General features: G+C 38.3%; 1 protein-coding gene across 3 annotated transcripts; it reads right to left on the bottom strand.

Annotated features, from left to right (window-relative positions):
• Positions 1 to 26,602: 26,602 nt before the first annotated feature.
• On the bottom strand, positions 26,603 to 128,608 carry TGFB2 (transforming growth factor beta 2). Of its 3 annotated transcripts, none has more exons than XM_058165425.1 (7): positions 126,590 to 128,595; positions 55,082 to 55,245; positions 37,429 to 37,561; positions 37,212 to 37,322; positions 35,989 to 36,160; positions 30,557 to 30,710; positions 26,603 to 27,512 (listed from the first exon to the last, which is right to left on the bottom strand). In XM_058165425.1, exons 1-7 carry the CDS (start codon positions 126,954 to 126,956, stop codon positions 27,354 to 27,356), a joined length of 1,260 nt encoding a protein of 419 aa, XP_058021408.1. In that variant the 5' UTR covers positions 126,957 to 128,595; the 3' UTR covers positions 26,603 to 27,353. The 3 variants fall into 3 exon arrangements, with proteins under 3 accessions (XP_058021408.1, XP_058021409.1, XP_058021410.1); XM_058165426.1 differs by having other exon boundaries at positions 126,611 to 128,585; XM_058165427.1 differs by lacking the exons at positions 26,603 to 27,512; positions 30,557 to 30,710 and adding an exon at positions 34,629 to 35,884 and having other exon boundaries at positions 126,590 to 128,608.
• Between the last annotated feature and the right edge of the window lie 15,571 nt (positions 128,609 to 144,179).

Below are 144,179 nucleotides of genomic sequence, written 5' to 3'. Positions count from 1 at the left end.
ACCAATTTGTAATTTTATCCCCTTTGCATCTGTCAAGTTTGGTACATAATGTAGCAGCCTCTCTATGAAATGGTCTATTCCCACGGAGAATTTCATTACAGAATGATGCTCCATGTGAATAGTAATTTTATTCTACTGAAACAAACAAACAAACAAACAAACAAACAAACAAGAATATCTCCTTTTTCATCGTCATTTTGATTGCTAGAATTTTCTTCATTGTACAATTGATACACATTTTGTTCTTTGATAATCGGAAAGCTTGTTCCTGGATGAATTCTCAAACTTTTCTGGTAAAGAATCTCTCCAACTCTGTCAAATCTGTCAACTCTGTTTAGTTTGATCATTGTTGAAGAGAGACTCATATTTTTTAAAAATAACTTAACTTGTTCTCTGATTAGATGCCAGAATTCTAAACTTGGTGGCTTATTCTGTCACCAAATATTCCTCCAACTAAAGGCTAGTTGTTTCAGAAGACCTGGTTTCAAATTAGTAATATTGTACATATTTGCTTTTCTTTTCATCAAGTATATTTTGGGGCATATATCTAAGCTCAATTATGGCTCCATGTTTCCTAGTCATACTCAATTAATGTCTAAGTTAACAGCTGATAGAACAGAATAACCAAGTATCAGATTTAAATCTTCAATTTATTGGTTTTCTAAATGTAAAATGTAATATTTTGTATGCTCTAGTTAGTAGTGCTCTAGTTAGTAGTGCTCTAGTTAGTAGTGCTCTAGTTAGTAGTTTTACACTTATGAGAACTGAGAATTATAGTACAACATAATTTAGGTTGGGGAAGGTTGCTTAGTATATAGTTTTTATCTATAACTGTAAAACTAGCCCATAAAGGCTCTCACCTTTAAGAGGAGCAATCACACTCCTAAATGTATGTAACACTTTTCTTATATGTTGCCACTGGAAGCTAAATTGATCTAGAAATGTTATTGTAAACACATCAAGTGTTTTTTAAAAATAACTTAACTTGTTCTCTGATTAGATGCCAGATTTCTAAACTTGGTGGCTTATTCTGTCACCAAATATTCCTCCAACTAAAGGCTAGTTGTTTCAGAAGACCTGGTTTCAAATTAGTAATATTGTACATATTTGCTTTTCTTTTCATCAAGTATATTTTGGGGCATATATCTAAGCTCAATTATGGCTCCATGTTTCCTAGTCATACTCAATTAATGTCTAAGTTAACAGCTGATAGAACAGAATAACCAAGTATCAGATTTAAATCTTCAATTTATTGGTTTTCTAAATGTAAAATGTAATATTTTGTATGCTCTAGTTAGTAGTGCTCTAGTTAGTAGTGCTCTAGTTAGTAGTGCTCTAGTTAGTAGTGCTCTAGTTAGTAGTGCTCTAGTTAGTAGTGCTCTAGTTAGTAGTGCTCTAGTTAGTAGTGCTCTAGTTAGTAGTGCTCTAGTTAGTAGTGCTCTAGTTAGTAGTGCTCTAGTTAGTAGTGCTCTAGTTAGTAGTGCTCTAGTTAGTAGTGCTCTAGTTAGTAGTGCTCTAGTTAGTAGTGCTCTAGTTAGTAGTGCTCTAGTTAGTAGTGCTCTAGTTAGTAGTGCTCTAGTTAGTAGTGCTCTAGTTAGTAGTTTTACACTTATGAGAACTGAGAATTATAGTACAACATAATTTAGGTTGGGGAAGGTTGCTTAGTATATAGTTTTATCTATAACTGTAAAACTAGCCCATAAAGGCTCTCACCTTTAAGAGGAGCAATCACACCCACTTTTCTTATATGTTGCCACTGGAAGCTAAATTGATCTAGAAATGTTATTGTAAACACATCAAGTGTTTTTTAAAAATAACTTAACTTGTTCTCTGATTAGATGCCAGAATTCTAAACTTGGTGGCTTATTCTGTCACCAAATATTCCTCCAACTAAAGGCTAGTTGTTTCAGAAGACCTGGTTTCAAATTAGTAATATTGTACATATTTGCTTTTCTTTTCATCAAGTATATTTTGGGGCATATATCTAAGCTCAATTATGGCTCCATGTTTCCTAGTCATACTCAATTAATGTCTAAGTTAACAGCTGATAGAACAGAATAACCAAGTATCAGATTTAAATCTTCAATTTATTGGTTTTCTAAATGTAAAATGTAATATTTTTGTAATTAATCACATTCTCTTCTCTCTATATACCAATGACTGCATCGCAAACGATCCATCTATTAAACTACTGAAGTTTGCAGATGACACAACAGTGATCGGTCTCATTTGAGACAATGATGAATCTGCATACAGATGGGAGGTTGAACAACTAGCCTTGTGGTGCGACCGGAACAATCTGGAACTGAACACACTCAAAACAGTAGAAATGATGGTAGACTTTAGGAGAAACCCTCCAATACTACCACCTCTTATAATATTAGACAACATAGTATCAACAGTAGAGACCTTCAAATTTCTAGGTTCTACCATATCTCATGACCTAAAATGTACACCTAACATCAAAAATGTCATCAAAAAACCACAACAAAGAATGTTCTTTCTGTGCCAACTCAGGAAGCTCAACCTGCCCAAGGAGCTGTTGATACAGTTCTACAGAGGAATTATTGAGTCTGTCATCTGTACCTCTTTAACTGTCTGGTTTGGTTCTGCAAGCCAACAAGACAGACACAGACTTCAGAGGATAATTAGAACTGCAGAAAAAACAATAACTACCAACCTCCCTTCCATTGAAGACCTGCATGAGTCAAAAAGAGGGCTGTGAAAAAATTTACAGACCCCTCGCATCCTGGACATAAATTGTTTCGAGTCCTACCCTCAAAATGAAGCTATAGAGCACTGCACACCAAAACAACTAAACACAAGAACAGGTTTTTCCTGAACGCCATCACTCTGCTAAACAAATAATTCCCTCAACACTGTCAAACTATTTACTAAGTCTGCATTACTATTAATCTTCTCATTGTTCCTATCACCCAGCTCCTCCCACTTATGACTGCATGACTGTAACTTTGTTGCTGTATCCTTACGATTTATATTGATATTGTTTCCTAGTATGATTTGATTGCTTATTTGTACCCTATGACTATCATTAAGTGTTGTATATATGATTCTTGACGAACGTATCTTGTCTTTTTAGGTAGACTGAGAGCATATGCACCAAAGACAAATTCCTTGTGTATCCTATTACACTTTGCCAATAAAGAATTCTGCTCTGTTCTGTTCTATTCATTACATTACTGTTGTACTGGTGACAAATGGATGGCTGTAACATCCACACATTGGCATATGCCAAAAGCCAACATTACATTTTCAATTAATATACTGGAAGAAGCATATAGAAGAATATCATGCTATCTCAGAAAAGGATTAAACCAAAAGGAATGTTTTACCAAGGAAATATATTGCTAACAACCACTTAGAATAAGTAAATCATTGCTTTGATTTGGACACAGTAGCAATATTGGCTGGATAGTAAGTAATACATTAATATTTTCTGTTATATTTCTATTCCAGAATCAATTCTTACTATACCTTTTTACAACTTTCCTAAAATTTATTGGCCTCCAAAAGTATATGAGCACAGTCCAGATATTTATTTATTTAGTTGAGTACATATTAGATAATATATATAAGTATAAGCATGAATTGAATACCTAAAGTGAATACAATTAAAGGGGACATTAGGACAGGGACGGTAGGTACACGGGTGCTCTTATGCATGTCCCTTACAGACCTCTTAGGAATGGAGTGAAGTCAACAGTAGACAGTCTTAAGTTAAAGTTTTTGGGGTTTTGGGCTGAGACCACAAAGTCTGATAGTGCATTCGAGGCATTGACAACTGTTACTGAAGTCATATTTTCTGCAATTGAGTTTGGAGCGGTTCACTTTAAGTTTATATCTATTGGGTGCTCATGTATTGTTGTGGTTGAAGCTGAAGTTGACAGGTAGGACATTGTAGCAGATGATTTTATGAGCTATGCTTAGGTCATACCGAAGGTGGCGTAGTTCTAAATTTTCTAAACCCAGGATTTCAAGTCTGGTGGCATAAGGTATTTTATTGTAGGCAGAGGAGTGGAGGACTCTTCTTGTGAAATATTTCTGGACGTGCTCAATTGTATTAATGTCAAATATGCAGTGCAGGTTCCAGACAGATGAGCTGTATTCGAGAATTGGTCTAGCAAATATTTTGTATGCTCTAGTTAGTAGTGCTCTAGTTAGTAGTTTTACACTTATGAGAACTGAGAATTATAGTACAACATAATTTAGGTTGGGGAAGGTTGCTTAGTATATAGTTTTTATCTATAACTGTAAAACTAGCCCATAAAGGCTCTCACCTTTAAGAGGAGCAATCACACTCCACTTTTCTTATATGTTGCCACTGGAAGCTAAATTGATCTAGAAATGTTATTGTAAACACATCAAGTGTTTTTTGGAAGGCTTCCGCTAACTATTGTTATAGACCTGTCACTCATGGGTGCCTTTCTATTTTCCAATTTTTGGGCTGTCTGCACAGCAAGTTCATTTTCAACATTACCTTGTAATTAATGACTGTTTTAAGAAACATGTTCAAAATTATATTCGGCTGGAACTCCTTGAACTCTGTTACAATGAACTAAACACTGTCCAAAACAGACTTTCCAAGCATTTCTATTGAGTGGATTGGACATCCATAACTTTATGCATCTTTAATCATAATGCCATTCCCTTTGTTTATGAATAGCAATTGTTCTCTCTCTTCTTAAAACAATTCTTTGCTTTGTGGAGAAACATTACAACCCACCTCAGATACTGCATCAGCAATGTAGGTGTGTCAGCTAACAGCAGGACTACCTCTCTCCAATTGTCTTGGCTCATATTATAATGTCTGACAAGGTCAACAAACTATGGATCTCCTCACTGAAGGATATCATCTCATGGAACTCCAGAACTTGGTCTCTGTCATTGCTCCTATAGTTTGCAGCAGCATTACCCCTAAGTCAGGTGTGGGTTCTACTTACCTTTAGTACTGGTTTGCAATGGGGCCATGCGCGCACACTTCTGCGAATGCACAGAAGCTTCCTGATGACGTTGGTATCAATGGGCAGAGCCTCCCACCGGTTTTACTACTGGTTCTATAGAACTGGTCCGAATCAGGGGCAACTCACCACTGTCCTAGGTCCATGTAGCCCAACCTGGGTGTTCTTTAGAAAGGCTAAAAAGATCTGGCTCTTCCAGCAGGTTTTTGGCTCTAGTGTCTAGGACTAGGATTATTTTGTTTGTGGCATTCCTAGGATAACTGTTTGGTATTTATTTGTTCTTCTACTGTTATGTTATGTTTTCAATATCCTGCATGCTTTTTTGAGTTGTTCAAACATATGGCAGTCTTACAAAACTAACTAACAAAAAAAAACTAGTATTGAGTCAGTTTGATGTACAATTTAGTGGCAAATATATTGTATGATCCTGGAATATACCAATCTGCAGATACTGTACCTACAAGATTTCCCAATCTAAGTGTTTTTTTAAAAATATAAAATAAAATAGAAAGCTGGTTTAATGCCAAACAAAGCCTCAGTTTTCTTTAAGACATGATTATATTTTGTCCTGAAATTTATAGCTTTAATATTTTGGAAGGAGGATTTTTATATGTCTATGTCAGGGTAAATTCCTTTGCTGGAGCAGTTTGGAATTGATCTATGATTGAATATTGAGAACACTAGTAAGAAAAAGAGCTCAAGGAAGCACTTGAGTTTGTTTTTGCATCTGTATTGCATGCCTGTAGTTTAACATTGTTATTAGTTCCTTCAAAACCTCAAAAATAAACAAGGTTGGGGTTTGTGTATGTGTGCATGTATATGGGCTTTTACTTTAAGGTTTTGGGATAGTGATCAAATGTTCAGTGTTTCTCTTTTTGCTGCATAGTCCCCATAATCTCCATCTTCCTATCTACATAATTGGAAGATGTAGCACGACCACGAACACGAAGCCAAACAGCAGCAGTGCAGCTCACCAGCTCAAATGCCCCTGTAACTCAGACTAATCTGAGCACAACCAAGCCCCCACCCAAACAGGACACACCCCCAGCCAATCAGAGCACAAAAAACCCCCATCCAATCAGAGCACAGCCAAGCTCCCACCCAATCAGTTCAAACCCCCACTAGCAGTTAAAAAGGAAGAAACAGCTGCAATCACACATTGCTCCCAGAAGCACGAAGCTGAAGCCTGAAGATGACGAATGAGACTTCGTCGAAACATCACCAAGACACTTCCAATTTTACGCGGGAGAAAACCCGAATAACCAAAGACCTATATATAGCACATATAGCACCTATATATATGCAGCACAGACTAGACTGAGCACAACCAAGCCCCCACCAACACAGGACACACCCCCAGCCAATCAGAGCACAGAAAAACCCCCATCCAATCAGAGCACAGCCAAGCTCCCACCCAATCAGTTCAAACCCCCACTAGCAGTTAAAAGGAAGAAACAGCTGCGATCACACATTGCTCCCAGAAGCACAAAGCTGAAGCCTGAAGATGATGAATGAGACTTCGTCGAAACGTCGCCAAGACACTTCCAATTTTACACGGGAGAAAACCCGAACAACCAAAGACCTATATACAAACACCCGTGAAAACCTCAGAAAACAAATATTGCACCTCACGGGAGGAAATCCACCATCTGACCAGGACCTATGAAAACTAGAAGTCCAAAGAGCTTCCATTTTATGTGACCTCGCATTCCTCTAAACTGCCGAGATCAAATTTAATCCCCAAATGCTTCCAATTGAAATTCCACTCCAACTCTGCAGCCACCAAACGCATCCTAAAAAGAACAGAATTGGCCTTAATCAGAAATGAACTTCACACAAAAAGATTCCTCCTAGATCAAATCAACAAAGATCTCCTCACACTTCACCTCAAACTCAGCAACAAGATGCACCCTGCACTTTGGGACAAATCCAAACAACTTGCCGTCTGGAGAGCCGAAACACAGACCACCCTCAAGACAGACACGCACACCAACAAACTCTGAAGACTACAAGAACGCCAGAAACAAACCCCTCCACCCTCACAGCAACACATGAAACAAACAGTGCATAACATCTCAGATAGGATCCTCACCAAAGCTGAAACCGATGTCCTTTCCAAAGGATTCAACTTTGCAGTCACTCCCAAATACATCCCCACTGAAACCATTATATGCGGAGTTGAAACCAGCCTGACCAAAATCAACCCCGATGACGCTAACAAAATCAGACTCGAGATCTCCAACATCCTCTGCACCAGCAAGCCACCCAAAAGCAACTTACCCAAAGAGGAACAGACAGCACTACTTAACCTGAAAAAAGATACCAGCATAATAATCCTACCAGCAGACAAGGGCAACGCCACGGTGGTTATGAACACATCTGACTACCAAACCAAATTAACCAACCTACTCCAAGACCCTGCATACAAGCCCCTAAACACAGACCCCACCACCTACCTAGAAAAAACCACTAGATCCAAAATAAAAGCCTCCCCCATCAGCGAAGAAATCCAACAAAGAATCATTCCCAGAGAGAAATCATCCAGATGCCCTAAGCTCTATGGCCTCCCCAAGATACACAAAGAAGGAACCCCACTCAGACCCATAGTCAGCTCCATAGGCTCACCTCTACAAAACCTAGCCAAATTTCTCGCCAAACAACTACAGCCCTATGCAGAATCCATCACCTCACACGTAAAAAACTCATTCCAGTTCATAGAGATCATAAAGAAACAAAACTTACAGCCCAGCAACCTACTCGTGAGCTTTGATGTCATATCCCTCTTCACCCAAGTGCCAATCAAAGAAGCCTTGACAGCTATCCAAAACAAATATAACCCCCCCAAGCACATCCTAGATCTGACCAACCACTGCCTATCCAACACATACTTCATCTATAATGGACAAAAATACAAACAAGTAGAAGGAGCACCCATGGGATCACCCCTCTCACCTGTCATTGCCAATCTCTACATGGAACACTTTGAAACCCAAGCTCTAGAAAAATCTGATCACAAACCCAAACTCTGGCTCAGATATGTAGACGACACCTTCATAATCTGGCCACACGGGAAAAACTTGACAACTTCCTCACACACCTCAATAGCCTACACCCCAAAATACAGTTCACCATGGAAACAGAAGTTAATAACCAACTTCCCTTCCTGGATGTCTTAGTCTACAGAAAACCCAATGGCTCCCTAGGACACACCATCTACCAGAAGAAAACACACACAAACCGCTATCTGCACGCACTCTCACACCACCACCCAGCACAGATCAACTCCGTAGCCAAGACACTCATCTCCAGAACAAAATGGCTTAGGACCCGGGTACTTACGAGACCGCCTGCTGTTACCGTATGCCTCCCATCGACCCGTACGCTCTCACAGAGAGGGCCTTCTCAGGGTGCCGTCCGCCAAACAATGTCGGCTGGCGGCTCCCAGGGGTAGGGCCTTCTCTGTGGAGCACCGCACTTCTGAAGAACTCCCCCCTGGCTTACGTCAAGTTCCTGATCTTCGGACCTTCCGTCGTGAGCTAAATACATACTTATTTACTCAAGCAGGACTGGCATAAATAGTTGATTTTAAATTGGGGTTTTAGAGATTTTAAACATTTGTAAATTTTTTAAATTATCGGCCATTTATTAATAGTTTCTTTTAATTTCTTTTAATTGTATATACTCTGTATTTTATTTCGGCTGTACACCGCCCTGAGTCCTTCGGGAGAAGGGCGGTATAAAAATCTAATAAAATAAATAAATAAATAAAATAAATAAAATGCTTAGCTGATGAACAACACCTAAAACCCGAACTAGACACTCTCACTAACGTACTAACATCCAATGGATTCCAAACAAATAAGATTACCAAGCTAATCCAAAAAGAACCCCCCACTAAAATCCAAGACAGAGAACAAGAAAACGGCACAGCCCTCCTCCCATATATAAAAGGCACCACAGACAGAATCAGCAAGATCCTCCACAAACACAACATAAAGACAGCATTCTGCACAAACAGAAAAATATCCACCATCCTAAGAAACCCCAAAGACAAAATTGAGTTAGAAAATCAAGGAGTATATGAAATCCCATGCACCGCCTGCCCCACCACATACATTGGACAAACCAACAGAAGAATAAGTGCGCGCATTGAAGAACACAAGAACTCATTCAAAAAAGAGGAACCAACTTCTTCCCTGGTCCAACACTTTAAAGTCACAGGACACGATATTGACTTTAAAAAGACCAGAACTATCGCCAAAACTGAACACTTTAACAACAGAATAATCAGAGAAGCCATTGAGATAGAAAACACCCACACAGCATGAACAAAGCGAGATGACACCTCCGCCTACCAGCCATTTGGAAACCGCCCTTATTGACAAAGCAGTCCCTAACACGAGGAATGACACCAGACCCACACTCACAAGGTCCACACAGGATGTCACCACCGCACATCCACCCAGAAAGCAGACCCAAACCCACACTGATCATGAAGCACGACCAGGACCAGAAGCCAGACCAGCTGCAACATTAGCCATTTCAAACCCCTCCAATCCATTCATGCAGCAGACTGACACCCACTATGAAGATGTAGCATGACCACAAAGCCAAACAACAGCTATGCAGCTCACCAGCTCAAATCCCCTGCAGCACAGACTAGACTGAGCACAACCAAGCCCCCACCAACACAGGACACACCCCAGCCAATCAGAGCACAGAAAACCCCCATCCAATCAGAGCACAGCCAAGCTCCCATCCAATCAGTTCAAACCCCCACTAGCAGTTAAAAGGAAGAAACAGCTGCGATCACACATTGCTCCCAGAAGCACGAAGCTGAAGCCTGAAGATGACGAATGAGACTTCGTCGAAACGTCGCCAAGACACTTCCAATTTTACACGGGAGAAAACCCGAACAACCAAAGACCTATATACAAACACCCGTGAAAACCTCAGAAAACATATATATATATATATATATATATATATAAAATTCAATTTCTATACCGCCCTTCTCCCGAAGGACTCAGGGCGGTTTACAGCCATATTTAAAAACACAGAATACAAACCGCAAATTTAAAACAGAATTAAAACCAAATATTTAATAGGCCGAATCAAACTAAAATGGTCATAGACCGACATAAAACCCATTTAAAAATTTCGATTTAAAATTACTCTTAGGCTAGTTCCACACGATGAAATAATAAAGTCTTAAGTTCACGTTTGAAGGTCTGGAGGTTGGGGAGTTGGCGAAGCCCCAGAGGCAGCTCATTCCAAACGGCCGGTGCCGCCACAGAGAAGGCTCTCCCCTTGGGGGCCGCCAACCGACATTGTTTGGTCGACAGCACCCTGAGAAGGCCCACCCTGTGGGAGCGCACAGGTCGTTGGGAGGCTATCGGTGGCAGAAGGCAGTCTCATAAATAGCCTGGTCCTAAGCCATGGAGCGCTTTAAAGGTGATGACCAGCACCTTGAATTGCACCCAGAAGGCTACCAGCAGCCAGTGCAGGCCACGCAGGATAGGTGTTATATGGGAACAACGAGGTGCTCCCTCTATCACCCGCGCAGCCACTTTCTGGACTAGCTGGAGCCTCCTGGTGCTCTTCAAGGGGAGCCCCATGTAGAGAGCATTGCAATAGTCCAGGCGGGAAGTAACGAGGGCGTGAGTGACCGTGCGTAAGGAGTCCCGGTCTAGGAAGGGGCGCAACTGGCGAATCAGGCGAACCTGATAAAATGCTCCCCTGGCGATGGCCATCAGATGTTCCTCTAAGGACAGCCGATCGTCCAGGAGAACGCCCAAGTTGCACACCCTCCCCCTGGGGGCCAGTACTTCACCCCCCAACAGTCAGCGATGGCATAAGATGATTGTACTGGGACCCCAGAACCCACAGCCACTCTGTCTTGGAGGGGTTGAGCTGGAGCCTGTTCCTCCCCATTCAGACCTGCCATCTCTCTTCCCTCCTTGATCTAGGATCAAGAGGGGGTAGTCCTTGCTCTTCTCATGAGGTCTCCCTGTCTGCAGGCCTTACTAATTCAGAAAAGCCTTGCCTGGACTGACTCGGCCCTTCCCTAGTTTCCTCCAAGGCCAACAGAGCTGGCCTCTCCATCTCTTGTCAGTTCTTATTCCAGCCCATCTCCCCCCCCCGCAGATTCACACTCCAACAGGGGCATTGACAGCACTGTTATATTGCATTATATTTTCTATTGCATTATTATTATTTTTATTACTTTTGTATTTTGTTATATATTTTGGTGAACTTAAGCATTTGACTGGACTGAATTAAAATGAATTTTAAAAGTTCAACAGTGTTGCCAACTGGAAGCAATAGCAGCAAAATAAAAGCTTAGGAGCAATCCTGCCATTAGGTTGACAGGTGAGTACTTTAGAAAGAAGATGCTGGGAGCAAGAGAGACATCGAAAGGTAGGAACTGTGGATTCCACTTAGCTTGTCCCACCACCCTAAAGCAGCCAGATGGGATGAAAGATTCTTCCCCTTGAGTTAAAATAAGATTTCATTGAAAGTAAAATAAACAAACATTCAACAGGGAAACGGGTGGCTTAAATTTATTAAAATTTAATAAATAAATAAATAAAATGCTTAGCTGATGAACAACACCTAAAACCCGAACTAGACACTCTCACTAACGTACTAACATCCAATGGGTTCCAAACAAATAAGAATACCAAGCTAATCCAAAAAGAACACCCCACCAAAAACCAAGACAGCGAACAAGAAAAGCGGCACAGCCCTCCTCCCATATATAAAAGGCACCACAGACAGAATCAGCAAGATCCTCCACAAACACAACATAAAGACAGCATTCTGCACAAACAGAAAAATATCCACCATCCTAAGAAACCCCAAAGACAAAATTGAGTTAGAAAATCAAGGAGTATATGAAATCCCATGCACCGCCTGCCCACCACATACATTGGACAAACCAACAGAAGAATAAGTGCACGATTGAAGAACACAAGAACTCATTCAAAAAGAGGAACCAACTTCTTCCCTGGTCCAACACTTTAAAGTCACAGGACATGATATTGACTTTAAAAGACCAGAACTATCGCCAAAACTGAACACTTTAACAACAGAATAATCAGAGAAGCCATTGAGATAGAAAACACCCACACAGCATGAACAAACGAGATGACACCTCCGCCTACCAGCCATTTGAAACCATTATTGACAAACGAGTCCCTAACACGAGGAATGACACCAGACCCACACTCACAAGGTCCACACAGGATGTCACCACCGCACATCCACCCAGAAAGCAGACCCAAACCCACACTGATCATGAAGCACGACCAAGGACCAGAAGCCAGACCGCAGCTGCAACATTAGCCATTTCAAACCCCTCCAATCCATTCATGCAGCAGACTGACACCCACTATGAAGATGTAGCATGACCACAAAGCCAAACAACAGCTATGCAGCTCACCAGCTCAAATCCCCCTGCAGCACAGACTAGACTGAGCACAACCAAGCCCCCACCAACACAGGACACACCCCCAGCCAATCAGAGCACAGAAAAACCCCCATCCAATCAGAGCACAGCCAAGCTCCCATCCAATCAGTTCAAACCCCCACTAGCAGTTAAAAGGAAGAAACAGCTGCGATCACACATTGCTCCCAGAAGCACGAAGCTGAAGCCTGAAGGTGACGAATGGGACTTACGACGCCAAGACACTTCCAATTTTACACGGGAGAAAACCCGAACAACCAAAGACCTATATACAAACACCCGTGAAAACCTCAGAAAACATATATATATATATAATTTACATATCTATACCGCCCTTCTCCCGAAGGACTCAGGGCGGTTTACAGCCATATTTAAAAACACAGAATACAAACCGCAAATTTAAAACAGAATTAAAACCAAATATTTAATAGGCCGAATCAAACTAAAACGGTCATAGACCGACATAAAACCCATTTAAAAATTTCGATTTAAAATTACTCTTAGGCTAGTTCCGCACGATGAAATAATGAAGTCTTAAGTTCACGTTTGAAGGTCTGGAGGTTGGGGAGTTGGCGCAGCCCCAGAGGCAGCTCATTCCAAAGGGCCGGTGCCGCCACAGAGAAGGCTCTCCCCTTGGGGGCCGCCAACCAACATTGTTTGGTCGACGGCACCCTGAGAAAGCCCACCCTGTGGGAGCGCACAGGTTGTTGGGAGGCTATCGGTGGCAGAAGGCAGTCTCATAAATAGCCTGGTCCTAAGCCATGGAGCGCTTTAAAGGTGATGACCAGCACCTTGAATTGCACCCAGAAGGCTACCAGCAGCCAGTGCAGGCCACGCAGGATAGGTGTTATATGGGAGCAACGAGGTGCTCCTCTCCACCAAGAGCCACTTTCTGACTAGCTGGAGCCTCCTGGTGCTCTTCAAGGGAGCCCCATGTAGCATTGCAATAGCCCAGGCGGGAAGTAACGAGGGCGTGAGTGACCGTGTGTAAGGAGTCCCGGTCTAGGAAGGGGCTCAACTGGCGAATCAGGCGAACCTGATAAAATGCTCCCCTGGCGATGGCCGTCAGGTGTTCCTCTAAGGACAGCCGATCGTCCAGGAGAACGCCCAAGTTGCACACCCTCCCCCTGGGGGCCAGTACTTCACCCCCCAACAGTCAGCGATGGCATAAGATGACTGTACCGGGACCCCAGAACCCACAGCCACTCTGTCTTGGAGGGGTTGAGCTGGAGCCTGTTCCTCCCCATTCAGACCTGCCATCTCTCTTCCCTCCTTGATCTAGGATCAAGAGGGGGTAGTCCTTGCTCTTCTCATGAGGTCTCCCTGTCTGCAGGCCTTACTAATTCAGAAAAGCCTTGCCTGGACTGACTCGGCCCTTCCCTAGTTTCCTCCAAGGCCAACAGAGCTGGCCTCTCCATCTCTTGTCAGTTCTTATTCCAGCCCATCTCCCCCCCCCGCAGATTCACACTCCAACAGGGGCATTGACAGCACTGTTATATTGCATTATATTTTCTATTGCATTATTATTATTTTTATTACTTTTGTATTTTGTTATATATTTTGGTGAACTTAAGCATTTGACTGGACTGAATTAAAATGAATTTTAAAAGTTCAACAGTGTTGCCAACTGGAAGCAATAGCAGCAAAATAAAAGCTTAGGAGCAATCCTGCCATTAGGTTGACAGGTGAGTACTTTAGAAAGAAGATGCTGGGAGCAAGAGAGACATCGAAAGGTAGGAACTGTGGATTCCACTTAGCTTGTCCCACCACCCTAAAGCAGCCAGATGGGATGAAAGATTCTTCCCCTTGAGTTAAAATAAGATTTCATTGAAAGTAAAATAAACAAACATTCAACAGGGAAACGGGTGGCTTAAATTTATTAAAATTTAATAAATAAAATAAAGCAAAGCAAAGTGTAATATGTATGGTAGCAGGGGAAGGTCTTTGTTTTGTTCTTTGCTTCAAGTATTTTTAGCATACTGATGACCAGCTATGACTGTAGAAATCAGCATGTCCATTAGATGGAAGGCTAGAAATAAGAAAACATTAACTTTTAGCCACCATATACTGGTCATCTAGAGCAGGGGTCACTAACCTTTCGGACCGCAGGGACTACTAAATTCATAATTTTAAATCCCACGGACCACTAATATGATCTGCCTAATAACTGGCTGGGTGGGTGTGGGTAGGTGATCATATGACTGGGTGGGCATGGCCAACTCAATGTCACTCACATCAAGGGGCGCCTCACCAGCCTCTACTCACCCCTCTCCTCCCAGCCACTCCTCACCTACCCACTCAGACTCCTTAGGGCCCCAACAGGAAGCAGTTGTTTGAGCTAAACAGCCATGAGAAAGAGTTGGCAAAACAGCTGCTTAGTTCAAATTGGATCTGACCGAGAAGGAGGCTCAGCAGAAGCACCTCACTGAGGACTATGAGAATAGGCTTTCCAAGCAGAGGGAAGACCTGTGAGAGTGCAAGACCAAGTACCAGTGCCTGGAGGCTCAGTGGGCTGAGATGGTCAGCCAGTTCCAGGCCATGATGCAGTACCATTGGAACAAGGCCCTCTGGTTGTTCGCCATCAGTGGCACTTCCCTCCAATCTTCGCCCAAAGCCCCACACCAGGAGGCTGAAGCAGACTCCAAGTCGGAATTTCCCCCCCACTCCGACCTGCTCAAAAAGATCTCGAAGGGGAAGACTCTCTGCAGCAACACAGAAGTTCATTGCACGTATCTGCCCCAGGGGTCATAGTTTGAGGACCTTTGATTTAGTGCAATATAAAAAATACAAATTATTTTTCTGTGGAGCACCAAAATTTTCTCATAGTCCACCAGTAGTCCATGGACCACCAGTTGGTGACCGCTGATCTAGAGTTCTGCAGCTCCAATCTGGTAGTACTAGATTAGGGATCTCCACCCATGGCAACTTTAAACCTGGCAGACTTCAACTCCCAGAATCCCCAGCAATTCGTGTGTGCCCCGCTAATGTGCCCCACACCCACACATGCATGGCAGAGACCTGAAGACCAGCTGGCTGATGGGAGGCGTGCACACATGCACAGTGGAGCTGAATTGGGGCAACGGCTAGCATGCCCACAGAGAGGGCTTTGAGTGCTATAGGTTCGCCATCACTGAGATAACCTATTCTGGAAATTTGATTACTTTGTTATTTGAAGCAATAATCAAACTCTCAAAAGTTTAAACACTGAAACAGGGCCTGAAGCTGGAAGTGCTTTATAAAAGGTAAGTTATGCTGACATATGTGCATGCTGCACAAAAACCCAGGAAACAGTGGTCATTGGTTCTCGGCTGCCAACATTTTGGTTTGGCATTGAGTAGTTCATTCAAAAGCAAGATTAGATTGTTGGAGCACTACTGCATGGCTTACTTCATGCCCCTGGGAACTGCTCTTAGATTCCAGCAGGTTACTTCATGAAATGAGCATATCCAATTTGATTGAGGGTTCTCATCAGTTTTCTGTTCCGTTTAATTTTATTTTTATACAGATGGAGAAATTACTGTTACACCCATACCTTCTGACAAGCCAACTACATGACTTCATATCTCCTTTATAACCACATATAATTACATAACCTCATCATTTATTTTCTCCCCAAACTCATGGCTCCTGATACTCATCTTTCTGATCTAAAATTCAGATTTTGGACATTTTTTTTAAAACAACAACAACCTAAAACACTTATACAATGTGTTTCCTCTCTGCCTCCCCCCCCCACCAAAATATCTACTTTTTATTTAACCATGTTATTATTCAAACAATATAGAAAGAATGTTATGTATAGGATAAACAAAAGAGAAGCTAGTCTAGCTGAAAATTTGGCATAAGAAGCCTTGTTTAATAATGTATATTTAAGAGCCATGGTGGCAAAGTGTTAGAAGCCAACTCACTGCTCACTTTAGGAGTTTGATTCTGAGTGGCTCAAGGTTGACTCAACCTTCTCTTCTTCCGAGGTCAGTAAAATGAGGACTCAGATTGTTGGTGGCAATATGCTGACTCTGTAAACTGCTTAAAGAGGGCTGTAAAGAACTATGAAGTGGTATATACATCTAAGTGCTATTGCTATTTAACTGTTTGTGCACACAAGTTAATAATGGAGCTATTTTCATATTTCTATTCCTACATAAGAAAGGGAACAAAACATGGTCTGAAAAGCATTTATCCTGTATTGTATTCTTGCTAGTTGGTTTTTTTTAAAGCTGAACTAAATATAGACTGATCTGGACTTGAATTTCTGCATATACAGTAAGATCTTTGGGCTGTTGATTAGCCTGCTTGTTGTGAAATATCTACATCTATTGCCATATAGATTACCTTGAGTTCTTGATCATAACCGCAGCGCGCACAAAGATCTCCCTTGGAAGCCTCCAGATTTTAAACCTTATATAATATGAAGTTTTTATTTATGTTTTTTTCACTTAACAGTGAAAGCAAAGGACCCATCACAAAGCAAAGGATGTATTACAGGCAACATTGGTGTTTCTGATTATACTTTGTGATCTTTCTTAAGTCTTGCCTTTCCAAAAGATAAGCTAAGGCAGCTGAAAGCATTCCTGCAGGTTCAAATAAATGTTGGAGAGCTGGCTAACAAACCACATTCAATGTATAGTCTTGTGATGGTGAACCTATGGTACGTGTGCCAGAGGTGGCACGCAGAGCCCTCTCTGTGGGCACATGCACTGCCAGCTGCTCTTCCGGGTTCCGGCATGCATCTTCAGACCAGCTGGCCAGCGCGCATGTGTGCGCCGGAAGCTAAAAGAGGAGCTGGCCGGGCTTCCGGTTTGGCACCGTAGGTGATGGCGGTGATCTTTACGATCACCAACCTCTGGATTTTGTGGAATCGCTAGGACAGCTTAAATCTGCAGTCCAGCAGTTTGAAAAACCCTCTCTTCGGGAGAAGAGGAGGGGGTGAGCTGAGGGCAGAGGTTGAATTTCCCTAAAGCCCCTGAGAAAAAAGGGGTTTGAAGGGTTAAGTTCCCTCCAGCAACCCGAAGAGCTCCAGATCCGAGGATTCTTCTGCTTGGGCGGAACCAATCACCACGACCAAACGCCGAGATTTATTTTGGACAATAAAGGATTATACGGACAGAGCGAAAGTGGGAGAACTTTATGCAAGTAGCCAAGCCGATTCCCGATACTTTGTAACAAGCTTGAAAACAGCAAGAAAATGGAGGCGAATTGTTAACAAGTTAACGAGTGGAAAGCGAAAGCGATACTTTCAGCGTTGGGTCTGCAGTTGGTAATTTGCATGTTACTTGCTGCTTTAACTCTTTAACTCTTTGCTGCCTAGAATCTAGGAGATTTTCTTTTAAATATTGCTTTAAAAAGCTTTAAAGGACTGTGTTTCAGAGGTTAAGAAGATTTAAACTGAATATTAAGTTGGAAATAAATAAATAATTTTATAGAAGATGGCAGCCAAACAATTAAAGTCTACTGTAACAAAGAGCTCTGGAACTTTATCAGCTGGTGCCTCTCCAGCTCATACAGCAGAGACTAGAACATTGAACTTAGAGGCGTACAAGAGAATTTAAAAGACTTTATGCAAGAAAAATTTAAAGTAATAACTGATGAGCTGTCTGAAATGAAAGAGCAGATATCAGAAATTCAAGTGGGAAATAAAGAAGTTAAAGAAGGATTTGTAATTGCAGTACAAAGTTTGGCAAATAATGTGATTTTATTGGAAGAGGAGGTTGAAGAAATTAAGCAACATAATTTAAAATTAGAAAATAAAATGGATGAATTTCAAAGTAAAATGGAAAAACAGAGGATGAAATAGTTTTGATACAATACAGAAATATGGAATTTGCTCTAAGAATTCGTGGTCTGAAAGAGAATAAAGAAGAGGATTTAAGGAAATTTTTCTGAAGTATTTGCTGAGATATTAGCAGCTCGTCCAGCAGATGTGGCTTATCAAATTGATAAAATATATCGTGTGAATTCTTGGATAGCAAGGCAAAAAAGTTGCCAAGGGATGTTGTTATTTATTTTACAAACAGAACAGTGAGAAATCAGATTTTGCAAGCTTCATATAAGGGGAGAAGATTCAGATTGCTGGTCAGGATATTTTAATATTAAAGGAAATTCCACCAAAAATGTTAAGGGCTAGAAAGGAATTTGCCTTCCTGGTGAATGAACTTAAAAACATCAGATTGAATATAGATGGGATATTCCAACTGGTATAATAGTATATTATGCAGGAAAGTACATCGTCTCAATACAGTTGGAAAAGCAAGAGAATTTTATGTTGAGGCATTAAAGTTGGAAGTCTTCCCCATTGGATGCTAGAAGAAGGAGACTGAAGTGAAGGAAGAGAAGTGAAGCAGGTACAAGAACAGATTGTGATGGAAGAAGATTTATTACAAGTGTTGGAAATACCTATGACGGGTTTAGATTCAAAAGAACAAAGGCTGACAAGAGCTGCTGCTAAACGCAAGGAACAAGAGATGAAGGCACAACAACAACTGGCAACTACTACAACGGAAACAGTGGGAGGAGCAAGGCCTAAAGTAAAATGTGATCTGCGGCTGGTGTTCCAAAAGTTTCCTTCGGCCGATAATGGCAATTAAACTATTATCTTGGAATGTTAATGGTTTGAATTCACATGAAGAGAAGGAAAGTATTTCATTATTTGAAACAATTTAAAAATGACATTACCTGTTTACAAGAAACACATATTAGATCTTGCTAAATGTTGGAGATGCGATTGTGAAGATGCTACTTATTACCATATATGGTGGACTTGTAAAAAAGTTAAAGCATTTTGGATTAAAGTATGGTGGATCATGCAGAATATTTTGAAAAAGAAGATTAAGTTTACTCCGCAGTTCTTTCTACTAGGAATAATTATGGATTGTACAGCTATAGAGACTAAATTGATTTTGAACTTAATAACAGCATAAGACTTTTGATTGCTCAGTATTGGAAGAAAGAAGAATTACCTACAATTGAAGAATGGACTCTTAAAGTATCAAATCTGGCAGAGATGACAAAATCTCCGCTTACTTGAAAGACTATACACTAGAAAATATATTTTAGAATGGAAAATGTGGATTGATTATATTCAAAATAAGTATCAGATAAAAAATATCAAATAGCATATGAGTAAATTTAGGAAATATTTTGTATTAGATATATTTTTGAAGGAGAGGGCAATTGAGAGTGTGACTAAGTGTGGTGTGACTAGAGATTATAATTTAGGAATTATTTTGGATTATGATTGTTAGTTTTGATGCCCTGCATTTTGTTCTGGGAAGTCGGGGTGGGGGTGGGGGTAAGGGGAGGGGATTTGGGGGGTTGAGGTTAATGATGGAGTGATGGTTAATGTACAGGGATTATTGAAGATGTATAAATATAATTAATGTAGGGTCGGGTCTGACCAGTTGCCATTTTAGAACGGTGGGGAGGGAAAAAAGAGAGAGTAGGAGGTAGGAAAGAGGAGAAGAGGAAGGAAGAGGGGTAGAAGAGGGAGAAGAGTGTAGGGTGGAGGGAGGAGAGGAGGTAGATAAGAGAAGGAGAGGAAGGTTTGGAAAGTAAAAGAAGGTAGAAGAGGAAGAGTGTTAAAAGGGGTGGTGACTGGGCAGGCCCGACTAATTGTATATAACTGTACATTGGATGAATTATTTGATAAGATTGTAAAAATAAAACTTTTTTTTTTATGAAAAGAGGAGCTGGCCACCACACTCATGCATACCACCCAACTGCTCTCTTACGGGTTCCAGCACTCATGCATGAGTGCACACACGCTCCAGTTTTGGCACTCGGTGCCAAAAAGGTTAACCATTACTGGTATAGTCCTTAATGGAATTACATCCACATGGAGGGAAATAAGCAGTTGAGTTCTCCAAGGTTCCATTTTTAGCTAATACTCTTCAATAGTTTCCTTAACGATTTAGATGAGAGAATAGTAGGGGAACTCATCAAAATTGCTGATGACTTTAAACTGGCAGGAATAGCCAACACTCCAGAAGATAGGGTCAAGATTCAGATAGAACTTGACAGACTTGAACATTGGCCCCTATCCAACAAAATGAAATTCAATGTAGAAAAAGTAAGGAAAGAAAGACCAAAAATACAGGTACAGATTAGGTGAAACGTGGCTCAATAGCATTAACTGTGAGAGGGATCTTGGCATCCTAGTGAACAATCCTAAGCTCCATTAACAGAGGGATAGAATCAAGCTCACATGAAATACTAGTACCACTTTACAAAGCCTTAGTAAGACCACACCTCAAATATTGTATCCAGTTTTGGTTACCACATTATAAAAAAGATGTTGAGACTTTGGAAAAAGAGAAGAGTAACAAAGATGAATGGAGACATATGATGAATGGTTGCAGGAATTGAGTATTGCTATTCTAGTAAAAGAAGGACCAGGGGAGACATGATAGCAGTGTTCCAATATTTGAAAGGCAAAGAAGAGGAAGTCAACCTATTTTCCAAAGCACCTAAAGGCAAGACAAGAAACCAAATATGGAAACTAATCAAAGAGAGATCCAACCAACTACTACTGAGAAATATCCTGAAGTGAGAACAATGAACCAGACGAAGAGTTTGCCTTCAAAAGTTGTGGGTGCTCCATCACTGGAGATTTTTAAGAAGAGATTGGACAGCCACTTGTCTGAAATGGTATAGGGTGTCCTGCTTGAGCAGGGGTTGCAATAGAAGACTTCTAAGATCCCTTCAACTTTGATATTCTATGTTCTACCCTTCTATTAGCTAAAAAGATGTTTTTGTGCTTGTACCTGGCCTGTGAGAGTCATTTTTGTGAAAGTGCCCATAATTTTATAAATGTCTTTTGGATAAAAGGCCTTTTGGATAAAAATTTGGTGGATTTTACAAAATGTTTTGAAAAAGAAGATAAAGTTCCTGCCGCAATTTTTCTTGTTGGGAATTATTACGGATTGTACAGTAATTGAGACTAAATTGATTTTAAATCTAATAACTGCAGCAAGATTACTAATAGGACAATATTGGAAGAAAAAAGAAGTACCAACAATAGAAGAATGGATATTGAAAGTTGCCAATTTGGCTGAGATGGCGAAGATATCAGCCTTTTTGAAAGACAATACGCAAGAAAGATACTTAAAGGAATGGAAAAAATGGATTGACTATATTCAACGTAGATATCAGACTAAGAGTTATCAGACTGTTTTTGAATGATTATGATGTATTATTTTTGATTGCTTTTGGGGGAAGTTAGGAATTGATGATTGTAGGGGTATAATTAAGTTGGGACGAAAATTTTTTAGCATATGTTTGTTTTATTTTTAACTATACCTTGTGCTCGTTCCGGGAAGTCGGGGGGGGAGGGGGGTTGCGAAGGGAGGGGGGAGGAGGGGGGGAAAGGGGGAAAAAAATTTTGTAAAACTTTTTGAATAATAAAAAAAAATGTCTCCATGTTTCATGTGTCTTGCAGGAAAGGCGGAATACAAAAGAATTAAGTTAGTAGGCATTCTCCTTATGTAGATGACACTTTCACCATAATAAAAAAAAGGACCAACCCTTGTTGCTGTTTATTTAATGATTCAAAAAGCTGTATTACTTAAGTCTAAACTCATATGCCAGAGAGATTTTAATCAGAAGCATCAGATGTTTACTTTAGAAAGTAATAACCGCCCTCCTCTATGGAACACTTCCATCTGAAATAACTAACCAAAAAAAAAAAAAGGCATTTTTGAGGTTGGACCTTCTAACTTCAAAAAGCTTTGCCATTTAATTGTATACATTTGAAGATTGTTTGCAACACTTTTCTGAGCTGCATGGCAGAGTCACTGATTTTACTGATTAAATAACTGCTGCCTCACATTATGTAAACAGATCGTAACTAGTTTTTAGGAGTAGGGGAGATTCCATTCCAAGGAAGAACATTTTAGCTCCAACTTGGATTATTTAAAAAAGATTTTAAAAACTTTTCAGTATTCTTTTTTTATTGGTAAAACTTTTATGGTATTCACTATTGAATTTTACTTTTTATACTATACATGCTACCTTGGCAATATCACTGTTGAAAATTGAGTAAGAAATGTAGTAAATAATAATTACTGTAATCAATAAAATACATCGAAGAAAATTTATAGGATATTACTGTTAGGAATAGCTTTAATGGTGTCAAAAGAGTTCCCTGTGTATGGAGGTGGTAGCCTTTTAATAAGAAAAACTATCATTTATTTCTAGTCCAAGTCCTGGAAACCCTATAATATTTCAGACAAATGGTTGTCCAAGCTCTTCTTAAAAACCTCCATTGTTGGAGTACTCACAACTTCTGGAGGCAAGTTGTTCCACTGATTGTTTTATCAGGAAATTTCTCTTTCATTCTAGGTTGGTTCTCTCCTTGATTAGTTTCCATCCATTCCTTCTTGTCCTGCCTTCAGGTGCTTGGGAGAATAGGTTGACCACAGGGGTGACATCCAGCAGGTTCTGACAGGTTCTGGAGAACTGGTAGCAGAAATTTTGAGTAGATCGGAGAACCAGCAAATTCCACCTCTGGCTGGCCCCAGAGTGGGGTGGGAATGGAGATTTTGCAGTATCCTTCCCCTGCCATGACCACCAAGCCATACCCTCCAACCCACACCACTCCCACCAAGCCACGACCACAGAACCGGTAGTAAAAAAAAATTGGATTTCACCACTGGGACCCTCTCTTCTTTGTGACAGCCCCTTAGATATTAGAACACTGCTATCATACCACCCTTAATTCTTCTTTTCATTAAACTAGACATACCCAATTTTTCATAAACTAGACATACCCAATTCCTGCAACTACTCTTCAAGTTTTAGCCTCCAGTCCCCTAATCATCCTTGTTATTCTTCTCTGCACTCTATTTCTTATTCCTGATTCTTGGCTATAATTAAGTATGATGGTAGTGGAATTTGTTTGCAGATGTTTTAGGGTACGCTTCTAAATATGTATCTAGAAATATTTTACAGTGAACTCAATAGTCCTTGAAAACACATATGGTATACAGATCTGTTCTTGGGACATCCTGTGGAGTAAGGTCTTGCAGCTGAAACATATGCCCTAGTTTTTGACATTCTTGAGTCTATTATTTCCCTGTTTTGTAACATCTTGACTGATTAAAAGTTGAAGGGAATTCAAATAGACCTTTGAGTTTTATGGCTTGTTCCTAATGAAGGTATTGCTCAGTTATAAATTTAAAGACAAATAATGTACAGAAAGAAAACTGCCAATTAGAAGAGACAGTCATTAGACAAGTAGTTTAATGTAAAGGAGTTTCATTTTGTTTGGTGCATTCTCCTTATCAGAATTATCTGTGCTATGAAAACTTATTTTGTACCAAAACTTATGTTATTTGTTGTTTTAAAATGTCTGGCTTCTATCACTGATGGTATTACCTAGTTAGGGTAATGAAAACAACTAAGCTCAGATACTTCCAAGGACCCCTCACTTCAACAGAGCTACAAATATTTTCCTTAACTGTTGTTTGGCCTGTTATTGGAAATAAGGACCCAATAAGGAAATGAGGACCCAATCTTAAATGAGTTCCCAATCTGAATTGGGTCCATGCACTAATTTTCATCAAAATCCCTCTGCTAGACTATCTTGAAGGTTCTCTTTACTATTAATAGCAGTGTGAGACAGAAATAGCTAGATGGCAATTTTAGCCCCAAATCACTGTATTGCTGCTCCCCACTTCCAAATAAAATATACACCAAATTCGTGCTTCCTCCTATATTTTGTAATGTTTATTTTCATTTAATTAACATGCTTGATACATACTAAAGCAGAATAAATTAAAATATGACTAACCAACCTTTTTTTATACAAGGAACATCTAAAAATGTATGACAGCTGATGTTCATGTGGACGCTTATTTCTTTTAATGAAAAAAGCAAAAAAAAAAGTTATCAGAACAATACAGATATAATGCCTGATCTTATAGATCAATTGTGAAGCTGGTGGATTAAGAAAGACAATTTTGTAATTAATTAGTTTACTGATTCCAGGTAATGTAAGTAAAACTTATTAGCAATGATTTGAATTCATCAAATATCATTACAAATACGCTTCTTTCTAAATGTGAATTCTCATTAAATCAATTCAATTTAGACTAGATGTAATCAGGGGTAGGATTAATCCAATTTACGCTACATCCTGGATATGTTGCTTAGGAGTGAGATTCAGCTGAATAAAGCTTAAAGGACTGGCTAATGGTGAGTGAAATTTATGGGAGTTAAAGCCACCAGTCTGGAAAAAAACTAATTTAAATAAATTAAATATGATTTATGTAACAATTATTTGTGTTCAATATAGATGGGATTTCATCCAATATTACTTTGGTAGCATTAAGTTACAATATTCAAGAAAAGTAACGGGGGACTGTTTACCTTGGTGTAAAAATCAATATACCTGATACCTTGTGTTCCTGTTCCAGTCTTAATAGTTCTGGGAAAAAATAAACCATTAATCATCAAAAGGTAATATTTCTTAACTGAATCAGTATAAAACATTATTTTCTTCACCATATTAGGACTTCCAGAATGCTCAAATCCAACTGTGGGGAGCACATATTGAGAATCAAGTTTTTTCATTATATATCTGTATATATAAATAAGCAGTGCATGTACAGCTTTAAAAGTTTGGTCCGGCTTAGAAAGATCACCCGTAAGCATTAATAAATCCTAAATTCCCAAATCCTGGGTTTTGTTGAGAAGAAAGATAAGACTGCTTCCTGTCTATCCCACTGCACCAAGAAGCTACTACCATTTTCTTAGTGTCTACTATGTTGGAATAGTAGCATTGGCCCTTCCTTTCTTTAATTTGGAATTTAACTGACCCTATTGCAGTACCCTTTTAAGTAATTAATGAAGGAGTGCGGTGGTTCACGAGATTAGGACATTGGGCTGACAGTCGGTAGGCTAAGCTTGTGTTCAAAACCCAGTTGCTGCCGTGGGACAAGGTGAGTTCCTGTCACACACTCCAGCTCCTGACAACCCAGCAGTTCAAAAATGGCCAACTGCAAGTAGGTATTACTTTGGTGGGCAACTTAATGGGGAAATGAAAGGAACCCTCAACTGGGTGTCCCACAGCAACAGTGATGTCACTGTTCAACCCAGAAGTGCTTTGGTGCTCCCAATATGACAGTAGTAGTAGTAGTAGTAGTAGTAGTAGTAGTAGTAGTATAGCAATTATTCATGAAATTTTTTAAACATGGGGCAAGTGTCAAAAATACTCTGTACTCAATCTGCTGTGCCCCAGGAAAGGAGTGAAATTGCACATGCAACCAGCTTTTACAGATTTCTCTGGTGATGCACAGGCCCATCACAATTGCCAAGTTCACTTTTGCCTTTTGATCTGGAAGATCTTGTCTTTGGATTAACTGCCTGTGAGTAGAACAAGGCAATCAAGGGCAGACTCCAGTCTCATCCCATCACCCATCTTCAGAAGTGTGTGTGTGTGTGTGTGTGTGTGTGTGTATCTGTGTGTGTGTGTGTGTGAAGTTTAAACTTTTAAGATGTTTGAAGTACATACATTTTATACAAAACAATATTTAAATCTATCCCTCTGTCTAAATACAGACTGAAAGGAAAAAAAAGTAGCTTGCGTCATAGAGATGAAAAACAACATACAAAACGCATGTATAGCAAATCTTATAAAACATGTATTTGTAGTGCAAGTTAAAAGTACAGGGACTCTACTTATACTGGCCAGCTCGAGGGAAGCACATGATTCTGAGTAATCAACAAGAGCCCCCAAATTCAAATTCTTCAGAGTTGACAGTATTAACAGAATACAAAAATATGGTGAAAATTTACACATTACACATAAAGTACTTATTTTTTTAATAGTTTACAATAGAGATCTACAGATATGTTTCCAATTTAGCTGGCTTCTTACTATCCACCCTATTTTAATATCATAGGTGTGGTTACATATATCAAAAACAATCTCAAAGCATAGCTATACAGCAACATATTAGGGTCTGAAGATGAGACCAGTACATGTTAAATATTTCACTGGCTTACTAAATTGACAGTTTATTCATTTACAGTTGTTGTTTTAATCTTAATAGACTTGTCTTTGAGACGAAAACAAAATGTCCTTTATTAATAACCTCCTCAGTATTACAACAATGGTATGAGGCTTTACATAGAAGCCCTCTTAGGCTTTCTTCAAGAAAACAAGGTGTGTGTGTGTGTGGCTTTTCTTTTATAGTAGGCTTTCTTAATGACGTAATAACAGAGTTCTGTTTTAATTGGGTTAAACTAATTATTGTTTTTCAGGATATTTCTGAGTTCATGTTCCCCAGGTATTAAACATTTTTAGTTGTTTGTGTGGTCTGAACATTCGTGTCTTTCTAGTCTGTCCCCACAACCCCTAGGGCAATACATATTCTTGTTTGATCGCATTACACAAAAATAAATAATGCACTGTTAATTCTAAAAACTACAAGGAACAGATAGGGCATCTATGGCGTAACAATATAAAAATCAAGTAAGCCACGGAATAGATACAGCAACTCCACTTAATGGGTTTTTCCTGTTTTTTTCCTTTCACATAAGAACTCTTTAACAAATTCTTCCAGTGTTTATTTTTTAAAATATGGTTTTCTTTCTTTTCTTTCTTTCTTGTTAGTATTTCTGCTTTCCTAAAAATGCTTCATGTCTATCTCACTAACCAAGCAGATGAAATGTAGGATAAGGCTTCACGGTTTTGCATCAGGTGACTGTTTAAAAACAAAACATGAAACAATGAAACCAAGTTTCAATCCATTCAGACTAGTACCGTTTCTTTTTCTTTTTTTTCTTTTTAAAAACCATGGATGATGTATTTTTTTTCCGTTTCCTTCTTTTTTGAATGTTTCTTTTTCTTCCTTTCTTTCCAGAGGGGGGAAAAATTATACATATTCCAAAATGCTCCAATATTTCCCTTAGCTGCATTTGCAAGACTTTACAATCATGTTTGAAAGTTGTTCAATTTTGGGTGTTTTGCCAATGTAATACAAGATAGTGAGAGGTTCCAGATCCTGGGATACACAACACGGAGAAGCAGATGCTTCTGGGTTGATTGAATTGTACAAGCTAAGCACCTAGGAGGAAAAAGGAAAAAAAAGAAGATACTTCTTCACTTTCTGCAGTTATTACAGTAGCAAATAACTTTGGATAACAAGGAGTCTAGGGCTCTGATGGCACCATTGACATGGTGAGAATTTATTCATTTAAAGTAATTATACTCAAATTCTTTTCCTCTGTATAAGCCTAGACAGCTGGAATCAATAAAAACACAGATATGTAAAACATCCAAACAGTAGAGAATTTTCACAGCAGTGAATTACTTTTTTTTTTTTATGAAACAGCTGCTGATTAAAAAAAGAGACACCAGTGAAAATACTGAATGCCTTCTAAAGCAAAAGGTTCTCTCAGGATTCTAGGCGTCACAAGAGGGGATAGAGTTGAAAATGGCATATTATTCTTTAGCTTATTTTGAGGGAACAGTTGATAAAATTACGTAAAATAACTGTTGAAAACAGTAAGGGAGCGAAATAAAGTGCCTCATTAACATTTTGCTTTCTGCCATCACACACACACACACACACACACACACACACACACACACACACACACACACACACCCTCCCCGAGAGTCAAGGCTGGCCTCACCTGACCTATTGCTGACAGTTTCTTAGTTCCACATATTTTAACTTGCTTCTAAGAAACTGTTTAAGGTTACAATGGTACTGAAAAAAATAACTCATGACTGTTTTTCACAATGACGATCTTTGCAGCATCCCCAAGCTCATGTAATCAAAATCCAGATGCTTGGCAACTGCTTTATACTCATGACAAGTTGAAGGGACATCTTTTGCAACCTTCTGACAAGCAAAGTCAATGCGGAAATCAAGATTCATTTGACAACTTATCAGCTAATTACTAACTTACAGCAGCGATTCACTTAACAACGGTGGCAGGAAATGTTGCAAAGTGGGGGAAAACCTACTGAACAAATGTCTCACTTAATAACAGAAATTTTGGGCTCCATTGTGGTCGTAAATTGAGGGCTACCTGTATTGTTCTCTCACCACCGATCTCTAAGCGTATCTTCTTAAGATAAATGGGTTGTTTCTATTTATTTATGGTCAAGGATGAAATGTTTTTTTAAAAAATTAGAAAACAATATAATAAACTAAAAACAAATGTACCATATAGCCCACACCTTTATAAACATTGCAAGTTATAATCCTTTCAGTTATAATCTGACCACATACCGGTATTTCTACTGTCAGGCATTATCACCATTCCTGCTAATTGAAGGTGCTCTAGTTATTAGCTTCTGTGCTTACCACTGTTTTATATTTTTTTACACTGTTTTGGCAACAGGATGTTGCATGGAGCATTTTTTTACCACCAGATAAGAAAGCTATGCTTTGTACCAAAGGAGTGGAACATGTACCCAATTTTGAGGTTTTTGAGGCTAGGTTTTCTTTAAATTTGAGAGCCAGAGTCAGCGTTACCATTAGTGTTGACTCAGCCTTCCATCCTTTATAAGGTAGGTAAAATGAGGACCCAGATTGTTGGGGGCAATAAGTTGATTTTGTATATAAATATACAAATAGGATGAAGACTATTGCTAACATAGTGTAAGCCGCCCTGAGTCTTCGGAGAAGGGCGGGATATAAATGCAAATAAATAAATAAATAAATAAATAATAAATAAATAATAAATAGTGTATGCATCACATGGTAGAATGGAAAGGACCTGGTTTATGGTTTTAAACCATGGTTGCATGGTTGCCATTTTTATACATCCTTCCCTATTTTAGCCATAACTGTGATTTTTGTACTGAAGCCTGGGTGTTCTTTTTATAAGCCACACTGAAATGAACTGGAGCTGCTTAAAACCCAGTATGCATTCAAACGATGCAATCACAAGAAACAGCACATTGCAACAGGCTGTGCAGTCTCTTATCAACATAAAAGGTAACCTACATTCCAGGGTCTTTTAAAAGCAGGGCTTGATGAATTTTTAGTTTTGCAGAATAAAAAGATTGGAAAGGGAGGGCGAGAGGGTGCGTTGGAAACGCCTTGGAAGAAATGTGTAGGGCGAATAGTGACTGACATTACAGATATAGGAGATTTCATAGAAAAAGAATCAAAGAAAATGAAATCACAAGAAATCATAGAGTGGACAAAACTGGTTTAGATCAGGGGTCTCCAACCTTGGCAACTTTAAGACTTGTGGACTTCAAGTCCCAGAATTCCTCAGCCAGCTTTGCTGGCTGAGGGATTCTAGGAGTTAAAGTCCACAAGTCTTAAAGTTGCCAAGGTTGGAGACCCCTGGTCTAGATGGCTTAACAGTTGGTTAAGTTGGTGGAAACGTCATATAGTACTTTTAAGTATGATTTCCCACAGTGGTAAGTGCTTATTCTACCAAGATAATAATGCTAAAAAGGGGGGTGGGGTAGAAGAAACCTCTCAGCTTCAAAATGTACAGTACAGTAACCAGAGGGCTAAGATCAAGTGTAAGTCTTTTGCATACTGAATAGGATAGTCTGAAGGAAGAAGAACTGAACATGAAGCTAAATAAAGTGACAAACTCCTATCTGATCTGAAATACTGTTGACTGAATTCTGCCCATTCAGCAGGAAGATTTATCAGTATTTTCCAACAAAGATGGTAGCTCACATGATCACTGAGGCAGAACTGGTAGGTATAGCATAGCTTTTCCTTCAATACATCCTGAGAATATATGGTAGTAATGGCTGAACAAGATTGTGACCCCAACATCATTAAGCATGAAAAATCAAAGTGGAAATTAAAATAAAATGTCCCAGTGTTTTCATCAATACAAGGATTGCTTTTGCTGCATCATCCTTTGATTTCTCTTGAGTTTCTTTACATACTCAATCTGGATATGAAGTACAGTTCTTCTGATTTTAAAATGCTCTTTCCCTTTCTTACAACTTCTGTCAATGCCATAATAATCAGATTTTTTTTTTAAAAAAAGTGGGGTAAATGAAGTGTAACCATGATATGATCTATCAATTAAATTAATTGAAAGCACATTTCAAAACTGACAAAATAGGTTTTGTTCTGCTTTATATCCCTAATATTACTTAGTTTTCTAAAATACTTACTCTACTGTGCTGAGTATCTGAACTCCATAAATAGGGACAAGCTCCTGCACAGAAATTTGCATGATATCCTTTAGGTTCATGTATCCATTTCCATCCAAGATCTCTCTTGAAATCAATATAAAATGGACGTAGACAGCAGTTATCTTGCACGTTCCTGTAAATGGAATTATAGACAAGATATTTAATAAGCTTCTGCCAGTCAGAATGCTTCTATGCAGTGCAGATTTCTTAATGCAATAAATCGTTCAGAAATGCAATAAACAGCCTCTTCTGTGGGTGAATTTTATAAAATCCACAGTTTACTGATATTTTTAGAGCACACTTTCAGAACTCTCTTATTAATAAGATCTACGGTAGTTTCAAAACTTGTCAGAAATAAACCTGAGCCAGGCACAGGACTGTCTCTTAAGAATTTTCCATCATAGAACTGGATGGACAGAAGAGTAGTAATACAAATTTCAGCTTTAATGAATGGGATCGGTGGGTGGTTAAGGCCATGGCACAGGAAAAAAACAATTCTTTAATCAGGCTCCCTCACCTCCAGAATGGCCATTTTTTAAAAAAGGCACATTAAATTACTCTATTGCTTTAGTTCTCAGTCTGTCACAGATTGTAGAAGGGAGAAATCCTTGAGTTTATACATAGAAACACAAATACACACATTGTGAAGTTTAATACTATATTTTTTATACTTTGTACCACTCTGGGTTCACAATATACAAATATTATGCATAAAAAGGAATTAACGAATGAAATGTTAAGCATCATATGGTAATTAAATAATTATGTACCGGTAATTAAATTCAGGTGTTTTTTTTTAAAGGATGCATTAAAATAGCACATGATTGACACTTTATGGGCAAATATATTCAGGAAACATTATTTCTTCACTTCTCATGTGTGTGTGTTTATGTTTTACTTTGTTTTGTATATATTGTTTGGGAATCAGATGGCCTAAAAATATAATATAATATGAAATAATGAAAAAGATAACATAAGAAAACTGTAATCTGGCTGAGATGGCTAAAATCTCAGCTTTTTTAAAAGACAATACGCAGGACAGATATTTAATTGAATGGAAAAAATGGATTGATTATCTACAAAACAGATATCAGATTAAGAAATATCAGATTGCCTTTGAATAATTAGGAAGTATTATTTTATGTAATGGGGAGGGGGTTGGGAGATGAAAAGATTTGGATGAGGTTAATTGGATTAGAAGGGAAAATTTTACTCTGTTTGGTTTATGTATAACAATACCTTGTGATTGACCCGGGAAACAGGGGGGGGAAGGGAAGGGGGAAGGGGGTTTTCTGGGAGGGAGGGGGGAAAAGGGGGGGAAAAATGTTTTTGTTTTTTAAAACTTTTTCAATTAAAAAGAAAAAAGAAAACTGTAATCTGCTTCTTTCTAGTTAGGATTTTGAAAGGAAAAGGAGCATGATAGTTGTTCTTTCACTTGAATTAATAAAGGCTTTGCGTATGTCATGCATTATTAGGATTTCTTGCAGACATTTCAAGTTTCTGTTTATATCTTATAATTTTGTATATGCAATTAGTCATAACTAGATATTATTCTCACATTCATCTCTTATACTAGCTACAGATTTTTATTTGTATCCTTAAGTAAATTATATTTTTAGGTTTCTCTGCGTCCCTTTAGAAGAATGGATATCAAGTATGTATTGTTCAAAGCTAGAGGAAAATAGAAAAGATTGATCCTGGTGACTATTAGGGTCTTTGAAGAGGTGGCTCTTGTTCTCGTTAGTATAATTAGAAGAATTTCTGCAACCTATCTTCAGGTGCAAAATTAGGAAGCTGCCTTAGCCATTCATGGGAAAAACATCCGTTGTCAGGCAGTCAGGAGATATTTGTTTTTCAAAGAACAATTTCTTTGAGCAATGGACTAAACCAGGTCTAGCTGAAAGTGAAGGAATTATAGGAGCAGGGACTTTGAAACTGTTCCTTAGCAATCAGCACCAAATGGCAGATTCAGCAGATGTACAAGTTGTACTAAGTTGTATTATTTGTTTGATTTCTGTGCTTACCCAGCTGAACAAGTTATTCTGGGAAGCATATATCATAATAATATTAAAACAATACTCTTTCTGTCTGTCTGTCTGTCTGTCTCTATAGTTATTGAATAAAACTATTGTCATGGTTATTAATATAGCCAAGAAAGGGCCTGTAAAACATGGGTGTGTGTGTGTTAAGGTACATTATTAGGTCTTGATGGATTTAGCAAAAAGCCAACAAGTTTGGGGTCATCCTAATCTCTGAGGAGAAAATGTTCCAGAGGGTACGGTCTACCATAGAGAAATACCATCTCCTGATCTTGGCCAGTCAACATTTCTTGACTGATGGGACCCAAAACATGCCCAAGTTGCTAGACCCAATATATATTTTCTTTTGAGATGAGTGTGATTTTTGCATGGACGTATCTATGCAATTTTCTTGGGAACAGAAGGCCTTTATCATACCATACCATAACCTCCCAATCTGACCTCCTATTTTCCTGGTATTCTCTAGGAGGAGCCTATTTATTTTCCAAACCCAGACAAGATCAGCCTAATGCTGTCACCTGCTAAAATCTATTTTTACAACTGCATCCATACAAATGAATTAGCAAATGCAAAATTTATCTCTAGACAGATGCTCTCGATTATCCTATGTGCATAATTGTGAGGAAGGGCAGGGGAATCTTTTTTTAACTAAGCTTATAGGCTGTTCCAGTAACAAAAGATTTTTGAGCCATTTACATTCATCTTGCTTGATTGTTGTTACCATGAGGGTGGGGCTCGATTGGTTTTTGTATTTGGGGTTTTAACTTTCTAAGCTGCCTAAAGTTATCATAAGTGAGTTGGATGGTCATATATATTTTCTTAATGATTAAGAAATTATTACTTACATTTATAATTTAAGTAATAGGATCAAAACAAAATACATCCATAAAATCACTTGCTTCCTGCCTAAGAAATAAGCGGTGACCAAACAACAATAAGAACATCCCCACAACGAGAGTGAAATAATGCAACCCCAACAAACCTGAAGGGCTTGCCAAAAAGCCAATTTTTCTTGATTTTAAAAAGAACCCAAGGAATTGGGGCCAACTTCATCTCAGGGAGAATGGGGTTCCATAGAAAGGGGGCAATGATCCAGAAAGGGCAACTCGGTGGTTCTTGCAAGTGATACTTCCTATGTGTTGTGGTCCATCAACAACCTACGGAGCTGGCAATGGAGTCAGACAGCGATGAGGCTGAGGTGAGGCCAGGGCCATTGGGAAGTGAGGTGCAGACTCCAGAGCCTCCAGAGCCTGATAGTAGTGAGGCAGAGGAACAGGAGGAGCCTGTTCCTAATGCACGCATGAGAAGAGCTGCCAAAAGGCAAGAGCAGCTCAAGCAAAAAAGATAACTTGGGAGTAGGGCCAAGAGATGATTCGTCCCTCCCATAAGGTTTAAAACAGATCAGCATCGGCGTTTGAGCTTTGCCAGAAAACAGCATTGGTAGCTTTGTTTTCTGCTTTGTCTATGTCTTACCTTTATTTTTGTGACTTGCGAATGTTTGCCAAGAAAGGCCTTTGGCAGTTTGCCTAATTGGACCAAGTTTTGCGAGAGAACTGAGGAATTTGTGTTGCTCATTTGTTTTAATTTGAGTTGAACGACGCTGGGAATGAAGTAATTCTCAACTGTTCAAATAAAGTTTGTTTGTTTTTTCACGGACTCAGTTTCTCTCACCTACTTGGGCCTGGGTCACAACACTATGGATAGGGATCTAGAGCAGAGTTCCCCAACCTTTCCGGCTTTTTGGACCAGCTGGGGGGATGGTTCCAGAGGTGGGTTTCAGCAGGTTCTGACCCAGTTCTGGACAACCGGTAGCAGAAATTTTGAGTACTTCGGAGAACCGGTAGTAAAAATTCTGACTAGCCCCGCCCCCCATCTATTCTCTGCCTCTGCCTGGATTCTGCACTAACTTTCCCCTGGAGTGGGGTGGGAATGAAGATTTTTACAATATCCTTCCCCTGCCATGCCCACCAAGCCACGCCCACCAAGCCATGCCACACCCACCAAGCCACACCCACAGAACCGGTAGAAAAAATTTTTGAAACCCACCATTGGATGTTTCCACGCACGTGCCTGCCACTTGTGCAAATGGAGTGTGCACGCATGCACTTGCCCACTGCTTGTACAAGTGGGGATGCACATGTGTGTACGTTTGCTTAGCATGGCCCAGTTTGGAACAACTCAAGGTCCAGGAGTTGGGGACCCGATCTAGAAGCAGTCTTCCCTTCTAGATCTTATTATACAGGCAGCAGCTACCAAAATTGTTTTGGTCCTCCAGATATCTAGGACTGGGTCACATATGCCTTTAAAGGAGAAGAATAGCACCATAAATTGTAGCTGGAAGCCAATTGGTAGCCTTGAAGTACTTGTAATATGGGGGCTCATTAACTGGTTTCCATGAGCCTCTGTTTTCTGGACCAGTTTCTAGGTCTTCAAATATTCCAATGCAATAATCAGAATGAGAGGTGACAAAGCATGAATGGTAGTCACCAGCACTTCCTGAACCAAGAAAGGTCACAATTAATGCCCAAGATGGGGTGACAGAAAGCCTTTCTAGCCACTGTTGCCACCTCCACTTCTCCTGGAATTGTGAGTCCATGTGAGTCCTATTACAAGCCAGTTTTGCACAGGAAATGCAATCTTTTCCAGTATCCAAAATGGAATATCTTGCTATCAGAAGAATTTGAAATGCCACTGTCTCTTGCTGCAACTGAGCCCCAGTTCCTCCCTATTCAACCCCTAATTGGTTCCAAGCCACATTTTATGATTTCTGGCACTACATTAACAGCTGCTCAATTACTACATGATTCTGAGCATATGCTCTTGTTGTATACATTTGAGACATAATACTAGATTCTATTTGTTTAATTTTTCAGACATAGCCTATCTTTTGAACAGCCAAAATGTCACAGGGATTTTAACAAAGGTGCAAATAAAAGCAACTGTTATTCTTCAGTAAAAAGGCAGTTAGTATAGATTGCCAGAAAATGAACAAATGAGATTTAGTTTTGAATATATAATCTGATGTGTATGAAGTTCCTCCCCCCCCAACAATTCTTGATCTGCTTGTTGAAGTTATGAAGCAGCTGCTCAATGGTTCCTTTGCCAATTATCTTGAAGAAAGTGTCTTCTTCAAAGCAGCCACCCAAGTCCTTCAGCAGCTGTAGCCCTTCAAGACTTTGAGGAACAAATCCAGAGAAATACAAACTTTTATCCAAAGTTATGTGGGTGGGGTAGGAGTGGGAAGTGCAGTATCCCTTTCAATAGAATGCTGTTAAAATTATAAATAAAAAGCAGATTTTTTTTAAAAAAAACGGGTTGCATTAATATTTTTACACATGCATAAAAGCCTATAACATCTTATAATGTAATTACCTAAAACAATAGGCAGCATCTAAAGCACGCTTCTTCCGCCGACTGGATTGTTGCGACTCAAGTCTGTAGGAGGGTAATAACATTAGCAGAAGATGTGGGCTCTTCCCACTGTATTTTTTCCTACTGGACTTTAAAGCTTTCTCACCACTGGAATAAGGGTGGTCATCAATACCTTTAAAAAATACATTTTGGTAATAAATATTGTGTTGCTTTTTTTTTGGAACAAATTATATAAAGTATCTCTTCACAAGAAATTTAAATCACAGAATAATAATCAGGTGTGCTGGCATCAGCTGGGCTGATTTATGACATGCTGATACATGAATGTGAAAAGCAGGGATCTGCATTAAATTAAATATCCTATATTCTTATTATCTCTGCATCATTTCAGATCAGGAACACTTGCTTCGTTCATATCAATTATTAATCATATGATCGGCTATAGGTTTACTTATCCCATAATTATTATAAATATCAGCATAATATTTATTTAATCCCAAGCAACTATAAATTATTTTCAAAGAAGGGCCATAGACAATAGTGTATCACTTTAGATCCACGGAGATGGAGCTCTAAAAGAAGCAGCTATGGCACGGGTGTCAAACTCGATTGCGTCATGTGATGCATCACAACGTATCGCGACGTTTTTTGCCTTTGCGGAGCTAGGCTGGCTGTGGCCTGCACATGACACATCCAGCCCGCAGGCCACCAGTTTGACACCCCTGAGCTAGAGAATCACATAAGTAGTTAACACAGATAACATGTGGATCTAGTTACCTGCATTGCCATATAGACTCTAATAATATGCATACATCTTTTGGATACATCTAAGGTCACCAGTTAGATAATGGCCAGGGTTGAAATCAATCATTTACATTCAGAATGTATGTTTTTCTGAGCATCAGTGCTTAGCTGGATGCTCAAAATCATGAATCCCTAAGCAAGTTGCAAGGTGAAAACACCAAGATCACACAGGCAGAAAGATTTGTTTGAGTACTAATGAAGCTAGCAGGAAAATTATGCTAAGAAGTAACTTATTAAACATTTTCTAATCCATTATCATACTAACTACTTTAAACAAAGAATCTCTTCTCTCACACCGGCTGACACTCCATATTTTCCTTCAGTAGTTGAGTTTAGCAGTACTGGACATATTATAAGATCTGCTGAAACATTCCACATTCTCTACACAATTTTTTTATTTTTAAATTTTTAGTTATTACCTGCAAATCTTGCCTCTAATTCTTCACTTTTATTTGGAATAATGTAATTATTTGAAGGCACAAATGTACAGCATGGGCAATGTAAACTGATCTTAAGTCCCAAATTTCTGTCTGCAAAATATAAGACAAAGAAAATTTACTTTGTATCAGGTCAGGTAAGACTTCAAACAGTTCAAATTTAATACACGTTAACTCTACAATAATTAATGACTATCACCTTTGTGATGGAGCCATTCATGTACAGCCTCAGTTACATCAAAAGATAACCATTCTCCCTCAGCTCTTGTTTTCACGACCTTGCTATCAATATAGCGTTGTGTAGGTGATGTGGGATCTTTATTTTTGATCATCTGCAAAACAAGAACATTTATATTCAGTGATATGGAGTTCTCACAATTTAATTTGAAAAAATAGCTAAGAAGGACTCAAAAAGAATATAGAAAATAACTACAAACCTCAAGAGGTTATGCCATCAATCTATCTACTTATCTATTAATGTCATGAAAACAGATTCTGATATAGTGCTTTGACCAACTCTTACACAACACAATTAGAAGAAAAAATACAGAAATAATTTACAATACAATACAATACAATTCTTTATTGGCCAAGTGTGATTGGATACACAAGGAATTTGTCTTTGGGACATATGCTCTCAGTGTACATAAAAAGAAAATATACATTCGTTAAGAATCATAAGGTACAACACTTAATGATAGTCATAGGGTACAAATAAGCAATCAAATCATACTAGGAAACGATCAATATAAATCGTAAGGATAGAGCAACCAATTACAGTCATACAGTTATACATTATGGGAGAGTCATAACTAGTTGAGATACGCAGCTCAACTGCACAAGTGAGATTCTTTTCTTCAAATGGTGATTGTGTACACAAACTTCTATTGCTTTATCATAACTTGAAATACATTTAAGCAAATTTCCTGATGTCATTCTTTTTTCACCTAATTGTTTATGATTCAGCTCTTTTTCTTTATGTTAAAGTAACCCTAACAATGTTTTAAACCAATGCAAGATAGATGGAAATCAATGTCAAGACTTTTATTCCTGAGTGTACCTTTTTTGAACAAATGCAATGTTTTTGTAGTGTTTCTTTATTAGAGAAAAATGGATAAATCTGTTCCTCAGATTTTTTTTACATTCCTATGCATATTTGAAACACGGATCATTGCAATATAAGACAATTTCTAGTATTCATGACTGCACTAAGAAGACAGCACTTCTTAAAGTCTGAAATATGGAGATCACAAACAAAAATGGCTTTCAAGATGATAATGTGGTATTTGGAATGCAACTTACAAATGAACATGATAGTTCAGGTGAAGATTTTAATATATTACTACTTAATCTACCGACAATGAAAATATAGTAAACATAATGTGAAAGATGCATCTTGCAAGAGATCATAACTGCATGAGTGTGTGAAATCCAGCATTATGGATACTTAAAAGAGTTTGTTCCAGACTTCAGTAGGCATTGTTTCATATTCATAGCATTATGGGAGACCAAATTGTGTCCAAATGAACATTTAAAGGCTGAACTTAATATAGATTTAACACATCCTATACCTACTTTAAAATGCTCTGGGACCTCCCTTAGAAAATACAATTAGTTGCTAGGAGTCATAAATGACTTGATGGCACATAATCAATTGGAAATCCAACACTGATGGGACAGGACAAATATCCTACTCTAGATATTGCTAGAATGGATTAAAGCAAACCTATTCCTAAAGGTACTAAGCTAGTTTTCCCTGCACCAAGCATAATCCAGACAACACACATAAATTGCAACTGAGATACTAACAATACCAAGAACTCAGTTCACCTATCAAGCACAACTCTTTAACTTTTCATGAAACTTCTTTTACAATAAACATCCAAGCATTTTTTTTTCATCAAAGTATAATTATGGCTTCCTACATTTAGGCTGTTTCTAGGCATATACTTTGCCCAAAACCTTTTTGTGTATCTTGGCTGGATGCCTTTCTTTGTACATCATCTCAAATGCCTGCCCAATGAAAGTTAAATTGTGGCTTGGGAACACACGATCTGCTTTTTTACCACTGAGAATTACCATTTCTCCATTTGTTTTAGAAGATAATGATAGACAATACTTCTTCCCCCACCCACCCTTCTGTCAGTTCACTGTCTTTCTCATTCTTAATCCTTCTGGGATAGCCTTCAAGTCTTTGCTAACTGACCTTTCATAATTTGATATGTCTGTTTCTTTTCTCTTGGTATATTTCTCTCCCCCCCTTAAGTCTTTTAAGTCTCCATTTTGCTCTTTCTTGGAAACCTTATTAATTCCATTATCTAGATGAGAAGCTAGTCCTCAGTAAAATTCCACTGATTGTTCCTTAATTCTTGTGTACTCAGTTGATTTGTAGGTTTCTGAACTGCTGGATAGTAGCATCTTCAGAAAAACAATGCCATAGATCATAATGGGAAGCATTTTCCTAGTGACAGATGAATTCTATAAACATTCAGTTTCCCTAAAAGATGCATTTTTACAGTATAGATACAGATTTGGACATACTCTAAATAGACTGGTTGATCGATTACCAAATTTCAAGCAGTTAGTGATCTTGAAGTCTGCTCTCCAAATAAGATCTTAAAGAAAGCTACAGCCATATAGGATGAGGGCGTTCTTTTGTATACCTGGCATTAGTCCATTGAGAGCTTTAAAGTTCAAAATAGTTTTATGTCCGGGCTCCAAAGGAGCTTGTTCTCTGGGCTCATACCATAAATGCCTAGGGCTGTGTCTTTTCAGGCAAAGCAAAAGAATTAAATTAAAATCCAGATGCTAAAGAGGGATGTCACAACAGTCAAGTTAGTCAGACATTCACACTCTATGTGATCTGTTAGGAGAAAAACTGAAATCTCTCTCAAACACAAGCTGCTCCCAGAACTACATCTACTGCAACCTGCTTTTTCCAAACTTTCCTAGAATATTTTATCTTTGAAACATATATGGATTTTTCTCTTCTCACCCAGTAAAATTTATTTATTTTAAAGTTTTATATGGCCACTCATCTTAAGCAAATCTGGATGGCTTACAACAACCATAAAACAAATCAAGCCAATAAAACATTGAACAAAAACCCTGTGCCATAATTGGACTCTTGGGATGCTCCACCACAGGCTCAGTTACCCTCCTTTCATATAGACATAGAAAAGTCAAGCTACTGAGGTCCTGCTAGATGGCAAGATTTCAAGAAGGGGACTTGGAACATGCCCATCCCATCTGATCTAGTTGGATTGGCAGAGATTCTTAGGGAAAGGTGGTCCCACAAATAGTCTGATTCCTTGATGGGTGGGGCTTTAAATGTGATAACTAGCACTTTAAATTGCATCTGAAAGAAAAATGAAGCCAGTGCAGCTCAGTCAATAAAGATGTTACATGGGCAAACCTAGTAGCAATTGCTGTCTTCCGGACCACTTGTAAGTTTCAAATGGTCTTCAAGGGCAGCCCCATATAAAGCATACTGCAATAATCCAGGTGGGAGGTAACTAAAGTGTGAGTGACTGAGGAAGGTCTCAAGGTTCAGGGAAGAGTGCAAATCAGGGGTGAAATGCTCCTAGTTCGGACCAGATTGGCTGATCCGGTAGCGATGGCGATGGGTGGTTTGGAGAACCAGTAGCAAAAAATCCCTGCTCCCCCGCCAATGCCCACCCAGTCACCCACTTGCTCACTTCCCACTTCTTTTAAAAAATGCTTTTAAAAATGCTTTTAAAAATGCTTTTAAAAATGCTTTTAAAAATGCTTTTAAAAATGCTTTTAAAAATGCTTTTAAAAATGCTTTTAAAAATGCTTTTAAAAATGCTTTTAAAAATGCTTTTAAAAATTTTCATAGCATTTTAAAAATGCTTTTAAAAATTTTCATAGCATTTTAAAAATGCTTTTAAAAATGCTTTTAAAAATTTTCATAGCATTTTAAAAATGCTTTTAAAAATGCTTTTAAAAATGCTTTTAAAAATGCTTTTAAAAATGCTTTTAAAAAATGCTTTTAAAAGTAAAAGAAAGATCATGCACCACAGCTGTTCTACTTACCCCATGCCTCCTTTTGGCATGCACTGCGTGTACATGCACCTCACATTTGGTGTGTGGTGTGCATGTGCAGCCAGCGAACCAGTAGTAAACCAGTTCAGATTTCACCACTGATGCAAATGGTGCACAACACAAATCTGTGCAAAGAATAATTGCATATCATCAACAAACTGATGATACTGTACCCCATGTTGTTGGATAACCTCATCGAGCAACCATATAGATCAGTGGTAGTCAACCTGGTCCCTACTGAACCACTAGTGGGCATTCCAGCTTTCATGGTGGGCAGTAGGGGTTTTATCCGATACTGAAGCAGTTTCCTTTTTTTTAATTTAATTGACTTTTAAAAAATGCTTTTAAAAGTAAAAGAAAGATCACGCACCACAGCTGTTCTACTTACCCCATGCCTCCTTTTGGCATGCACTGCGTGTACATGCACCTCACATTTGGTGTGTGGTGTGCATGTGCAGCCAGCGAACCAGTAGTAAACCAGTTCAGATTTCACCACTGATGCAAATGGTGCACAACACAAATCTGTGCAAAGAATAATTGCATATCATCAACAAACTGATGATACTGTACCCCATGTTGTTGGATAACCTCATCGAGCAACCATATAGATCAGTGGTAGTCAACCTGGTCCCTACTGAACCACTAGTGGGCATTCCAGCTTTCATGGTGGGCAGTAGGGGTTTTATCCGATACTGAAGCAGTTTCCTTTTTTTTAATTTAATTGACTTTTTAAAAAATTTTCATAGCATTTTTAAATAATTCATTAATTCAAGATATAGTTTGATCATACTCTAAATGTTATTTCACCACATTCAAAATCTTTGGGTTTACAGGATTTTTCCTTACCCCCATCTCATATCACAAGACTTCTTATTTACTTCCAGCTATCTCTCTATGTCTCTTGAAATCTATTATGAAAAACAAAACCTTGGAAATAAATGTATTTTTTTTAATGTTCATTATGGTGAGGTCAGAGTGAAAAAATAGGAGGTGTCACCTCTGGGAAGATAAAATAAAGAAGAGGGCCATACAGGGTTTCTTTAACTTCCCAGAGGAAAGACAACATGAGTTTAATAAACTTCCTAAATATTACCACAGTAGTTATATAACATAGTAAATATAATAAACAGACCATTCTGCCTTTTACTATGCCCGAGTATTAAGCAGTGGCCTTAGTATAGATGCCTGCTTCTCTCTCACTTTCTTGAAAGTGATTAATGTTGTTGGCTGTTTGCTGAAAAGTGTTTCCAGGATATTTCCCATGAATAACTTTTGACAGCAGGATTTTGGCAACCTCAGCCACCTGCTAAATTCTGCAGGTCATGTTATTCCGTCAGCTGGACTTCCTTAAAGCTATGTAGCTGTAAAGGGAAATAGTTCTGCAGAAGCGGAAGGCAGTCGGGGTCTTTCTTTTGGCTTCAATTAGCTTTGTATCTGGCAGGCACTGAGAACAGAGTGTGGACCTTAACAAGCTATTGTACGAGGTACAGCACACTTGCCAAAATACAAAAGGTACATACGACTTGCCAAATGTTTTAAACCAATGCAAGATAGATGGAAATCAATGTCAAGACTTTTATTCCTGAGTGTACCTTTTTGAACAAATGCAATGTTTTTGTAGTGTTTCTTTATTAGAGAAAATGGATAAATCTGTTCCTCAGATTTTTTTTACTTTTAAAAGCATTTTAAAAATGCTTTTAAAAATGCTTTTAAAAATTTTCATAGCATTTTAAAAATGCTTTTAAAAATTTTCATAGCATTTTAAAAATGCTTTTAAAAATGCTTTTAAAAATTTTCATAGCATTTTAAAAATGCTTTTAAAAATGCTTTTAAAAATTTTCATAGCATTTTAAAAATGCTTTTAAAAATTTTCATAGCATTTTAAAAATGCTTTTAAAAATTTTCATAGCATTTTAAAAATGCTTTTAAAAATGCTTTTAAAATTGCTTTTAAAAATAAAAAAAGAGTTCTGATGATCACAGCTGAGCTGCGCGATTGTCAGAGCCTTTTTTTTTTACTTTTAAAAGCATTTTAAAAAATGCTTTTAAAAATGCTTTTAAAAATTTTCATAGCATTTTAAAAATGCTTTTAAAAATGCTTTTAAAAATTTTCATAGCATTTTAAAAATGCTTTTAAAAATTTTCATAGCATTTTAAAAATGCTTTTAAAAATGCTTTTAAAAATGCTTTTAAAAATGCTTTTAAAAATGCTTTTAAAAATGCTTTTAAAAATTTTCATAGCATTTTAAAAATGCTTTTAAAAATTTTCATAGCATTTTAAAAATGCTTTTAAAATTGCTTTTAAAAATAAAAAAAGAGTTCTGATGATCACAGCTGAGCTGCGCGATTGTCAGATCCTTTTTTTTACTTTTAAAAGCATTTTAAAAAATGCTTTTAAAAATTTTCATAGCATTTTAAAAATGCTTTTAAAAATAAAAAAAGAGTTCTGATGATCACAGCTGAGCTGCGCGATTGTCAGATCCTTTTTTTTACTTTTAAAAGCATTTTAAAAAATGCTTTTAAAAATTTTCATAGCATTTTAAAAATGCTTTTAAAAATGCTTTTAAAAATGCTTTTAAAAATTTTCATAGCATTTTAAAAATGCTTTTAAAAATGCTTTTAAAAATGCTTTTAAAAATGCTTTTAAAAATTTTCATAGCATTTTTAAATAATTCATTAATTCAACATTTTCATTAGGTTTTCATCAAATTCCCCATGACCATTTAAAGTTACAACGGCACTGAAAAAGTCACTTATGACCATTTTTCACACTTATGACCATTACAGCATCCCCATGGTCATGTGATTTACATTTGGATGCTTGAAAACTGACTCACATTTATGACAGTTCCAGCATCCCGGAGTCATGTGATCACCTTTTGCAACTTTCTGACAAGCAAAGTCAGAATCTGGTTAAATGAAACCAGATTTATTTAACAACCATATTGATCATTTAACAGCCGTAGTGATTCACTTAACAATTGTGGCAAGAAAAGTCGTAAAACGGGGCAAAACTCACTTAACAAATTTCTCACTTAGCAACACAAATTTTGGGCTCAATTGTGGTTATAAGTTGAGGATTACCTGTAATAAGACAGCTAGCATACCTAGTATTCTTTCCTCCTCCTCTTTTCCCCATAATAACCTTCTGAAGTGAACTGGGCTGAGGGAGAATGACTGATCCAAAGTCACCCAGCTGGCTTTTGTACCTATGACTTGACTAAAACTCAGCCTCCTGGTTTGTAATCTGGTGATTTAATTACTGGACCACACTATTTTTATGTTTTTTTAATATATACATATACATATACATATACATATACATATACATACATACATACGTAGGTCTTTGGTTATTCGGGTTTTCTCCCGTGTAAAATTGGAAGTGTCTTGGCGATCTTTCGACAAAGTCTCATTCATCATCTTCAGGCTTCAGACTTCGTCGAAACGTCGCCAAGACACTTCCAATTTTACGCGGGACAAAACCCGAATAACCAAAGACCTATATATAAACACCAAAAACCTCAGAAAACAAATATAAATATATATATATATATATATATATATATATATAAATATATATATATATATATATATATATATATATATAAATATATATATAAATATATAATATAAATATATAAATATATATATATATAGCGCATGCGCCAAGATGGCGGTGGCGATCTTCGGTGCGGTCATGGCTTTTCCAGGGGTCTGGGACCGAGAGGGGTCTTCTTTAGCCCTCGGTCCCAGACCCTTCAGCAGAACATCAGAGGAGGCGTTTGAGCTGAGGCAGCCGCGAGCCTCGGAACAGCTGATAGGCTCGGCGGTAGGCTCGGCGGTTTTCCTCAGCGTCTCCTCGGGGCGGTGGTTGTTTGGCGGTGGGCCCGGCGGCTTGGCGGCTTGGCGACTCTGGTGGCGCCTCTGACGCTTTCTTGGTGGCGGCTCTGCCCGGACTCGGCGGCTCTGCTCTGGCGACTCTGCCCTGGCGCCTGTTATGGCAGTTTAGCCCTGGCGTTTGCCATGCCTGCCTGGGCCTGCGGAAGATCGGCGGCCCAGTCACGGCCCAATGGCGGCCCTGCGATCCTGCGGTAGCCCTTCGGTAGCTCAGTGGCCCCCTCGGCGGCCCGGCAGCTCCCTCGGCGTCTCCCCACCTTCCTGGGGGTGGTGGCCGTGGCGGGCGCTGCGGGCCTTTGGGTCTGGCGGCGGTGGCGGCGGCGGCGGCCCCCCCCCAGGGGCTAGGGGCTTTTTTTTCCAATGGTGCTGGATGGGACTTGGCTGGACTTCTCTCCCTTGGAGCCTGGCGTTTTCCTCGGCTTATCCTTCGGACTTCTGTTGGGGCCTTGCTGGGCCTCTGGCTGGGGTGATGGCCACGGCGGTCGCGCTTGGCTTCCGGGTATCGGCGGCGATGGCGGCGGCGGCGGATGGCCCCCCCACCCCCAGGGACTGAGGGTTTTCGATCAAGGCCGGAGAACGGTTTTTCCATCAATGCCAGAGAGGAGGAGAGACGAGAAGATCGTCCGCTGAGTGGTAGTGGCGGAGGGTCAAATGTTGCCATCTGGAGGGTTTCGCCCCTCGGAGGAGGACTCGGAGGTGTGGCTGGCCCTTTTTTAGACCCTCGGCAGCTCGGCCTAGGACTGTTCAAGATCAGGCCTGGAGCAAGCCTGGAGCAACTGGGTATGGAGTCCCTGACATCAAGGCCCATATGGACTTTAACACCAATTGACTGACCTGACGGAGAATGGCTAGTCATCTGTACCTGGGGCGAGTGGGACCGTTTGTGTTAGAGGGCAGAATAACGGCCCCATGGAGCCCGGGAAGTCCACGGCTCATATCACCAGCCAGAGAGCCTAACCTTGCTATAATAACCGCGCTACAATAACATCTTGACATTTTGACCGGCCTGGATGGACTGCTGACCGTTTTGTACTTTATTTATTCATGCGAAGATTTTCAACCGCGGACCTTCTTGCCCTGCGAGACTCCCCTCTCTCGCAGGTCTGGCCCTCCACATTATCGAGGGCACATCTTGAGGACGGGTTTTGGAACCCCGAGAGATGGCATGCGAAATCTAGGAGGCTTAGGGGATTTTTAATGAACTCTTTTAGTCGTTTTTTATTGGGGGATTTTAAGGGGAATTTTAAGGGGGGGAGGGATAGGGCGGGTGATGGGGGTAGCCTGTTGGGGGGGAAACCAGCTCCAGTGCATGCTCGTGGCGACTATCAAATAGGTTCGGAGGTTATGGGGGGGGAGTGTGTTCCTTTGTGTGAGGTGAGTCCATCTGCATGGTAAGTGGGAGGGGCAGATATGGCGGAAGGGGATCGCATCGGTTTAGGGGTCACGCGTTCGATGTATACAGGCGATCGCGCGTGCCCGATCCCCTGACTTCTCCTGCCTCGGATGGTCAAGACCCTCAGAGCCTGGGCCTTCGCCTGATGTTATGTAACGCACGGTCCGTGGCCAATAAGGCCCCTAATACATGATCTGATTCAGGGGTGCCACGGATATTATAGGCGCATGGAGACCTGGTTGGGCACTGAAGGGGCGTGCCCTGGTTGAGATGTGCCCACCGGGTTTCCGTGCATTCCATCAGCCGAGGCCCAGGGTAGGGGTGGGGGTGGCGGTTGTTATTAAAGAGAGTCTAGAGCCAAGGAGGCCACTGTACCTCAGATTGCCGGGTGTGAATCCTCTTTGTGAGGTGGGGTCATAGATGTCAGATGGGCTTGCTGGTCGCACCTGGCTCCTTGCTGCGTGACAGCCGCCCTGCCCGAGCTTCTGGAGGTGCTTGCCGGGGTGGCAGTGGAGACCCCCAGACTTTTAGTCATGGGGGACTTTAACTTGCCATCTGCTGGCTCGTCATTGTCAGTAGCTCGGGAGTTCATGGCCTCCATGTCCGCCCTGGACCTGACTCAAGTAGTGATGGCCCTACTCACATCGGGGGAGGCACACTGGACCTGATTTTCATCTCTGGTCAGTGGTTGAAGGATCTGGACTTGAGAGATATAGTCACAGAACCTTTGTCATGGTCAGATCACTCTCTCCTTCGCCTGGACTTTCTGACCGCTACCCAACACCGCAGGGAGACGGAACCACTACGTTGGTACCGCCCCAGGCGCCTGATGGACCCAGAGAGGTTTCGGACGGAGCTTGGGCCATTCCCTGAGGGTCTGGCTCACGGCACGGCAGAGGAACTAGCCGCAGCCTGGGAACGGGCTGCGGCTGGGGCTTTAGACCGTGTCGTGCCTCTGCGGCCTCTGACCCGCGCAGATCCCAACCGCCCTTGGTTCTCCGAGGAGCTGAGGGGATGAAACGCCGGAGAAGACGCCTAGAGAGTTCTTGGAGGTCCAGCCGCTCAGAGGTTGATCGGACACTAGTTAGATCCTATACTAGACCTACCTAGTGGCACTGAGGGAAGCGAGGCGTTGTTACGCCTCCTCCCTCATTGCGCCGGCAGATAACCGCCCAGCTGCCCTGTTTGGTGACCCGCTCCCTCCTTCACCAGGGGAGCGGGATGACCCGTGCAGGGACGCGTTGAGGAGTTTAACGTTATCTATACGATAAAATCGCTTCAGCTGGGACGGTCTGGACCAAAATTGTGGCGATTCGGACGGGCGTCTGAGGCGGTCTTGGGTGAGATTCTCTGGGATGAGTTTGACTCTGTAATTCTATTCTATTCTATTCTATTCTATTCTATTCTATTCTATTCTATTCTATTCTATTCTATTCTATTCTATTCTATTCTATTCTATTCTATTCTATTCTATTCTATTCTATTCTATTCTATTCTATTTTATTCTATTCTATTCTATTCTATTCTATTCTATTCTATTCTATTCTATTCTATTCTATTCTATTCTATTCTATTCTATTCTATTCTATTCTATTCTATTCTATTCTATTCTATTCTATTCTATTCTATTCTATTCTATTCTATTCTATTCTATTCTATTCTATTCTATTCTATTCTATTCTATTCTATTCTATTCTATTCTATTCTATTCTATTCTATTCTATTCTATTCTATTCTATTCTATTCTATTCTATTCTATTCTATTCTATTCTATTCTATTCTATTCTATTCTATTCTATTCTATTCTATTCTATTCTATTCTATTCTATTCTATTCTATTCTATTCTATTCTATTCTATTCTATTCTATTCTATTCTATTCTATTCTATTCTATTCTATTCTATTCTATTCTATTCTATTCTATTCTATTCTATTCTATTCTATTCTATTCTATTCTATTCTATTCTATTCTATTCTATTCTATTCTATTCTATTCTATTCTATTCTATTCTATTCTATTCTATTCTATTCTATTCTATTCTATTCTATTCTATTCTATTCTATTCTATTCTATTCTATTCTATTCTATTCTATTCTATTCTATTCTATTCTATTCTATTCTATTCTATTCTATTCTATTCTATTCTATTCTATTCTATTCTATTCTATTCTATTCTATTCTATTCTATTCTATTCTATTCTATTCTATTCTATTCTATTCTATTCTATTCTATTCTATTCTATTCTATTCTATTCTATTCTATTCTATTCTATTCTATTCTATTCTATTCTATTCTATTCTATTCTATTCTATTCTATTCTATTCTATTCTATTCTATTCTATTCTATTCTATTCTATTCTATTCTATTCTATTCTATTCTATTCTATTCTATTCTATTCTATTCTATTCTATTCTATTCTATTCTATTCTATTCTATTCTATTCTATTCTATTCTATTCTATTCTATTCTATTCTATTCTATTCTATTCTATTCTATTCTATTCTATTCTATTCTATTCTATTCTATTCTATTCTATTCTATTCTATTCTATTCTATTCTATTCTATTCTATTCTATTCTATTCTATTCTATTCTATTCTATTCTATTCTATTCTATTCTATTCTATTCTATTCTATTCTATTCTATTCTATTCTATTCTATTCTATTCTATTCTATTCTATTCTATTCTATTCTATTCTATTCTATTCTATTCTATTCTATTCTATTCTATTCTATTCTATTCTATTCTATTCTATTCTATTCTATTCTATTCTATTCTATTCTATTCTATTCTATTCTATTCTATTCTATTCTATTCTATTCTATTCTATTCTATTCTATTCTATTCTATTCTATTCTATTCTATTCTATTCTATTCTATTCTATTCTATTCTATTCTATTCTATTCTATTCTATTCTATTCTATTCTATTCTATTCTATTCTATTCTATTCTATTCTATTCTATTCTATTCTATTCTATTCTATTCTATTCTATTCTATTCTATTCTATTCTATTCTATTCTATTCTATTCTATTCTATTCTATTCTATTCTATTCTATTCTATTCTATTCTATTCTATTCTATTCTATTCTATTCTATTCTATTCTATTCTATTCTATTCTATTCTATTCTATTCTATTCTATTCTATTCTATTCTATTCTATTCTATTCTATTCTATTCTATTCTATTCTATTCTATTCTATTCTATTCTATTCTATTCTATTCTATTCTATTCTATTCTATTCTATTCTATTCTATTCTATTCTATTCTATTCTATTCTATTCTATTCTATTCTATTCTATTCTATTCTATTCTATTCTATTCTATTCTATTCTATTCTATTCTATTCTATTCTATTCTATTCTATTCTATTCTATTCTATTCTATTCTATTCTATTCTATTCTATTCTATTCTATTCTATTCTATTCTATTCTATTCTATTCTATTCTATTCTATTCTATTCTATTCTATTCTATTCTATTCTATTCTATTCTATTCTATTCTATTCTATTCTATTCTATTCTATTCTATTCTATTCTATTCTATTCTATTCTATTCTATTCTATTCTATTCTATTCTATTCTATTCTATTCTATTCTATTCTATTCTATTCTATTCTATTCTATTCTATTCTATTCTATTCTATTCTATTCTATTCTATTCTATTCTATTCTATTCTATTCTATTCTATTCTATTCTATTCTATTCTATTCTATTCTATTCTATTCTATTCTATTCTATTCTATTCTATTCTATTCTATTCTATTCTATTCTATTCTATTCTATTCTATTCTATTCTATTCTATTCTATTCTATTCTATTCTATTCTATTCTATTCTATTCTATTCTATTCTATTCTATTCTATTCTATTCTATTCTATTCTATTCTATTCTATTCTATTCTATTCTATTCTATTCTATTCTATTCTATTCTATTCTATTCTATTCTATTCTATTCTATTCTATTCTATTCTATTCTATTCTATTCTATTCTATTCTATTCTATTCTATTCTATTCTATTCTATTCTATTCTATTCTATTCTATTCTATTCTATTCTATTCTATTCTATTCTATTCTATTCTATTCTATTCTATTCTATTCTATTCTATTCTATTCTATTCTATTCTATTCTATTCTATTTCTAGTCTATTCTATTCTTAATTCATATTCATATTCTATTCTATTCTATTCTATTCTATTCTATTCTATTCTATTCTATTCTATTCTATTCTATTCTATTCTATTCTATTCTATTTTTTGTTCTTGTCTCATTTCTGTTTTTTGGAATGAGGTCTGCAATATGGCTTTTGGCCTGGAAAATTTACTTCTCCTTGACTCACATAGCAAATCTAAAAAAGAGGGATCATAAGCAAGAGATGCAATTACAATAATCCAGTACAGTAAACTTTTCTTTGTATATATAGTTTAAAGTAGTTTTCAATCAGCTTCTAATAAAGATACAAATCTATCATAAATTCATACACGCCTTTAAAAAGCAAGCATTTAAGTATATTTAAGTATAATGTACATTTTTAACTTAACTTTATTTTTTTTCTTTTAAAATGCTTTTAAAAGTTAAAAAAACTTAGCCTAGATTATTTGGAAATGCAAAGATGTATACCAGATTGGTGCTTCTGGCTTCAGTAGAACTAATCAGCCTTAAATCTGAGCAAGTTGATTTAACTGGATTACATATGAAGTTGCAAGTGAATTAAAAAGAGCATAAAAAAGAGCTCGCTGGCACTGAGCAGTTAGAAACAAAATAAAACAAGCTCCTGGCTTTAACTCCATGGAACACAAAACAGCATCAATAGAACTAAGACAAAATGAGGTCAGGTGGGGTCACTGAGGATGAGAAGGACTCCACCCAGGACTCTGTCATATTTTTTTGCAAAGTAAAGCTGCAATCTTGGGCTTGATTTATTTGAGAATAAGTTGCACTGTGCTGAACTGGATTTGCTTCTAAGAAAGCATGCAGAGGACAAAGCTGAAACACTGTAATGATAAACATGTTTATATATGTTAGAATCAGTATGACACACTGAATAAAGTGTATCTAGCCAGCCCTTGTGAATGCCAATAAATGTCATATTCTATGTATATTTATTATTTTTTTAGCCCTAAATCTCACTGTGGCAACAGGAGCATATATTGCTTGGATCATTCCAGAAAGTTACAAATTATGTTCCCCTCATGCTAGTAAAATAAGCAAACTGACACCTTGTCTGTTGTAGCTTCAGGATTTTGATTTCCCCCCCCCCTCAGCAGAACCACAATTTAATTTAAACAGGAACCACTAGTTACTAGTGGACATAAACTGTTTCAACTCCTACCCTCAAAACGATGCTATAGAGCACTGCACACCAGAACAACTAGACACAAGAACAGTTTTTCCCCGAAGGCCATCACTCTGCTAAACAAATAATTCCATCAACACTGTCAGACTATTTACTGAATCTGCACTACTATTAATCTTCTCATAGTTCCCATCACCAATCTCTTTCCATTTATGACTGTATGACTATAACTTGTTGCTGGCAATCCTTATGATTTATATTGATATATTGACCATCAATTGTGTTGTAAATGTTGTACCTTGATGAACGATCTTTTCTTTTATGTACACTGAGAACATATGCACCAAGACAAATTCCTTGTGTGTCCAATCACACTTGGCCAATAAAAATTCTATTCTATTTTAATGACTGAGCTACAGCCCCCACACAGTTGCAAAAGGTGTACACTACAGTCACAGATTTGTAATTTTTAATATAGCAAAAGAGAAGAATTATCAAACAGACGATTGCAGATTAATCAGGTTATCTATGTGTAATTTTAATATAGCAAAAGAGAAGAATTATCAAACAGACGATTGCAGATTAATCAGGTTATCTATGTGTAATTTTAATATAGCAAAAGAGAAGAATTATCAAACAGACGATTGCAGATTAATCAGGTTATCTATGTGTAATTTTAATATAGCAAAAGAGAAGAATTATCAAACAGACGATTGCAGATTAATCAGGTTATCTATGTGTAATTTTAATATATATATATGTATATATATGTATATATATATGTATATATATGTATATATATATATATATATGTATGTATGTATATGTATATATATGTATATATATATATATATTTTCATCTGTAACCAGACAGCAAATTACTAAACTGGGGCAACAAATTAAACAGATCAAAAATATGAAAAGAAATTGGGACAACCATAACAGGAAATTGCAGAGACAATCCAAGCTATGAAACTGGGAAAAGCCCTTGTTCTTGATGGCTTTCCAACTGAGTGTGCAGTACAGAAGTTTTATAGACTTATTAGTATCTAAGTGCATTTTTCTCCTCAATGTGTTGTGTTTATCAGTGTAGTTTCACATTGTATTTTTATGCTGTTTTAGCTTTGTAACCCGCCTATGTTAGTCTTTGGATTTGGCAATCTATAAATCTAATTTAGTAGCAAAAATAAGTTAAGAGTGAAAAACCTATTAAGGCTGGATCTTAATGTTAAGAATTCATCTCAAGGCCTAACTTTACAGAAATTTGCCACGCGACTTAAAAAAAAAAAGAATAAAAGTTAAAAAAAAACTTAGCCTAGATTATTTGGAAATGCAAAGATGTATACCAGATTGGTGCTTCTGGCTTCAGTAGAACTAATCAGCCTTAAATCTGAGCAAGTTGATTTAACTGGATTACATATGAAGTTGCAAGTGAATTAAAAAGAGCATAAAAAAGAGCTCGCTGGCACTGAGCAGTTAGAAACAAAATAAAACAAGCTCCTGGCTTTAACTCCATGGAACACAAAACAGCATCAATAGAACTAAGACAAAATGAGGTCAGGTGGGGTCACTGAGGATGAGAAGGACTCCACCCAGGACTCTGTCATATTTTTTTGCAAAGTAAAGCTGCAATCTTGGGCTTGATTTATTTGAGAATAAGTTGCACTGTGCTGAACTGGATTTGCTTCTAAGAAAGCATGCAGAGGACAAAGCTGAAACACTGTAATGATAAACATGTTTATATATGTTAGAATCAGTATGACACACTGAATAAAGTGTATCTAGCCAGCCCTTGTGAATGCCAATAAATGTCATATTCTATGTATATTTATTATTTTTTTAGCCCTAAATCTCACTGTGGCAACAGGAGCATATATTGCTTGGATCATTCCAGAAAGTTACAAATTATGTTCCCCTCATGCTAGTAAAATAAGCAAACTGACACCTTGTCTGTTGTAGCTTCAGGATTTTGATTCCCCCCCCCTCAGCAGAACCACAATTTAATTTAAACAGGAACCACTAGTTACTAGTGGACATAAACTGTTATTAGTTGGACATAAACTGTTTCAACTCCTACCCTCAAAACGACGCTATAGAGCACTGCACACCAGAACAACTAGACACAAGAACAGTTTTTCCCCGAAGGCCATCACTCTGCTAAACAAATAATTCCATCAACACTGTCAGACTATTTACTGAATCTGCACTACTATTAATCTTCTCATAGTTCCCATCACCAATCTCTTTCCATTTATGACTGTATGACTATAACTTGTTGCTGGCAATCCTTATGATTTATATTGATATATTGACCATCAATTGTGTTGTAAATGTTGTACCTTGATGAACGTATCTTTTCTTTTATGTACACTGAGAACATATGCACCAAGACAAATTCCTTGTGTGTCCAATCACACTTGGCCAATAAAAATTCTATTCTATTCTATTCTATTCTATTCTATTCTATTCTATTCTATTCTATTCTATTCTATTCTATTCTATTCTATTTTAATGACTGAGGTACAGCCCCCACACAGTTGCAAAAGGTGTACACTACAGTCACAGATTTGTAATTTTTAATATAGCAAAAGAGAAGAATTATCAAACAGACGATTGCAGATTAATCAGGTTATCTATGTGTAATTTTAATTAAATGCAAATGAAATGAAATCAGTTTTATTTTTTGTTCTTGTCTCATTTCTGTTTTTTGGAATGAGGTCTGCAATATGGCTTTTGGCCTGGAAAATTTACTTCTCCTTGACTCACATAGCAAATCTAAAAAAGAGGGATCATAAGCAAGAGATGCAATTACAATAATCCAGTACAGTAAACTTTTCTTTGTATATATAGTTTAAAGTAGTTTTCAATCAGCTTCTAATAAAGATACAAATCTATCATAAATTCATACACGCCTTTAAAAAGCAAGCATTTAAGTATATTTAAGTATAATGTACATTTTTAACTTAACTTTATTTTTTTTCTTTCTGCAATCCTGATAAATGGTAAATTTAAAGAATGAGATTTTTCTGCTAGTGCGTGAGATCTCTTCTCATAAACTACATTTCCCAAAGTGTCCAAAGAAAAGAGAATGAATATTACAATCTATTTAACTATAGTGTTTAAATGTGTTGTAGAAAAATGTCGCATATTAAAAAAACATATAAGGACAGCAACAATCAAAGCTTTACCTGATATAGTTCTATCCGTTGTTCTGATACACGAGCTTTCGGATTCTGTAAGCGGAAGACTCTAAATTCTGCTTTCACTAGGTTGGAAGCATTTTTCTCCATCGCTGAGACATCAAACCTCACTCTTCTAAAGTACGGATTTTGATTGCTTGTTGAGATGAAATCTGCAAGAAATTAAAATTATAAAGACATTGCTTTTTTTTTAATACAGGCTTCAACATAAGACAGACCCCAGAAACAATGACGGAAATGTCTGTAGGATGATACAACTTCCAGCAATCAATTTTGATATCATTACTTTTTAAGCGGATAAACAAACATATGTGTTTGGTTACAGAAACAGCAGATTAATAGTGATCAGAAAAAAAAACACATGCCCAAGTTTATTTCAGGGCATGCATTTAACCCTATTCTTTGAAAGCAACCAACTATTATAAATTTTGACTATTATATTTTTAAAAATGACCCAAATAGTTCCATAGTGGAACTAAAAACCAGTAGTTATTAGTTTGCAATGGCGATTTCAAACAGGAAAGCCCAACCTCCCTCTGTTAGGCAGCCCTGAAATGTGCTGGGATTACATTTACCAGAATTCCCAGCAAAACTCGGTATGAGTGATCCCATTTGCATTAGAGCTAACCATAAGTGGGAGAACCTATATACGGTAATCTCCTGGAGAGCTATTTGTTGCCTAACCTACAACAGTTGCTCAAATCTTTTGAGAACAAACCTGGGGTTAGAAAATAGTCAAGGCTCTGTTAGTTTCTTTGTTTTTTTTCTAAGTATTGATCTATTTTTCCAGATAGAAGTGTATTTTTCTTCATTTGTTTCTTATTTTTGTGATGTAAGCTAGCCAGTGTTATTTCAAAGTTGGGTAGCTCTAAATCTAATGCAATAAATATATCCGCAAATAAAGAAGTAAAAAGAAATGCTTGTCTGTACTTCACCAGCAATAGTTGTGAGGCAACTGAGAGCAAGTATCCCAACTGATTTGGTCGGGGTGAATGAAGCAACAGAACAACGCAATCATATCCTGTTTCTCTTTTGTAATTAGCCATAAATATATGGTATCCACTATGGGTGGGTTGGAGAAATACTAATCATTCCCCCTTTTTTGCTTTGCTTTTAAAAATTAGTCCCATGTGCCTCTGCAGACAAGTGATCAAAGCAGGTGAGCAGGAGTTGCAAGGATAGTTATACTTTTCGACTACCCTGCTGCCTCTTTGATCAGCCCCTTGACATACTAACCAAAGCATTGGAGTAATATGCCACAACAGCTGATGAGTTGTAAGCCCATAAAAAACCATGGCCACACATTTGGCAACTAACTGCCCACAGAATAACTATTTCTAAACCGTGAATGCATGTTCATGCACAGCCTAGCTCAGCAAACCATGCTGTGGTTATTGTGTAGTGAGAAAGTGCCAACTGAGGCAACAATGTCGACTTCAAAATCTTCATAGCTTACACTGACCACAGCTTTCACCACTTGGAAAGTGGTGAACCATCCCTGAATAACACTTTCAGATTTGAAAACACTCAAGAAAAGGAAGCAGTTCAGCCACAGTCATACCCACTGAATAGTTTATTTTTAAAAATAAAATAAAATATAAATATAAATAACTTTAGATGTAAAAGCTGGTCTAGCATATTGATACCCCCTGATTGCAAAGAGAGGTCCTCAGATTCATTTTTAGGGTCTGTAGTTTGCAAAGATTTCAGAGAGCAGTGGTGAAAAGGCTCAGTGCCCCGTTACAAATCCTGGGGCCTAAAGAGAGCAATGTCACTTTTCAACATCATATTCTCCAATGCTGTTTTGTAGCATTTACTTGCATGTTTTATTTTACATCTCTGTTTACTATATAATAAATTTAGGATTAGCCAATAAAGTATTCCTTAACAGAATATCACAAAGTTTCCACATTTGAGGTTGAGCTTTTCAAGATAAACACAGACATTACCAGCAAAGAGTAGTTAACATACAGTGGTGAAATCCAATTTTTTTTACTACCGGTTCTGTGGGCCGGTGCGGTTTGGTGGGCGTGGCAGGGGAAGGATACTGCAAATTCCACATTCCCTCCCCATTCCTAGGGGAAGGGTATTACATAATCTCCATTCCCACCCCACTCTGGAGCCAGCCAGAGGTGGTATTTGCCGGTTCTCCGAACTACTCAAAATTTCTGCTACCAGTTCTCCAGAACCTGTGAGAACCTGCTGGATTTCACCCCTGGGTACATATGCTTAGGGTCTGCAATCAGTTAAAAAAAACCAAAGTAAAAAAAATATTGATACAAATACTGAAAGTATAAATTATTATGAACTACATAATTAGCAGTATAATTATTTTATGTCCATTTATAAGGATACATGAAATTTTATTAGATTGACAAATTTCCATGGTTGAAACCTTAGATTAGCAGAAAATTGCAGATCATCCCCATGTATTTTCAATTACTGTTTAAGGGCAGAAAATATCAATCATTTAAAGAAAAGACATTTATTGAAATCAATCAGTCACTTTATCCATAGCCAGCTGCTGTTCAAGTGATTTCTGTACTGCTTTTTGATTGATGAGTTTATTCATTAAAGTGTCAAAAAGATATTTGTGTAGCAAAAATCCTTACTGTTAAAAATCTATTAAAAGGATTAAGCTCTCTTAGAGATCTTAGAGATCTCTTAGCAAATGGGCAATGATGGCTGGGGACAATGACAATTTAATTTCATGTGTCTGGAGAGCTACTGAGTGGGGAATCTGTCTAAAACAACCCTTTATCTTTATTAAAGGTGAACTCATAATACTTAAGAAATTGCTTTCTAAGCTATATTTCATCATTTTCTAAAAAATTCCAAAAATGGAGGATTAGTATTCATTAGATTAGTATAAACCAGTGCTTTTTCACACTTGTTGATTTTAAGATGTATGGATTTCCAGAATTCTCCATACTGACTGGGGAATTTTGGGAGCTGAAGTCCACAAAGTTGCTAAAGTAGGGATGATTAAATTGGTTCCATTGAAAATTTGAGTTTTCCTTTACCTACTCTGGCGTTCTTGAATAGGTCATCACTGAATTGATCATCATCAGTTGGTGATGTCATCCAGTAGGTAATGTCTCTCAGTAGGTCATCATTATCCAAAGAAATAAGAAATCTTATTGGATTTTCTTAGTCCTTGTCAAGGTCAAACTGAAATGCCAGGTGGTTAGTACCACATCCACAAGATTAATAAGCGACTTTATCCAAAAGCTCAGCTAATCATTTCAAGTCATTGAGACAAAGCTGAAAAACTGAGATTTCTATAAAATAATTTCTACAACTGAATAGAGAATTATTAGGCTACTGTCCAGTCCCAGGTTATAATTCTGGGTACTCCATAGAAATCATACTTAAAGTTAAGCATCCTTCCCAATGTAAATTATCCTCTCTGATCTATAATAGTTCAGATCAGAAAGGCCCCAGGCTCAGCCAAGCTTTTCAAGCAAGGGGCAGGTTGAGGATTAAGGGTCAGGGACAGTGGGCCACCTGGGCAGTGATAGTCTATCAGCAGTCTGCTTGCTGATACAGTAGCATGCTTATATGGTTCCTGTACTCTTTGGCATGCTGACCCCATGGAGCCAAAGGGGGATGGTGGTTTTCAAACTAAGTTTGTCAATCCTTATTCCAGAAGTAAGAGTCATATGCCACTTCCTTTTCATTTACAATACTGTTGTGGTCCGCCAGCAGCCTGCGGAGCTGGCAACGGAGTCAGACAGTGATGAGGCTGAGGAAGAACATGGGCCAGTCCTGGAGACTGAGGAAGGCCCGGATGAGGGCTCTGCATCGGAGGCAGAGGTGGGCCAGGGCCATCAGGGAGTGATGTGCGGACTCCAGAGGCTGACAGTAGTGAGGCAGAGGAACAGGAGGAGCCTGTTCCTAATGCACGCACGAGAAGAGCTGCCAGAAGGCAAGAGAAGCTCAAGCAAAGAGGATATCTTGGGAGTAGGGCCAAGAGATGATTGGCCCCTCCCATAAGGCTTAAAAGACCAGCAACGGCATTTGGGCTCTTTGCCAGAAAACAACGTTGATAGCTTTGTCTTGTTGCATTTGTTTTGTAACGGTGTCTTCTGAACTTTTGCCAAGAAAGGCCTTTGGCAGTTTGCCTAATTGGACCAAGGTTGGTGATAAGACTGAGGAATTGTGTTGGGAGGAATTTGCTTTAGTTTAGTTGACCTACTCTGAGAATGAGTTAATTCTCAACTGTTATAATAAAGTTTGTTTGTTTTTACACTGACTGAGTTTCCTAATACCTACTTGGGCCTGGGTCACAACAAATACACTGCAAAGTGTTATGTTCACAGATGTTTGCCAAACCTTTAGAAATCTGCCCATTTCACAGGAATAAACATAGTTGAAAATCTGCTCCATTTCAGCTTTAAATGCAGCTCCCCCACCATTTTTTTTCTTTTCTAGAGTGCCAGACGCATCAAACTTTCTTTGATATGTTGTCCTAAATGAGTGGAACTAATTCAATATATTTCCTGTTGCATGGAGACATAAACAACTTTTCTTATTTGGAAGAAAAGGCAGACTATCCAGGACAGCCTTTATTGATTTGCTCAATGTCTCTCATTCACATGTGCTAACAGGAACTGAGATCAATCAAATCATTCCCGTAAAGGTGGTTAATAAACTTCCTTCCTTCCTTCCTTCCTTCCTTCCTTCCTTCCTTCCTTCCTTCCTTCCTTCCTTCCTTCCCCTTCCCTTCCCTTCCCTTCCCTTTCCTTCCCTCCTCCCTCTTTGCTGAACCTTATTTACAGCAGCCACAGGCTGGGCTTTGATGCTCTGTGTGAAAATGTGTGACTGCAAATATTTATAAGAATCACTTGATTGTGATTAAAAGTTTTTGTAATGCTCTAGCTCCCTAAACCTCTGTCTACTAGGTCTGTGTTGCTATTTAAGTTTCATCTGATAACATAAATTAATTAAAGCAAACAAAAAAGCACAATGAGCACAAACCAGTCCCTTCTGCTCGGGGAAAAGCCATTCTTTCTGGCCTGTTTAGAGTTTCCTCCCTGAACCACATATGGGCTTCTGTCCAGAAGTGTCTCCTCCCTGTTATGAAATGTGGTAACTGACAGATTTGCATGGAAAGCAAATCCAAATGAAGCAGTTATTAGCTGGCCACTAAATGACTTTCTGGCATGATCCCATGCTCCTTTGTTGCCCAGGGAGCAAAAATGTCAGGCTTCCTCTAAAAACAAAACAAAACAAAACAACCTCCAACAAAAAACATGGCCTCCAACTGGAATCCCAATCTATGCCTAAATACTTCCTTCCCTCACTCCTATCTCTTTTGATATTCTGATGAAAATGTATTGAAGGGCAGTTGTTTCAGTCTATGGCAGTGTCTCTCAATCTGGGCAATTTAAGGTGTGTGGACCCAACTTCCAGAATTCCCCATGCTCACTGGAGAATCCCGGGAGTTGAAATCCACACCTTAAAAATTAGAAAGGTTAAGAAACTTTGGTCTATGGGCAGGCCTGTCAAACTGACAGCCTGCGAGCCAGACGTGTCACGCACAGGCCATGCCCATCCCGGCTCTGCAAAGGAAAAAAAAGTCATGATATGTCACATGATGCGATCAAGTTTGACACACATGGTCTATGGTGACCTAAAATCAGAAGTTTAGTAGCACCTTTTCCAACAAATTTTATTAAGGTATAAGCATTCAGGAGATGGACTGATGTAGGACTTGAATTGCAACAAATACAACTACCGTATATACTCGAATATAAGCCGATCCGAGTATAAGCCGAGGTCCCCAATTTTACCCCAAAAACTGGGGTAAACTGGGGACTCGAGTATAAGCCGAGGGTGGAAATGAGGCACCCACCGTTGAAACCTCCTCCTCAGCTGAGAAGGCTGGCGCTCCCGCCCGCCTCTCACTGCACCGCAGGGCTTCAGTCCGTAAAATGTGAAAAAGAAAAACTAGTATGTCGATATACTCGAGTATAAGCGAGGCTTAAAAAAAAAACTTGAGTATAAGTCAGATAGACCAGTATAAGTTTAGGACGTTTTACAGCACAAAAAATGTGCTGAAAAACTCGGCTTATACTCGAGTATATACGGTAGCTTTTTTTTTATCGCATTACAATTATTAACTGGTAATCTTCCTCACGTACAAATATATTTGCTTAAATAAATAATAAATGATGGGTAAAATGCAAAACAATAGGAGTCAAACAAAACAAATATGCACATATTCTAAAGGCAGTTTAATACCAAGTAAGTAGGAATTTGTGCCATTATTCCAATGATCATTTGAAGACCAAGGATTGGAAAAGATGCAGGATACAAGTTGTTAAAGCTTTCTCCTCTCCCCTCATTTCTCCATTTCAAATTATCCTTCGAAGTGATTCTTCTCACCCCCACCACACCTGTTTGCTATTTCTATAATGTATGCACCTATTAAGAGTGAAATGGGTTAAACCAAATTTCCCTATACTTTTCCAAACCTATTCATCATTAGAAATGGTTCAGAATAAAGGTCTTGGGGTTATGATGATGTTTCAGCTCATTACAAAATGGGGGAGGGGGTCTTTTTGGAATAAGCTCTCAGTGGCTGCTTGCATGTGCTGAAAAGATATGTGCGGCTATTTTCAGCTCCTTCAAAGCCTCTGGAATGATTGAGATTAAGTATCATGGCCTCATCTGTGGAAGACTCCTGAGAGGAACAAGACAGGTCAAATGATCCCACTGAACCATCTGCACCAGACGAACAAGATTTCAGCATAGTACCTGAGTTAGAATCATTCCCATTAGTCTTCTATCGGGTTAAAGCCATGCAGCCTAATTCCGCTGGGTTGAATGCTGGAAGTATGTCAGCATACTCTTGTAAGGGAGACCTACTCGGGAATGAAAGTCTGTTCAACAGATGACATAGTGCCTGGAGGCCATGCAACCAAATCAGGCCTAAAGAGCAGAAGCTGAGCTACTGAAAGGCAAATCAATAACTAAATAACCATATGACAGACCAGGATTAATGAGTTCTATTGACTAGGACATGGGTAACTGCAATCTCAAGTACACGGCTGTCAAACTCGCAGGCCACAGGCCGTACGCATCCCCTGCTGGCCCCGCCCCCATCCGGTTTAGGAAAAAAGTTCCAATACATTATGTGATGCTGCCATGATGCCACGAGTTTGACACCCCTGCTCTACTATAAAATTTGTGAACTACAGCATCTTGTAAAGTTGTTCTGCAGTTCTATATTACCTGGATGTTGACTTTCATTCTCCTCCTCATTCCTTTCAACCTTGATATCTCTTACTGACTTTTACTCTCTATACTATTTGGTATAGCTCTCTATGAACATCCCTTTTTGGAATTAAATCTGGGATATCACAACTACAGCTTGCCATGCCTATCTGTACCTAGGAAAGGAGAATGCAGTTTATAGAGAGTGTAACCACTAGTAATTTCTGATAATTGGCAAAACTATGTGATGCAATGTAATGGAGAAGCAAAGATACTTCAGAATGAAGACAACTGTCTTTATCGCTGACACAAACATTTAAAAACCTGTGCCTTTTAAAAACCAATTTCACCAAAGGAGAAAATAGAACAGAACTAATAGTAATTTACGAATACAATAGTACCCTGATACTCAACTGCTTTGAAACTCATCAAAGTTGAGAATGCATTTTTACATGAAAATTTGCCCCGGTACTACTCATTAGTTTGCTACTCAGTGCACAGCCTAGAACTGGTCAGTGTCAGCTATCTTGTGACTTACTACATTATTCCTTATGGGGAAAATGTGTTTGGTACTCATTGTTTTTGATACTCATTGTGCCTCCCAGAACCAATTAATGATGAGTACCGAGTATACTGTAGTATAACAACCAATTATTTTCAACAATCTTCAAATTTATTGTCATACTCTAGCTAGTGTGCTTCAACTCCTTAATGTATGAGCAATCATGGCCTCAGGAGGAACAAATGTTTCTATTTCACTCTAGTAAATCTGGGAGTGACATCTATATATAATTCTATGGATCACATCTGTTCATAGAAGCAACATGTCACATATTAAATGACTATTTTCAAAAACAGTTGTTTGGATTAAATTGACTTCTTTCTGTTTCATACAATACATTGAACGTATCTATGTATATTTTAAATATCTTTGTAAAAAAAATAATGGAGCATCATGCATTATGATAAAGTGGTGCTTTAATTAAGTATTTGAAGAACAACCAAATCATACCACAACAAGGGGTGAACTATCTGAGCAGGAGCTGAAAGACACTACTGGGACTGGTAATAGTACTTAAAATTATGAAAATAGAAGGGAAAAAAGAACATAGTTTTGAAATGATGACTGTAATTGGCTATTATACGCAGGAATGAATGAAGTTTAAATTCTTTCATGTGTCTGCATGTGAAAGTTGTCCCAGAACTGCTGATGTAATTTCCATCACATTTCAAAGTAGCTTCTCTGTCATTGGGCATTAAGCAGATAATCAGTTTTTCCACAATGTTCCTAGCAATGTCTATATCAACAATCTGAAAAATACTGATTCCTAGTAAATGGCTTAAAATACAAGGGCTTTACTCATTAAGAAATTGGCTGCTGTATGGGCAACATGTGTTCATTCCCCACAAGTTTCAAGTAGCTATTTTCTAGTTTATTGCTACTCCACAATCAAAACTGACTTGATCAGGGAAAAAGTGTTGTAATGGAGACACATAAGGCTGGTAGCCTTAGCAATGGACCATACAGTAGATGTGCACTCCAGGCTAAAATGCAATAAAACAATCTTGAGCTTCAGAGATACCCCCAGGAGAAAAAAAGACTATTCTTTCTATTGACTTTCTACAGAGCAGAACACCCTTAGAAGTGTCAAATATCTTGTTGCCTTTGTTAAAACAAGGCTTGCACAAACATAATGGGAGCACTATCAAAACTCACTCTGGCTTTGCTCATTTTGTCTGAGCAATCCCATAGCAGGTAATTGCTTGACAACAAAAAAACTAAGAATCTCTCTAATTTACTTTTTGTTCAGTCCTAAAACCACACAATAAAAATATAAATTATGATTAAAAGATGAGAAGGGAGAGAGCAGAATGGGGGGAAGTGGGATCTACTATTGGTTCATTAATCAGCTCCAGCATGATACTCCTCTATTGGGGGTCAAGGCCAACTGGCAGAGCTAGGTTTTCAGGCCTTATGGAAGGTCAGGAGGGTGAAGGAGATCTCACAGAAGGGGGCAATCTGTTCCTAAGGGCCAGTGCCATAGCACAGCAGATGCTTTTCCTGGATCCCGCCAGCCAAAATTGCATGACTAATGGAATCCACAGCAGGCCTCCTCTATCAGCATGGGTAGGGCTGTCCCATTGGGGTGAGACAGTTACTCAAGTAACCTGAACCCATTGCATGCAGGGCTTTAAAGGTAATAACCAACATCTTGAATTGCCCCAGAAGCAAACCAGCAGCCAGTGCAGCTCATGGAAGAGAGGCTAATATGGGCCACTCTAGAGGTCTGAGCTGCTACACTCTGCACCAGTTGTAGCTTGTGAATGATCTTCAAAATTAGCTCCACTTAAAAAGCATTTCAGTAGTATAGGATGACCAGGGCTTGAATGATTGAGCATGGGAACTCCTGATCCAGGAAAGATTGCAACTGGTGTATACAACCCAATTGTGCAAAGGCTCTCCTAGTTGCAGCTGCCACTTGCTCTTCAAGCAAGAATTGCAAATCCAGGAGAATCCCCAAGTTGTGAATTGGGTCTGGGATAGTACCACCCATCCAAAACTAAAGATGTCAAAGTCCCAGATCTTGATGCTCCATGCACGAGCACATATAATAATAATAATAATAATAATAATAATAATAATAATAATAATAATAATAATAATAATAATAATAATAATAATAATAATAATAATAATTTAATTTGTATACCACCCTTCTCCCGAAGGACTCAGGGTGGTGAACAGCCAAAATAAAATACAAAAGAAACAATACATACAATACTAAAAAACAACCCTTAAAAAACTTATTCAAATGGCCAAATTTAAAATGTAATAACGCCCTAAAAAATTGACAGAAATTTCAAATTTCAACATGCCTCTCCCAAATGCAATGTGAGCACCCCGCACATGTGCCCCGTCCCCGTGCATGTACCCCGCCCCTGCACATGCGCGTGACTCCCTCCTGCACACACACCCCTCCTACATCTGCCCTGCATGCTCCCTACCCCCACATATGCACATGCATCCCTGCGCATGCCCCTTCCCATGCACATGTGTGCATGTCCCTCGTGCATGCCCCCTACCCTCCAAAGAGACCCAAAGGCCAACTGGCCAGTGGGAAGCACGCACATATGCATAATGGGACCTGGCTTAGGACCTGGCTTAGGGACCTGGCTTAGGACCTGGCTTAGGACCCGGGTACTTACGAGACCGCCTGCTGCTACCCTATGCCTCCCACCGACCCGTACGCTCTCATAGAGAGGGTCTCCTCAGGGTGCCGTCCGCCAAACAGTGTCGGCTGGCGGCCCCCAGGAGTAGGGCCTTCTCTGTGGGAGCATCGACGCTCTGGAATGAACTCCCCCCTGGCCTACGTCAAGTGCCTGATCTTCGGACCTTCCGTCGTGAGCTAAAAACATACTTATTTATTCAAGCGGGACTGGCATAATAGTTTGATTTTAAATTGGGGTTTTATTAATATTCTTAAATATTTTAAATTTAATTTTAATTATTAGCCGTTTTTGTAATTTTGATATGTTTTAATTTGTTTTAATTGTACATATTTTGTATATTATCTCCGGCTGTACACTGCCCTGAGTCCTTCGGGAGAAGGGTGGTATAAAAATTCAATAAATAATAATAAATAATAATAATAAAATAATGGAGCTGGGCTGGGGCAACGGCTGACATGTCTGCAGAGGGGGCTGTGTGGCACTTGTGCCATAAGTTCACCATCAAGATATAGACCATCACCAAACTGATGATATCCCAAAGGTGCTTTTTCAAGAGGCAACTGGACTTTCTTGTTTTTCTTTGAAGATGTTTCTCTTCTCATCCAAGAAACTTCTTCAGCTTCAGGTGCTTCTTCAAGATAAGCAAAACATCTTTGGGACAACTATGACCTGAGAATCTCCATAGACATACTTATGATACCTCAACCCATGGTAATGGAGAATCTCATCCAGTGGCTTCATTGGTAGGGAACTCACTAGATCAGACCAATTCTTAGCATCATCTATTGCATAGGCTGTTTTACTGAATGGATTTTGTTGATAGTTGCAAAGTCATGTCCGACCCATCACGACCCCATGGACAATGTTTCTCCAGGCCTTCCTGTCGTCTACCATCCTCTAGAGTCCATTTAAGCTCATGCCTACTGCTTCAGTGACTCCATCCAGCCACCTTGTTCTCTGTCATCCTGTTCTTCATTTTCCCTCAATCTTTCCCAGCATTAGGCTCTTCTCCAGTGGGTCCTTCCTTCTCATTAGGTGGCCAAAGTATTTCAGTTTCATCTTCAGGATCTGGCCTTCTAAAGAGCAGTCAGGGTTGCTCTCCTCTAGGACTGACCAGTTTGATCGCCTTGCAGTCCAAGGGATTCGCAGGAGTCTTCTCCAGCACCAGAGTTCAAAGGCCTCAATTCTTTGATGCTCAGCCTTTCTTATGGTCCAACTTTTACAGCCATACATTGCAACTGGGAAAACCACAGCCTTGACTATACGCACTTTTGTTGGCAGGATGATGTCTCTGCTTTTTAATAAGCTATCTAGATTTGCTATAGCTTTCCTCCCCAGGAGTAAGCATCTTTTAATTTCTTGGCTGCAGTCCCCATCTGCAGTGATCTTGGAGCCCAATAAAATAAAATCAGTCACTACCTCCATTTCTTCCCCAGCTATTTGCCAGGAATTGACAGGGCTGGATGCCATGATCTTAGTTTACTTAAAGTTGAGTTTCAAGCCAGCTTTTGCACTCTCCTCCTTCACTCGCATCAAGAAGCTCTTTAGTTCTTCTTTACTTTCTGCCATTAGGGTGGTATCATCTGAATGGATACACTCAGGTTTTGTTGATGCCTGGGCTTATTACTGGATACAAGATACTGAATTACTTCTAGCTATTGATATTGAGGGACTTTAGTCTCCATGCCCAGGGGCTAGGATTGGCTTAAGATTCCATGGCCCCCGTGAGCTTGTGCCAGGTGATCCCTGGATCAACTCATAAAAGTGGCCATACCCTGAATTCAGTTTTTATCATAAGCTCCATGATAAAAACGGAATTCATGGTATAAGCTCCATGATCGGATGATAAAGGAATTCCTGCTTTCCATTGCTCTCTACCCATTACCAGTCCTCTCAATACAACTGACACCTGCAGGGATGGAAGATTAGTTGCCTGGTCTGCCTTAAGAGGCAGGTGTTTTCTTGCAGGTACTTTCTGAGCAACCTAGCCGTGAGCATGGTTGATCTCTGGAACCTTGAAACAATAAGTACAAAGGATATTATCTCTCCAGTTCCCATACCTATTAACTGTCAAATAATGAAAGCTACAATGTGAATATAATAAAACAGGAATATAAACTCTTCAAAATGTCATTGAGAAGCAATATTTAAAGTGACCTACACTTTCCCTAATAGGAGAGAAAATCTATGACTACTTTGCAGAATGTTTTCAGATAAATCACTCATCTGAGATGCCTTGCAGCATATGTTGATGCAGGAACATTTGAGTACCAAAAAGGTGCACCCCAATGCATCTTGGTTCTATGAACCTTAATTTTACTGTCTTGTTTCTTAATTGTAAAGCCAGTTAGAGGAATTTGCATAAGTTGGCTGCAGATAATTTGCATTACTTTAATGTTGCTTGAAAACAAAATAAAATATCCTTTATTATCTTCGATCTGGTTGATGTGACTTTGTTTGGTTATGCCAAGTGCACTGAGGGTTTGGGATCCCAGCATGATTTGCTTGATGTAATATAGAATTTAATTTATTATTTCTGATAGAAAACAAATGTTTTACTTTTTGATTAAAAGAAAGCAAGTCTGTTTCTGCATGACCTGAAAAATCTGCTTTTCCAGTGGTGTTAAACATGGGCTTCAACTGACATATCCTGCAACCACTGGGACAAGCAGATGAGCATGTCGGATATCCAATATTACACATCTAAGACTTAAGATGAGCTCAGTTGGGATGTCCAGAGAACCAAGCTGATTTCATGGCAATTGAAACAGGAGGGGTTATTCCTAGCCCAAGCTGTGTCCTCCATATTGTCCTCTGATGTTTCAGATAAGCAACAAAAGTCCTTTGGCTTTTGCTGGAACATCTGAGAAAGTCAAAGTCCCTTCCAAAGCACTATCAAAATTGCATCTTTGGCCTGAAGATAATGTCTCCTGTATCACCAGTGAAATAAAATACTACACTAAATGTGTGTTGTTTTTGGAAAATGTTCAGGCATGCACTTCACAGTATTCTGCTTACATTGAGTATTTTTTTTTAAGGAAATATATCCATAACACTTTCATCTCCTTCCATGAAGAACAGCTTCTCTACTGGCTTATATTAATGCTTGTGAATTGCAAACCTATCTATCTCCTAGCAAATGGAGGATGGAAACTCACACGGGCAAAATCATCCAGTTTGGCTGCATAAAGTTAGCTATATTGTTAAGATAATACTGGTTAAAAAACTGAACTATGGATTAGAAAATCCCCAACGCATATCTTTCTTCCATGAATTGTTATGGATCTTGGACAATCACAGATTTTTTTGCATCAGCAACCTGAAACACCTGAAATTTGGAAGGCCAATACTTCTGATTAACTTTGCAAGGCTGTTATTTTATTTCTCAAAACCATATATTGCAAAGGATCTATTGCAAGAATTACAGCTAGGTCACAGGCAGAACTTTGTAAATACTTAGAAGCACTGTACAAACATTAAGTCTTAAATTAGATTCATCCATTGCCTTACTCTAGAAAGGAAACGAGAATTGCCTTACTGCTTCCTCTGACTGGCAAAGTCTATCTGGGAGTTCAGAGGGAAGCCCTTCACATGTCCATCAGATCCCTAGTTATGGAATGTACCTTCCCATTCCTTCCTTAAATATTCCTTTCCAAATTAATTACAAAACTTCAGATACTAAAATGACTAGAATAGATCCAAGGTGTAAAAATTAATTTAAACCAGCTTTCACTGCTGATTCCAATCTTAAATATATTAATGCGGCAACAATGCTTACTTAATTCCAGACACTTCTGACTATCTCTCTGTTGATAGCTTGGAATTATCTGGTACTACCAAGCCTCTTAATAGGTGATTAGAGTAGTGATCTCTGGCTACTGTCAAAAGCTTCATCCAGGGCTTGGCAATAAATTTTGAAACTCAGATTCACCCCTAGGAGCTAGCGGAAGAGTCAAGGACATGGTATATCTGTTACTGCAAATATAAGAAGCCCTAATAATGAAGATGGTAGGCTATTGTGGAATCAAGCAATTCAGCCTTTTATTTGTAACTACTTCAGGTTTACATTATATATCTTATGTCTCTCTGTCATGGCCTTACAAACAAAGTGTTATTGTTTTTTAAACCTTGGAAGTGGAGTGCATCTGCACCAAATTTTGATAATTGTTCTACCTAGTCTCAGGCTTTTGTTTCCAGCCTTCCCAACTTTAGTCTTAAAAGTATGTACAAATCACCCTTTACCAAAATATTAAATAGACATATACTATTCTATAGAACATTCTGTTGCTCCTCATCCAGGGGTGAAATCCAGCAGGTTCTGACAGGTTCTAGAGAACCGGTAGTGGAAATTTTGAGTAGTTTGAAGAACCGGCAAATACCAACTCTGGCTGGTCCCAGAGTAGGGTGGAAATGGAGATTTTGCAGTATCCTTCCCCTGCCATGTCCCCAAGCCATGTCCACCAAGCCTTACCACACCCACAGAATCGGTAGTAAAAAAATTTGAATTTCACCACTGTCCTCATCATTATTTTGCTATTTCTGGAGGTCATAAAGATGGGAAAAGATTATTTTGAAATACAATTTAAGAGTGAACGTTGAATGTAAATGGGAACAGGGCAAAACTAACTTAAGCTTTTTAAAATAATTGTTTGTATGGTTATTTCCTAGATGTTAAGTCACAGATGTTCCACCCTGGTTTAGATTATCAGTCACACTCTATTACTGGTATGGCATAGGAGCTAATCACCAAGGCATAACTACAGCAGTCAAGATTCTTCCTGTCTAAGTTATCTAGTTTCTCGTTGTCCATAGACTGGGAAGTAATCTTAGTAAGTTGATTTTACTATATTAACTTCCATTTCATTACTTTTGTCATTTAGTGTATGAACTTTTCTTTCTTTCTTTTTTTTTTTGAACAAGTTTTTATTGATTTTTTAGTTCCCCCCCATACACATACACATTTTTTTTATTCAAAAATTTTTACAGAAAATTTCCCCCCCCTTCCCCCTCCCTCCCTCCCTCCCTTCACAACCCCTTCCCCCGCCTTCCCGGAACGAGCACAAGGTATAGTTAAAAATAAAACAAACATATGCTAAAAAAATTTCGTCCCAACTTAATTATACCCCTACAATCATCAATTCCTAACTTCCCCCGAAAACAATCAAAAATAATACATCATAATCATTCAAAAACAGTCTGATAACTCTTAGTCTGATATCTACTTTGAATATAGTCAATCCATTTTTTCCATTCCTTTAAGTATCTTTCTTGCGTATTGTCTTTCAAAAAGGCTGATATCTTCGCCATCTCAGCCAAATTGGCAACTTTCAATATCCATTCTTCTATTGTAGGTACTTCTTTTTTCTTCCAGTATTGTCCTATTAGTAATCTTGCTGCTGTTATTAGATTTAAAATCAATTTAGTCTCAATTACTGTACAGTCCGTAATAATTCCCAACAGAAAAAATTGCGGCAGGAACTTTATCTTCTTTTTCAAAACATTTTGTAAAATCCACCAAATTTTTATCCAAAAGGCCTTTATATCCTTACAAGTCCACCAAATGTGAAAATATGTAGCGTCATCACAATTACATCTCCAACATTTTGCTTGCATATCTGGATACATACACGATAATTTCTTAGGATCTAAATGCCATCTATAAAACATTTTATAAAATTTTTCCCTCACATTCTGTGCTCATGAATTTAACATTTCTAACCCAAATTTTTTCCCAAGTTTCCAATAATATTGGCTCCTGAAAATTTTGTGCCCACTTTATCATACAGTCCTTTACCAAGTCCCTTTCAGAATCTATTTCAAGTAACACATTATACAATCTCTTTATATGCTCCTGAGACTGATTTCTAATTTGCTTTACCAAATTTCCCTCGTTCTGCTCTATACCAATTTTCTGATCTTCCTTCCATCTAGCACGTAGTTGCTCATATTGAAACCAAGTATAATTTTTCTCTTCTTCTTTTAGTACGTGCAGAGATTTTAATTGCAAATTACCTCTTTCAGTATACAAAAGATCTTTATATGTAATCATTTCCTGATTCTGTTCTATATTTATATTCTCTATTGTATGTCTAGGACTTGCCCATATAGGAACCTTATAATTTAGTTTATAAGAGTATTTTTTCCAAACACGCAGAAGAGCAGTCCTTAACACATGATTTTTAAAGGCCTTATCCACTTTTTTGTCATAAATTAAATATGCATGCTATCCATATAGCAAGTCATAACCAAAATTCAAAATTCTTTCCTCCGTGAACTTTTCTATATACCTTTTCTATATACCTAACTCCCAATAATCATTCCTTTATGAACAAAAGTTCATAAGAAAAAAAGTGGTGGAACAATGAGATGGTGAGAGACAGACTCTTAGGAAGATAATGCTAGCAATAGCAATATTAAACTTGCTAAAGATGTCCAAAATATGCAGCAGAAGATGAAAATCTGGGGCCAGCATGGTATCCAGACCTAGGTAATTTAAAAGCAACGTGTAGTTTTTGGAATTTCTAATTGTCTGCCACGAAGTTTTATGTGTTAAATTAAAATGCAAATAAAATGCTCTCATACAATATAAATTAGAGAACAATGTTATGTCAATTATACCTAAAGTTTTATATAAGTATAAAGTATACATATGTAGTGTTTAGAAAGGCAACACATTCAGAATATTAACTAAGAGCGGTTATGACCATTTTTTGTTATCTAATAGAGATTTATAAATTTATAGCTGGATTAACATAAGAGGATAAACTAGGATGTACTAGATCAGACCAAAAGTTCATCAGGTCCAGTAATCAAAAGCCTCTGATAAAAACTTTCTTTTTCCCCCCTTCCTTAATAGGGAATTATAGGAATATACTGTGCATCTAGAAATTTAAGGTCACCACCATACTGGCTTTTATTTTCTCTGTAACTTTCCCCACATCCTGCTATTTAAGCCATGTAAGTCAGCAGCCATCTTCCAGCAGTAAAATCCATAAGCTAATTATGTATTGTGTGAAGAGGCCCTTTCTTTTGTCTTGAATCTTTTGCCAAATACTGTTATAGAAACATTCCAGGTTCCAGTGGTAACAGAATGGGAACATCTCTGACTTCATACAGTGCATCATATATTCTTTGATCACCTCTTTTATGATCATGTCAGAAATTAATTTTGAAAGACAACTGCATTTAAGTTTTCAGAGTCTGGCCATCATAGGAACCAGATTACATAGCAAATTCCACTATTGGAAATGTAGACTGTACCTGATCTATGATTAAGCCATTTGATGATTATAGCCCCTGCTCAGCTCTTGGCTTGCTACCCATTAACTACATCAGTAGTAGTGGTGCAGCAAATAAAAATTGATGTTCCAAGGTTAAACAAGCATTTGCTTATTTCTTACATGCTGTGCTTTGCACAAGCCAGTTTCAAATACAATTTAAGAACGTACTACAATCTTGCTTCTAATATGTAAATACCTGACCGCCAAAAATGCAAAATATTCAACTTCAAGAATAATGGATTCTTGTGTTTTTGCCACCAAGCTCTCATCAAAGAACCACAAAGGAATCAAAATGAATTGGATGTTCTCCCTGCCCCAAATTTGGCCTCCACAATTACCCTATTACTGTCCAAGTGTTTTTCTACTATTACAGAAATAAAACTTGGATCATAATTATACTGGTATATATCCTTCTCATAACTTGGTTCCTTCCAGATGTGCTGGGACATAACTCCTGGAATTCCTAGTCAGACTCAATATCTGGACATCATATTGGGGAAGGCTGCACTATATAATGAAGACAGAGGCTCCAGTGGATTAGGTTGGAAAAGTCATGGAAAACCTGGAGTTTTGTTCCAGCAGTCTAGCAATCATGGAAAGGTTCCAGCAGTCATGGAAAGCATGGAACATTTGTAATAACATGAAGATGGATTTGGTAGGTGTGCCATCATTCCCTGTTTCCTATATACTGTGAGTACTGTAACTTATACAGCCGAAAAGAAACTACCCATGCATAACCCATATTTTCCCATATATGGAAGTGTAAGAAAAACTATAAGGTTTGTAAAAAAATTTTTTTAAAAGAACGAAAAAGGACCCAATTCAGCTTAATTAGAATACTCTGTCCTGATGGATTTCTAACTACTGTACATAGGCAGAACAGAATACAATGGAATGTTCAGAATAAAGGATGTTGCATTATTGTTGCCTGTTTACATTTAAATACATATGTGAAAAATAATATTGAAAGTTCAGGAATGATAGTGTGAAGATGAAAGCTTTGTATTCCTTTTCTAATTTTTGAAAAATATCAATCTTATTTGCTAAGCTACATTAGATCATGAGACTTTCTACTCTTTTCTCAAAGATCATTTTCTTTTGTGTCCTAAAGATAGGAATTCATCTTAAAACCTGGTGAAATTTAACTATAATATTTGAGGAGTCTGATGGAAATCTGGGACATTAGGAGTGAACATTCTAAAGTTTTTTCTCATCTGTAAAAATACATCTGGGAGAATATGACTTGAATGACTAAAATTATTTTTACAGCTGAAAAATTCTGCTTCTAGGGTAGATAGAAATTATTTTATTTTTAACACATTACAATCTCTATGAATTAGCAAGCCTCATTGTGGTTTCCTCCCAGGCATGAAACTTTAGTAATAGACATTAGTAGTGATGCTGGACATATTAGTCTTACAAGGCTTTGTGGCATAAGTACATTTTTACATGTTTACGCTAAAGCAAATTCCATGTTCAGGGTATAGAATCACAGCCTTTTAAATGTATTTTTAATTTATTACCTGGCATGGATTTTATGCAGCTTATAGCTTGTTAATGGGAGATATTTACTATTATCACTGAAGTTATTTGGTTTAATAAGCTTTAACTCTACCACTAGGTTACAGACCTGTAGAAATTGGAGGCTCTTAATATATACGTTATATTAAGTCCAGATATATTAGTATGAGCAACTAAGAGTAGATTATTGGCCAATGATGAGAGCTTAAACTTCAAACCATTATGTTAGTAGACAAGATATTATATTTCATCAACCCAGATGATCTGTGGGAATAGGAAGAGTCTGTCTGTTTCTACAAAAATCTTACTCCCAGACGACTTCCTACATCTGAATAATTCATTCTTGGCAGAAGTTGCCAAGTAGACTTGCCTTTTACTATTGTAAAAGTTGTCACTCCTGCTAATTTTAGACTACTCTAACCACTTCTAAGTCTCTGAGAGCCTGATAAGAAACTGACATTTACTTTATCCAGGGCAGGATTTCCTCTCCTAAATAACTCTACAGGGCAGGGGTGTCCAAACTTGGCAATTTTAACACTTGTGGACTTCAACTCCCAGAATTCTGCAGCCAGCTTTGCTTTGCTGGCTGAGGAATTCTAGGAGTTGAAGTCCACAAGTTTTAAAGTTGCCAAGTTTGGACACCTCTGCTATAGGGTATTCCTATGTATTCTCAGGACACCATATTAACCTCTTTTACCAAATATCTGCGTTTATGTTATGTTATGTTATGTTATGTTATGTTATGTTATGTTATGTTATGTTATGTTATGTTATGTTATGTTATGTTATGTTATGTTATGTTATGTTATGTTATGTTATGTTATGTTATGTTATGTTATGTTATGGCCATGCAAAATAGATTATAATTACATGTGTAGTGCCACAGCCAGAATATGCTCTGAACAATCCCCTGTTCCACATCAAACCGAGAAAACCAAACTCAACCAAATCCTGAGGTTATAAGAAGAAGATACACACTTACTATTCTTGCTGTATGATTTAGAAGACAGTATGAAGCACGTTGTGCTGAGGAAAAGTTAAATTGAAAACATTTTGAATTATTTAGAGAGCTAAATAAACTTTCCTTAAATCCAATTTTCTCCAACAGTGTCACATGAACCACAAGCCGTCATCCATGACAAGTTTAGCAGTGTTGAAATCAAGAAAATGGCAGTAAAAAGACATTCTCAAGCTATTTCGCAATTCAGTTTGGGCACTGTTGATGGCTATGTTTATGTGTCTCCACCTTAGTGTTAAAAAAATCCAACCAAGTCTGGTTATTTCAACCTTCTGGTAGATCTTGCTTAAAAGTTGAAGAAAATCGTTGAACTGATTCTTGATTAACTTTTGGGGAGTGCCAGAAAACTGGAAATAAATGTGTATGAGACAGATGCATCATAAAGCTATGGTGAATAAATTTGTTGATAATGCTGAAACACATCTGCAGAAAAAGTTTTATGCGAAAATGGTAACACTAAGCATTGGTGTTGATATGTATTTTAATACTAAATTCATTTTGTGGACACTCTCTCAAAAATATCCCAGTACGATTGAATTAAGTATGGTCTGAACTTTCTAAACTCAGGTTTGTGGCTGGGAAACTGTGCGTGAGAGAGTTTAGTTTAAGTGATACAAGATTATTGGCCTGGCTCTAATTGACTGCAATGCAAGTCCGTTTGTAATACAATCCTGCCAATATACTTCAATAGTGTGTTGGAGTTCTGTTGCAGAAGAGAAAGGAAAACAAAACCTTCATCCAACATGTCTATTGTAATTATTTATTCATTATTCCTTTTCCATACTTTTATTTCTAATCCCCTTTCTTTTAATCCATTAACATTTGCACTTGTCTGATCTATTTCACCAGTTTTTAGATTGCATAGAAAGTATCTTTGATATTTATCTGGTTATCTACTAAATCCAAGATTATGAATGACTACTATGGCACATTTCAAACCACTGAAGTAACCACCAACAGCACAAACTTAAGAGTCATGTTGGTTAACATACAAACTTCCAAATCAAACAACCGAAGCTCACTATCACTTCAGTTTCAAAGAAAGTCTATAGGGCCAGAGAATTCTTATACCTAAAGATGATCATGGAAACTTCTTTTTTCTATTCACACCAAGGAAGAATCACTGTTCTTCCTTACGGATATAGACCCAAATGCCTATTTTTTGACTCTAGTCATAGTGTTTGAAACTACTTATACTAGAATAGAATAACAGAGTTGGAAGGCACCTTGGAGGTCTTCTAATCTACCCTTCTGCTTAGGCAGGAAACTCTACACTACTTCAGACAAATGGTTATCCAACATCTTCTTAAAAATTTTCAGTGTTGGAGCATTCACAACTTCTGCAGGCAAGTTGTTCCACTGATTAATTGTTCTAACTGTCAGGAAATTTCTCCTTAGTTCTAAGTTGCTTCTCTCCTTGATTAGTTTCCACCCATTGCTTCTTGTTCTACCCTCAGGCTATGGAGAATAGTTTGACTCCCTCTTCTTTGTGGCAACACCTGAGATATTGGAACACTACTATCATGTCTCCCCTAGTCCTTCTTTTCATTAAACTAGACATACCGAGTTCCTGCAACTGTTCATTTGTTTTAGCCTCTAGTCCCCTAATCATCTTTGTTGCTCTTCTCTGCACTCTTTCTACAGTCTCAACATCTTTTTTACATTGTGGTGACCAAAACTGAATGCAGTAGTCCAAGTGTGGCCTTACAAAGGCATTATAAAGTTGTATTAAAAACTTCACATGATCTTGATTCTCTCTCTCTGTTTATGCAGCCTAGGACTGTGTTGACTCTTTGACAGCTGCTGCACACATGCTGGCTCATATTTAAATGGACTGCAAGATCCCTCTCACAATTACTACTATTGAGCAAGGTACACATATACTGTACCTCTGCATTTTGTTTTTCTTGCCTAAATGTAGAACCTTACTTTTTTCACCATGAATTTGATTTTGTTAGGTAGCACCCAATGTTCAAGTTTTGTCAAGATCCTTTTGTATCTTGAGCCTATCTTCTGGAGTGTTGGCTATTCCTGCCAGTTTGGTGTCATATGCAAATTTGATGAGTTCCCCATCTATCCCCTGTCCAAGTCATTGATGAAGATGTTGAAGAGTACTGGGCCTAAAACAGCCCTTTGGGGTACTCCACTGCATACTTCCCTCCATGTAGATGCAGTTCCATTGAGGACTACACGTTGAGTGTGGTTGGTCAGCCACTTATGAATCCATCTGGTGGTGATGCTGTCTAACCCAAATTTTTCTACTTTATCTAGTAATAGGTTATGGTCTACTTTATCAAACGCCTTACTGAAGTCCAAGTAAATTATATTGACAGTATTCCTCTGGTCCACTAATTTTGTCACTTTGTCAAAGAGCGCAATAAGATTAGTCTGGCATGATCTGTTTTTGACAAACCCATCTTGGCTTTTGGTTATTACATTGTTTGCTTCTAAGTGTTCACTGATTCATTGCTTATCTTTTCCAGAATCTTCCCTGGTATTGAGATCAGGCTGAGAGGTCTGTAGTTTCCTGGATCTATTTTTTTTCTTTTTGAAGATGGGAACTACATCAGCTCTTTTCCAGTCCTCTGGCAGCTCCCCTGTGCTCCAGGATCTTTGAAAGATATAGTTCAGTGATTCTGAGATCTTGTCTGACAGTTCCTTTAGAACCTTGGGGTGTAATCCATCCTGGTGATTTGAACTCATCTAGGGTAGACAGGTGTTCAGTTACCATTTTCTTCCCTATTTTAACTTGTGTTCCTAATCTGTTTTTGATAGGTTGGACTGTTTTTTCTCTTTGTGTAAAGACAGATGCAAAAACTGAGTTAAGTAGTTCTGCTTTCCCCCTCTTGCTTGTCACCTTCTTTCAACTTTCTCCCAGTAATGGACCAATTGTTCCCTTTACTTTTTTCTTGTTTTTAACTTGTTGGAAGAAGCTTTTTTTGTTATTTTTTACTTTTGTCACAAGCTTTTGTTCATTGTGAGCCTCAGCTTTCCTCACTTCACCTTTACAAGCTTGGGCTATTTGCTGATATTCTGCCTTTGTTATTTGCCCTCTTTCAACTTTTTACACTTGTCCTTTTCGTCTTTCAGTTTGTCAGATAGTTCTTTATGCATCCATGCTGGTTTCTTTTGAGATCTTTTATTAATAAATATATGAACGATTGTATTGTTTGACATATACTAAGACATTATAGCGTATTAGTAGAATGTAACTAATTTTTAGAAGAGGTTTCATGTATATAGTCAAAGCACTTACCAGTTTTAATTCATCTCCTCCCTTTCCTAAACACAGATTTTTATTTACTCTATTAAATAAACATTTGGAAGTTATTGAGAGCCCTAAATAAGGATTTTAAATGTTTCAAAAATCTGGCTTCACCATGAATTCAAAATAAACTCCAAAGAGTAACTTTTAACAAACTTCGTGGGAAAGGAGTTTCATTGCTCTAGCTTCAAAAAAAAAACAGCATCTGAGAAAGATTTTCTGATATATTGAAACTCAGGTTACAGAAGACCATGTGGGACTAAGTGTCACATACCTGCTACCCCCACAAACATTGGTTGTGAATTCTGAAACATATACTGGTTTAGCAATTAAAATAGGCATTCTACCAGTATGTTACTCAAGATGGGAGAGTTTGAACAGATAATGCAAATATGAGTGTGAGTTTATAGCCAGCTTTATTTTATTTTTATTTTTTAAAAAAGAGTTGTGAAATAGATTTGTTTAAGATGAAGAAGTGTGGTGGTGATAACCTCTCTTCAGTTGACTCATAATCATGCTAAATCCTAATGTGGTTTGTTTAGTTTGGCTTGCCTGTCAGAAAAGCAAACCATGATTCTATGTGAACCCCCAAAGGAGTAAGTTATTTTTTTAAGGGGAAGGAGCTTGTTAGAAAAACAGAAATAAGGCACAGATTTCTAAACTTACCACTGCAACTGTCTTGCCGTTGGGTTAGAGTTGATATATTATTTTCCTGACCCATTTGGACTTTACATATTTTGTGTCCTAGACAGTCCAAAAACTGACCTATTTAAAATACTGTAAAACTGGAGAGGTGCCCTGGCTGGAATAAATCGGTAAGTCATAATGAAAAAGATGAAAAAGTTTATATACCCTGAAACTATTTTAACCCTGTAGTATGAGGATGAAAGAAAATAAATACTTTCAAAGTAAAACTTCAAACTTTTAAGCTAAACCTTTACACAATTTTCCTCCTCTTTCCTATGGCCTTTCAGAATTCATTTAAAGACATAAACAAACATAACCAAGGGATTGGAGCAGTGGTGGAATTCAAATATTTTTACTACCAGTTCTCTGGGCGTGGCTTGGTGGGTGTGGTGTGGCTTGGTGGGTGTGGCAGGGGAAGGATACTGCAGAATCTCCATTTCGATCCCACTCCAGGGGAAGGATATTGCAAAATCTCCATTCCCTCCCCATTCCTGAGGGAAGGTTATTGCAAAGTCTCCATCCCCACCACTCTGGGGCCAGCCAGAGGTGGTACTTGCCGGTTCTCCAAACTACTCAAAATTTCCACTACCGGTTCTCCAGAACCTGCTGAATAGCACCCCTGGATCAGGGTTGTCAAATCAAGATGGCAGCTTGACCATGTGTTTGAACCTTTGTTCCTCCAACTACACAGTTGTGCAGATTTGATTACCCTGTTCTAGCTCCCATCTTCACTTTTTTTGACATTTCTATACTGTAGATACTCCTAGGTACCATCCTGTTGCTAATAAAGGCAAATGGTGCCCCCGTTGCTAATGAACACTGTAGACTAATAAATAGCTGAAAAATACTGGTTCTTTTCTCAAAGCTTGCAATTCCCAGCAGAAGAAGATTCATATAAGGAAAACAAAACCATTATTTGTCCCCAATGCCCCAAAGGAAATAATTTATTTATATTTTATATTCTTCAATTATATGTTGAAATGCAAATTGGGAAAACAGTAGTTTGATGTTTAATGATATCCAACAACTAGCCGAACATTAGGAAAAAATCTAATAGCAAAAGAAAATCGACAATGGAACCCGTTACTAAGAGAAGAAATGGAGTCTCCTCTATTTGAGTGCTTTCAAGCAGGTACTACTGTGTTTTCCTGAAAATAAGACCCTGTCTTATATTTTTTTGAACCCTGAAATAAGCGCTTGGCCTTATTGCCATGTGCTCAAAAAGCTGATTGGGCTTATTATCAAGGGATGTCTTATTTTGGGGAAAACAGGGTATACAAAATATAGTTACAATCTCAACTTTTTGCTTTACATTTCTAAGAGGTATGAGCCAGTTCTATAACAACAAAGTTAATTTAATCATCAAAATCTAAAATGAACATTTCATCTTTTTCTGTTTCGAACATAAGGTCCAGAAGCGGTTTCCAAGTGGAAACAAAACTGGATTAGTTTGTCTCTTTAATTAAAACAGTTAGGTTTGTCATCTCCGCCAACTCCATCACATTTTCCATCCATTCTTCCATTGTGGGAATTGACGTGTCTTTCCATTTTTGCGCATATACTGTAGGATTCTCACCGCTGTCAATTTATATAATAACAAAGTTCCACATTTTCTTTCAAATTTTTTATCCAACAGCCCTAAAAGGAAAACTTCTGGTTTCAATTTTGTATTTGAAGCTAGGGAGGGTCCCTTCTGAGCCTTTTTCTCTGGTCATTATACATCTGTGAGCTATGATGTCTCTTATCTGATTGTTCTCTGGGCAGCATTTCTTCACCACGTCTCTCATATACTATTACAATTGAAGACAAGCACCTTGGAATCCATCTAAAAGCCAAGTAACAATGACTGCTCCTTGTCGAGCAAAGGTGTTACCCAGATGAACCAAAATGCACCCGTAACTCCAGCAGTGAAATCCAGTTACCTTCGCTACTGGTTCGGGAATGGGAGCGCATGGGAGAACACACACATTATGCGCCTCTTCTGTGCATGCGCAAATGGTTAAAAACCGGGACGTAATGACGTCTGGGCGGGTGGGCAGAGCCTCCCACCGCCAGCGCTACCATTCAGTGAGCTGGATAGAACCAGGGGGGATTTCACCGCTGCATAACTCTTTTGTCCACTATATGTACCTTTTGCCCACTATATGCATTCAGATGTATGTTCCAAATACTCTACTTGGCTCTGCCCTTGAAGACTGTGTTGTCATAGTCCAACAACAAAAAGACCAAGGCATGAATATAACTTTCTAAACCAAAAAAAAAAGGGCATAATTATTACATAAAAAGGATTTGTCCAAAGCCACAGCCACTCAATCTTCCACTTCCCCATTGAACAATAGTAGTGACTCCAGGAGAACTCCATGGCATAGGGCATAGGGCCGGGTTACTTACGGGACCGCCTACTGCTACCGGATACCTCTCACCGACCCGTGCGCTCTCACAGAGAGGGACTCCTCAGGGTGCCGTCAGCGAGACAGTGTCGTCTGGCGACACCCAGGGGAAGGGCCTTCTCTGTGGGGGCTCCCACCCTCTGGAACGAATTCCCCCCAGGACTACGTCAACTTCCGGACCTCTGAACCTTCCGTCGCGAGCTTAAAACACATTTATTCATCTGCGCAGGACTGGATTAGTTTTTAAATTCGTGGGTTTTTAAGGGGTTTTAAATGGGTTTTTAATGGGTTTTTAATGGGTTTTTAATGGGTTTTATTATTTGCTAAATTTTAATTGCGGCCAAATTGAATAAGTTTTTTAGTGGTATTTTAATAGTATTTATTTTGTAATAGTACTGTTTATTTTATCTGGCTGTAAACCGCCCTGAGTCCTTCGGGAGAAGGGCGGTATAAAAATTTAAATAATAAAATAAATAAAATAAAAATAAATAAATAAATAAACTTCAGTTCCATTTGGGGAACTGCAACTCTATTACAACTAAAATAGCAAGATTCCAGAAACAGAGGGCCCATCAATCCATAGCCATTCAGCTGCTTCTAGAGCTGTGTGATGGCCAACTCATACTAAGATGAATATGACATTAAGCTGTTCAGGATTCCTGGAGAATGTTGTGTCTCGTCCGATCTCACCACAGCCGGGGCCTTCTTATCTGCTTCCGAACACGGAGGAATGTCCTAGTATGCCTCCCGGCCCCAGCCCTGGCTCCATGCCCAGACAGGCTGAAGAGGAGGAAGTATCTCCAGCCCCCAGCTCTGGCTCCATGCCCAGGCAAACGGAGCAACTAGACCCCTCCCCCTCCTCCACAGCATGTGAGCCTGAGGGAAGTCAATTGCCAACAGCTGCAGACTGGAGTGACCTACGCGTCAGAAGACTTGATAGACTTGCCCCTTCTGTTCAACATCTACATGAAGCCGCTGGGTGAGATCATCAGTGGGTTCGGTGTGAGGTACCAGCTGTATGCGGATGACACCCAGCTGTACTTTTCCACACCAGACCACCCCAACGAAGCTATCGAAGTGCTGTCCCGGTGTCTGGAGGCCGTACGGGTCTGGATGGGGAGAAACAGGCTCAAGCTCAATCCCTCCAAGACAGAGTGGCTGTGGATGCCGGCATCCCGGTACAGTCAGCTAAATCCGCGGCTGACCATCGGTGGTGAGTCATTGGCCCCGATGGAGAGGGTGCGCAACAGCGTCCTCCTGGATGAGCGGCTGTCTCTAGAAGATCATTTGACGGCCGTCCCCAGGAGAGCGTTCTACCAGGTCCGCCTGGTGCGCCAGTTGCGCCCCTTTCTGGACCGGGAGGCCCTATGCACGGTCACTCACGCTCTCGTGACGTCTCGCCTGGATTACTGCAACGCTCTCTACATGGGGCTTCCCTTGAAGGGCATCCGGAGGCTACAGTTAGTCCAGAATGTGGCTGCGCGGGTGATAGATGGAGCCCTCGTGGCTCCGCATAACACCCATCCTGCGCAGGCTGCACTGGCTACCTGTGGCCTTCGGGTGCGCTTCAAGGTTTTGGTGACCACCTTTAAAGCGCTCCATGGCATAGGGCGGGTTATCTGGGACCGCCTACTGCGACCAGATACCTCTCACCGACCCGTGCGCTCTCACAGAGGGACTCCTCAGGGTGCCGTCAGCTAGGCAGTGTCGTCTGGCGGCGCCCAGGGAAGGGCCTTCTCTGTGGGGCTCCCACCTCTGGAACGAACTCCCCCCAGGACTCCGTCAACTTCCAGATCTTCGAACCTTCCGTCGCGAGCTCAAGACTCATTTATTCATCTGTGCAGGACTGGCTTAGATTTTTAAATTTAGAGGGATTTTAAATTGATTTTAATATTTATATTTCTATTTTTAATAATTGGTATTATTAATTATTGGCATTAGAATAAGTCTTTTAATGATTATTTTAATTTGTATATTGATGTTTTTATATGCCTGTAAACCGCCCTGAGTCCTTTGGGAGATAGGGCGGTATATAAGTTTAAATAATAAATAATAAATAAATAAATAAATAAATAGACGGAGGCAACAGAAGGAAGGAAGGGGCAGGCCTGGATAAGTGCTGAGTCATGGAGCCACACCCCATGGCCTATATAAAGGACCTGCTTTCTGGCATTCTCTGAGTCAGGCAAAGTCTAAACATATCTTGCTGAAGTCACTTTCTGGTCTCCTGCCTGCCCTGAGGACTTTGCTAGGATTTTGGCAGAGCTGCGGAGGCACGCCTGATTCGGATTTCCCTGACCCGGCTGTCAGCGGAGGAGTGGGACACGACAGAGAAATAGCAACCTCAAAGGGAGCCCAGAAATCAGTTGCCAGAGGCTAACGTGGCTGAAAGAACATTCCAGTTACCTGAAGGGAACAGAAGATGAGGGGCTGGATCCAACACCCTTCTTATAGCATGTAAGACTGAGCACAGAGCAGAACAGAGATCTGAAGGCTTCTTGCATGTTAAGGATGTTTCTGTCTGTCATGCAAATCCACTTAAAAGCCATTGCTGCCCAGAAGTTACCTGTTGGGACCAACTGCTCTGCTTGCTAAGCCTTCTGTTGTTATACTCGTATACCTGTTGCCTGTGGAAACTACTTCTTGGAACCCAGAATGGTTGACAAGCCCTGTTTGAACTCTTGGACTGTGACCTGGGTATGCTTTTGTTCACCAATTTTGGAATCTAGCTGTACAAACTCTTTGCAGGAAGCTCTCCGGGGATTTGTTGCTCTGCTGCTTTGTGCTTCTGTTTGCATATACAGTATGTCCTGCCTGCTGCTGCCTGTATCTACTAAATCCTAAGTAAAGCTCCTTGCAATTGCTTCTTGGTATGTGCATGTCTAGCCTGGGACAGGACTGGTTAAGAATGAATCTTCTCTTTCCCATCCGGATCTTAGATCCTCCAGACATGAGGATAGAATTTTGATAGCAACAATTGGGCATTATCTGCATATTGAAGAGATCTAACCCAGTGATAGCAGATGATCTGCCTAGAAGTTCATGTAGATATTAAACAGGAGTGTTGAAATCTACCCATCTTAATATTGCCAAGGTTGAAAAACACCAGTGTAGGCTATGTTTCACCCAGAATTGTTCTTATGCTGGTGTGGTTTAAGGCTGCTTTAAAGCCTGCCTTCAGCCCTAGTCCAGCCACACTGGACTCCTACCAAATTTTTCAATAACAGGGTAGAATTCTCAGTCAGAAGACGTTTGCCTACCATAGCTAACAGCAAGGTAAGCATAAAATAGCTCAGCAAGAACTCAGCAAGGCTTCCTGATTTATAATTTAACTTTAGCAGCAACCAAAAGTTATTCCTTTACCAATTAAGAAAGCTTAGGAAAAACAACAACAGGAATAGCTTTGTGGATGAAACATGCAAGCTTAGGTCTGGTGATGAAAATAAACTTATACACAGAATAAAAATGGAGAGGTTCCTTCTTCCATAGTTTGCCTATTTTCCTGAGCTTTATTTTGCCTTATCTGTTTTGGGCTGGCTGACCTATGGCACACAGTTTGAACAGGCTAGGAGTATAAGGAACTAAAATGATCACCTTTCAGTAAGGTAGGCTAACCTGTTGAGTATAGAGTTGTATAGCAATTAGAAAACTGAACAGTTATGCTGATTATTGAGCATTCACAAAGATCATTGCTCTGGAAATCTATGCAATTTTTTGTTATGATGACATTCATGTTTTGCTTGAATCTTGAATACTCACAATGAAGTTTAGAAGTCTGTAGTGGTTAAAGGGGATTTTTCTGTATTAGGTATCGAATAGAGTCAGTCAATGAAAACAGAGCTGGAAGGGACCTTGGAGTTTTTCTTTTCCAATCCCCTTCTCAAGCAGGAGACCATACACCTGTGATGATGCACCTATGGCACATGTGCCAGAGGTGGCCTGCAGAGCCCTGTCTGTGGGCATGCATGCTGTGGTGCAGATCAGCCAGCTGGTCATCGGGTTTCCAAGGGGCGCATGCATGCTGGCCAGCTGGTCATCAGGTTTCCGGTGCTTTGGCACATGTGCATGCACATACCTTCCAGTTTGGCCACTCTGTGCCTAAAAGGTTCGCCATCACTGCCCTATACCATTTCAGATAGGTGGCTGTGCAGTCTTTTTTTTAAAACCTCCAATGATGAAGCACCTTCTGAAGGCAAGGTGTTCCACTAATTAATTGTCCTCACTGTTAGGAAGTGTCTCCTTAATTCCAGGTAGCTTCTCTCCTTGATTAGTTCCCATCCATTGTTTTTTACCTTCTGATGCTTTGGAAAATAAGTTGACCCCCGCTTCTTTGTGGCAGCCCCTCAAATACTGGAATACTGCTATCATGATATCCCAGTCCTTCTTTTCTCTAGACTAGCCATACCCAATTCCTGCAACTGTTCTTCATATGTTTTAGTCTCCAGGCCTTTAATCATCTTAGTTGCTCTTCTCTACACAAAATCTCAAAATCTTTTCTGTAATGTGCTGAGTAAAACTGAATGCGACCAAATGTGGTCTTATTAAGGCTACATAAAATTTTGATTCTATGGTTCTGTTTATACAACTAAGGATTGTACTAGCTTTTTTGGCTGCCACTGCATACTTTTAGCTCATGTTTAAGTGATCAGCCACTAGAACTCAAAAGTCCCTCTCACAGTTACTGTTTTTGAGCCATGTTTCGCCTTATCTGTACTTATACCTTTGGTTTTTCCAGCCTATATGTAAAAGCTTGCTTTTCTCTACACTAAATTTCATGTTGTTGGATAGGGACCATTGTTCAAGTCTGTCGAGATCTTTTTGAATCCTGAGCTTGTCTTCTGGGGTGTTGGCTATTCCTGTCAGTTTAGTATCATCTGCAGATTTGATGAGTTCCCCTTCTATTCCCTCATCTAAGGCATTTATAAAGATATTGAAGAGTACTGTGCCTAAGACAGAACCTTGTGGCTTCCTTCCCGCCATGTAGATGTAGTATCATTAAGAACTACTCATTGAATATGGTTGGTCAGCCAGTTACAAATCCATCTGATTGTAATTCTGACTATCCTACATTTTTCTAGTTTACCAAGAAGTAGACTGTGGTCTACTTTGTCAAATGCCTTGCTGAAGTTTAAATATACTATGTCTATGGCATTTTACTGGTCTATTATTTAGTCACTTTGTCAAATAATAAAATAAGATTGGTCTGGCATGATCTGCTTTGAGGAAACCCATGCTGGCTACTAGTTATAAGTTTATTTGTTTCTAGAAGTTTACATATCTGTTTTTTTATTATTCCCAGTTATTGATGTTAGGCTGATTAGTCTATAGTTTCCTGGGTCTGTTTTTTCCCTTTTTTGAAGATGGGAACCACATTAGCTCTTTTCCCATCCCCTGGTAGTTCCCCACTGCTCCAGAATGTTTTAATTTTTAGTTCTAGTCTGTCATTTACAGTTATGTTTTTGGTAGGTTGGGCTGTAGTAGTTGTTGTTTTTTGCATGAAGACTCATGCAAAGAATGAGTTAAGCAGCTCTGTTTTCTCTCTACTACCTGTTACTTCCTTACCATCTTCTCTCTTTAATGTACCGTTTCCTGAATCCTGTATTTTGAGTCCTTAGTATTTATTTTATATCGTGAATCAAGAAAAATGCCAACTAATTGAGTACATCTGCAGAGAATTAATCTGCAAACCAGGCATCCAGAGAATCAGAAAACCCAGAACTTCTAAGGAAGCAGGAGAAGCCCTGATGCCCTCTCTGTAGAAAATCTCCCACCATTAAGGAAAGGTGGAGATGGGATGAACCACTATTAAATACCTTAAGAGGCTAAAGAAACCACCTTAAGAGGCTAAAGAAAATGGGTAAAACAAAACAGAGTCAGGTAGCAAGCTGTGTTAGCTGACTGGTCCAAATGTGACATAGAAGACAGTGGTTGTCATGCTTCAATTCAATAATTTGAGAAATGAATTCCAGGATCCTGTGGCAAAACATGGTGGCAAAACATAGCCATATTTCAAAGGTGGGACTTTATAAAGAGCTAAAGAAGACCCGGGTTTGAAGAAAGGAGTTGAGGGACTTCCTGAAGCTGGAACACCTGAGCTATGTAGCACCTTAGGAAATTTGTGCTAGGGAAATGTGTTATCCTGGTAGTTAATAATCCCTAAAACATCCCAATGTGTAAAAAAAAAGCTGGATTCCAAGAAGTTGGTCAATCAAACTATGCACTTCTTTTCCCAGTGTAGAAATGCATAGTGTCTGCAATATTGGTGAACATGAGCTACAGGCATCCCATTATAAGACCATGGAGAAAACCAGACAGATATTTATGTTCATGAGGCCATCTCAGCCCATCCATAATACTATTGGACTTATGTGTCTTGTTTGAAAATGCAACCACTTACTTTGAGAATTCTGTTATATGAGAAGAGAATTCTATCTTAAGCTCTTTCTCAGAGAAAAGGCAAACCCCCAAGGAAAAACAACTTTGGACTGAGCACTTTCAAATATCCAGTCGTCACATAAATGAGGTGGTAGCTGTCTTGTGAACAGCAATACAGCTTCATTAACTGAACGTTTGAATTGATTCTCATTCCAAAAAAGAATAAGCATCACTGATTAGGATTACAATGCATCAAGGAAGAAGCACAAGATTCCAATTGCACTAATATAAAAATATTTTTAAAACATCTCAAACTCGTATACTGACTAATCATGGCCACAGGAGTAACTTGCATTTAAAAGAGGGGATAAAGAAAGATTCATGTGTGTTTTGCATATTGCTATATGGGAATAGTGTAAGGATACATTTAATCAATTACAATCAGTAATTCATACAACGCATGATGGCTTGACTATACAAACTCAGCCTTTCACTAATGCTGAAGAGGTAAAAAAACCCTTTGATGCTCTTCCCCTTTATGACTCCCTCCTTCCCATCATACACTGCCTCACTTTCTATATATTTTATTCACATCTCTTGCACAATATTCAGACTGAATATGCTCATGGCAAGAGGAATCAACTTTCATTCAAGCTATTATTTGAGGACCAGGCAAAAGATACCTGCTTAAACAAAGAGGCAATTCTAATTCTTAAAACAATTGTAAGCTAATAACAAATAACATATAGTGATGCAATGCGATGTAGCTTCATCTTAGTTCACCTTCCAGTTATGTTGTTTTCTTCTATTCCCTGGCTGAGCCTACACATCAAAGCATGTAATGATTTGTTAAATAAGCTGTTGTAACCAAATTCTAAAACCTTAAGCTACAAATTGTATCTTATATGGGTTTCATAATACATTTGCTAAAGTAAAGTCCACAAATGCTTTATGACTGATTCACAGGCACCAATAAAGGATGGGCAAGGAAAAGAAATTATCTCATACACATGATATTTTCATGCAGAAGTTGCAAATTATGTAATTTGTACTCTGATATAAACACCATTACTCATCTCATTCACAGTAAGATACCATGATGTGCATGAGCTTAACATGGGTTCTAATAGAAGCCAATGGACGTGCCATTAAATCTAGTTTATACATATACAGCAGACTTCTTCATGTCCCTCCTAATCTCATTTTTTCCATCAAATATCTTAAAAGAACCTTGTTCCTTTAAACCTCATATATACGCTGGAAGATAAAAAGTGCTTGCAGCGAAAAAACTTAAGTTGCTTTCTAATACAAATACATTTAATACTACCATAATATTTAACTGATCCTGCTTCCTCTGTACAATGAAGTTTAGGAACAGGATATAGATGGTTTTTTTCATGGTCAATTACAATACAAGAACAAGTTTGGGACTTATGCACTTTCCTCACCTTCTCTCTCTCTCTCTCTCACACACACACACTTTCCCCTTCTAGAATAGGCATGAGAAGATGTAAGAGAGGAGGAGACAAAACACAGTCAAGCTTGCAAGGTTCTGTTATTACAGCCTCTCAGACAAAGTACAGACCAGTAGTGGGTTCCTCTTACTTTCGCTACTGGTTCAGAACCGGGAGCGTGCATGAATGTGCACCTGCTTTGTTCACGTGCAGTGCTTCTGTGCATGCGCAGAACCAGATGGTCCAAACAAAGCAATTTCGGATCTATGTTCTGAAATCTAAAAGTAACTGAAGGTTGTGCAGTGTACTAATCCAAGTGATTTCATGAGATGCACCAACAAAGATTTATTGGACAAACCACTCTTGAAACAATTCATAATTTTGCAAAGTATGTAATGGAGATTAATGAATAAGAGCAAAAATAGATGCTGATTGATATATATTATTCCTATTGGTCTAATGTAGATGAGCGGATTAGACTAGTTTTCTTACTGGAATTGTTCAATAAAGATGTTAAGTGGAGGCTTGTTTTTTCTATTTCCATGTCTACAATTTGGAAATAAACCTCCCATGAGAGATCACTGACTGAATGCCAATCAACTGTCTAAAAAGTGCCAAAGCCAAAAGAGAAAGAGAAGAAAAGAGAAAGAAAGAAGCCACCATCCTAAAAGGGCTCAGTTATCACGAGTTATCTGAAAATCTCAGCAGCCACTTCATATTTAGCCCTGCCCAGACCAATCAGCTCAATGCACATTTTATCAAAGCCACCCAAAGGCCTTTTTTTTTCTCCCTTATTCCTTCGCAGTATGAGAATTACGAACAGAGCTTTTCAGCTCTGACAAGAACTATGTGCTTTTTGTAAAGAAAGATGGTGAACATATCACCAGAGACAGAAAAAGAAAATATACACTGAATGAAAGGCTGAAGGCACCATGGGGCAGGCCCCAAAGAAGGGGAAAGGAATATGTTCACAAAAAGGGAAGGCCTCTCCCGGCACACGTATATATTCCCCTTTCTCCGGAAATGGACAAAAAATTAAGACTTTAAGGACAGGCTCCAGGGATCCTGGTTAGCTCAAGGTCAGGCATGATATTCTGGGACTACTGGGTCAGCAGCTGGAAACTTAAACAGCTGCTGAATTCATTCTCTCTGCAACTAATAAAAGAGCACCATGTATGTTTCGATCAAAATAGATTTATCTCTGGATTTTTCTCCACCCCCCATCCCCCCCACGCCAAACCTCTGAAAACACACAAGCCCTAGAGATCGGCTTCAGAAATGGAATTTCCATGCTGAAGGAAGCTTTGGAATGCCAAAGGTTGTTTCATTCTTAATGGGGACAGAATGTCAGAAATTTTCCATTTTAAAAATATGATTAAATAAATATATAAATCACAGGCCAAGCACAAAAGAAAACGGAGAGTTTCTCTTCCCTCCCCATGTGCCTAAAAGCTTTTTGAAGGTCCTGACTGCTGCTTCTGATCTAGCGTGCTAATAAAAACATCCAATGTTGGGTAAACATTTAGGAAAAAAAATTCTTGTGTTCTTGTTCCAAATCCTCCTGTATTTGGCTGTCATGCACCCCTCTGTTAGTTGTGTGCAAAGTCTTTGTTGAACTTTCAAGGACCCCCACATTCAGGTATTACACAATGATCTGTAATAATAGATGCATTTCATTTCTATTTATTTTCCATCACAAGTTGTTTACCTGAAATATCCTGTTGTATTTTAGGTCTTATTGTAGGAGGACCAATGAAAAAATCATGAAAGTGGGGGGAAGAAGGAGAAGAAAGAAGATCCTTGGGGGGGGGGAACCTATTATCCCAGCAGTGGAAACTCGAGAAACTTAAATTAACAAAATTAAGCTAACATTACAAGGGGGAACCTTCTTCCTTGGAGAACTCACCTAATCTCAGCAGGCTTGTGGCCCAGAAAATGAATTCACCAAAAAGAATGGTTTCAGAGAAGGATGGGCAATTCCCAAAAGGTTTTGAATGATGCTGATACCAGTAGCTTGAATAGTATCAGAAACACGTAAAATATTTGTTGTGAGCTGGACATATGTTATCTTGTACCAATAAAAAATCCCCCCCCAAAAAAAGCTTCAAAAAAGAGCTTCAAAACAAAGATTGCAGTTGTCAAATTGGAACAGAATGAACAGACAACCATGGCCAGGTTACCTGTTTCCAGAATGGCATGTAGTTGAAACACCACTGAGCCAAACTAATTTAAAACTGTGGAATTCAATGGATCTAACAATTCCTAAACCTGATAGGAAACACAACTCTCTGCCTGATATATATTTCACTCATCTGAGATCAGACAAACTTGGAGTTTTTCTCAGCTTAGTTTTATTTCATGAGCACTTACTGCTAACTTAAGATATGTATTCTGTATAACAATTTCCGCAGTTCATCATGAAACCAATGTGTTACTGCCTCTGGAATTCTGAGAAATTGTCCAGCCACCTGTATAGGATAAATAGAGCACGAGAATAGTCAAATGTTATTTTCCTATGCTACCATTAGCCAGACCTAAAGCCCTCATGGCTGGAAACAATGGGAATGACCCTAATACATATGGAATAAACCAGATATGATAGTTTCTCCATAATGTTTTGATAACAGCAAAATTATTCACCTGCCAACAGTAATCACCATTTGTCACTAACCATTAATGAGCCTGAAGAGTAAAAAAAAACAACCCAACAACTAGTGGTTCCCCTCAAGAAACTAAGATTATTCCCCCCCCCCTTTAGCAGTTCTGCTAAAGTTCTGCTAAAAGTTTTTTTCCGAAAACGAAAACAGTTTTTTCCCGAAGGCCATCACTCTGCTAAACAAATAATTCCATCAACACTGTCAAACTATTTACTGAATCTGCACTACTATTAATCTTCTCATAGTTCCCATCACCAATCTCTTTCCACTTATGACTGTATGACTATAACTTGTTGCTGGCAATCCTTATGATTTATATTGATATATTGACCATCTATTGTGTTGTAAATGTTTACATTGATGAATGTATCTTTTCTTTTATGTACACTGAGAGCATATGCACCAAGACAAATTCCTTGTGTGTCCAATCACACTTGGCCAATAAAAATTCTATTCTATTCTAAAGGATTCCAATGTTTAGTAATATTTACATTCTAACTCATAAGCTGTCACGGGTATCTGGCAATGTGTGACCATGCTACGGCATATGCACCAAGACAAATTCCTTGTGTGTCCAATCACACTTGGCCAATAAAATTCTATTCTATTCTATTCTAAATAAAGCCTTCCAAAAATTAAGGACACCAAAACAAGTTTGCTGAAACAATCTAACACTCATCCCAGTACAGCTCCTGTTTCTGACTGGAAACAGTCAAATTCCAAAAAAATAAAATGTTAGGTAGTCTTTTCCAGGCTTAAGCCATGGTAAAGAAAGACGTAAATCCCTAACACTACAACATGGAGGTGATTCTAATCAGAACTTCAGTAAGATTAGTTTATTCAGGAAGTACCAAATATAGATGAAAGACTCCTATTTCCCAGGCCTGTTGGAATGTGAGTGTCTCAGCCTGCATTTCTGAGCAATATGCATATTCTCCAATCAGTATGCAAATTTCCAGATCAATACATACAGTATCCCACTACTAATAGATCTCTGCAGTTGAGTAGTTCATTAAATTTGCATAACAGCCAGTTGTACTAGAATCTAGCTCAGTAATAGAGAATCTTTTTGCATAGAGAGAGCCCCTGATTTAATCCCTGGCTTCTCCTGAAAAGGCAAAAAATGACTCTAGTCAGAAATCTTGAAGAGCTGTCCTTGCCCACATAGTCAATACTGGATTTAATTATTTAGTTAAAACATTGGCTGGTGGTTGGCCATTTTCCAATGGTACACACATTAGCTGTACAAGTACATCACGTAATTTTAATGATTAGCATCATTAAAATTTGGTAAAAATTGGTAAATTTTTGTCAGTTTCTCTTTCATGAATCTCTCTATTCTCCTGAAGTCATTGCACTATCACCTCCTTAAAGAAGAAAAAAATCCATACATTTGCTCTATGCTATGCAATCTTAACTGCTCCCCACCTCCCCAGTTTTTCTAGGTGTTGTCAGTCCGATCTGCATTTTCTGTAAATTAATGTTATGAGAGGTGTGGACTGTTCTCTCTATTCATTTTCTCTATATTTTGCCTCATTTTATGAAAATTTGGCATAGTTTCCTCTTGGCCATATTTTTTTTCCAAATGGAAAAACACTGGCAAAAGCTGGAATTCTCCCCAAAGGCAATCCATGCATATTTGCCCAGAAGTATATCCTGCTTGAGTACAATAGGAACTTACATCTGGGAAAATAGGAAAGGCTGGATTTCAGCCTCATTCCCATTTAGAAGCCATTAAGTACAAGGATCAAAAATAAGGATTATATTCTGACAGTAATTTATAACAAGAGCGTTCCACCATTTTCAAGAATGAATTGTATGCAATGGGAACAAAGACCTGCTTGAATGGAGACAGTCTTGCAAATTTATATCCAGGTTACCAGGGGTTAATACTTTTAGAAGAAGAAATAGGATTAAAAAGAATGATTGAAAACAATCACTTTTTGAGACACAAATATGTCAAAATGACTGATTTTCAAATGTGCAAAAATCCTCTTAACGTCAGTTGCCACAATTCAGAAACCATCCCAGATCCTCCGGTGAGATTGTAGCAACAGATGAGGATAGACGCTCTTATCCAGATAAAGATCTGAGTGAAGAACAATCTGCAGTAGGAGCTGTTCTGTTCATTAGATCATATCTAATGGTATAGTAAGCTTAAGAACAGCTAGTGCTATATTTCGTGAGATGGGCTAGCCCAGGGGTGTCCAAACTTGGCAACTTTAAGACTTGTGGACTTCAACTCCCAGAATTCCTCAGCCAACTTTGCTTTGCTGGCACTGCTCACTGTATTTTCAAGGACTTAACCAGGACAAAGAAAAAATAAAGCAATACAGAAGTAGCAGAAGCTGGGTTTGAAGAGCAGTAGGTCTTAACTACTATTCCCAATGCAGCTTTGCTTTAACTTGCCCATTTCTCTATGCTTCCCGTTAGTACAGGCACTAACTTTGTTGGCCTCATTCTGGATTCACAGCAAGAACAACACAAGGGGTCTGGGGAAGCAGTGAACCAAAGAATGGAGGAAAGAACATTGAAAAAAAGATGGACTAGTTCTCGAAACAGAGGCCTTCTGAATGATGTCTCCAGATCTGATGCTTTATTGAATCTTGCAGTATGTTTTTAACACCTTCTTTTCAGGCCTACTTCTGAGACTTTTCATACACTAGTGGGATTTCCAGACAAGGGCACAAAACTTGGAAAATCCTGGTAAAATTGAGATAAATGCTAGGCCATGAGTATGGATAAGAAACATCAAGTTTCATCTCATTTATGGACTCAGCTGAATAAACCATGCTGCTTTTACTGAATCACTAAAACAAACAAACAAACAAAAATCTGCAGTATTAGGATGACAACTCCTGGCTTAAACTGAAACTCATTGATTGATTTGTTTTGCTGGATTGGATTAGATTGCTATAGCTACGCATCTCAACAAATGAATTAGTATCCATCCACAGGTCCTGGTGAATTTTGAAAGTCTTCCCAGTTTTCAAAGCAGAAACAATGACAGTTACATCCAGCAAACTAAACCCATAAGCATAGTACCTTAGGTTTACATTTAGAATGGTGTAAACCCAGAAAGGATGGAGTGTGTGATGGGTCAGTGGTTAAAGATGCTGAGCTGGTCAGCTGGAAAGACCCTAGTGTCGCGCAATTGGATGAGCTCCCGTTCTTGCCCCAGAACCTGCCCACCTAGCAATCTGAAAGCATGAAAATGCAAGTAAATTAATAGGTACCATTTCAGTGGGAAGGTAACAGTGTTCCATGCACCTTTGGCGTATAGCCATGCTGGCCACATAAGTATGTAATTTGTCTTTGGACAATGTTGGTTCCCTCTGCCAAGAAATAGAGATAAGCAGTGCGTCGTGGAGTCAAACACAACTGGACAACAGGGGAACCTTTACCTTTAAATCCAAAGGAATTATCACATAAAGCATTACTTCTCTGAAATCCGCAACTATCCAGGGCTACACCATTTCTGGGTTTCCTTTGCCCCAGGGACCTTCTGCAGAAAATTTTGATCCTCATTCTGACAGAATAAAATCATTGCAGTCATCACTGAAATGTCATCACAATCTTTTCAGGGCCTTTAAACTTCAAGCGCAAAGCCTCCCTGTGCTCCCTCCAACACAGTTATGACAACTAGCACTGTGGTAAGAAAATCTGATTCTGAATTTTGGGACCTTCGCCTGTCTGGAACTTATTGATGAACATGACATTTTCATAAGAGTTTTAGGATGATATTATTATCCCCCATTACCAGAGAAACATTTTGAGCACAACTGAGAAGATGCTATTTAGGGAAGATAATACTGATGGTACTCTAGCTACTTGGCAAAGTATATTTTCCCTTGACGAGTCCTCAAAATCACACTCAGAGTGGAGAAATCCACTCTTTCTCTGGACGCTTGCCTCCTGGCACTGGCTAACTTAACATTTTTATTCAATTACTATTTATAAAAGAAAGGGAGAGAGAACAGGGTAGTTTTCCTTTACTCAACCTTTAAAAACCAGGCCTAAATTGGCTAGTAGCACCGAACAGAAGATTTTAAAGTATCGGCAAAGCACAGCATCCTAAAGAAGAAAAAGGCAACAATATGACTGCACAGAGAAATTCTGTTCATCCAACCATTCCCTCGTTGCCTCGAAACCTGATTCTGCCCCGGAAGAGCTCTCATTCTCTTTGGCATGAGAAAAGCACCATGGGCTGCTTTTGGAGACATGGAAGGTTACAAAGAAGAAAATGCTCAAGCCATTCCTTGGCTGCAGAAGGAAAATCAGTCATTTTCAAAAAAAAAAGCAAAAAGCAGGGTAGTTTGTCTGATATTACAATTCTTGATTAACAAAAACTGCCATTATTGAATATCACTAGTAATGTCTACAGTTCCTGTAGATGATTGAACAAGGATGGAAAGAAGAAAAAAGAAAGAAAGAAAGAAAGAAAAAAGCAAGCAAGCACAGGAAAGACTGAAAAACAAACTTTCAGAAGAATTTAGAATCTAAACCAAAAAAAACCATAGATGAAAGATTCTAGGATGCGTAGCAAGAAACCTGGATGATGGCTAACTAAATATTGAATAAACCCAGGCCAAGTAAGACATAACATTACAAATATTTAACAGCGGCAAACTGCAATGTCTTTTCTTTCCTTTCCAAAGCTCACTATAAAAATAAATGCAATTATAAATAAACCTTGATTAAACCCTTTAAAAAGTGAGGAAAGCTTCATGTTAATTTTATAGTTTTCCAAATGCATTAGATCACAGCTGTTTCTGACACTCTTTAAGACTTAAATGCTTACGGAGGACAAATTATTAGCCACACAATTACAACTAAAAAAGAAATCTAGTGAGTAGGCCTGGGCAAATGCAAAGTGATGCCTAGCTTTCAGCTGTTGTGGAGCTATTCCAAAGCAATGTCTTTGTTGGACTTCACCATACTTGTACATTTGTGTAGAAGGCAGTTTTCATTAAGCCAAGTAGACAGGTAAAGTGAACCTTGCTTTTTCTGTGCCAAGCACTGCTTTAGCAACTGATCTCAAGGTAGCCCCAGAAAGCAAAATGTTACGATTTGACACAATCCTGCTATTTTTCTTTTCTGTTAGCAAAATACTTACCCAGTTTATCAACCTGCATGGAACGGGTTAAAATCAACGTGTTATAGCTAGCAGCCCTCCAATAGAATATGCTATGTTGGTTTGTTCTAGGTAAAAAATTAATTCTCTACACACTTCTGTGATACCCAATAAGTTTAGTGGATGCTCCCAAATAATATGAATTATGGCAACCAAGATTGCAAAAATCCTGGGAAAATCAAAGAGAACTTCGTGTTCTGCTTTGCAGAAGGGATTTGCAATTCAATGGTTTTATGGGTTTTCCAATTCGATGGTTATATGGGACTAACAGATGTTCAAATGAAGTGAATTGGATGACCTAATCTTGAACATTAGTATTATTTTCAGTGGGATAAAACAGAGCCAGCCTTTATTGGATCTGTCCGTGATAAATTTATGTAAAGCTGTACTTACGTGCAATGGTTTATATTCCCAGCGTCATTTGTGTTTGCAAGGAAGCTTGCCAGATCAAATGCTTTCAAAAGCCAGAATTTTGGAAACCATTAACAGTGGTACATTTAGCTGCTAATCAATTAGTTGCATTTTAAGACATACTGCATTAATATCCATTTCAGCAGATAAGTGAAATGGTTACCCTAAAGGAGTTCAGCACTCATTTAAAGCATGCGCATAGCTGCAAAAGCAGTAATACTACAGAGGAAATGGGGGAAGATGAAATACAAGCAGATGAAATCAAATAAGGGTTAAGAACCAGCAACTGACTTGCACGCTCTTGATAACTGGCCAATGCTGATCGGTAGTACAAATGTAAACCTGGAAAAAAAAATAATTCCCAAGAGTTGTGGAGAGGAAACATGTCTTCATAATGTTTTTGTTGGAGGAAAACAGTGTTCAGCCTTCTGTATGACATCCAAAAATCAAAAGGCACCCACGTAGTTCTTGGGTATTACCAAGTCTTTATCCAAGGCTAATAATTGTTCTGTTGAAGAATGCTATTGGCAGATAGTGGCAATTATCAGTGTAAGTTCTATCTAGATCAGGGGTGTCAAACTTGCAGCGTCACAGCTGCGTCACATGATGTATCAGGATTTTTCTCCCCTTCACAAAACTGGGAGTGGGCATGGCCAGCGCATGATGCATCCAGCCCATGGGCTGGGAGTTTGACAGCCCCGATCTAGATCATACCAAAATTGCAATACATCTATTATTGTGTTGGATGACCTTTTAGACTAATCTCAGCTTGTTCCACTACCTAATACACACCATTATAAACATACGTTTAGACTCTCTTTTGAATTTAGAAAGAAAAAAACCATAGGAACTGGAAGCTTTGGCCATGAATCTGAAGCAAAGACTGTACATATAATCACCCAGTTAACAGATTAGTGACCTGCCAGCTTGCCAATTAGGATCCCACTAGAGCAGGAAAGGGTAGGCGTCATCCCCATGTACTGTAAGCATCCTTAATGCCATTCCAGCTATGTGGGAGGGAGGGTATATTTATACTTTAGTTTCTCTGCCTTGCCAAAACAGTGGCAATGAATGTTTCATATATATTCCCAATATGCCTCTGTCAGCTTGTAATGCCAAATCATGATGATCTGTCTTCTGTGTAATTCTGCTAAGAAATGCTGGTGCTAGTGATTGAAAATGCCTTCCTGTGGAAGATATGCCATCATGCCTAGACTTCATATGCAATTGCCAAACATGCAAAGCATATCTTTAAGGAAGCAACCATATGATTGACCTTATTCATATGGTACCCTAAGTTATTACTGTGTCTCATATTACAGACCCACATGGAGTCCTACATTAATACATCCAACCATTCTATTGTTGAATAACTGCCATTATGCCTATTGCCATGATGAAAAAGGACTTGTCTTATTCATCAAAACTCACAACAGGAAGGAATCTTGGTGGGCATCTACCTTAACCTGTTAATCGAAGAACCTAAGTACAGGTGGTCCTCGATTTACAGTTCATTTAGTGACGGTTACAACAGCAATAAAAAAAAATTCAGTTAAGACCTTTGCAGCAACCCCATGATCATGTGATCAAATTTCAAATGCTTGGCAACTGTTTCATACTTATGACCGTTGCTATGTCCCAAGGTCATGTGATCACCTTCTGGGAAGCAAAGTCAATAAGGAAACCAGATTCACTTAACAATCAGGTTACTAACTTATCAACTGAAGCCAGATTCACTTAACTGTGGCAAAACAGGTCATGAGGCAAAACTCACAAAACATAAATTTTGGGCTCAAGTGGGGTTGTTAAGTTAAGGGCTACCTGTATTAGGGTTGGGTGGAGAACTATAGTATTGTTTAGACAGGACTGGTTCACCTCAGCTTTAACACCTTCAAAGATTCTTATTGTTTCTCATTCTCATTCCTTGTTAAACAACTCCCGGTTAGGAGGTTTCAATCCAATCTAACTCTGCAATCCTGCAATTGTTATCCACTGTTATACTTCTGCATGCTTCAAAGTTTGCTCTATCTTCTGTGTGATAGCTAGGTAATGGTAGCAAGCACAATTCCCTTTAATTTTTCTCTTCACCAGGCAAAACTGTTATTTCCTCTCTCCCTCATGGTGATTTCAAGTGTACTCACTTTCCTGGTGAATTTTTTTCTGAACAAACCCAAATTTCTTTTCTTAAAACGATGACATTCACAAATAAATACAGTATTTCAGATAGTTTGACCAATGCAGAATAGAAATAATTTTGCAATCCAGTATCAGAAAACATAAATGCTGTAGTGTCTGCAAGCTTTTTCAACCTCCAAACTATGATCAACCCACCATGGCTGAAGTCTCAAATGATTCAGCAGGATTTTCATTTTTACAAAACAATAATTGATTAGCAGTAGAATCCTTGTCCTCTACATTTCAAACCTTATAATTTCCTTTGAATCCAGGAACCAGCACCTTTCTGCCTGGAGACCCATATTTGTTGACTTTTACCTGACTGGAGGATCAATTATTCTCTAAAATCTTTCATCATAATCATAAACCTCACATTAATCCTATTTCGTGTCTCCTCATGTTCCCAGGGTCAGAAATAGCCCTGTCCTTATTTTCTATAAACAATCTTATTAGTTAAAAGTCTGTAGAGATTCTCAGTTATCCAATCTTATTAGTTCATTTGCCACAGAGATACATTTACCTTGCACAGCCAGAAATAAAGCTTTACAGGCTCCTGTTAGGATCCAAAGCCTGGCTTCTCTACTTATATTTCTGATATTTTGCAATGAGTCATATCTTAGGATCAAGTCACTAGTTTTGAGCCAACACTTGTAGTGGTCAAGTGGGGAATTTGGAACATTTAAAAAAATTTATAGCAAAGATGTAAAGCCAAGCATATCCAAGTTAGTTATTTTTAGGTCTGTCTATATTTACATACTTCTTATATCCCACCTGTTCCCCAAGAGCCCAGATGGTTTACACAGCATTCCTTTCCCTATTGTTTTCTCAACAATAACCCTATGAGATAGATTGGGTTGAAAAAGATTCAATTGAATTTCTAGCTGAAAGAGTCCCGAGGGAACCAAAAATGACAAGAGGAATTACTCCAGAGACGTTTCCTTATTATCGTTCACCTATAGACATGAATCTTGCCAGACTAAAGCACAAATCTGCATAGCTACTAGATATATCCTGGTTAGGGAAAGTCCACCTTGTCTCTCTTCCTGCATACCAAAGATTCCACACTGAGCTGCCTCTTTGCTGTTTGGGAAAGACCCCCTCCCTTTAGTGACTCTGTACCACACCTCACCACAGCAGGTGATCTTTAACTTGGATTACCCAGATCCTACTCCAACACCTCCATCACTATATTACACTGATACAAATTGTGATGATTCTGGAATATTGAATAATAGCTAAACAACTCTTCGGCTTCCTCATTGTGGCTGTGAACATTCATGTTCTAGAACTACATTCACACATTTACTGGCTGCTATATAATTGCAGTGCTGTCTAGGAAGCTCAAGGCCTCTTCCAATAAATTCATAATCAAACTCTGAGAGACTACAGAATTATCTTTTTTTTTTAAATTTATATGCCGCCCTTCTCCGAAGACTCAGGGCGGCTTACACTGTGTTAAGCAATCGTCTTCATCCATTTGTATATTATATACAAAGTCAACTTTATTGCCCCCAACAATCTGGGTCCTCATTTTACCTACCTTATAAAGGATGGAAGGCTGAGTCAACCTTGGGCCTGGTGGGACTTGAACTTTCAGTAATTGCAAGCAGCTGTGTTAATCTTTTCCAAATATATCTAATTGTCCATCATCAATCAAAATGAGGTTGTCTGTGTTTCCCTTGTTCTGAAGCAAGTCATTATAATTTATGGGTTCCATTCCTCCTTTCTCTTTCCAAAGGTAATAAACACATAGAAAACCGAATTTTGACCCACCTGATGTTGCTTGATGACAGCTTTTATTGATCAGCAAATTTAGTCAATGGCCAGGGATGATGATTATTATATAAATATAGTAATTGAATAAGGGAAGATTCCTCATTCTGTCCTTGACTATCTTTGGTATGCAGCTTCCTTGCACTCATCTGTCATATTTTGTTGTTGTTCAGTCACTAAGTCCTGTCCAATTCTTTGTGACCCCATGGACCATAGCATGCCAGACCTCCTGTCCTCCACTGTCTCCCAGAGTTTGCCCAAATTCATGTTCATTATGTCGATGACACTATCCTAACCATCTCATCCTCTGCTGTCCCCAGGTAGAGCTATACAAAATACTGCAAATATTGTTCTATCAGCCTGGCAGCATACATTATTTTCCTAATGATATATACACTCTTGTAAAATGATACTCAAAACCAGGGGTCTCCAAACTTGGCAACTTTAAGACTTGTGGATTTCAACTCCCAGAATTCCCCAGCCAGCCATGCCAGCTGGGAAATTCTGGGAATTGAAGTCCATAAGTCTTAAAGTTGCCAAATTTGGAGACCCCTATTCAAAATGCTTATATTTTGCCGTTCATTAATCCTTTCCCCCCCACCCTAAGCAGATTCTGCCAACAAAACTTGGATTATGTTTGACAGCTTCACTGATGTATTTCACCTTTGCTTCTTCCTTCTGATCACAGTGACTATTTATAGTTATTAGAAAGTTTGATGTTTACATTCAAATGTCTTAAAATGTGAGTTGGCACTTGTCCTTGGGGGCTCTTTTCTTTTTTTTTAGTGTAAAGCCCAGATTGGCTCTTTGATGAGTAACAGCTTTGGGGGAAGGCATGAAGGAAAGACATTATAACATGTTTATTTGAAAGGTCAGATCATCATTTATTATGGGAAGGGGTGTGCATTTTGAATACCAGGAAGGTAGAGTGCATAAACTTAAGCTTATTTTCTTGCATTCTGAAACCACATGCGAGGGCCATATTGCTGCCATATGTTGCTACTGGATGACAACTGCTATCAAATGCAGCTACCAATAACCTGCCACTCTGTTTATTTCTACATTCTTTTTTGTTTTAGAAAAAAAAACTAGCTTGTATAGACAGTAATTCAAAGGAAAAGGGCTGCATTTTTAAAAGGCAATCCATGATATCTTGCATCCACGACTCTTGTAATGATGACCAGAAGTGTAATGTTTACCTGTCTAAGAGTAAAACCACATCCTCCTCACTCTTTGGGCTAGGCTGCCATTCTACTATGCAGTCACACATTTAAACTGAATTTGATCTTAATATTAGTTTCCCTCCTCAGTATCTTTTTTCTTTGTTTCTAACCCTACCTCCATATATATGCACACATTTGTAATATACTACATATATAATCTCTCTCTCTCTCTCTCTCTCTCTCTCTCTCTCTCTCTCTCTCATATACACACAGAGCCATACATCAATTTCGTCTAATAATTTTGAATGTGATTATTTTGTTTTAAGGAATACAGCCACTGTTTTGAATCACTTTTTCAAATGCTTTTTGTAAATGGAACTTCTCCCATGAAAAAGACAAAATGGCACACCAACTTAAATATGCATTTCTTTTATGTATACATTTGTGTATTATTATTTCTTAGGTAGACAAAATTACTCTGTTAATTTTCTGAATTGTTAAAAACATTATTGGGAAAGTTAATATACATAACGGGATGCCAATGATTCACGACTGGTAGCAGTAATATCCTGAGCTTGCTACATTCCTGATATCTATGTATCAGAATCTTTTTATTTTATATCCTATCATTTATTCTGTAACAAGTTGCTGTTTTAACTGAATCAGTAAATGGAAAATATTTCCTTTTTTTTTTTTTTGGATCCTCTATCTTACAATGATTATATTGTTTGTTCTTCTTTAGCGTAATCTATTGCTTATCTTACATTAGTCATCTATTTGCCTTCCCAGTTCGGAACTGTGTCTCTCCTTCACTGTATGATCATCTTCTGTAGGCTGATTGTGAAAATTAAAGATTAAAGATTAAAATAATAATAAAAAGGGTTGTACACAGCACAGCTCAGCCTTTACCGTAAGCTTTGACATTTCCATGCCATCCTTGCAGACTGGAATTTACCATTTATTCGGGCTTCATTCCTAGATACATTTACTCCTACACAGCTGGCAAGAGCCTTGCTTCTGGCTTGCTTCATATATTCTGTATACCACATTTCTCCAGCCTAGAATCCTTCAAAAGGTTTCAGACTACAATACCCAGAATTGCCAGGAAGTACTACTGAGTACAAGTTGGAAGAAAGTTTGATGTTTACATTCAAATGTCTTAAAATGTGAGTTGGCACTTGTCCTTGGGGGCTCTTTTCTTTTTTTTTTAGTGTAAAGCCCAGATTGGCTCTTTGATGAGTAACAGCTTTGGGGGAAGGCATGAAGGAAAGACATTATAACATGTTTATTTGAAAGGTCAGATCATCATTTATTATGGGAAGGGGTGTGCATTTTGAATACCAGGAAGGTAGAGTGCATAAACTTAAGCTTATTTTCTTGCATTCTGAAACCACATGCGAGGGCCATATTGCTGCCATATGTTGCTACTGGATGACAACTGCTATCAAATGCAGCTACCAATAACCTGCCACTCTGTTTATTTCTACATTCTTTTTTGTTTTAGAAAAAAAAACTAGCTTGTATAGACAGTAATTCAAAGGAAAAGGGCTGCATTTTTAAAAGGCAATCCATGATATCTTGCATCCACGACTCTTGTAATGATGACCAGAAGTGTAATGTTTACCTGTCTAAGAGTAAAACCACATCCTCCTCACTCTTTGGGCTAGGCTGCCATTCTACTATGCAGTCACACATTTAAACTGAATTTGATCTTAATATTAGTTTCCCTCCTCAGTATCTTTTTTCTTTGTTTCTAACCCTACCTCCATATATATGCACACATTTGTAATATACTACATATATAATCTCTCTCTCTCTCTCTCTCTCTCTCTCTCTCTCTCTCTCTCTCTCTCTCTCTCTCTCTCATATACACACAGAGCCATACATCAATTTCGTCTAATAATTTTGAATGTGATTATTTTGTTTTAAGGAATACAGCCACTGTTTTGAATCACTTTTTCAAATGCTTTTTGTAAATGGAACTTCTCCCATGAAAAAGACAAAATGGCACACCAACTTAAATATGCATTTCTTTTATGTATACATTTGTGTATTATTATTTCTTAGGTAGACAAAATTACTCTGTTAATTTTCTGAATTGTTAAAAACATTATTGGGAAAGTTAATATACATAACGGGATGCCAATGATTCACGACTGGTAGCAGTAATATCCTGAGCTTGCTACATTCCTGATATCTATGTATCAGAATCTTTTTATTTTATATCCTATCATTTATTCTGTAACAAGTTGCTGTTTTAACTGAATCAGTAAATGGAAAATATTTCCTTTTTTTTTTGGATCCTCTATCTTACAATGATTATATTGTTTGTTCTTCTTTAGCGTAATCTATTGCTTATCTTACATTAGTCATCTATTTGCCTTCCCAGTTCGGAACTGTGTCTCTCCTTCACTGTATGATCATCTTCTGTAGGCTGATTGTGAAAATTAAAGATTAAAGATTAAAATAATAATAAAAAGGGTTGTACACAGCACAGCTCAGCCTTTACCGTAAGCTTTGACATTTCCATGCCATCCTTGCAGACTGGAATTTACCATTTATTCGGGCTTCATTCCTAGATACATTTACTCCTACACAGCTGGCAAGAGCCTTGCTTCTGGCTTGCTTCATATATTCTGTATACCACATTTCTCCAGCCTAGAATCCTTCAAAAGGTTTCAGACTACAATACCCAGAATTGCCAGGAAGTACTACTGAGTACAAGTTGGAAGAAAGTTTGGGCGAGAGTTGGATTTTCCATTTATTGTTCCATGTATGTTTGGAAAAAATCAGATCTGGAGGAAAACACTACTGGATAAGGTAGGAACAAGATGATCCTGCAAGGTCTTCAGTTTGTAATACTATATGGCAAATCTTGTTGCATGGATATAAATAGGCATAACTCCTGGGCCACTTTATTTCTTTCTCCCTTGCAATTTATAAACAGAAGGTTCCTTTGGTATCCCACTCAGTGTCTCCATAACTGTTTTCTTTTTAGGTCTGCATATATCTTAACTGCCAAAGTTGGTTCTTAGAATATTTCATATATAATTAAGGATTATGTACACTCATAATCCCCAATACAATTTCAATTGTTATTATTATTAGCCTATATTCTTTTCTTTATTTCACAATAGCCAGCAATCTCCCTAGTGAATATGTGTTCTCTTTTCTTTATAAGCTTGTTTCGGCATCCAATACATCCATATGCTGAATATAGAACCTTTTAAGGGGAGAAATGGGAACTACCTAAAGCATAGCTCCATATTAGAAATGTTCAGGTTGGTAGTTTTTATTCAAGATGGGAAAATCAAACAGTTGAAATACCAACGACTATTTCAGGATTTAATACCAAAAGGCTGTTTCAGGATTTTGAATGTTCTGCATATACTACCATTTACATGACTGTTGACTGCAACAGATAGAAAGCAATGGATTTAGGGTTCAGTGAGAGGAAAATGGTGGGGACATTCAAGTGGATATTCTTCCCTCAGGCACCTAAAATTTTTAGAAGAGCCCCACTGAAGCTCTACTCTGTTGATAGGAAGGAGAAGTACCACAGACTGGTCTGCAAGCTCAAAGATTTACTGGACTTTAATCACATTCTCCGTTTTTCATCAATTAAATTCTCTCATATTGTGGATGAGGAAAAACACAGTGCTGTGATCAGCTGCTTCCTAGCCAAAACAGTATGAAATAGACCAATGATCTATTTCACTCCTAAGCTCCATTTGAAATGTGCCAGCTGCTGACTTGCAAATGCTTAAAGGAAAAACAAAATCACAGGGGCCAGTTGTTGGCTTGTCTTTAAATTCAAGGCAGGATTTTGAACAAAAGGATACTTGGGTAAACACTCATTTGACACTGGCCAAATGAATAAAATATCACAAATTTCTATGGGAAAGAAAAAAGAATTGGAAAGGATGAAATGTTTACTGCTCATTTTGCTTTGCCTGTGCCATCATTGCAGATAGCCTCTTCCCAGAAATCATTGAAATTTCCACTACTGATACTGATACTGATACTGATACTGATATTGACCCAATCATTGAAATTCAATTATCTTTCCCCAAACATTCCAATTTGGGCTTTGGCAAAAAGAAAAGACCTAAAAGCTTGAACTAAACTGAAACATACTCTTTTTTTTTCTTAAAAAAAAGGGGGGGTTATATAAGATAGGACCCTCTGTTAGGTAAGACCTCCCTTGGACTTTTGCAACCATTTTTTTTTAAAGAGCAACTTTAAAAAGCAACTTTTACCCTTTATAGAAATTGCTGAAAACAAACTGCATTAAATGTGTATTTGTGTCTTTGTGTGTGCACATGCATGCATGCTCCTTCAAGTTATTTCTGACTTCTAGAGATTGCCTGGACAAGTCCCTGCAATTTTCTTGGCAGAATTTTCAAAAGTAGTTTGCTATGGCCGACTTCCTAGAACTGAGTGAGTGACTGGCCCAAAGTCACTCAGTTGGCTTCATGCCTAAGGTGGGACTTAAAAGTCCTTGTCTCTTTGTTTCTAGTCTGCTGCTTTGAACCATTACAGAAAACTGACACTCATGAAATCTTTCAGTTCTTTTGATTACAAGATTAGAATAAGAAGAATAAAGTAGAACCTGCTAAAAATTCCTTGGATATGGACTTCTTTTAATATCTGGTCAATTTTATCACTTGGAATGCTCAGTCACATGGATTACAATGCTTCCCACTTATAGCATGTAGTTTGACTCACCTGCTTAAACTACTGGAACTGTTTTTTCTACAATCAAATTTTAGATATTTGAGGTATAAAGGAAAATTGAATTGTGACAGAGCTGAGTTCTCATGGGCACAAATCCAGCTGGTTGACCTTGTCACTCCTCTTAGCCCTAGGAAGGAAACGATTTCTGAAAAACCTTGCCAAGAAAACTGAAGTGGTCTGCCTAGGTAGTGGCCTGGAGTCAACACTGACTCAAACAAACAAACATACACACACAAACATACACCCACACAAAACTTGAGAGTGGAAATCTATTCCGAGGAAATACACAGGGACAGGCAAAATTGTTAGGAGGAGAGATACAGTATGTTCTGTGCTGGTTTTGCTTAGGAACAAAGATGGAGAGAAATGACTTCAAATGAGTAATCTCATAGGCAAAGAGCAGTTAAAGGGACAGATGGAAAAGGAGCACAGTACAAATCCTTGATACTCATTCTACATTGCACTGCTCTCTTGGATTCAGTAGCTAATGAAGAGTTGTTGGCTTTGGACCTCCAGTACTGCTTTATTACAGTGGCTATGTTTATGCTTCCTCCTGCCTGGGAAGAGATAAACTCACAATTAAACTCCATGAAAATCTATCTACCAAATAAACTAGCCAGCCTAAAACAAATAAATGATTTCCTGGGATATTATGGCCTGATTTATCTTTGGTTCTTCATCTGTGGGTGAAACAAGAATGGCAAAAGATGACACTCTCACCAAAGAGTGAAGTCCATATCATAGCTTTTTTAAAAAAAGAAACGTTTTGTGCATGCTTTCTTTCTTTCTCTTTTACACTCACACAGTGAGTAGGAGATACATCAACATCAAGAGGGGATCTGAACAATCTAAAGAGCCAAAGGAGGTAAAAGTTCACACAAAAATAGTTAAATGGCAAGGGATTCTTGGCACAACATTAGTATCAGCAGTTAATACTGTTTAAAAACAAAGATCACCCGACTACTTGATCAATATAATGCTGAAAATAAAAACAATAGGTAACTAGAAAGGTTCATAATATATATTTACATTAATAAAATTTAAGGAAATATTACTATGCTTTGGACAATACAGCGGCCGTGCTTAGGGAAGAAACTGGGACTACACTATGTAATTCCTGCACCTGTCCTGCTTGATGTAATTTTTGCAAATGATGCACTTCTCCTTTTCTCTGTTCATTTCAAAACAGTCAACATTCCCATATCCATGTTATTTGAGGAACTGTCTCATCCCAATTTCATTAACCCATCAGGCAGGATATATTTCTGACCCTATGGGTTAAAGATTTTTGATTGGTGAGGTCTTCTAGGAACAGAGCCTTCTCTGACATTGTGCCTGTCCTATGAAACAGCTTGCCTCCACTCCTAGCCCTCAGAAGTGCATTAAGACTTGGCTCTACCAAATGGCATGGGGGGGGGTGTTCCAAGAGAGACATGCAAACCTGAGGTGATTGATAGTTGGAAGTGCTTCCTCTGCCTTTTAACTTTGCAATTGTTCCTTTTTGTTTCAATCTGATTTTCAACTTGTAATTAACAAAAGCTTTGGAATCAATTTAATGTGTGTTCTGTAGAGTAGACAGGCATGAAAGTGTGTTGGATGGTATAAAACTTTGATAATTAAAATAAAAATAAATAAGCACTCAATTCCTTCCATTCTAAGGGCATATCTTTTCAGCCAATCTATCAAGAAAAGATTATGGATGGAGGAGAAATATGTGGGAGTTGCATCTGAATGAGAATTGAATCTATCCTGCATAATTCTAACCAATCTGCAAACCAAATCACACTTTTCTATCAGTATTTCTACTTCTCCAAATTGCAAGTTCTCTAATATGGCAAAAATGTATATATTATGAGAAAATGCATACAAAACCCAGTATTAATTAATAAAAGAAAATGCCTCATATCAAAGAAAATAAAAAGATATGGTGGCCAAGATTTGATGCTGGATTTTAAAAGAAGTGCTCATATTTTTAAAGTTTTTTTTTACTCAGAAATGCTAATAACTTCACACAATCATGCAAACAGAACTCTATTATCCATTTAACATAACATAACATAACAACAGAGTTGGAAGGGACCTTGGAGGCCTTCTAGTCCAACCCCCTGCCCAGGCAGGAAACCCTACACCATCTCAGTCAGATGTTTGTTTGCCTGTGATCATTCACTGATCACTAACATGAATAAAACTTAGGCAATTGATCCTAAAATGCAGGGAATCCCCTGGCATCTATAAACCTATGGGCTTATCCTCATGACTGTATTTAAGTGGTATCACCAACCACTAGGCTAAATATCCAAAATCAAAGCACTAGAATTTATATTTTATTTATTTTATTTATTAATTAATTAGCAAACTTATTTGCCGCCCATCTCATTCAGACGACTCTGAATGGCTTACATCAAGATAAAGCAAACATTCCATACATATAAAATTGATTAAAAATTACAGAAATTAAAACAAACCAAAAGCAAGGGTTTGGAGTTCTCTGTTAGTGCACCAGCCAATAGCTTCTCCTTCATAGGCACCTCCAGTCCACATAGTCAGGTTTTAAGGCCTTCCCTGAAGGTTAATAGAGAGGGAGCAGATCTCACCTCCTGTTGCAAGATGTTCCAAAGGGCAGGAGCCATGGCCAAAAAGGCTTTTCTCCTGGATCCCACCAGATAAAATTCCTTGGTTGATGGAGTCCACAGTGGACCCCTTCTGCCGGCACAAGTGGGTCAGGCAAATTGCATTGGGGAGAGACAGTTCCACAGATAGAATAGGAAAAGATTTTCTGGGATTGACAGAAAGTGGGACAGTCTAAATGCATTTTTTTAAATGTTAGCCTAAAGACAAAAACAATATTACAGATTATCATGATTTTAAGAAACATTATCGTAGCTCAGATTAATATGAAAGGCAAGAAAACTACCCAGCCTACCTACATTTTCCCTTCAGGACCTAAAGAAAGAAGGTTGCAATCCTTAGGCTTGTTGCTGTAACATCAAGACCCACAACTTTGAATTATGCTGAAACTGAGCCCAGGGATGGATATAGTCCTTTGGATTGTGATTTAATGTGAACAAATCCACATTTCCTAAACTGAAGCATGAATTGTAATGCAATTTTCCATTTATATTTATCCTTTCCCACATTTGGTCATGCTATTTTCCATTTTTTTAAAAAAGCATACAAAATGTATACCAAATGCATATAGTAGAAAAATGTATGTGCACATTAGAAAAAAGCTTGCATAAAATGCATGCTATATTTTATATGGCTTTTTTTTAAAAGAAAGAAACTGCTGCAGGAACAGGAAAGAACAAACTAAAGTTTGGAAAAATAAGAAATGACTGAAATTGAACTTGACAGATTAGTTCATCTCTACTAATGGCACTTTCTTCCCTTCCTTATTATGCATCTTTCGCAAATTACCCAAAGCAGACAACTCCTCTTATTTTTTTGCATTTGGCACTGCAATTATTGTAGTCCTAGGTATTAGATCAAAATAATGATGGCCTGGTTATAGTTTGGGCAGAAAAGGGAAGCAATATCCTCACAGCAGATTCTTCTCAGCTGCAAGGTGAACACCCATTCTTTGAGAAAAGCCATTTCCAAAGAACGAAAAGAAAAGAAAACTAATCCACAATGACAACTGGGATGCCAACACATTTTATTTTGGGCTTCCTCAGCCTGCCGTCTTCTTAATGTATTGGGACTGGAAGACCCAGAATCCCCAGCCAGCACACCATCTAGGAACTCTGAGATCTGCAGTCCCAATACATCGGAAGGACACATGGATAGGGAAAGCTAACCTAAACAAAAACAACAGTCTTTTTCACCCAGACAATCCTGTTGATGAAGCATTCCTAGTTTATTAAGAATTTAAATTAGTACCTGGAGAAGCACCACAGTTCCAGTCTGAAAGGAGCATTAAAAAGCGAAACAAAAAAAATGTAAGGTATGATTTGTGATGGGAATGAAAACATTTGTGTATTCTCATGAAGACTTGTTTTGTCAAAATGCATTGGGAATTTGGTTGAATCGGTAATGCAAAAAGGCTGAGATGAGAGACACTGTGCAGGCAAAGGAAGTCAGAAGCCAGCTGGAAAAGGACACTGTCATTGGAAAGAGAAAGCTTCTCACACACCAATGCCTCATATTTCATTTCCTGGGAATGTTGACAGTTAGCAGCACATATTTAGGAAAAGAAGTTCCATAACCCTTAAATCCTCAGAGCTGATTCTGAAGAGGAAAGCTGTAAAAATCCTGGACAGAAAAGGTGGGACAAAAATAAGAAGCTTTCATGCTCAAGTAAAGGGCTGCTACAGTATAAGTGTTCCTTCGCCTAATCACAATCTAGAAATAGCAGCTAAGAAATAGCATTCAACTTCTGTGTAGATTACAATAAGCACAAGTCACCAAATGTTCATGGTTTCCATGAAGTTGAGTGGGGAAATGCAAGGAATTACAACAATGAAGATTATGGGTATTTACTATGTTCCAGAACTGGGCTCTACAAAACTCCAGTAGTCCTGAATACAAACATCCCCTTTCTTTCCCCAAAAAAAGTCAATGGCTGCTGCCATCCATGCCTATAGAAAAAGGAATCCCAGCATTCCATTCCAACTGAAGTCAAATATGCTAAGGCCAGACTGTCAAACTCGCAGCCCGCGGGTTAGATGTGGCACACACTGGCCACGCCCATGTCTAGTTTATTGAAGGGGGGAAAGTCACGTGACGCCACTGTGAAGATGCGTGTTTGACATCCCTATGCTAAGGGATGTGGGAAGTATTAATCACATATAGAACAGAAGAGCAACACATATTGTCTATGAATGGAAAAGAATATGAGTACTTTTTTTGTTGTTGTTTACATTTATACCCCGCCCTTCTCCGAAGACTCAGGGCGGCTTACAATGTATAAGGCAATAGTCTCATTCTATTTGTATATATATATATATTTTTACAAAGTCAACTTATTGCCCCCCCAACAATCTGGGTCCTCATTTTACCTACCTTATAAAGGGTGGAAGGCTGAGTCAACCTTGGGCCGGGCTCGAACCTGCAGTAATTGCAGGCTCTGTGTTCTAATAACAGGCTTCTCTATTGCCTGAGCTATCCCGGCCCCTTACTACTTACATAGTCACTCCCTGAATGAAATCCTTTCCTTATGCTTATACATGTGCAAATGATGCATACTAACACTGTTCTATCATCCGTCTATCCATCATCTACAAACTTCGTCTAGGAATTAATCCAGTGGTCTAAGCTGGCAGTGCTAGAAAAGGGATCCTGGAGTCATGATGGGCAGCTTGAGGAAAAGGTCAACCAGGGAGCAGCTGCTATAAAAAAAGAAATTCTATTCCTAGAAACATTAGAAAGGAAATTGAAAATAGAACTGCCCATATAATAATGCCCTCATACAAACCTAACCTGCCACCCTCAAGGGGTTGTGTACAGGTCTAGTACCTCCACATTAAGGAAGATGTGAGAAGTCAAAAATCGTGGAGAAAGAAAAGTAGGCGAAACCCATTCAAAATCTATCTGAAGGCTTTTCAGTTTCAAACAAAGGAGAATAAAAAGGGTCAGGGGTCTCCACAGGTATGGTCAAAAACTCAAGATGATGTCTGCAACAATAGGAAAAATGTCCTACCTGTTTTATGTGCCATACATTAAAAAAATTGGAAGAACTTTAATCACACTGTGGTGGCCACTCTTTTTGAGTTTTTTCGTCATGCCCTGCAACACATGGTAGATATATATACAATTTAAAGATAACACAAAAAAGGACGATAACTTTTTCTCCATCTTTCATAATTTCAAAAGACCATCTGATGAAAACCCAATGCAGGAGATTAGGGATTGATGGAAAGAAGTACTCTCACAAAGCGAATAATTAAACTGTGGAATTTGTCATTTTACTCCTAGCAGCCATTCTGATATATCTTTGTCATGAAAACCCCATGGACAGTACCAAAAGGCAAAAAAATAGTGTATGATGCTGGAAGATGAGCAACTCAGGTCGGACGATGTCCAATATGGTACTGGGGAAGAGCAGAGGGCTAGTACTAGTAGGGCCAGAAAGAATGAAGCGACTGGGTTAAAGCCGAAAGGACACTCAGCTGTGGATGTATCTGGTGGTAAAAGGAAAGTCCGATGCTGTAAAGATTTTTTCTCCATAGGAACCTGGAATGTAAGATTCATGAATTAAGGCAAGCTGGATGTGGTCAAACAAGAGATGATAAGACTGAACATCGACATCTTAGGAATCAACAAACTAAAATGGACAGGAATGGGTGAATTTAATTCAGATGACCATCAGGTATACTACAGTGGGCAAGAATCCCTCAGAAGAAATGGAGTAGCCTTCATAGTCAATAAAAGAGTAGGAAAAGCAGGACTGGGATACAATCCACGAAATGACAGAATGATCTCAGTTCGAATGCAAGACAAACCATTCAACATACAGTAGTCCAAGTCTATGCCCCAATCATTGGTGCTGAAGAGGATGAAGTTGACTGATTCTATGAAGCCCTACAACACCTTATAGAATTAACCCCCCAAAAATGAGGTCCTTATCATCATGGGGGATTGGAATGCTAAAGTAGGAAGCCAAAAGATAACTGAAATAACAGGTAAGTTTGGCCTTGGAGTACAAAATAAAGCAGGGCACAGGCTGGTAGAATTTTGTCAAGATAATACTATGGTCATAGCAAACACTCTTTTCCAACAACCCAAAGGATGACTCTACACATGGACATCACCAGTCAACACAGAAATTAGATTGACTATGTGCTCTGCAGCCAAAGATGGAGAAGCTCTATACAGTCAGTAAAAACAAGACCAGGAGCTGATTGGCTCAGACCATGAGTTTCATGTTGCAAAATTTAGGCTTAAACTGAAGAAAGTAGGAAAAGCACTAGTTCTTTTCCCTACTTTCAGGTATGAACTAAACCATATCCCTGATGAATATACAGTAGAGGTGACAAATAGATTTAAGGAATTTGATCTGATAGACAGAGTGCCTGAAGAACTATGGATGGAGGTTCGCAACATTGTACAAGAGGTAGCAAGTAAAACCATCCCAAAGAAAAAAGAATGGAAGAAAGCAAAATGGCTGTCTCAGGAAGCTTTAAAAATAGCTGAGGAAAGAAGGGAAGCAAAAGGCAAGGGAGAAAGATACACCCAATTTAATGCAGAATTCCAGGGAATAGTTAGAAGAGATAAGAATGCATTCTTAAATGAATAGTGCAAAGAAATAGAAGAAAACAATAGAATAGGGAGGACCAGAGATCTCTTCAAGAAAATTGGAGATATGAAGGGAACGTTTCATGCAAAGATGGGCATGATAAAGGGCCAAAATGGCAGGGACCTAACAGAGGCAGAAGAGATTAAGAAGAGGTGGCAAAATTACACAGAAGAACTATACAAGAACGAGATTAACGTACCTAAAAACCACAGTGGGGTAGTCACTGACCTCAAGCCAGACATCCTAGAATGTGAAGTCAAATCTGAGCAGAAACAGTGGAAGTGACAGTATTCCAGCTGAGCTATTCAAAATCTTAAAAGATGATGCAGTAAAAGTGCTACATTCAATTTGCCAGCAAATTTGGAAAACTCAACAGTGGCCGCAGGATTGGAAAAGGTCAGTGTACATTCCAATTCCAAAGAAGGACAATGCCAAAGAAGTTATGCTCAAAATCCTACAAGCTAGGCTCCAGCAGTATATGAACCGAGAACTACCAGAAACACAGGCAGGATTTCGAAGAGGCAGAGGAACTAGAAATCAAATTGCCAACATACACTGGATCATGGAGAAAATTAAAGAGTTCCAGAAAAACATCTACTTCTGCTTCATTGACTCTGCTAAAGCCTTTGATTGTGTGGATCAAAACAAATTGTGGCAAGTTCTTAAAGAGATGGGAGTACCAGACCATCTTATTTGTCTCTTGAGAAACCTATATGCGGGTCAAGAAGCAACAGTGAGAACTGGACACGGAACCACTGATTAGTTCAAAATTGAGAAAGGATTTCTGCCAGGCTGTATAATGTCGCTCTGCCTATTTAACTTATATACAAGCACATCATGAGAAAGATGTATCAAAAGTGGGAATTAAGATTGCCAGGAGAAATATCAACAATCTCAGATATGCAGATGATACCACTCTAATGACAGAAAGTGAACAGGAACTAAAGAGCTTTTTGATGCAGGTGAAGGTGAGAGTGCAAAAGTTGGCTTGAAACTCAACATTAAGAAAACTAAGATTATGGCATCTGGCTCTCTCAATTCTTGGCAAATAGATGGGGGGAAAATGGAGGTAGTGATAGATTTTATTTATTTTCCTGGGCTCCAAGATCACTGCAGATGGGGACTATAGCCAAGAAATTAAAAGATGCTTGCTCCTGGGGAGGAAAACTGTGGCAAATCTAGACAGCATACTAAAAAACAGACCTGCCAACAAAAGTGTGTATAGTCAAGGCTATGGTTTTCCCAGTTGCAATATATGGCTGTGAAAGTTGGACCATAAGGAAGGCTGAGCGCCAAAGAATTGAGGCCTTTGAACTATGGTGCTGGAGAAGACTCTGTGAGTCCCTTAGACTACAAGGCAATCAAACCAGTCAGTCCTAGAGGAGATCAACTCTGACTGCTCTTTAGAAGGCCAGATCCTGAAGATGAAACTCAAATACTTTGGCCACCTAATGAGAAGGAAGGACTCACTGGAGAAGAGCCTAATGCTGGGAAAGATTGAGGGCAAAAGAAGAACGGGATGGCAGAGAATGAGGTGGCTGGATGGAGTCACTGAAGCAGTTGGTGTAAGCTTAAATGGACTCTGGGAAGTGGTGAAATCCAAATTTTTTTACTACCAGTTCTTTGGACGTGGCTTAGTGGGTGTGGCAGGGGAAGGATACTACAAAATCCCCATTCCCACCCCACTCTGGGGCCAGCCAGAGGTGGTATTTGCCTTTTCCAAACTACTCAAAATTTCTGCTACCGGTTCTCCAGAACCTGTCAGAACCTGCTAGATTTCGGGAGATTATAGAGGACAGGAAGCCTTGAAGGGACGTTGTCCATGGGGTCGCGATGGGTCAAACACGACTTCATGACTAACAACAACAGCCATTCTGAATTGTTTCAAGAGGGGACTGGGCAGAGTCACAGAGAACAGGCTATAAAAGGCAACTAACACTGATGGCATCTTCAGTTGTAAGTAGCATACCTTAAATATTGATTTCTGGGAACAACTGGTATGTGGGAGATAATGTGGGAGCTACTATCTTCCATTCCTGATTTCCCAAAATGCTTTTACCTGGCCATTGCATGATTGCCAGGTTTCCCAAAATGCTGGACTAAGAGAATTTATGGTCTAATTCAGCAGAGATTTTATATTCTTATGACCAACAAAATGTTATTTATATTTCAAGTCTGCAAACATTTATTCACTTTCTTTTGGTTATCAGTAAAGCTAGAGCCAACCTTAATTTATTTACTTATTCCATATAACTCAATAACTATAGCTTTTCTAAGCAGTGTTTGAGAATTAAAACTTATGAGAAGAAAAGCAAAACATCATAAAATATAGCACCATATATGGCAGTATAGAGGTATCAGAAGCAGCTACAATAACATCAATAAATACAACAATGCATGGTCACTCATGCTCTGGTTACGTCTAGGCTGGATTATTGCAATGCTCTCTACATGGGGCTGCCCTTGAGGTGCACCCGGAGGCTGCAGTTAGTCCAGAATGCGGCTGCGCGAGTAGTAATGGGAGCCGCTCGTGGCTCCCACGTGACATCGCTGCTCCGTAGCTTGCACTGGCTTCCTGTGGTCTTTCGGGTGCGCTTCAAGATTCTGGTAACTATCTTTAAAGCGCTCCATGGCTTAGGACCCGGGTACTTACGAGACCGCCTGCTGTTACCCTTTGCCTCCCACCGATCCGTACGCTCTCACAGAGAGGGTCTCCTCAGGGTGCCGTCCGCCAAACAGTGTCGGCTGGCGGCCCCCAGGAGTAGGGCCTTCTCTGTGGGGGCAGTGACGCTCTGGAACGAACTTCCCCCTGGCCTGCGTCAAGTGCCTGATCTTCAGACCTTCCGGCGTGAGCTCAAAACATATTTATTCATTAAAGCGGGACTGGCATAATTATTGATGAATTTTAATTGGGTATTCTTAATATTTTTTAAATTTTAAATCTAAATTTTAATAATCAGCCTTTAAAATTTGCTCTTTTTAAATGTTGTTTTAAATTGTATATATTTTGTTTTTATTCTGGCTGTACACCGCCCTGAGTCCTTTGGGAGAAGGGCGGTATAAAAATCTAATAAATAAATATAAATAAATAAATAAATAAACAATTATAAGAAAGTAACAAAAAAGCATGCTTCTAAAATTCCAAAGTGACATTACAACACATTAAAGGAACACACCTTATAAATTGAATCACAAATGTGACAAGTGGCAGAAGAACCCACAACTTCTTCAATTCATGAAAAACTACAAAGCCTCTGTGGTATATTTTCAAGGCTGGCACATTTATTTTGGCATGAATTGCCTTTTCATTTCCAAAAGAACTTCTGTGTCAGAGTTCACTTCTCTCAATTCATAGTCTTCATTATAAAAAGAAGAGGTAGAGAAGAAAGCTGGTCTTCTTTCTTTAAAACTACAGCCAACTGAAAATGGAATACTTTCTCCATTCAGCAGCTCGTTGTCTCATGGGATTAACACTGAAGGAAGTTGGGTGCAAGTTTATTTAAAACCTATCAGTTTTGCCCTCTGAAAGGTCAGGATTCAATCTACTTTTCCAAAAAGAGAGAACCTCATCTGAAGTCAGTTTCCCCAAGGGTACATTATTAGGATTATAGAGATGTCTTTCAGGTATAGTGGGACTTCAATTCCTGACATTTCCAGAGATAAATTCTTAGAGTGCTGTTTCCCAGCTCAGCAGAATGTGTAATAATGCCATAATGAACATTACAAAAAGAATTGTGACTCTATAGAATAGTTGAAGCATGCAATTTATTTGAAAGAATTTGTTACACCAGTTGGATTCTATCAGGTAATTATATCATACAAGATTAATTTAAAAAGCCAGTACCTCATATAAATTATCAATAAGGTCCACACAATGAATCAATTCAGGTCTTCCATTTATTCTAGATAAATCTGTGAACTAGTTGAAAGAGGATAGACTTCAAAGTCTTGAATCAAAATAGAAGTTGGAGAATGGCATGATTTCAGAAACTCCACCATTTCCTGGATAAAATTTATCTGAAGCAGAATTCTCAAGACTTTGCAGGCCATGTGTTAATAGTTTTTCAAAAATTTCACTGTAACTTAAGTACCAGTTATTGTCCATCTTCTTCTCACCTTAAAATATGGTATCAAAAATTCAGTACAATCCTTTATGTTTCAGCAGATTCTCCAATAATGCCTCTGTCTCCTTTCTTTCAGAAACCCATCACCTGGCATCCCAAGAGGGATGGAGCACCATTGCCATTCATGGGAATCCATGGGAAAGAATTCACGTGACATTGTCTGTATCACAATGTCATGCAAATTACATAAATTGTTTTATTTGCGTCAGTCATGTCCTTTTTGCAAGTTGGAGTTTAGCAACATTCCACACATGTTTCTTGACCTCTGACATGCCAAAAGACAACATCTTTCACAGCTGTGAAACAACATATTTCTTTACACTCTTGCTAAGCTCCTCCCATTCTTTTCCTCAACTCTCAATCCCTTAAGTGAAATTTTTGGGAGACCAAGCCAATGCATTGGAAGTGAGTCTCACAGAGTTAGTGGCTTTCTAGTAAATTCTGGCTTAGTTCCTCCCTCATCCATGACTCTGTCTTACAACCCTGTACACTCTCGGAAAACAAAAACAGTAGCCCTGCCTTCCAACTCGTTTGAAGGCAAAGAACTAGCACCCTTATAAACACTGGTAAATCCAATTCCTCATTGATAAAATAGAACTAAACCATTCTATGCTGTTAGTTTAGAATGTTTTCTTTCATTAGATAAAATGCTGAGCAAAGGGGGAGGAGGGAAGGCATGAGTGAATATTCAAACTAACAGAAGGATAAATCACACCAGCAGCACTTGTAAAGCTGAGGTACAATCTAGAGATTCAAAGAGTACAGGGGCGGAGGTGGTGGTGAACTGTTCTGCATTAAATTATTTTAACTTTCATGTGGAACTGCTACAAAAAGTATAAACAGTTGCAGTTTTTCGGGACTCTGTAAATTTATATCCCAACCTCTGAACATCAAAGTGATAAATTACTCTCTAAACTTAAGCCCAGTTCTTACTCAAGCAAAACTCTCATTATAGCTAAAGAAAAAAAAGTTTTTCCTCTGAAAAAAAAAAAGCAAAGGAAAAGGCATAATTGGCTCTTTTATATGTATTAAAGACCGGTTATGCAATTTTAGATTCTAGAAAGGTACGCTAATAATCCTTAGAATAAACTATTTTCTCGCATGATTCTAATTTTACTTCCAAGCTCTGAACGGCCAAAAATTCAGTTGCAGAATGAGAAGAAGCAATGGCAATTGAAATAAGAAGGCCAATTCACCAGCAATTTAATCACAAACACTTCTTCTTAATATTACTACTGTATCCAATTATATGTATTTGATTCTGAGTGTCTGGGAATGCAATTTATAGCAGGTGGCACTCCTCCCAACTTTGCCTACCCTTGAAAAAAGCTAAACTAGTTCAGATTTTTAGATGGGAGACCACCAGAAGTTCCAGTTGCTCTAACTAGACTGAAAGGTAAAATAACAACTTGTAGAAGGCAATGATAAACCTTTTCTTCAATGCTAACAAGAAAACAACAGGGACGTGTCTATGAAATCACCAGGCGTTGGGCTTAATTTGAATATTTTTTTTTCTTTTACGTGAATATAAAGTCAAATTGACAGTTAATTCCTGCATGCCTGTTTATCAGGCTGTGGCTGCATATTGATAATCCACCCATATAGACGATCACGAATCAAATTAAGTGCTAGGATTATGCAAATTCTAACAAGAGGGCGCTCTGTAACATGTGGGAATGCACTGTTCTTCCGGAAACTGCTGCTGGTTGTTTTCTGCATGCACATGTACACATAATTGCTTTGTATCAGTTTTTTCTCAGCACAGCAAAATGGTGATATTTTGCACCATGTGGAACCCATCACTGGCAGCAGCCGTTTCCAACGCAGTTGAGTGAATCTGGAAAACTATGTGGTTGCTTTAATGGGTCAAGGGAAGGTGTTACGTGCGCAATCTCAAACACTGCGAAGTATCGGTTTCCAAGGATTTCCACAACCTGATTGAACCTATTTCAGACCACACAGAACCCAACACTTTCAACGGACAGTGCAGGATGGGTTTTGCAGCTCTCCTAATACAGGTAGTCCTCGACTTACGACCACAAGGGAGCTCAAAAATGTCTGTTGTTAAGTGACACATTTGTTAAAAGTGGATTTTGCCCCATTTTATGACCTTTCTTGCCTCAGTTGTTAAGTGAATCGCTGCAGTTGATAAAGTCAGTAACGCGGTTGTTAAGTGAAACTGCCTTCTCCATTGACTTTGCTTGTCAGAAGGCTGCAAAAGGTTATCACATGATCTTGGGACACAACATCGGTCATAAATATGAACCAGTTGCTAAGCATCTGAATGTTGATCACCTAATCATGGGGATGCTGGAAATGTCATAAGTCATTTTTTTCAGTGCTGTTGGAACTTTGAATGGTCACTAAGCGAATTGTTGTAAGTGGAGGACTACTTGTATTGTTATCTCTCTCATAAGAACAGTTTCTTCCCAACGCCATCACTCTGCTAAACAAATAATTCCCTCAACATTGTCAAACTATTACTAAATCTGCACTACTATTAATCTTCTCATTGTTCCCATCCTTCCACTTATGACTGTATGACTGTATCTTTATGATTTATATTGATATTGATTGTTTCCTGATTGCTTATTTTTACCCTGACTATCATTAAGTGTTTTACCTTGGAATTCTTGATGATCTTTTCTTTTATGTACACTGAGAGCATATGCACCAAGACAAATTCCTTGTGTGTCCAATCACACTTGGCCAATAAAAAAAATCTATTCTATTCTATGGTGAGGAATGTTGGGAGCTGTAGTTCAGCTAGAAGTGACCTAGAACGCCACTGATTCTGCATCTCTTAATGAATGATATGAATTTCTGCTTGATATGCTCGAAACTGGTACTACACATAGAACCTCGTACAACTCATAAATTAACACTTGAACTAAAAAGATACTAAGGAGGAGAATACCCAAAATGCTCCAGCATCAGGTTTTCCCTTCGAGAACAGTTATACTGTGAACATTATCTTTAATTTTATATGTGAACCTGAAAAGGAGTGATTAATGTCTGTGTGTGCACAGCAGAAAATGTATTTGATGATGTGATGAAGCTCAACTGGATTACTCCAAAATGAAGAGCAGGCTGTCGCCCAGCCTTTACCAGCCCCCACCAAACCAGGAGTTGTAATCCCAGCACATTCAAAAAAAGCATAGGGTTTGGGAAATCTGCTTTTGCTCAACTATATGTGCATGAATATGAGTGGAAGTTCCACTGAGTTTAATAGGATCAACCTGCTAAAAAGTACGTTCAGGATTCTATATATAATATAAATATATATATTGATGTCATATTCATACCGGTTTGTAGCTGGCAGTATTTTTATATTAAGAATGAATAACTGATTTAAGCAGGGAAGGTGTTTTACTAGTTTATTCCTTCTCACTCTGACCTTACTATTTATGAGTGCAATTGGCACAAGACAGAAAGACAGACAGACAGATAAATGTTTGGTAACTCAATAGAACTAGTGGAGTTAGCAGCATTATCAGCTGTCTTTTATTTTAAATGTTACGACATGCTCCTAGGAAACCTAGGAAAGAAAATAACTGATAGTGTTGTGATAAATATTTTATATACAGCCTTTAGATCAGGGGTGTTACACGCATGGTCCGCGGACCGGATGTGTCACGTATTGGCCACGCCCACTCCTGGTTTAGCAAAGGGGGGAGGGAATAGTCACGATACGTCACATGATGACGCTGTGACAATACGAGTTTGACACCCCTGCTTTAGATGGAATTCGGATCTATTGCAATCAGAAGAGAATTTTCTACCAGGATAGGAAGTAGAGATAGAAGGCTAATACCAACTGATGATTCAAAAATATATATTGATTCTAAATTAATACACATCTATCTACTCAAGAAACTTCACTGGGAATGCTTATACAGAAGCTAAGTTAAGGAAAGTAATCAGACTGGCGTGTCTTTGCCTATTTCAGAGAAAATCCAGTTCAGTGGTTTTAAGCAACCTATCCCAATATCTCTTAGAGCTCCTTCCGCCCATCTAGAAGAAGCCAAATGCCCTTTTATTCCCTATGTGTCAATGAACTGGCAAAATTTTAGCACAATTCCACTTCAAGTCTTAACCCAGCAGCACACGAAAAGTTTAATGTGAATAAATTCTGAGCTAATCAGGTTCCTTCTTTAAATGTTGACACAGTATTATGCATATCCCATAAATACCTTCTGACTAAAATTCATCCCAGGAGATTGGCACCATGCCAGGGCTATTCATATTTACTGTATTTATATAGAACAGTTGGCCAAAGATAATATTGAAGACAAAATATGCCTTGAGATATATACAATATCTCTGGGTTTTCCTTTTAAATCTCTTCATTGCTAAAAATATTTACAAAATGTCCCTCAAAGACCTATCAGGGATCTGCGCAGTGATATATAGCCAACTATGAGTATAATTAGAGCATATTTGTAATATTTGAGCTGTAGTCTGTTACCAAATGCTAATGTCTCTGTGGTTTAAAAAAAGTTTCTTTTAAAAAAAAACAACCCCTGAATGATTACTGTTTCCCAGGCCTTTTACTCTATGACCTCAGTGTGTGTTTGCGGAGGTCTCCTCCTCTCCCACCACCATCACATTGTCTGCTTGACTGGTACTAGAGACTTAAACCTTTTAAGGCTGAAGGGAAACGGTGCAGAGCAGCCTAGCCTGGTGTTTCCTCATTTATATTGTAGCCGTTTCTTCTTGACTGTGTACGGGGTTGTTTTTTTCCCCTTTAGAACGGCTCACCCAGCCTAACGGATAACTAGACAGCAGTGGAAAAATGGTTAACTCTTTTATTCTGATCTTCTCAACCAAGTATTTGCACAGGAGGCCTGGCTGCAGTAAGCAAGCAAGCAAGCAAGCAAGCTGTGGGCTCTCGAACATCTGATGCTCCCTATTGGCCAAGGCCTGCAACCTCCACTTGTCCTTTTCTGCTGTTCTATTTCAAGTCCAGGCAAAGGGATTCAAAAGTGTCGGGGGCGCTTTTGCGTTCATGCCAAGATAACCCTTCATTTTCCACGGACAATTAAATTTTCCAGAAAAAAAAACAATGCATAGCGGTAAACCGTTCACTATGGATAACCCTGCTTCTTCCTATGGCTCAGCCACATCAGAAACGTGATCAAAGGGATTGGGAGGTTATTTAAGATGGTAAACAGTCACCAAAGAAATGAGGTTTTGCATGTTAAGACACATGGGGGGGGGAGGTTTGCAGGCAATTGCAAGTGCGGATATGTGTACACGCGCATATATACGTGTGCATTCTAATGTCTTGAGTTCTCTTCTGCATTTCAGCATTATTGCCACAAATTATACCAGAGAGCTTGTACATCCCTGCTTGGCTCCAGCACGTTCTGCAAAATGTTTTTCCCCTCAGGGCAGCAAGGGTGGAGTGTGTTTATCATAGACTTCTGGATGGTGCCTTAATTACAATAATAAAGCCCTTTGATTCCCAGGGTGTCCTCTTCCTTGGATTGTCATTTGACAATAAAAAGAGGAAAAAAAGAGAAGGCAGCTCACTGAGAAGTGGGTGCAGAAATTGCTGGCTGGCACTCTCACTCCCTGACTCTCATTGGCGTGCCCCAGCAAGCCTCAAAGTTACACCTCTGTAAAAGTCAAAATAAATAGAATATTGAGATAGAAAATCTAGTATGGAGTTACCCAAATGGCTGCAATGCCTTCTCCATTACCTACTTCTCAGAGATGGTCAGGTATCAGTATATAGGCTCCAAATAAAAGAAGCAGAAGAGAACAAATTAGAAAATTAATCAGTGAGCACTTTAGTGAACACATTGAGTCCAATCCTTTTCTTCCTCCTAGAAAATTTCTCACACTGACCTACATTTGACTATTGTTCTAAGACAGGATTTTTCAACTTTGGCAACTTTAAGAAGGATGGACTTCAACTCCCAGAATTCCCCAGCCAGCGCATGGTTGAGAAACATTGTTCTAAAGTATTCCAATTCTGCTCCAGACCATAATAATAAGTTATTAGACTGCCACATATTTCATAGTCTGATTTTCTAAAGAGCAAAAAAGTCCACAATTTCAGAGAGTTAAAGCAACAATACCGTCTAAAATTAATGCAACACACACAGGATAGAAATATAACCCTGCACCCTTATGTGAAGATAACTCCACTGGGCTGGAGTTGTTTGTAGTTACAATGCAGAACATTGTTATTTTTATATTTATACCTCTCTTTTTGGGGTATATAAGCACTCTAATTGACTAGACCTTTTTGGCCACAGCCCAATAGCAAGTCCAAACTGGAGCTGCAATTTGAATTCTGCCACTGCCAACCCTGAATGCTCAGCCTTTAGATTTGTACGAAGCAAACTTCTTCAAGCTCGCCCTGATTTTCAGAAGAGAGTCCATCTAATCAGTTCCAGCTGACACATTCCCAGGCTGTGTCCAGGAAGCTGGCCCTTGAAAAAATGTTGGAGGGAGATTTATTTTGTACCTGGAGAGAAGATAACCACAAATATGATGGACTATTAAACTGAAAAAGGAAACCTAGAGTGGAACTTCCAGGTTTGGACAATTTTTTGGCAGGCAAGAAAAACTTGAATTTTAGGGTCAGAGATAATTCTCTTTTCCCCACTGAAAATCCTGCCCAATTCCAACATAATCCAGCCGTGGCTAGAGAAGAGGAGGCCACAGGATGGGAACAAGAGATAGGAAACTGATAAGGCAACAGGAAGGGATGTCAGGGGGCTGGGGCTGGGGGTGCAGAGGGAGCTTAACAAGTAAACTAATCCCATTTGTGAGGTTTGTTGACCCAGGTGTTCACTGAGAAAGATCAGGGACTTGGAGCAGCGGTCTGATGAAGTGCTGAGGTGGAGAGTATCTAAGGAGAAAATGCTGGGGAGCTAACGTTCCCAATATGAAGAAATATTACACAGGGATGAATGACAGGAGAGAACCAGAAAAAGGAGTCTTATAGATATAACCTGCTCCTCAAAGACACCAGCCGGTCAAATTGGGGTGGGATGGGATGTTATGTTGTGTACTCTTTACCAAAAGCTTTATGGGGACATTCCTGAGAGGCAATGCCCAATTTGTATTTGTGTTTTCTGCTGTGAAGCCTTTGAAAGGTCTTAAGTTTGGCTGTGTAGGGTTTAGTTCTCATAGGAGGGCAAAAGACAGGCGCTCTGCAGATGTTCAGAGGCACACACATCTCTTCTTACTTTGCACGCCCCACTCAAAAAATTCCCAGAGTTCAGATCCAAATAGAGTCTGATTATCAAGTAAACCTCACTGATGAAACTTAGCTCACTTCCTTGGGTTTTTATCCTGAGGAATAACAGTTGCTAGCTATGCTGTACCAAGTATTACAGAAATAAAACTGGTAGGTGGCTATGTCAACATCCTCCCTTTTTGCAGAGGAAACCCCTTGCTACATTTGTAAGATGCGGGGGAGGGGGCCTGGAAAGTCACACCTCTGGATTACTCTGGACTGCCCCCTTGCAATTTCTGTGGGAGCTGAACCACCAGGCACCCTCCACCTGAGAAGGTCTCAAGGTAACAGAGAAGACACCTCTCCAGTCTCCACGCCTCCTCCTCGCACCCCGTCAGGCACATTATGCAATCCCCGCAGCAACAAAGCTCTAGCTGGCAGAGGCACTCACAATTATTCAGAGTAGACTTACTTGCCGACGGGTGGTAACTCCCCATGTCAATTTTGTAAACTTCTTTGGCATAATATTCCTCATCGCTCCTTTCCTTTTCACAAGAGGCTGCCCTGTGGTTCGCCTTCTCCTGCAGCAAGTCCCTTGTGCTATTGTAGATTGAGATGACCTCCGGAGGAACCTCCTCGGGCTCGGGGTACTCTTCCGGAGGGCTGGTGAGTTTCAGTTTGCTCAGGATCTGGCCTCGGATGGCTTCGATCCGCTTACGCATGAACTGGTCCGTGTCTAGGGTGCTGCACGTAGACAGAGCAAAGGCCACCGTGGCCAGATCCAGGGTGAGGAGCACGCTCAGGAGATAGCAGTGCATTTTAGAGAGAGAAAAAAGGTTTAAATGTAAAAAATAAAATAAAACACACTTCTTTTCGTTCGGCTTCTCCCACAAAGAAAGGACCAAAATGCTTCCTGGAGTTTTCTCCGTGGCAGTTTAAGATGTGCAAACAAGATTCAGATCTTCTTCTTTAAAAAAAAAAAAAAGAGGGATCGAAAGAATAGATGCAATCCCGATGGTGAGTCCAGATAGCATATGCCAAGTTGCCGGTCCGCCAAGCTGCTTGAGTTGATTGCAAGTCCAAGAGTGAGTTTGCGAGCAGATGCGATGCTCCAGCAAAAGTGGCGGGTTCAAGCCAGCAATCGCTTTCTATTAAAACAAAAAACAAGCAAAAAACCTGCAACAGATAGCGCCTAATAATTATAATTTAAAAAAAGAAATGTAACAGGTTGCAAACGTTGCTTCAAAGCAGGAAAGCAGGTTGTTTTTTCTCTTCCCGGCTACTAAAGAAGATAATAAAATCCCAAAAACGTTGCCGGGGTGGGGTGGGAATAACGTCTGGTACATACAAAAAGAAAAATTTAAAAAAAATCTTAAGTGTTGAAGGAGTGAGTGGAAGGAGGGGAAAAAAAGAAGGGAAACTGGCCGCCACTTAAAGCGAGGCTCCGGAGACTCGGCGCCCAGCTGCCCACAAGCTCCCACGCTCGAAATTGAGATGGCACCGACTGGCAGGCGGAGGAAAGTAGGTCCGGGGTAGGATGATGCCCCGCTTCTGGGAATCAGTGCGTCGCTCCCCCCACCTTTTTTTTTGCCCAGGGGGTTGGTGTCCAGCTGCGAGCGGAGGCGAAAAGCGCCCACGTGTGTAGAGATGCGTGCGTGCGTGTATGTGTGTGCATATACGCGCGTGCCGGCGCCAAGACAGACCCCGAGACGCGCCTGGGATAGCTGGACGCTTTCAAGGTGGTTCTGCCGGCTTCTCTCCCTTCTCCTCCCACGACTGTTGCTCTTCGACACCCTCCCACCAATCCCCTTCGCGGCGTGGGCAGGATTCTGAGCGGTCCTGCTTTCTTGGGGACAGCGGACTGCCGCGGTTGTTCGCATTAAGCGACCAGCTCACCTCCCTCCCTACCACCCTCTCCTCTCTCTCTCTCTCTCTCCTTCTCTCTCTCGCTGGCGACTGCTGGCTGCACAACTTTTCCAGGAGCTGCCTCTCCTCCTCCTCCTCTCCTCTTCAGTTTTTAAAAAGCCAAACCGAACCAAGGAGGCTGAGCTACCGCTGCTTCTCCGAGGCTTTCGCGATTCCGCCCCCTCCACCCGCGCGTTTTCTACCAAGACTGGAGATTGCAAAGTTCGTTTTCCGCCCTCGCCTTGGCACTTTTCCACGCGGAGTAGTAGGTGGCGTGCCTTTTGGCCTTGTCTTTTTTTTTTTTTTTTTGGTCTTTTTTCTTTTTGGCCCACGGCTCCCTCCTTCCCCACGGAGCTTGAAGAGATGGGGCTGGCAGGCACGCCGCCCCTCGCCCCCAGGTCTTCTAGCCTCTCCCGTCTCTCTCAGAGCCCCTGCGCTCAACTCACGGCTTTCGCCCGCAGAGAACCTCGCGCTCTGCCAGAGAGGGCGGGTTGATAAGGTCCTCTCGGACCGCGGGTGGGAGGGTGTGTGTGTGAGTGAGAGAGAGAGTGTGTGTGTGTGTGTGTTTCTCCGCTGCCTCCGCAAAATGACGCGGGGTGGGAGCCGGCAGACTTTTAAGCGACCTAACGGATAAGGACCCTGCCTTCTTCTTGAACCTGGGCTATGTCTTGCTCTGTTCCAGCGGTGGTGGGGAGGGGGGCGAGGAAGAGGAAGCCCGGCAGGTCCGCATCAAAAAGATGGTGATAGAAAGTGTCTTTGGTCAGGAGAGTTCTCGGGTGTTACCGCGAGGAGCTGGAGGTGCCACAGCCGCGTCTCTTTTTAAGGATGTGATTCTGATTCATGAGGTGCGAATTAGAATGGGCTACCTACCCGGTGCCTTCCAGATGTTTTAGACTTCAATTCCCAAAATTCCACTGGTGATGGTATCCGGAGTCTGTAGGGAGTTAAAACCAACATATCTGGAAGTCCATGTCAACTCCTTATGTGAACTAAGAAATAATGAAACAATAAAACGTTAGGATTATAATTAGTCTGGACAGAGCAGGCAGACTCATTCTCACTTGCTCCAACCTGGTTCCCAAATTTGCACTGTCTGTGATTCATATATTCGGTTCCAAATGTCCTCTTTCTTGCCTACATTTGTAGAATCTTGCCCAGTTATTAAACTAAGTTTCTACATACTTTTTGGCATGATTTGTGCATGCTTAAAAAAAACAACTTTGCCAAATGTTTCAGTGGCTCCAAGCTCCCAGTTGTTGAATGGCTTCAACATGACAGGGAAATGATCTGTACATGATCTGATCATCTAAAATGTTTATCTACCACTCCAGCTACAGGAGCCACATTAAATATAAGACATGGAGTGAAGGCCATACATATGCATTTTCAGCCTCCCCACTTTATGGTTGGCTGAACCACAAAGATCCCATGTACATCTTGTTGCACTTTCACTGGAAAACTGCTTGCACACCTGTTACACTGTTGAAGATGATGCAAAAAGAGATGTCCCTCTGTACAGGTAATCCTCTACTTACAACCACAGTTGAGTCCAAAATTTTCATTGTTAAGAAATTTGTTAAGTGAGTTCCCCCACCATTTTACGACCTTTCTTGCCACAGTTGTTAAGTGAATTACTGCAGCTGATGACTTAGTAACCCAATTGTTAAGTGAATCTGACTTCCTCAATGACTTTGCGTGTCAGAAGGTAGGTAATCACATGACTGTGTAACACTGCAGCCATCATAAATATGAACCAATTGCTAAGCATCTGAATTTTGATCATATGATCATGGGAAGGCTGCAAAGGTCGTAACTGTGAAAAATGGTCGTAAGTCACAGTACTATATGAAACAAAACTGTGACTGAATCTGGATGTTCTGCTTTCCCAGTTGCTAATTGAGAGATTGCAGGAGAGGTCAGTTCTCACGACAGGCACGTAGCTTCCCTTAGTTCAGGGGTGTCAAACTGGCAGCCCACACCCCCATTTTAGTGAAGGGGAAAAAACTCACAGTGCATCACATGACGATGTGATGATGCGAGTTTGACACCCCTGCCTTAGTTGAAGGGGAGCTTTCTACATGGAATCGATTCCCAGGTGTGTATCCTGAATTTTAGGACTGGGGGTTCTAAACCTCATTTGGGTACCCTGAATTTTTCTTCTTAAATAATATAGGAATATTGTCTGAGATTTGATGAGATTGCTGTAATTTTTTTTTTTCTGTCAAGTTTTCCCTTGAAGGAGGCATCTTAAATTCAGGGTTATCATCTTGAAGGCTGTATCAAATAATCCCATATAGTTTAATGACAGACACATATGAACCAGTGGTAAAATCCAAATTTTTTTACTACCAGTTCTGTAGGCATGGCTTGGTGGACGTGGTGTGGCTTGGTGGGTGTGGCTTGGTGGGCATGGCAGGGGAAGGATACTGCAAAATCTCCATTCCCTCCCCACTCCTGGGGGGAAGGATATTGCAAAATTTCTATTCCCATCCCACTCTGGGGCCAGCCAGAGGTGGTATTTGGCAGTTGTCCGAACTACTCAAAATCTCCGCTACCGATTCTCCAAACTGCTCAAAGTTTTCGCTATTGGTTCTCCAGAACCTGTCAGAACCTGCTGGATTTCACCCCGGAATGAACATAAGGCATTCTTTTAATGCTTCCTGTATTATTTTTCCTGTTTTGTCAAGCAGGGGCCCCAGCAAAGCAAGTGAAAAGTAACTAATATTTAAACAAGTTTTTCAAAGATTTTATGTTTATGGTGGGTAGACTTTTTGCACTAATTCAATACAATTTAGACTCTTTGCTAGACAAAGTGGTTGTTAGGCTGGCATTTCCACAAAAAAGCTGTTTAAGGGATGAGAAAGATTCCCAAAGGACCACTTCTTCAAGTGATGTAGAACCTTCTCTTCAGCTATTCAGCTATTTTTGAAAATTCAGTTCATCATAACAATTATTAATTTAATTTAATAGAAGAAATTTAATAGAAGAAATGACTCAACACTAAGGTCAGACAAGTGGTTGAAACAGATTACCCAATGCCTCTTTCTGGCCGCATTCATGTTAAGCATGTTGGATTAATTTCAGTTTAATGTGTTTACAAATTAAGATACTGTTGATTTCTAAACCATGGTTTATGGCAAAGTATGTTGTGATCATTTAAAACAGTGTCACCATTTTAGAAATAGATGCCATACACCAACAGTTAAAATGTTATATCTTCCTTCACTATTGGCTTCCTTCTTTAATTAAAAGACATTTTTTCAAGTCAGCTAGGGGTCAGAATAAATGTTTGCAGAGACCATATAAGGTGCAAACTAATACGAAGATAAGATCTGTAGTAATGTTTAATCATCAGATTATCTGTTCTTGCTGAGTACAATTGGTTCTTTTCCACATATTTTAAAAATAAAACTTCATTGCAAAAATGGGGATACCTAGAAGATTGCTAACTAAGCAAAAGGATCTTGTATTTCCTTTTCTAGGAAAAATTACATAATTTTTAACAATCTTGAAGTTTCTTTTTACCCTGATTTTGATTGTTAAAAATAATAAGGTATAAAATAGAAAAAGTCACTTTATGCAACTGATGACCGAACTGTTATGTAACATAGCCATATTTTATTAGCTGAAGGTAATTCAGGAATAAATATAAAAAAATATATTATAATTTCCAAAATATAACTTGTGGTACAATGACAATTCCCCATCCTTAAAGCAAGACTCTTTGAAAAGTAACATGGATTTGAAATGCTCAGTCTAATTGAAGAACACGTTCATTGTTCATTGTCACGTCTCTTGTTACATGTTACAGCTGTGCTTGAAAAAAGAATATTATTATGGTTGGTCACATAGTCAGTCAGATGTTTAGACTGTTTGGCATTTTTGTTAATCTGTTGAGCCCTTCCCAAGGATCTGGGATAGGCAGATATTGTTTGATGGTATTAAAGGATATATTATTATAGGATATAAGTTGTTTCAAGTAAAGGTGCCTAAAGCAATCAATTGATAGTGATTTTGATGGTGTTCAAGTGGTGCTCCAGGTATTTTGGGATTGTACCCAAGTCATCTATTACTATTTGTACTATCTTTGCCATCTTTTGCCACAGTTGTTCCACTTCTATTTACAGGTCTTTATATTTTGTGATTTTTTTTTTGCAGTTCTATATTTATCACCTATTATAATAATGACAATTAGGCTGGTATCAAACAGGCCAGGCTAGATTAATGTCTTGGCGAAAAAGTTCTTAGAAATCCTATCTTGCCACCTTTAAGTAAAAATAATAATAATAATGATTGCCTGATGATCCTGTCTTCTAATTTAGGATCTAAAAACTAAATGAAATTTGGAAACCAATTTAAGACTGGAACCAGCCGGGTGATCTTGGACCAGTCATTTTCAGTCAAAAAAGGCAATGGCAAATCACTTCCAAATTGCCAAGAAAACTTTAGGGATTTGTCCAGGTATTACCAGGAGCCAAGATAAATTTAACAAAAGAGGTACACACACATACACACACACACACGGAGTTAATGTTAAGACTTTGGTAAAGGATTGCCAAGACCTTGAGCATCTGACTGAATGAGTCACAATAGCCTATTTCACAGATTATATAAAGCCATAATAGATGGGTTTGCAAACTATAAATCAAATATCCACATTAAGTCTTAGTTTTAAGTAGCATCCAGGTCATTATGTCATCAAAATGACTGAACTGTGACTGATGACAATGCAAATCACTTTGTGTAGAAGCACTTCCAAAGAAATACTGTAGCCTACAGAAAATAAAAGCACAGATTTTTATTCCAAGTTAAGATCCAGAATTTCTGTCTCTAGAATCTTAGCAAGAAAAAGGTGATACTATCAGAAGTTTAATTCTCATCAAAATCTGAACAGCCACTCATTTCTTAATCCTACAAATTCCAGTCTTAATACCATCAGACCAAAGACCTATACAGCTCATTAACTAATTTACTTGGTGGCCAGCTAGATATCCATGGGAGCAGGGCAGGATAATAAACAATTTTCACCTGCTACTTTTCTCCCACCCAACTGGTTCTTAGAAGCATCCAAAAATTATTGGATTTATCTGCCATTGATTTATTTAACTGTATTTTCAAACTATGCCAGTTGGTAGTGCCTATCATATGCATCCATCCAGCTAAGTATCTATTTAAAGAAAATCTCCAGTCTTGGTCATTGCATTCATATCTTGGTCTCTCAAGTATTGTTATTTTGCTTTTCCTGTTCTTTTGTTTCATATGGTTGATACAAAATTCTTTTGCTGTCCCCAACCACATATTTAATTGAAAAATCTGTACTTAAATAATATGTCCTGAAGGGAAAAATAATTTAAATTATACATTATTACTTGGATAACTTTATTGTAATGATGAAAGCAGATTAATTAGAAGACATTCAGATGATTGCACACATTGTAGCATTTAGGCATTTCTTTTAAAAATAATAGCCGAATATAGAAAAATAATTAAGATTTATTCACAGAGCTTCATGAGCATAAAATCTATCAGTCATTAGAAAATTGGTCTTAAACTAGTTTGAGAAAATAATATTCAAGATTAATTTCAGAACAGACTTCCGGTTTATGTTGCGGTGAGATTGGACATGAAGAGCAGATTTCCGCACTCCTGTGCGGCGTTCTCCTCATTGGTGGGCTCTGAAAGGGGCCAAAGCTGCCCTGTAGGGGCGGCAAAGCAAAGAGGGGCACCATGGAAAGTTGCAACTCTCCTGCTGGACCCTGACTTTTTTTCCCTCTCAGCCATGGCGAGGAGAAGAGGGAGCCTAAAGATGGCTGTCACAAAGCTGGGGCAGCTGAGGAATACCTAAGATTGGTGCTAGAGCAGAGTTAGCGAACAGTATCTGGAACTGGGTGAGAGGATTCTTTCTTATTTAAAACCTAACCCCAAAAGGAAAAAATCCAGGAAAAGATTTGCTAAAGCAGCAACTAAACACTTTGAAAAAAACTTCAGAATTGAAAGAAGAGAATTAAGAGGAAAAAAGCAAAAAAACCTGTTAAAAATACAGAAAATTGGACTTTCAAGCTGAGCAGGCGTTGTTTTGGAAAGGCATTTTAAAAATACTGGAACTATTTACCTAAAAAACTAAATTTGTTTCTATATTTTTACTTATTATTTGACAAAAACTGGTTAACATTGAAATCTAAATTGAAAGTGCCATCTGCTGATGAAAAGAAAGTATAACATATTCTTAAATCCTGGAAAATTCTGACAAGGATATGTTTTATGCACCTACGACGTGACTATTGGAGATTTAAATGTGAGAATAAGGAAGATTTTTCATTAAAGAGATCCCTTAATGCTATGATACAAGATTGAATGCATAAAGGGGATTTAAGGAGGTTCTGGAAAGCTTCTGGGATTATCTAAAGGAACAGATTGATTAACTATGGAATACAAAAATTGTGAACATTGGGTTTTTTGGGGGGGGTGACTTTAGGCTTGAATATATAGTTTTTGGGTTACTGGATAAGAGTGGAACTTATTAAAACAAGACGAGATGCTCAATCAGGAAGAAATGAGTGGAATTTGGGAAGAAAAGTCATCAATGTTTCAAAGCATTAAGGACATTCTGATAAGAAATCATAAGGAGATTAAGAATTTAACGCATGGCATGGATGAAAAACTGGGAAATATTATACAAAGGACAATGAGTGATCAAGACACCCAGGAAAAGGAGGAGTCAATTGAAAGAACAGATGAAAAAGCAGAACAAATTAACTAGCAAACAAAACAAGACGACAATAAGGAGACAATAACAACAATGACTGATGAAATAAACCAAGGGGAAAACATTTTAAGAGTTTTTAAAAGGGAACTGGAGATGCACAAAGACATTTTTGAAAGGGAGACAAGGGCAGAGGTAGATATTTTGGAAGCTAGACAATGGAAAAGGGCAGAGATGGGTGAAATGTTTAAAATGAATAGTGAGGACATAGATGCAGGTAGGGATAAAAATCCAAGAGAGGAATATGGGAGGCAAGTTAAAAAAGCAAACAATCAAAGATTTAAAGCGGGCAAGAAATGACAGATAGAAAGGATTTATTCTTAAATATAATGGTGGCATGACTAAAAGTTAGAATAGGGATAGAAATAAGAGAGGGGGAATATTAGAATACACGTTTTTATACAATAAGATAAAAGTAATAAGAGGGAAGACTAGATATTGGATGATGGTATTATTATGTAATTTTAAACAATATTATGATTGGCATTGGAATAACATATTGAAACATTGAATAATTACTGTAAATAATGAAAGCCTATAATTTAATATGAATATGTGTATTAACACTAGAACTACATAAGCTTGAGGAATGTAACAAATACAATTAATAGCACTATTTTTATTTGTGCTAAAATGTATGATACCCAAGTGCCACACTGTTCATGCATTGATATGGATATATTGTAAAATAAAATAAAAAACTTGGGAAAAAAAGATTAATTTCACAACACATCAGTAAAGAAATCAAAAGAGCTTTCCTATTGTGCCTCAAGTACATGTTTAACATATGGAAGGCCTTGGTACAAATCTTCAGTCTACTACAATTGTGTGCAATTGAATTAACATTAGCCTGTTGCCAGGAAAAGAAAAAACACATATTTCACAAAATTATTCTAAGGTGGAAACATTCTAATGCTATCATGTCAGGAGTCTCTCTTTCTCTCTCACCCACACAAGGAAGAACAAAGAAAATGTTTTTGTTTTAATGGCAAAGCATGGCAAATATCTACCACAATTTGCTACACATATTAAAACTTTATTGTTAGTGAGTGAGTTATTTATTTATCTTAGATCATTTACATAATCTGGCTACTTTACCAACCTCATAGGTACCTAAACTCATCAGACATTTTTGTTTTTGTGTGTGTATGTAATCTATTTCTTTAAGAAAGATTCTGAAAAGACTATGCCATATAGTAGTGATGGTTAATCTTTTTGGCACCAAGCGCCAGAACCCAGAAGAGACCAGCTTCACCATCATGGCCGTATAGTAACAATATGCAATATTATGTATAAGGTTAGCTCTATTTTACTTTGTCCAAAAATTTCAGTCATTTAATCATAGACATTCTAAGTTGTACTAATATTTTACATTTCATAATTTTAGAAGGAAAATAGTGAATTCAGTTTCATTCAGGAACCTTAACTTCTAATGTAAAAATGAGCAAAAATATTTATTTTTTCACTTTCTTCATGCCAGGCATAATTTGATGTCATGACCCTTCTTACTGACTTTTTTTTTACCTCAAGCTAAAAAACCATAATGAATATATGGATATATATAAAAATAATATACATACATCTACTTTTTTCTGACATGAGATTCAAAATCACAAATCTATATCTTTCAAGTATTTAAGATGCTGCAAATATGAACTAATTTTCTTTCAGCAATCATTAAATCACTAGAGTAAAATCCTGATGATTGTATATACTTTGCAATAGCCAAACCAATTTTTCCTCCTCTCCTTATTTAATTCTCCCCAACTATGTTTGATAAATATGATCCTGTTATTCAAACTGGCATTATGTGTTGAATTCAACAGCTTATATGACTTGAAACTCAAATGTGCTATATTTTTGGATATTAAGAAAAAAATCAAGCACAATTTCTGGACATGTTCAAGTCACTTCTTGGCTATAATACAGAAGTTGTTTGCCATTGTTGTCTTTAGTTTTTCTTCTTCTTTTTTTGGCCTTCCTAGGCTATTCTACAGCCCTGGAATTTCCTGGTACTCTTCTATCCAAGTAAAAACTGGTTGGATACTACTTAGATTTTTTTTTTAGAACAACCAAGTTCCCCTAGGTGCTGACTTCTGCTGTGACATTTTATAAACATGGGTTCATATAGATAGAAAATTTAGTTTAGTTTCAAATCCGTAGCTTCAACTTGAGAATTTCACATGTTTTCAAATTGAAACATTGGGAACACATTAGGAAAAGACTTTATTTGGGCCAATCAAATGTCACATAATTACAGAGGTAGTTTTTGCATACCTTTGAACTTTTCAGCAAGTTGGTGTTAGTATACCTAATGTAATATATTTATATCTATGTGCTATATTTGCCTTGTATGGGAAATGTCTGTAGGAAGAACAGTATATTGCATGAAAAAAGAAAGCAGAATAACAACAGAAATCAAGATGAGAGAGATAATTATTAAAGTCACACAATTTATCTATTTGAGGTTAGAAGATATTTTTAAGGTGGTAGAGGAAAATATACCAGTTTATTCTAATAAATTATTCTGCCAAGCAATATGATGGTCTGCTGATCTAAAAACTGAAGTTAAATAAATTCCCAATATTTTATATATCATTACCTAAAGGATAAATTGAGAACATCAACATGCAAAACCACAAGCATAAAAATGATGCATATCATTATTAACTGAGGAGAAAGGGAAATACATATCCTACGGTCACCCTCACCACTTTGTTCTAAATAAGTTTAATTTAGTAAACTTAAATTAGCCCATTGCATTGTATGGATAACTGTGTAGATAAGATGAAAATGGGTAACAATTTGCCCAACAGGTGATCTCACTGATAGGTGAATGCTTTGGTGTTCTCATTAGTCTAACTATAGTTTTTAAGAATGGTATTTTGCATTTAGCAATAATAGTAGGAGGAGGGCCAACTGATGTTTTATGTTTCAGCTGTTTTTGTTTAAATTTTTGCTATAAGTTGGCTGCAACCTGCCCTAAGCCACTTGTTAGAAAGCATATATCATAAAATAAGAAGAGCTTGAATCTGGTATAGGAGAGGCTGGTAATGTAAAATGCCATCCAGATGTTTGAATGCAATTTAAATTTCTATGAGAAAAGATCAACTTCAGCTCTGCACAGATTATGTCAAGATGCACAGGAATCTCCATATTGGGGAAATGTATCAAAAGACAGTCAGGAAGCTCCTGGAAACAGAACCACATGAGACCTAGCCTTACTATTAGAATTTACTTGAGGCTATTTGATTAAATAGGGATGCACCAGTTGAAAAATATTGATTCCATGATGCTGGAATCTCTATTCAGTATGAAGAAGGAGCTTGTTAGGTAGAAGGCAGAAGTACAGTAGAAACAGCAATGGCCCCTTCAAACTATCTGCTCAATTCTTAGGTCCATACTCTAATAACCCATGAATGCAAGTTTACCAAAGATGAAATTTCACAACCCCTCCTTTCTCTGCAGTACTCCAAAATAAAAATAAAAATTCACCATGGTCTATAACTGGATTTTATTTCACCTTTTAAAATCTCAGTTAATATTCACATCCACAACACTCTTGAAAAGTAACCTATAAAGCAGGGGTGAAATGCTACTGGTTTGGACCAGTTTGGGAGAACCGGTAGTAAAAAATGCTACCGGTTCGGATGAACCAGCATTTCCGACAATCAGCTGGGTGACGATCAGCTGTGATGCACGATTTATATATAGTGAATCTAAATCGCGTGGCACAGCGGATTCCACTCCTCGCTGTTCTATTTACCTTTGCAGACTCTGAAGGCTTCAAAATGTTCCTTTTTAAGCGATGTGCACCCACATGCGCGCATGAAGCGCATGCTTGGTAGCAGACTCACAAAACCAGTAGCAGACTTTGAGGATTTCACCCCTGCTATAAAGCCTCTTTAAGCCAATAATCTCTACAAGAGCAGTGTATTTTGTACAAGAATATTTTACCATGTGTTTTATGATAAAAATAAAGCCAAGTTGCAATCTCCAAAATGGAAAAACAAACAAAATCTTACATTAATGTCAATCAACATTCAAATTTCTAGTGATCTTTTCAAAGTCCTTTTTCTGATGGGGCAGATGCCTCTGTTCTGAGTATACAAAGAGTATTGGACCTGTTTAGTTTAGGAAATATTGCTAATTCCTGGTTTGCCAGACAATGCCTTGCTGAGTTAAACTCTGTGTGGTATAAAAAGGCATCTTTGTTTGACTTGAGCCCTCTCTCATTGTGGATCTGTAAGTTCCTTTCAATATTATCATTTTCATTTTTCTGATTTGATACTACCCTGTTTTCCAATTATTCTCTTAATCCCTTTATTTGAGGCTTCCATCATCTAGCCTTCTCACTGTATTCCCCATGTCTGTCCTTTAAATTTCAGTGCATTGTAAAAGTTGAGAGAAGAGTAGATGAAAATTAAGTGGCAGTTGAAAAATTCAATATTATAAATTTATTATAATCAATAATGTAATTTGCAAATAGGTTGAAAACAATACAAAATCTAACTCAAATGTCTATTATATCACCAAATAGGTGATAACTAAGTAGAAAGCACTCAGGACCATCAATTTATGAAAGGTTATTTGAAAAAATTCTGCGATTTTTGCCATTTTAAATGGGTTGGCTGATAAATGTGTGTATGTGCCACAATAATTAAATAAATGATTTATGGGGGAAATCCAAGCTGCTGACATTTTCTTCTTATTGTTCTTCACTAGGGTTTCTTCTGACTTTGTGAGCAGCTTTTGTCTATGGCAAAAAAGTGAAAGGGCCAATAGCTGAATCTGACTAGGAACAAATAGGAGGAGGGAGAACTAGGAATTAAAATAAAAAAACCCTGAAATTTCACTCTTCCTTTTCTGTCATAGATAAACCACTAGCTTAACCATAATCAATTTAGAAACACCTGTCTGATCCACAAATACTGGAATTACATGAACAACCATTTGTCCCAGCTTTTCAAGGCTTCTTTCTTTCTTTCTTTCTTTCTTTCTTTCTTTCTTTCTTTCTTTCTTTCTTTCTTTTCCTTCCTTCCTTCCTTCCTTCCTTCCTTCCGTCCTTCCTTCCTTCCTTCCTTCCTTCCTTCCTTCCTTCCTTCCTTCCTTCCTTCCTTCCTTCCTTCCTTCCTTCCTTCCTTCCTTCCTTCCTTCCTTCCTTCCTTCCACTGTTTAATGTGGAAATGCCTTCAATAAACAGACTCCATTATAGATACTTGTTTCAAATATGTTAGAACTTAAGTTGATTTTTGTAAATTTTAGATGTACATTTAGTTCAGTTGTGGATATATGTTACGTAATCTTAATACTGAATATAAGCTCAAAGCTTCAAATTTTATTATCAAATTGAATATCCTTACCTTTGCGCATAAATTACCTGCCAAAACATATCTAGCTGGTTCATCAAGTTTCAGATGAGAACTATGGTACATAGAGAGCTGTACTACTACTCCTTACAATTTTTTCTTGTTGGATCAAAGTAAAAAATGAATAGATCAGAATTACACTTTCCAACTCCACCTTATTAGAAGTATTACTAAAATGATACATGCAAACTACAAGCCAATTTCAATTTCTCTTTATAAACAAGATGACATAAGAATCCAGAGTCAGAAACTTCAGTAAAAAGCAAATTAGTAGCCAGTAGTAGAAATGAGATAATAACACACCTCTCTCTTGGGCTTAATTTACAGTTATCCCTGGAAAAGACTTCTTTATAGCACTCCAAATGGCCTTATGACCGCCTGTATTATTTTCATGATAAAAGTTCCTTTGCAAAAGTTCACATTTAAGTACTTTGAACTCATATTCAACTACTTTGTAGCCAAATTTACAATACTGCCTAGGTACACAGCAACCTCAGCCAGGGAAAAAATCACTGCCAGTATTTATGGATAGCAATCAGATGGGGATGCTAATCCATGTTTTTCTTTTCTGCCTAGAAACTAGCAGTATGCAGAAATGGTGATAAGATTTACGGCTTCTCCAGTTGTCCGATTTTTAAGGTTCAAGAAGCAGTAACATATTTTATACAGTGCAACAGCTCCACTCTGTGGCTTCAGTTCAAGCAAGAACATACAGTGCTGGGGCAGTGTGTTACAAGTGTACTAAGATAAGAACAGTTCATCCAATGTACTGAACCACAGCTGGGTCTTTGATGTTTTCTTACAAAATATACTTGTTACTAATAATTGGAAGATATCTCTACCAATTAACCTGAGTTTTGATTCTTACCTCCCTTCTGTTTATTTTCTTACTCATTCACTATGGTGTTTTAGTTCTTTGAAATGTCTTTTTAAATATTCCCAAAACCTTGATATGCCTTTAAAGTTCTGCATTCATTGATTCATGATTTTAACATTTTTATCTGTAATAAATTTGAACAAATTCATCTTACTTGCATAATCCAGATTCAACAGCAAGTGTAAAGATTATTTTATATAATATATCCTAAAATTGTACGGTGTTCTCATTAAACTCTTTCGCTAAAATAAAAAAAAATGCTTCCAAAATTTGATTTAGGACAATCATCTTTTAAATCTTCTTTTTAGAATAATTACTACTAAACCACTGGATGAAACCAACTCTTAATTTTAAAAGCCACTCAGTAGCTAATAAAACAAAATCATTTTAAATTTAAAACATTTCAAAGAATACTTTAAAAATAGTTAGTTATTCTACATTGGGGTAAACAATTAATTTTCCCAAGGGGACACAGGAGAAATTGGTACAGTTGTGGAGTCCCGCCACTGCTGCTTCCCACTCCCACTGCCACTTTTTCTTCAGAGCTGAAGAAGCTTCTTGGATGAGAAGCAAAATGTCTTAAAAGAAAAACCAGAAAGTCCAGTTGCCTCTTGAAAAAGCACCTTTGGGACAACCATGACCTGGATGGCTGAGAATCTCCATAGACGTAAGACACAGATGGTCAAATAAACAATATTAAAGTATACTGAACTTGTATACCATCGCATCCATTTTTTTTCCATTAACGAGTTCAGCAAACTACTTTTTAAAAATCCAGAGCTTACTATGTTTTCTGTACTAGAGGCTATGAAGTACAGTTGGAAGATGTTCTGGCCGAAGTGTAATTTTGACCCTTACCTATATGATAAACTTGTTCTCTGGGATTATCCTAGTATAAAAAATAACAGCAAATCTTTGGGCAGGGAGACACTCCAAAAGAAGCATTTTCTTCCCTCAATTCTTCATTAAGGGGCAGCTTTCTTCTAATTTCCCCCTTTACTCATTTTTCTTCCTCTCTCTTAGACTGAACCAGTGGAATCCAGGAAAAGGTCCCAATTTAATGGGTAAGATCCCAGTTGCAACATAAGAGAATGTCACATTAAGTATGATTGTCTATAAAAACTGTAATTTAAAAAAAAACAGAGTTGAAATTAAGGTTTTACTAAAAGGGGCAGAACCCAAAATCAACATTGGTTTTGTAGTATGGCTGCAAAAAATCAGATAATCACTATACATGACAGTGGAGAGGTACAGAAACATAAACCACCCTGATGCTATGCAATGGCTATCCAGGTTGTTGCAGCCTAGTTCTGGTACTTCATTATTTGTGGCACCCACACAGTGACTTGCTCCTCTGAATAATGATTTAAAAGTAGTCAAGAAGAGTTGTTCCAGGTTGGATTTGGAATTAGCAAATCTTTCACAAATTAGAAACAAATACCTCTTCCATTCTCTCTAACAATAAATAACTAAAATAAGGAGTGGAAAGAGAAAGATATCCAACTGAAGAGGAAATACTACTAAAACTTTTCAACTGTGCAGAAATGGATAGATGCACCTTGGAACTCAAGGATAAAAGTGAAACTATAAAAACTATAAAGTGAAATTATAAAATCTGAATAAAATTCTATGAATGGTTAGATAAAAGGAGGATAGCCGAGACAAATATGTAGTGTTAGACTAGAAATATATATGTTATTATAGATAAATGGGTATGTGAATTATATAGATAGGTATATGTATTTATAGATATGTATAATTGTATAGAAATAAGGTATAAATTATTATTATATTATGTGTATATAACGTATAAAGTTTAAGAAATATATTATTATATTATTATTAGTTTATTATGTATTAGTTTAAAGTGTTGGAAGATGCTTGGAACCAGTGATGTCTTATCTATGTCCAATGTTTTTAATTTTGAATTATTAATTTAAAAAAATATTTTTTTTAAAAAAATAACTAAAATAAGGAGTAGTCAGTTGAAGCCAGTGACAGTATCTTTCTGAATGCGTTACAGTACTGATGGGATTTGGATTGCTTCAATTAAGCCACCATGACTTGGTGTAATATGTATGGGTTATATCCAATCAGTTCCATGAATAGAACTGGCAACTGTGATGGATCACTGACCTTCTGGAGCTGATTTAGGGAAGTTCGTAGAAATACAAGTGGAAGGAAGCAAGGGAAAGTCTATTGGCGATAGAATTCATTCTAATGGTACTCTATAAACAGGCAACATTGCATACTCTATATAAAAGTAAGGAAATGGAGAATATTAATAACAAAGTCTTTCCGATGATAACTTTTGTCTATATATTAAAACATGTACTTTCTACATAGAAGAAACACCATCCCTAAAGCTTAGCGAATAATACAATATGCATGAATTCAAATTTAGATTAAATGATACGTTTGTTTTAAAAAATCTCTCCAATTAAACATCAATCCCTTGTTAAAAAAAGCAAACTAACCTCAATACTTTCTGGAGGGAAAGTATTGCAAGGAAGAATATTATGAAACTCTTTTACTTTATATAGGACACAGTCTTAAACACCAACTCAGAAGAGTGTGTGCATGCTGGGCTTCAAAGCCCAAACATGAAAAATGATGCACACAAGGGATCATTCACAACCTCATTTACAGCTCTTAATCAGAAGACGCAGTTGCAGCTGCTGGAAAACATCCACAATAAGCAAACATTACAAAACATTGTTTACATTACCTGGTCTCCACTCTACCCTGGATAACTTCATTTTCAGCCCACAGCAAATGCTGTAACTCCACCACTGTGCCCTTGATTAAGGCAGGACAGATGTTTTCATGTGGAGTCATGATGGGGACCACCCAAGGAATTTCCCCCACCTCAATATTTCAAAGTCATATTTTCATCTGTTAAAATAAGTGGGGTGCCCATGAAGCCATACTTCAGGATAGCATCTACTAAGAATTAAATTGCAAAAAATAGTCTAGCATCAAATTGTAAAAAATAAGCGTCAAGGAAACACACAATATTAAAGGCCATATCGTTATGCTTTTGGTGGCAATTCTACATATATATAACCTGGGAGTAAATCAAATCTAATGATCAGAATAGAGCTGGAAGGGATCTTGGAGATATTCT

The sequence above is a fragment of the Ahaetulla prasina genome, chromosome 1, assembly GCF_028640845.1.
Source record: "Ahaetulla prasina isolate Xishuangbanna chromosome 1, ASM2864084v1, whole genome shotgun sequence".
Taxonomy (NCBI): Eukaryota; Metazoa; Chordata; class Lepidosauria; order Squamata; family Colubridae; genus Ahaetulla; species Ahaetulla prasina.
The sequence above is the reverse complement of the archived record's forward strand: the minus strand, read 5'-3'. Positions and strand labels throughout refer to the sequence as shown.

Bases quoted from the DNA above. Each gene is read 5' to 3' on its own strand.
- TGFB2 (XM_058165425.1), bottom strand. From the start codon at position 126,956: ATGCACTGCTATCTCCTGAGCGTGCTCCTCACCCTGGATCTGGCCACG. The intron at 55,246-126,589 runs GTGAGTGCCTCT...AATTTCTTGCAG, and splicing joins TAAGTCTACTCTGAATAATT to ATTTCATCTCAACAAGCAAT. The intron at 37,562-55,081 runs GTAAAGCTTTGA...CTTGTTTTGCAG, and splicing joins AACGGATAGAACTATATCAG to ATGATCAAAAATAAAGATCC.